Below are 144,179 nucleotides of genomic sequence, written 5' to 3'. Positions count from 1 at the left end.
CCACCGAAAAATGATAATTAATAGAGATTAAATTAAGTTCCGTCTCACTAAAGTCCCATTTCGGATCACTGGGCATTGAGACTAAACGAAGATAGTATGAACTAGTATGTTCTTATTTTATTTCGAAAATAAATTTTCAAAATCGATTTTCTTGAAACCGCTATTTTTTGTTGTATTTTTTATATGCAACTCTCTAGGTCAAGATAGAGAAATAATGGAAAAATTTACAGAATTCAACAAGTATGTGGATTTCTGAAAATTCTTGAATTATTTTGCTAAATAATTTCCGAACAAATCTTATGAAAACACCAATTTTTTAATAAAAACCTGTTTAAATCCACCTAGTGGTGTAAAGATGTCTTTCTCATTTTCATTTTCTCCTAAATATTACAGCAGGAGTTCCCCGGAATACTACAATTTAAAAAAGTTTAGAAAATAGTTTTGAAGATTTCTGTTGCACAATACTGTTACATTGATATACTACATTTGAATTTAAGTTTGTGAAAATTTATTCAATCATGTGTGAGAAAGTGAAGTGAGCTGCATTTAATTCCATATAATTACTATTGTTGGTACTTCTGCAACCAACAGCTGAATATCGGTATAGTGACATTCGGTTCATTCAACCATACACTAATATGACCTACCAATTTATTTACTTTTGGAAAAAATGTACTAGTAGTCGAACTTGAATAAAATTCAGCATATATTTTATGGGATTATCAATGGTTGGTTTATTTGGTTACAGAATCTCATGGTCGGCAAACTAGAGAAATTACCTAGCAAATATAAAGAGACAGCTTATGAAAAAAAGGCTTGAAACTGCCATTTCTACACCCTACCTCCGGAAGCAGGGTTTAAGCCGAATGAAAATTGGAAGTTTGTGGAAATCGGTTCAACCATCTCCGAGAAAAATGAGTGACATTATTTTCACATTTTGGTGTACAACACGGAAGTCCGATCAAAACGAAATTCCGGAACTTTGTATGAGATCATAACACCTTTTATTTGAATCTAAGTTTGTGAAGATCGGTTTAGCCAGAAGGTTTAGAATTTTTAAATTTGTCTCGTAATAACACCAAATCTCGATGTTTCAAAAAAAAAAATGTTCGAGGAGAACGGATATAGCGTGATGGGTAAATTGATTCCTTTCACGCAGCCTACCAGGGTTCAATTCACAATCCTATGTTCAGGGTCTGAAAGTTTTTCTGGTCCGAAGAGGCGAATGACCTTGAGGTTGAAAGCTCTATAATAGAAAAAAATGTGGGTGGCTAACGTCAGAGACATAACTGAATGACGTGAATACGAATTAATCTAACGATGTTTCACTTGCAGAAATCTAACGGTACAAGGTGGAACACATGAGAGCAAAAATACAGGGTTTTATGGGAGAAAAAGACCGATTACGATGATATTAAAAATGCAATACTAAATTCATTCATAAAATCATAAATTATCATGATAAATTCATAGCAACTCGTTCATCGGTATCAAGAAACCCACAACAAATCGTTTATCGGCATTCAGGAATTAATATGACATCAATTTCAATAACTTACTTGTCAAATTCATCTCAAAAATACAAATGATCTAGCGATTCGAAAGAATAGCCACAAACCGCCATTTTGTAGTTTAAAAATACTACAACTATAAATTAATCATATCCACTCGCCAAGTGTGAACAAAATATATCTAGAATTTCCTCTAAAATCCATGAGAAATAAAAAAATATTCATTTATAACCAGGGGTTTCCACATATAATTGAAACGAAATGCAATAAATCAATAATATATTCCATTTTCGTCAACCATAAACCTAATTTGCATCAATTACTTCGTTTTGGGAACCTGCGAACACCGATTGCTGCTAAGTAATACAAGCAGAAAAAGTATTTTTTGGTTGATATATTGACAACAACAAATCTGGTCAATGTTTTTTTTAGAACAACCAACATTTGTTCTAAGCTATCAAGCTCTAGTTTTCAGAAAGCACATTCAGACTTGAATCAAGGATTTCTCAGCTTGAAATGTCTATTTTTTTGGTTTAAAAAAAAGATTTGAATATAATTCATTTCTTTTATAAAATAATACATAGTTGGAATTATGCCAAAAATTTTGGTCTGTAACAAATAATGAACGATTTCACTATTGGCGAGAAAATCAATTGTAAAAGCATTTTGGTTATAAATTGAATGACTGAATTGACCGACGTTGGTACCTGTTTTACTAGCGAATAAAACGTGTCTTAAGCCTACTGTTCCCAGTCTTGTATGTATGATCTGCTTTGTGCGATGATTCGTTCACTTTATGCGGAGAAACTTTTCCGCGCCTCATTTTTGCACTGAATTTCACCTTTATGCTGGCTCATACCAAACATTTTAAAAACCTTCAACTTTGAGTTATTAGTTGTTATCTCATACTACTGAACTTTTTATCATGAATTGCTTAAGGGGCGGGTAGGGTCTAACACTTTTGAAAAATCATTTATTATTTTCTTTATATTTTCTTATAGTAAAATATTTCAAGAATATTCTGTGAAATTTTCAAGCCTATTGGAACAAAACTCTGGATGTTATGGACGTTTATCTAGTGCTATCTCATTCTGCGAAGAAGCAAGAGCTCGTCGCACAGGCCCAAGATTTCTACTTCGATTGACTTCAAAACATGACAAAACATTCTTGAAATGTTTCATTATAATAAATTATAAAAGAAAAAATATGATTTTTTGAAAATTTTAGACCCTATTCTTGAAAGCAGGTTTTGAAAGTCCGTGTCCATCGTCATTCAAAAACTACTGAACCAATTTTTTTCAATTTTCACAAACATTTTCTACATATTTTTGCACACATTTTCTACAAAATCAGACCCCAACGTTTTTCTTTTCGTTGTTTGTTACTTTTGGGGAGGTTTAACAGTTACAAAATGGCGAATTTTTTGTGAAAAATCGTTGTTTTCACTTTAAACCACCACCAAAAATTTTAAAAAAATCTCTTCACCGACTTATTTCTCAATATTTTTCCATAAAAAAACTACAAAATTGGTTCGAATGATGCTTTTTATCATGCAAAACATTTGAACTTATTTTGTTGAACGATAGTTCTGGAAAAAAAAATCGCAAAAATGATGATTTTTTCATCATTCGTGAAGAATGTTTGTGCCAAATTAGAGTCAAATAAAAATATACAAAAAAAATCACACGGACCTTAGAATGCAACTGGGATTATTGAAATAGAAAGCTATAAGTTATATAAATAAACATTTACACATAGACATTTGGGAACTCACTTTAAAGAACTCAGACATTTCGTGAAATGCACAGTTTTAATAATATATAGGTAATTGCATAGCGGATACAGTACAGATAATTCACTTAAAATCTTGGTAACTAGGTTAAATTGAATTTGTACAGAAAAAGGTGCCATCATAAGGTAGAAATAATTATTTGTATAATTACCTATATATAAACTTCAAACGATTGTAGTTGAAGTCAGCTGCACTCGAATCAATTATAAAAATGATAAGACCATCACTTCGAATTCTGTGATAATGCTTTATCTCCAGTGTACTTTGATATCACGACATAATTGAACAATTATTGTCAAAAACGAACCGTGTTAAAAACTACGTGTCCAGTTCCCATACTAAAGGATACTGTGTTCAATCTTTCAAATACTCAGTAGCAATTGTATAGAAAGTGGTAACTAAGCTCGCTTCCAAACATTACTTTTCCATACTTCGTTCAAACCACCTACTGCTAAGATATTGGAGCAAAATCAAATAAAGAAAAATCTCTGTTAATAGTAGACGGATTTAAACAATTTATAATTTGTTAGATAAATTCAACAATAGAAGATATCCAGGATATTTGCAATTCGGACCTCGGAGCCTCATGAAAATGTTCCAAATTTGAGCGAATTCTACATCTGCTTTATGTTTCTAAATATAGGTGAAACATACCTGGGTGCATCGACCTGGTTACCATAACCTACCGTAAACCTAGTTCATCAACGCAATCGAGCAACCCAGAAACGTGAAGCAGCAGGCGTGCCATGCTTTTTTTCTACTTCAGTGTCACCGTCAATGCCGTCACGTCGGGAGGAATGAATGCTCGGGTGGCGTCCTATATTTCCTTTCTTTCATTCTCCCCGAGGCAACTTCCGTGTGATTTACCTGCAGTGCATCGACATTCAACCAGGAGCTTAGTGTAGTTTCACTGCAGGTATGTTTATTTATTTATTTCGTCAAGCAAATGTAGACTACATATAAATTGTTTACAATGTTCACTTACATACTACACATTATTTCTACGACAAAGCTTAGATTTGATTTGATTTTTTGACATAGTAAGGTCAAGATGTTCGCAGTATTGATTGTAATGGCGCATTATTCGATTGACTGGACTGTATTTTGCATAATTTGTTCTAGCTTGTTTTTCTAAAAATAATTTCCTGGAACGTAGTTGGCGGCTAGGTATATAAAAATTTAATTGCGATAATAATGGAGCTGATTGAATGCGTTGAGAAATAATGTCGCTGATAAAATAAAGCATTGCAAAGTCGCGGCGTTCTTTAAGTGTTTGTATATTGATAAGCATGCAGCGTGCTTCATATGATGGTAGAGGAAATGCTGTCCAGTTTAATTTACGAAGTGCATATAAAAGAAATTGTTTTTGAATAGATTCGATGCGTTCTTCGTGAATAATATTGTATGGATTCCATACTAGGCTGCAATATTCCAAAATAGGTCTGACATATGTAGTGTATAATAATTTAATTGTGTATGGATCCTGAAAGTTATGACTGAAGCGTTTAATAAAGCCCAGCATGCTATTAGCTTTATTGATTATGGTATTGTAGTGTTCCACAAAAGTGAGCTTGGAGTCTAAGATTACGCCTAAATCTCTTACAATTTTACATTTTTCTACAAGTTGATTTCCTAGATGTATGTTTATAGGTATAGTTTCATTTTTCCTACTGAAAGTTATTGAGTTACATTTTTTTACATTGAGTTGGAGTAGACTTTTGCAGCACCAAATGTGGAATAGATTGATTTCGTTCTGGAATATTACAGCGTCGTTGATATTTTTAATTTCCATGAAGAGTTTCATGTCGTCTGCATATATAAGCACTTTCAGATTTTTTAGTATGAAGGAAATGTCGTTTATATGTAAAATGAAAAGGAGAGGCCCTAAGTGAGAACCCTGAGGTACGCCAGAAGTTACATTAATTGGTTCAGACAGTATGTTTTGGAAGCGGACTACCTGTACACGATTCGTTAAGTATGATTTGAGCCATTCAAGAAGAGTATGTTTTATGCCATATTTTTGTAGTTTGTGTAGAAGTAAAGGTATGTCAATACGGTCGAAGGCTTTGCTAAAGTCAGTGTAAAGAGTTTCTACGTAGTTGCCAGCGTCCATTGCATTCAGTGTGAATGTCATAAATTCTAAGAGATTTGTTGTAGTTGAGCGGCCTTTAAAAAAGCCATGTTGTTTGTTTGTTATTACATTTTTAAGTTGATGAAAAAGTTTTTCGTTTACAATTTTTTCAAATAATTTTGGAATGCATGAGATAATTGCTATTCCACGGTAGTTCCGAATGTTAGATTTTGCACCAGATTTAAATATTGGTACAAGAAAGGAAGATTTCCATGCTTTAGGGAAAGTACATTTATTAAGTGATAAGTTAAAAAGTAGTTGTAGTGGTAGTGTAAGTTCTTCAGCAAGATTTTTTAAAAATATTGGTGGTATGCTGTCAGGTCCAGGCCCTTTTGAGGCGTCTAAGTTTTTCAGTGCTGTCGAAATATCATGTTCTGATAGATAGTTTACAGAGATAGAGTTGGAAAATGCATGTATGAAAGAGAAGTATTCACGGTCACGGTCAGTTTCTGAATAAGATGTATATACTTCTTGGAAAAAATTTGCAAAGTGATTGCAGATTTCTGTACTATTTTTCCCTACATGTTCGTCGAGGTGCATTTGAGATGGAAAATTGTTGCTTTTTAGTTTAGTTTTCGTGTAGTTAAAAAAGTTCTTAGGGCAAGTCTTTATTTCGTTTTCAATTTTGCGGTTGTATTCTTCGTGTGCTGTGTTAATGGCTATTTTGAGTTGATTGCATAGATTTAAGTAATTTTGAAGATGGGCGTCACTTTTTTCTTGTTTGTAAGTTTTGTGCGCTTTTTGTTTCCTATTTTTCAAATGTTTTAGTTGTGAATTGAACCATACAGGTAATTTGCTGTTATGATTTTTTCTTCTTCTTTTCATGGGCAAAGTTTCGGATAATATTTTGTTTATAATGTGATAGAATTTGTTTATTTCGACGTCGACATTTCCTTCTGTACTCAGTATGTTCCGCCAATTTATTATACTTAGTCTACACTTGACTTCTTCAAAGTCAATTTTATTGTATTCCGGCACTTCCTCATATTCCAAGTCGTAGGGAAGGGATGCATTGTGTGTAAATAATGAATATTCAATTGCGGTGTGAAATGCTTCATTTTTCCATAATGGCAGGTTTGATGCATTCACACAAAAGTCTTCTGTGCAATTTGTGAAAAGAAGGTCTAAATATGCGTTTTGTTGATTTTTTACGGAGTTTACTTGATGTAGGCCAAAATTAGAAATTTTGTCGAAAAAGTAATGCAATGTTGGGTTTTCTCCTACACACTTAAAACCATTTCTTGAGCTCGGCATAATAAAATGCCGAAACTGATCAGCAACACCTAAATTTGCTGATTGCTCAGTAATCAATACGCATGTTTCTGAACTTCGTTAAATGCATTCACTGATATTTCGGTAAAATGCTTCACTTTGCGGAAATTTGGCATAATTGCTTGCTGAATTTATCAGTAAACAACAGATATGCCGACATCAGCAGAGACGTTTGCCGAGATTTCGTAATATGCGCTAGCTGTTGCCGAGATTCAGCACGACAGCTGTCATTTATTGCCACGCTACATTTTCGCTACGCATTGCGCGATTATTTTCTGATGAATTTCTCGAGTGAAAAAATGGATAATCTTCGAAGAAACGTGGAACCACTTGCAAGTAAAAATATTGAATAAATATAGTGACATGTTTCGCTTTATAAAAAGCGACTTTATCAGATCACATTATAAGGGAAAAACACCCAACACGGGGCTCAAAGAGTCCTCGAGACAAAACTTTGGGGGATATGCGAAAAAATAACCCAATGCATGGACAAATTCAATAGATCAAAGTAAGTTTATTTTTTGAACAATACAGTATATGCATCATTAAATATTGAAAATTTTTGTATATTTATTTTTATTTTCATATTTCCAGCTCGACTCAAGGTGGCCGCATCCGGAAACGCCGCTTTTTATTATGCTACATGTTTAAAGGTAGAGGCTTTAAGCACTACTGGCAACAAATTTGTAAGCCTCCTTTAAGTGTTAATAAAATGAATTTTTGATCCTGAATGGTGTGTTTATAATGTTTAGAAATTACAAACAAAATTAATTGACTAGATTTTTAACTACTGATGATTCGGTAATTTGTTTTTTTTTTTTCATTTTTTCGCTTTATTGGATTGCCGAATATTCAGCGAACGTTTCACTGAGCAAACAGTAGATCTTATGCTGGCGATTTCGGCAATATTTGACGTTTGTCAAATTTGAGGGAGCCGAGACGCTCAGTTATTTTATTTTTGCCGAGATGATTGCTGATTACTCGGCTGTGCGAATCTCGGCATTTTTTTGCCGAGATTCAGCTAAAAAATTTAGGTGTGTACGACTGGAAGTAAGATTGATTCATTTTCAATGTCAGAAATGAAGTCCGCATTACGTTGATTGAAGTCGCCAAAAATATGAAGCTTTACTTCAGGTTCCATATTCGAAATAATTGTGTCTAAAGATTGAAAGAATAATTCAAAAGAGAATTTGTTCGCATTTTCGGGTGGGAAGTAGACAGAGCAGTAAATATGTTCTTCTCCCAATATTGAGACTTTGGCCCATACATGCTCAAATTCTTTATATTTAGGAGTAATAATTTCTTCAGAAGTAAAGCAAGAGTTTATGGCTATGAGGACTCCACCTCCAGATTTTTTCTGACAGAGAGATAAATTTCGGTCGTGCCGGAATACGTTAAAATTATTTCCAAATACTTCTTCGCTTCTAACACTTTCATCCCAGCTGCTTTCAGTTCCAAGGATTACGTCGAAAGAGGAGGTTATTAAATTTTGATGAATTTCTTTCATTTTGGCCGGGCTTTTCATGCGGTTGAAATTTTGGCAATAGACCAAAATTTCAGTCACATTTTGTCTATGAAGCGAAGAAGTTTTTGAGAATTCTGGAATACTTACATTACTAATTTCGGTGTCTATTCCTTCGTCAAAGGGCGTCGTTATTTCCGAAAATTCGGCCTTGTAAAATTGTGTTCGGCTTCCCGGATTAGTTGGAGTCGGCGGATGTGTTCACTTGTCAAAAATTTCCCATAAGAGTCCAGGTCGGCCTGCGCTTCCTTAGGTTTCATTCCATATTCCTGATGCACTTCGATGTAGATTCGTAGAAGGTGGTCAGGTGTTGTTGGAAGGCCTTCTGATGCTAATAGCATTTTTATACTAGTTGGTGTCATACCCTCGATGCATACTGTAGATTGTTGATTTTTCATGTATGACAAATACAGACGGACGACGTGCATTATTTTCGGGTCACGAAGTCTTGCTTTCAAGAAGCGTTCGTCGCCATTTGCAGATTGTGAAGTAAGACGTACAATGGGAGGACGCATTGGATCAATTTCGAATTGGCTGTCTGTATTCATGTCCTGTGATATTGCAGACGTATTTATGTTCTGTGATATTGCAGATGTGGGTGGGGCAGCTTTGATGTCATTACTTCCTAAGACCGGAGTAGTGTTGTTTTGAATACTTCTTGTTCCTTTGTAAGGGTTGATTGTTTCACCTTTTTGAAAATTTATGAATTTTGAGGCAATATCTGCACCTGGATTCCCGGAGAATTGAACCCGTGCAGCTGCTAGTAAGTCTTTGTCCAAGGGTAAGGTATATTGTAATGACACATTATTGTTATTGTTGTGGCAGGTATTGTTACTGTTAGTGTTCAAGTTGCTGTTGTAGTGCACATTATTGTCGTTGTTGTTGTTGTTGCTGCTGTTGTTGTTGTTGTTGTTGCTGCTGCTGCTGCTGGATCGGTTGCCGACGGTGGGTGGCGAATGGGTTGAAGATTTACCGACTTACTATTAAATAGAAGCAGGTCTTCGATGACGGCACCGAGCGGAGCCGAGAACGAGAGAATGCATGCATCCACTTCATTTTGACTCACGAAACAGAAGTGCGCACTCGAATAGCTTGCGCTTAAAGACATACATACATCAAAGTGCAGTTTTGTCACTTGAAAAGTGAATGGGGCTGTGTGAAGGGTGGTCTGGTTCTGCAATTGCAATACCATCAAGTATGGGCGAAAGAGTGAGCGAGCGGAATATCGTACACAACTAAAACCTCAGGGTGAATGCACTCGGTATTACCCCAGGTCGGAAAATTGTTCAAAATAAGCCACGGTGGTGGCAAACAAAATGCATTCCCTACTGCCTGTATGTGCATTTTCGCACACATTTGTGCAGATATGTGCAATCGCAACTCGTGAGCATTTCGTCGAAGAACTATTGCGAGAGGGAGATTTTATGTAGGAACGAAAATGCCGGCTAGTGAAACTGAGAGAGAACTGTTCCGAAACAATCAATATGAACGAGACAAGGAAACAAATCAAACCACTGCGAAGAGAGGTTTCCGTAGCAGTTCTCTTCGCACTGACGCCAGCAAGGCACCATTCGCGAAAAAAAAACTTACATGAAGAATGAACGAATCACAGGTTTTAGCGAGAGATAGTGCAAGAAAAATATGATACAGGAAGTTTTCGCGCAAACATGTGTTTGAATTGCGTTATCGCTTGGCCGTTTGGAGAGAGGATATATTCATATCGAAATGCGAGAGTAAGATAAGCTACATGAACAGAGAAACATTTAGTACAAGCCAACTGCGACACCTGCGTTTCAGAGACATGAACTATCTAGGTACATACACTGTAAATAGAGGATGTTAAGAAATATATGGTTTTTAAATTACTCAGACATTTCTTGAAAAGACACTGAGATGTCTTATTTCCGTTTTTGCCTTTTTCATTTCACAAACATTTTACATTATTCTGCATCACTAAAAAAATAGATGACAGTTTGGTTTTAAGCAATACTGAACATTGTATTATTTTGGCACCGTGTGAGTCTCGGTTACATGAGTAATCGGTTAAGTTTTACATGCTTGAAAAGTATAATAATATTAAGGTGACAGTGGAAGCGAGTTTTCGTTAACCCTACTTCACTTTTTTCGTCCGTTCACTTTGCAAATTATGTAAACAAAGCCAAAACAAAACACGTTCTTTTCTACGGATAAGATATTACGTGAAATCACTAATACAATTCAGTATTATAGTCATTCACCGTATGGAACAAATTCAAAATTTCATCACGTTCCTATCGCTTTTAGACTTGAGCAATCTATGAAACACTTCATTAATCGTTCTTCATCGATGAACTTATCTAATGCTGTGAAAATTTCCACATGAAAATATAGGAAAACTCATATTGGTGCTCTTAGAGTTGCAATAAAATATTGGTCTAGTGGAGGACGGGTATAGCGTGATGGATAAGTCGATGCCTTTCACGCAGCCCATCTGGGTTCGATTCCCAACCCCGCATATAGGGTCAGACAGTTTATCTGGTTTGAAGAGACCAGGTTAAAACCTCTATAGTTGACAGTTGTGCCATAGATAATAGAAAAAAATAAATGTACCCGAAATGAATTCATCAATATTCGATATTAATCAATCTAAACTAAACTACATTTGTACAAAACCTCTTGAAACTTTTTTTCATAATGAAAACATGCAAAATTTCCATTTCGAATATTATTGCCACTCCAAGTTATCCGCATCTTTATTCCCGGTGGCGTTGTCAATAAAAGTAAAAGAAAAAACAAACTTCTCAAGTATTGCATTCCCTTTCCAAAACGACTTGTCCACCTAAGAAGAGAGAGGCATTGAAGAAACCTGTTTTAATCCACCTAGTGGTGTAATGATGCCTTTCTTATTATAATCATACTATCATATATAATACTGTGGTATTCTTCAAAATAATTTTCTTCGGTTCTTAAAAGAATAACCAATATTGTTTGACCGTCTACTGATAAAAACTATCAATTGGAGAAGATTTTTGGTCGATTTAGAATTTGTTTTTTCGCCCTTTCCAGTGATGATATAAAATTTTTAACACACTTTACCCTATATTTCCGGATCCGGAAGTCCGATGAAATTAAGGAATTACGCATGGGACTACAGGACCTTTTAATTTGAACCGAAGTTTGTGAAAATCGGTCGCGCCATCTATGAGAAAAGTTAGAACACATATTTTCATTTTTTGCACATTTTGCACATATAATAAAATTCAGGAATTTTGTATGGGACCACAAGACCTTTCATTTGAGTCTAAGTTTGTGAATATCGGTTCAGTCATCTCCGAGAAAAGTTAGTGTAAAAAAACGTTACATACATTACATACGCACATACACACACATACATACATACAGACATTTTGCGTACTCAACGAACTGAGTCGAATAGTACGACAGTCGGCCCTCCGAGCCTCGGTTAAAAAGTCGGTTTTTACAGTGAGAAAGGCAAAAAATAGATGGAATGTGAATTACCGAAGGTGAATTACCGAAGGTGTCTGCTGAAATCAACTTTGCAACGGAATTTAGAAACTACTGCATCCAATCATTCGTTGGCAATAGGTAAATTTTTGAAATTTTCACGCCAATATATGAATTTGTAACGGGTATTTTTAGGAGGTTTGTTTTTTCTCTATTGTCTGAAAGTTGTTTCGACAGTGTAAAGTTATGTCGACTCAGTATTGTTTGGCATATAATCATGAATAGGGGTTAACTCTAGAATAATGCTTCCAAATCGTGGAAACTTATTGCCATAATCAGTGTTCAATTAAAACTGTTAATAGCGCAAAATTCGCTTTAGTAATGAGGCGCGTTTTTGGTTGATGGATACACCAACAAGCAAAATTTCTATATTTGGAGCAAATATAATCCACACACCGTACAAAAATTACCGATGCATTCCGATAAATGTACTGTTTGGTGTGATATATGGGCTCGTGGAATAATCGGTCCTTATTCCTTTAAAAATGAGGAAAGACTATGCGTTACCGTGAACGGAAATCGATACACAATCTTCAAGATATGGACGAAATGTGGTTTTAATAGGATGGTTCCACTTGTCATGCTGCGGCCGAAACAATCGACTTATTGAAAAATATTTCAACCACAACATTATTTCGAGAAATGGACCGGTGAATTGGCCTCCGCGTTCGTGTGATTTGACGCCTCTCGATTATTTTTGTGGAGATACGTGAAGTCATTGGTTTACGTGGATAAACCAGTAATGATTGATGCTTTGGAAACCAATTTTCAATGTCATTGCTGAAATACGCCTTCAAATGCATAAAAAAGTGATCGAAAATTGGACCTCCAGAATAACCTGTGTAAAAAATAGTCGTGGCGGCCATTTTCCCGAAATCATATTTAAATGTTAAACGTCAAAAAATCATCTACCAAATAAAAAAAATTTGACCACTTCGTAATTTGGTATGTGTTTTAATTAAATTTCAAATCAGCCAGCTTTTAAAAAACATCCTTGAGTTTCAAATCTTTTCATAGCAAAGCTTCGATTTGTCGTCATGTCCTCTCATGCAATGCGACAATACAATTATTTGTACACATATACCGGAAGTGCCAGTTGACTGTTCTCTGACCAAGGATAACTTTCCAACCGAACACGATGATTTTGTAGACGAAAAAGTGTAGTTTGTTGGTTTTCATTTTTCAAATAATGAATGATGATCGCACAACGGGAGCTCCAGAGTCCATGAAGATGAGATATGTAAACGCATTTGATAGATGATTTAAATAATTTAAATGTTTACATTTTGTTCTTACAACTGTATTTCTGTCTGCTTACAAATACTATTACTGTTTCACCAATACTTTTTGCTTTTTTTTCTTGACTTCTAGCCTTCGTCACCTTAAGCCAAACACGAATCTTAGTGATTTTTTCATGAATTAGCAGAAGAGGAACTAAAACTGAAATTGTCACTAGCTGAATAGTTTTGTTGGGTTGTTTGGCGTAGTATGAAACTACTACGGATTAGAATGGTCAGAAACGCAAATTCACCACAATCGGAATGTTGAATAAGTATCATAGTTCTAGTATTAACTGTTATGTTCGTCAACTTTATCCAGAAATTATAAACAATTGCAATGCATCGTGAAACTAATTTTTTTGTTCTATTATTACACGAAACACATACATAAACAGTTGATTCTGTCACAAACTAAAGCGAAAACTTGTTATAAACGTTGCATTTCACAAAATTTCTAATAAACAATTTTTTAACAAACTCTACCAATACGAGAGGTTTTCCAATTTTCGGCAAGTCGTTACAAATAGCTCAGAGACACAGGATTTTCTACTCAGTATCAGGTTGTATCGTTGGTGACTTGTTTGACTATTCAGTATTAATGAATACATGCATTTTTAATCTTGTCATTCAAATCATGAGACCATAATGAGGAAATCCACAAATCGTTGAATGTGGCATTTTTCCTTGAAAAACATGCGTGTATTATCTCAGGCTTTGCACTTTCGAGTAGAAATGCAAAACCTGAGATAATACACGCATCAGTGTTTTTCAATGAAAAACTTCAATTTATATTCTTGAAAAAAGCAAAACTTCGTTTAATCGATTGCAGTATCCAAACAGAATCCACAAACGATCGAACTGCCATCTCTTGGTGTTATGTTTGTCACAGTTCTAAAAAAGAGCGTTATATCTGTCCGCACTTTCTCAAATTATTTGAGAGGAGCGAAGGGCACCGAAACATATCTCACCTTTCATTCTTTCTGCACATCCCACCAACACTTTGGTTTGATTCGAGTCGACATTCACGAAAAATACAATGTCGACAACTCTCACTTTACCATTTAGTACTACTCAAACAACACACACACATGTACGCATACTTTCCCGCACCGTCTAACTCTCGCACCAACACTGTTTTTGTTTTGTTTTTACCGTCTGTTTCGCAAGCTGCGTCACGGCGAACTTTTCCCGCGAAACGAACCGCTTAATTTTCCCTGCACCGAATGCACTTTGGCAAGCCAGCCTACTGCTGCTGTTGGCCGATGCGGTAATAACAGAGCGGCTGTGAGTGTTTTGGTGTGTTGAGCGTGAAGCAGCGCAGATGCAAAATCGGATCCGATCGGAGCAATCCACGGTGAAAGAGAGATAGGGCGAGACAAAGAATGAACTTTGTTTTATGCTGCTGCTGCTGCTGCTGCCGCCAGGAGAAAGTAGTAACTAATGTTAATGCACGGTGTTGGTGGTGATGGTCAAAAGCAACGAAATACTTACAGCATAAAACCGATTCTAACTTCGACGCTTCTGACTGGCCGTAGACGGAGTGTGCCATGTTGTAGTTTAATTTATTTAAATAGACACTAATCGAATTGAACATGTCACTGTTAATTAAGCGCAACGATGGGAAGCACTTCCGCATTATTGGCATGTTGTTGCCACTGCAGCATCGAAGTGGAAGTAAAAGCAAAACGATAGGGCCTTTTTCATGAAATTAAGTAATGAATAAAATTGAACTTGATCGTCTCTAAAATTATTAACGTATATATTATTTCAACTGGTCACTTTTAGGAAACTTGACCTTTAGGTTTTTACCCTTAAAAGTGCAAGGTCAATGTTTTATTTCTCATTTCTTGATTCGATATAACTGCATGAAACGCGTAATTTAGGAGTAAATGTTTTCAATTGTATATCGAATATCTTTATCTGTAAGATTATGTAGGAAAATAATCAATGCGTATGTAGAGCTGCGAACGTAGATGATATTTCAGAGTTAGGCAAGATACAAATAAAAACTCTTTGGCTGTTACCGGGTACCTGAGAAGTGGTTTCTCCATTATTTCGGGAGAGCTCAATTGGTAGAGCAATTCCACGGTTCGGATAAGATTTGCCGGTTCCGAAGTCTGTTGGAACAGAGGGTCAAATACTACAAAATGAATGTAATACCATCGCTTTGCTTGCGAAACAAAAAGAATGAAACGATCGATTAAAGTAGGACCAATCGTAATTTTTTACAAATTTTTGAGTCCCACACGATCACAAGTTACAAAACTCAATTCGTCGTTTTCATTTCGAAAGAAATGAAGTTGCCTAAAGTGCCTGGTTAATTGTGACCAAATACATTAATTTTTGGTATACAAGATCAGGTCTTCGTTCCCGGTTCCGAAAGTACCGAGAAATTGTGTACTGTAAGTTGTGATGTAGAATTTTATCTAGATCCGGCTTTCGATTCCGGAAATACAGGGTGAAGTAAGTATAAAACCTGTCATTAACAGTGATAATGCAAAAAAAAAACGGAAAAGTTATTCTAATTCTGATTCAAAATTGTATTAATATATAGGTTATGTGAGTTACTGGCCAATGAACCGATTTCAGTTATACCGGCTCTCAGCTCCCGGTTTCGGAAGTAAACTAAAACCTCAATTAACGAATTTAATTTACGAAATTTTATTTACGGGTTTTATTTGTAATAACGTGATGATCGCGTAAAAAAGGTTGTTGCATATAAAGGGAAATTTTTATTTATACGTATACAAAACAATTTAAGAAGCTTCAGTGAATTGAATTGTATGAACTGTACATTACGAAATGGTTTGGTTTCATAGAATCTAGTTAAGATCGGGGGCATCCAAGAATTCTCTGGAAAAAGTAATACGAGCGCGTGACTGGTGACTTTTGTATAATTTTTGAGTGCGGTATGATCTCGTAGTACTATATTTAGCAAATTGACATACAAATTCTTGTACATCTAACACCGCCTTTGAATATAGGCCTCGAGGTCTACCAACGAAACCGATGACATTGGTGAGTTTCTTCTTTGTGGACCATACTCTTGGTATCACATACAACTAATTGGATCATTGTGATGAGTTATGAGGTAGTGCTTGTTCATTCAAAAACATCTTGAAGTTTAGGCCTACCAGCGCAATCAAGCACAGAAAAAATGATGAATTTTACATGTAACATAAACCTACGAACGATATAATTCATAATTACTTGATTTTTCAAATGACGCAATATTCCACGAGTACAAAATTTTACACGCTCCGAGTGTAATTTGCGCTCGGCTACCAATTACCGCAGTATGGATTTATATGTATTAATTATTCAGCAAGCAGATATGTGCTTCGGTGGTTCAGTCGATTCATCGATGTACTTTGTGATCTCATGTTTCTCGGTTCAAGTCCCGCTGTTGCTATCGATCTTTTTTTTTTCATTCGAGTTCAAGCCATGTAGTTTTCAAATCACTCAATTTTACATGTTCTTGAATATAAATTTGTGTGAAATACGACGCTCCATTTATGTGCATCTTATAAGATGTAAAATCACAAGATTTTTTCGAATTGTGAGTGAACTATCAAGATATTCGTAAACGGTTCATGTTCGTAACACCACATGCAAATGATTTGCTTTTTGTTAATATTCTAGGTTATCCAAAAACTACCTTGAATTCAGGCCTTAAGATTTACCAGCATAACAAACTGCTATAACGAACCTGTTGATCACGGTCTATACTCGTGATTCCACTTACAATCAAGAGGTTTATTGTAGATGCTCTGGGTCACCCCCTAGAGCTCAGGCTTTAAGATCTACCAGCACAAGGAACTGCGTTAATGAACTTTTTGTCCTCGACCCATACTCGTGATACCACATGCAATTAATAGGCCTGTTGTGAATGAACTATGCCATCCAAAGCTACCTGCAGTTCCGGCCAGTAAGATTAAGCAAAATAAAAAAGAGCATTCAAAACTTAATCTCCACACTCCCTACTCGTGATTCACTGAAATCCTTGGATGACTGAAAATATCCCTGACGCATGGCTATGAGCAGCACTTCAAAATTACACATAAGCTGCGGATTGTTCGTGTAGATCTTAAGATCTATTTTCACTGAAATTCTTGGATGACTGTGAACGTTTCTGGATCAGATTAAAATAGACAAGTAGGCAATATGTAGCTCCATGACTATGAACTGTATTGAAAAATTATTCATAAGCTGCTGATTGTTCGAGAAAATCTTAAGACCTGTTTTCACTGAAGTTCTTGAACTACTGAGAACATACCTGGAACAGCTATAAAGAGACAAGTAAGCAATGTGTAATTCTAAAAATATGAACCGCAAACAAAAAATAGATACTAGCCGTTGTAGTTCTGTAGCTGCGGCACAGTGTAGTCTCTGAGGACAATATTCCAAGTAGTTTTAGAATCTTGGAATATCTCTTACGAATTTCCGTAGTCTCAGAATATTCTCAAATGGTCCAAGATGCCTTTGCGAATGAAAGTAGTTAGATTTTTTGTGTTATTTACACTAAAATCGAATGAAATTGAAAAAAACCTTTTTTGACGCGAAAAAAACGCGATGTTTTATTAAATTTACGTGAAATTTAATTTACGCACCCCCGACTTTGTGCGTAAATTGAGGGTTCAGTGCACATGTTTATACGCAGCAAATGCTCAAAGGTCATTTTGGGGCTTCCCTTCAGTAGATATATTTTTGAACAGAAGAGGCGAATGCACAAAAGTGTAAAACTTACACTTTCAATATTTTTGAACATTTTTTGTTACTACAGTAAGTTACAGTGCAGATCGTGTAACATTAGTGGGAAATCATCTAACATTTTTGCATACCTGAACATTTGTTTGAACTTTCTGGTTTCCCGCTGGTATAAACGTCAGTTAGATGAATTGGTTTAATCTAAGTTTGTTTTACCTTTCAAAATCTGTAAGTAAAAAGAAAATACAAAATGTTTTTAATTCCACAAACAGTGTACAGTATCATTATAACTATATTTTTCCTAACCAAAATAGTAAAATACCAAATGGATCCTCCTCTCAGTCTAAACTATATTTACAAACGTCCCAGTTAAGCACGGTCTATATAAGTCTGATAACTCCAACAATGATATGCAGATGGCGCTTCGATCGGTTGACATAGTTTGTTTTCGGGCGATAAATTCGTAGTATCCGTCGCTTGAGCATTTTTTAGTTTCGCGAATCAGCATCATTCAATAAATAGCACATTTAAAACTTTTCGCTAACCAACACACAGCTGCATTATTACTCAAACTAACTGTTTCGATCAATAACTGTTTGATACACATTAAAATTAGACTTTTTTGAGTGCGAATACGCGCGTCACTTAAGTTTTCGCAATTAAATTTATCACAATTAAGTATCCTTAGAACTTTGAAATTTTGCTTTTCCGAGCCGTAATTGGTTTTTAAAATGCATAAACGATTACTATTCCGTTGCCAAACTAGCCGAAATTTAAAAAAGTTTACGCGCTGCTCTTTCGTATTGTGGTGGTGTGAGAAATGCTCGGTGGGTTCGGTGACATTATATCGTGAGCAAAAATTGCCTATCAAATAATGACACGAAGTTACGCAACAATGGGTTTTGTGTTGAAATAACAATGAATTGAATACAATAAAATGGGAATCGTTCATTTTCTATGTAACTGTAGTTTATAATGCTAGTAATGTCCAACTTTGTTGAACTTAATGCTGACGCAATAATGCTTTGTTTTGTAATATCACATAAAAGATATTTTTTCAGATTGTAGCAATTCATTATAGCAAAAATAAAAATTCAACCTAGACAGACTACTGAATGACATGAATATAAGCCAAGTATTATCGATCATTTACAACATTTAAAAATGTAACATCCATATAACGTTTATGGAAAAAGGGGCTGGGGTCCACTAGGAGATTGATAGTACCTATTAGCTCTCTCCGGACAGTACCAGCCTAGATGCCGCGTGGAATCCGGCGGAAAAAAAATGAACCAAGAATAGATCCACTGGGTTCCTGCTTCCATGTCGTAAAAGGCGACAATTGCAGGAGTTTCTTTTTCCTATCAGTTATTAGATATTTTCAATATCTAACTGATTGAAATAATGCACTTCTGATTACTCTATTTTACTAAATTATCTCTTCATTCAACCTATCATTTTCCGTCTAGCTTCGGAGAAAAGTTTTATTTGAATGTATTCTTCTTCCATGTTATTGATTGTCTTTCAGGAATGTAAATTGAATGATAAAAATCAACTAATGCGCAAATCCGTTGATATTACAAAGTTATTAACAGAGAAAACATATATCGGTATATTGAATACATAGTGAAAATACACTTGATATTAATATTTCAAAGTATAAATTAATATTTTTCTCGGTAGCCGGCTGCCCAGATCAACCAATATAACCAATTAATAATTTTAATAATTAAAATAATAAAGTGGCAATAATAAAGGATCAGAACACGCGTGAGGTCTGTTGACCTTTGTTTGGTGATTCAATATGATTTTATAACAACTGCTTAGAATATGTCAATGCAATGAATCAACTGTTTTGTCTAAATTCTATTCACTCGTTTATTTTGTAATTTCATTTATAAAAAATAGGGAAGTTTTTATTCTTCACGCGATAGTATTGCAAATTTTTCTTCAGTTTCCTCGAATAAGAGCTGTGAATCAAGACTTCCCGGGACTTTAATATAGGATATTGTTGAAACGTTCACTCGGGAAGTCAGTGAGTTTAGTGGTGCATCCGAGCATCTTGAAACCGGAACATACTGAGTCGTGCGTGAATACTACCAATACTGAAATTTTTACTAACAAGTTCTCCCGTGACACTTGTGGAGTGCGCAGTAGTATATACGGCCTCTAGTAACAACAAGTGTTGGACTAACATCCCTTCCCATTCCTTAGACGATCTACGTTCGGGCCTGGCCGGTGCCGGTACTGATCAATGAATTCTGGGATTACCAGAAGATGTACATTGAAGGATGATTTACCAGTCCCAGGTCGGATCATCTAGAAACTCCCTGTACAATTTCAGCTAATCCCAATCAGTAACGGAGTAGCAACCAGGATTCATTTATTTATGGAATAATTTTGATGAAATACTATAGTGGTAGTGTTATGTGAATATTTTAGTTATGTGAATATCAGTATAAGTATGAATGTTTCGAAAATCTCATTGTTCAACACTATGAAAATGTATGTCCATGTCGATCGATAATGAAAATCGACCGCGCTCTATCATGCGTGCGAAGTGAATACTTTTACGCAAATTCCATCTAATCGGTTGGAAGGGCCTGGTGAACTACTGGCAAATGGTCAATGATTCTGTGGAACGAGAATCAATGCTTGCTACTAAACTTACATTGTTAACATGTTAGTCAATACATATAAATATATTCTCGTGTTAGCCAATTATAAATTTTCATGGTTCTAGTGTAATAGTAATCAATAACAATAAAGTTTTTTTTTATTCAATGTGTAAAATATTTTAAAATCTATTACGTATCCATAAGAGTCTCTTTTACAGGCCAACTAATCGTGTGGTAAGCCCACTGCGCTCAAACACTGAAAATATTCCTGGTTTCTATATGCCGGTTTTGCTTGTTATGCTTTGTGCGACGATTCGTTCTACTCCGGCGGTTGAAATTTTGCGTGCATTTTCTGGGACTACATCTCACAGCCTACCTCGTACAGTAATGCCAACTCTCCTGCTATCGCGGATCACAGTTTGGGAATATAATGATAAACAATATTCTTTGTTTTTGCATTTTCGGTGCTAATATATACAACCGATGGTTTGCCGACACGCGTACAGGCAACATACAATTGTCCGTGTGGAAAAACTCCAAATTTATACCACAAACTCCTAACGATTGCCCTTGAGTTTTATTGACGTTATCATTGGATCCAAGGATGACTTTTATCGTATCAAAGAGCGCTCACTAGCAACTCTTCACACGATTCAATAAGTGCCATCAAAGAAAGACGGATATCATCGCAGCAACAAAAAACCGGAATGGTTTATTCAACATAGAATAGACACAAGTGCGAGAGCGAATTTCTCTCGATGACCTGTCTGAGAATCAAAGGTTAGCTCGCTGCTGTGGGGATTCTCTCTGAAGCAATAAACGGTCGCTTATTCTCGTCTCGCGATCCGATTCTGTATGGACAGTGGATAATTGCGATAAAATCATTTTACTATTGCCGCTTATTCTATTTCTGTGCATATAACCTTTGTATAAGTTGTGTCTATGAAAATGTCTGTGAATGCTCCACACAAAGGTTTTGAAATAATGGAACCTAGTATGAGAATCATCAAGTCGAATCATAGATTTGATTTTCTGCAATAATTGTCAACTTGCGATTCTTTTTTGGTAAATTCCGCACAGCGCCGATCATTGTCAGACTGTATTTTTTTGTTAAGGGCCGTGGTATTCTCAGAGTATGAGTTGAAGCGAAGAAAAGTAGAAAAATTCTCTCACGGTTCATGCATTGAGAGACACGAGTTCTGGTAGCATCTTCTACCGGATTGAAAATGTTGTATACAATATAGATAAATATCGAACAGCTTCTGTCAAATTTTCGGCAATCACCAACACTGATTGGATTATTGGCCTGTCAAAATTGTTGTCTCGATAACATGTGCCATTAACTTTTGAACCTAATGTTTGTTCTTTACTTCTGTTTTCTGCACTTGCTTCTATACTTATCGCTGTACTTTCTGCACCTGTATTTCCTGTATATTCTGTGTTTGTTCCAGTACTTTCTAGTCAAATTCCACTACAGGAATGTAATACCAAGGCTTTGCTTTTTTTAGTATTTTTTTCAAAATAGAAATAGAATTTTTTTCCGTAATACCGCAGAAAAACTTGTTCAATACTGCAGTTAAGGCGACGCGAGACGCGACTGAGATAAATCGTATCGTATCGTTACCCTATATAGGGGAGACTGGGACTAGTTGGCCGAGTTTTCGTTTCGGAATTTCTGTACTCATTCTGGTTAGACTTTTTGATAAACGGGTTACGCTGTCTTGAAGATATATCTTTTGAGCACATTTTTGAATTTACATGGAATTTCCGAAATCGAGTTTTTTTTTTTTAGGCCAAAAGTCTTAAAATTGCATGAAACGTCGAGATTTAGTGTCATTTAGAAAAAAAAAATGGAAAAAATCGACTTTCTGGGACATTGAGAATTCTGTTATCGAAATTTTTTTTTGGCCAAAAATTTGGAATCGCATTAAACGTTGAGATTTTTTGTTGTAAAAATCGACTTTCTCGGAATTAGAAAATTTTTGAGATTTCCGAAATAAAAATTTTTTTTTGATACCATAATTTGGTAATATTAGAAATACATGAGATTAGTTCAAACATATCCACTATTTGTGATATTTCTCGTTGCGTTACTTATTGGTTTTATTCAAAATCACTATCTGAGCTCGGTTTTCTTTCGATGTTTGCTTTGATCTTGTCATTTTCTAAATTTTGAACAGAATTTAAAGCAGCAATTTCCATGAAAATCATGTGCAATGCTACAATTGTCAAATGGTCTAAATGGATGTTATGTTTTGTCTTTACGACTTACATTAATATGGGGCGCCTTTTCAAAATTTACCCTGTACTAGAATGGGCAGAACTTTATCGCGAACATGTATGTATATGTATGTATGATGTACTTAACCCAACACCATAATTTTTGCTACAAGCTATCGGAAATATGATCAGGAATTTGTGATAAAATTTTCAACAGCATGAGATAACCATAATAACTGAAAAACAAAGTTTTCTAAAACTTTTGAAAATAATAAAAGAAATTCACCACGTTGCTTGCCTTTCTCGCGCCTGGACGACGGTTTTGTGGTAGTCTGGCACTTATCAGTTCCGATTATCTACTGGACGATTATAAAAGGTAAACTTTGATTAAAAATGGTTCATTTCTTCAAGTGCTTCAGACGGAACTGGATGTCGAGGTGAGGTTCTCCCACCAAAATCAGTTAGAACAAACCTAAGACAAGACCTAACAACTGGGGGGCTACTTTTGTTCCAAAATGGACCAGTTTCTGATTGGCTGATTCTGATGTTGCTACCCGCACATTGTGAAAAGAAAAAACTTTGGCAAGGTATGCGAGCAATGATGCCAAGTATAAAGATAATCAGAAAACAAGTTTATTAAAATTTATAATTTTAGCTCACCAATGAAAATGAAAATTGTCAGAGAATGTTTCACTTTTTTAATCTCATTTGTAATAAATGTTTATAGTGGCAGCACTGTGTAATTAAAATCAGCATCAAGCCGTTTTCCTTCTTAGTGAATTAAAGTGTTACCAAAAAAGATTGGTTAAATTAGTGTCAACTCGAAAGAATGTTAAGTTTTACGAGAAAATTGAACTGTTGTGTTCCACACTGTGGTCGAACTAAGCATTTCTATTCAAACCTGACTTTTTCCTGTTTCCAAAAGATCCGGTAATACGTCAACAATGGATTCGATTTTGCGTTCAACATGAAATATTTCGTGTTTTGTCATCAAAGCTACACTGTAGCCGATACGTTGGTATTTATTCCACAGGGCGATGAAGGAATGATTCGGAAGGAAGAATAAGAAGCCAGTTGTCAGGTCTTGTCTTAGGAACAAACCAAGTATAAAGTGTGAAAGGCTCAGGTAGTGCTCTCATTTGGACTTCGTTCGCCAAGAGTCGGCAATGAAAGCAGACCTTTTGCGTGAGAGAAAGCCTCAAACGCTCAGGTCGTACTTTCATTTGGACTTCGATTCGATCTTCGGGAGCAGCAGTAGCCAGTAATGAGAGCAGACCTTTTGCGTGGTAGAAAACCTCAAACGCTCAGGTTGGAGAGCCAGTTTCCCTTCAAAGAAGATTGATTGCGCCATCCTGCTGCTGGTCATTTGCATTGGAGCAAAATACAACGAAGAATGGACAACTTTAGAGAACATAATGCAAAATCAGCAAAAATGTCATGGTGTAAACACAAAAAATTTTTTTTTCGAAAATCGACTTCGGGACTTAGAGATATTGAGACCGTGTAACTTTGGAAATCCGCGTAGAAAAAAACCGCAATATGGAAGAACTTATTTTTATGTGGAACACATCTTTATTTTCTATATAGGGTTGCAAATCAGAAACTCAAAGAAAACTACAGTAGAAATATGGTCAGGTTGTTGCTAGACAGCAAGTCAAAAAGTGCCATAAAACGATTTGAAGTTTTAATTGGTATGCTCTGATCGTGTGTCATGCAAGCTCGGATGAAATTCCATGTTATGTCATTTCACTTGAAAAATTGACAACTACCCCACGGTAAATTTTGAGTGCTTAAGATTAATTTCTAATTTATATAAGGTGACCTCGATTGATAATGAGAAAAAGTTTACCGCTTCAACCGAAATCGCAGAATGGTAAAGAAACTTAACGCTATAAAAATAACTGCTTGCAAACAAAACTTGAACACAAGCTTGGCGAAAAGAAGCTCGTATCGCAAGTATGGTCGAAAATATAATTGCATACATTTGGGATATTGGTGTAATTTCGTCGGCTATAAAACAAACAATGTTCGGTGTTGGTTCCTAATCAAGATAAAAGATCAAGGTAGACTCTAGTGCAATTGCGGATTCAAAATTGTGACGATTGATTGAGCTGTTTGATTGTAGATCATTAGAAATTTTGGTTGCCTTGTTCCACATCAATGGCTCGAACAACTCCATGGGGCTGATCCTTGTAGTTTCATGCCAAATGTTTTAGAAATGTATGAAACGTCCAGATCTGGTGTATCCTAAATTTTTTTTTTGGTGAAAATCGACTTTAGGGCATAGAAAAATTTTGAGACTTTCAAAATCGAACATTTTATTTTTGATGACGAATGTCTTTGCAATGCATGAAACGTAGAGATCTGGTGTATTCTGTACATATTTTTTGTGTTAAAAAGTTGACTTAACCGGGATAACACCAGATCTCAAAGGTTCATGCATTTCGAAGACAAAACAAGAAAACCGCGTAACTTTGGAAATCCGCGTAAAAAAGATCGCGTAACTTCGGAAATCCACGTAAAAAAGCGGCGTAAAAAGAAACCGCATAAATAAACCACGTAAAAAGAGACCTCAGAGTATACCCAAAGAACTATGCAAAATTTTTATATACGGCCCTTTTTTCAATTAGTTTGTAGTAGAACTTTCTGCTGATTTGCTATTTATTCATTTCGAATTTGGCTGTGGTTGTCAACGTGTTGATTATGGCGCGATCGAGGCATCTTCTAGTGAAATACAAAGCTTGCTACCGCAAGTGGAAGAAACTGAAGACTTCAACGGAAAACATATCAGTATCGCACCCACGGACAACAGGTCACCATGTTCGGAACTCAACGGTATCAATCGAAATTCGAACTCAACACGTCACTCTCCATCACGAACGCGTTCATAAAAGTATGTTATTAGAACTATAGTAGTTATGTAAAATTTAAAATTATAAGAGACCTAGGCGTAATTTTAGACTCAAAACTTACTTTCGTGTAGCATTATAATACAATTGTCAACAAAGCAAATAGTATGTTAGGCTTCATTAAACGTTTCAGTCATAATTTTCAGGACCCATACACAATAAACTTACGTCAGGTGAATTTTGGAATACTGCAGCATAGGATGGAACCCATGTACTTCTGCACACGAAGAACGCATCGAATCTGCCCAAAAACAATTTCTACTGTATGTGCTTCGTAGACTAAACTGAACTACATTTCCTCTTCCATCATATAAGGCGTATGGCGTTGTATGCTCATAAACTTACAAACACTCGAAGAACGCCGCGAAGCTACACTGCTTTATTTTATCAACGACATCATTTCTCAACGAGTACAATCTGAATCATTGCTTCCACAAATAAAATTTTATGCTCCTAGTCGCCATCTCAGAAGTCGTCAAATATCCTCGGAAAAAATATAAAACAAATTATGCCAAAAATAATCCTGTTAATCAAATGATGCGCTTTTATAACGAAAACTGCCAAAAAATCGATCTAACTAAGGAGTGTATCGAAAATAAGCTATCCACATACATTTGTGTTGTATGCATGTATTTGAGATGGTTTTTTATGCTCAGATGATAGCATGCTGTGCGTTTGGCTGTCAGCTTTCGTTTGTTAACTTGTTTGTGCGGTTGAAATTCTGCGTTTTCAAAATGTCGTGTATTGAAAAGGAAGTGGAAATTGAGGTTCTGGACACATGGCTAGTGAGAAGGGTATTACTATGCGAAAATTGGCGAAGCGGTTTGGAATTCATCATGCCAGTGTTGAAACTATCATTAATTAGTTTGGGGAACATTATTCTTTGGATGAGCTACCAGGAAGAGGTAGAAAACTCGGTTCTTCCAAGCCTAAACTGTACCAGAAAGTGGTATCTCTAATCATGATGAACGAATCAATGTCAATACGTGATTTGGACAAAAAAGCAGGAGCGAGTGTCGGAATGATCCAGCGTATCAAGAGACGAAATCACCTGAAGATCTACAAGAAGCAGAAATTCCCGAAACAAAGTGTAGAACAGAAGAAGCGAGCAGAAACAAGGGCCCGGAAATTGTATTCGCGTCTTTTGCAGTGCCCGGATGCATGCTATTTGATGGACGATGAGACTTATGTTAAGGAGGACTCAAAAACCCTTCCAGGTCCACAATACTTTACTGTCGTCGTTGGGGAGGATGTGAGCGATGCGGACAGGTCGATTCAGATGGAGAAATTCGGTCGAAAGGTACTGGTATGGCAAGCAATATGCTCCTGTGGTTTGAAGTCAACCATTTTGTACAGTATCGGAACTATAAATGCAGAAATCTATCGATCTGAGTGTCTCCAGAAGAGATTGCTGCCGTTTTATAAGAAGCATAGTACACCTCCACTGTTTTGGCCGGATTTAGCGTCGGATCACTATGTCAAAACCATTCTTAATTGGATTGCGGAAAAGGGTATAAGTTTCGTTGAGAAAAATATCAATCCACCAAATTACCCTAAGCTTCGACCCATCGAACGTTACTGGGTAATCGTGAAGAGGGTCTTCAAGAAGACTGGTACGGCAGCTGGGAACATGGCAGGAGTTCAAAAAAAATTGGGCTCAAGCGTAAAAAAATGCGATGCAACACTTATCCGGAACTTGATGAAGAGCGTTCGATCAAAAGTTAGAAAATTCGTGAAGGAATAACTTAAATTTCATCCGGTTTTCATTATGTTCAAGTTTAACTTCGTACAATAAAGGATCAATTTTTAGTTTGAATAAAATATCGTTTTTTATCATAATTTCAAAGAAAAATTTGTGGATAGCTTATTTTCGATACACTCCTTATGTCCAGGAAACAAATAACAGAATAATTGAAACCAAATCGTAGAAATAATGTATAGCATATAACTTTTTTTTTGCCTGTAGTTGACATTTGTTTGACGAATAAATAAATAAATAAATAAATATGACTTGCATAATGCAGTTGGTCATATAAATAATATTTTGTAATATTCAATTGTGTGGCAAATTGTTAAATGTAACTAATCTGTACTTTAGTTTAGGTGTACCGTTTCAAATTCCAGTTGTGAAAAAGGGGATAGCTTGCACAATTCACACGGTCGATCAACTAATTGATATTCGGAAGTATAAAGAAAGAAAGTCAGTTTTATTCGTATTCACGCCATCCAGTTATGTCTCTGACATTACACACCTGTACTTATTTGCAATTTGAAGCAGGTGGACTTCGATGTCATTGGAGCACATTTTCAAGTGTCGAAGCATCGAATTTGAGTTAAAAAAAAGTTTTTGCATTTTTATAATATTACTTGTCACAATGTTCATATTATTATATTTCGATCGAATAAATAAATGATCATTCAGAAATCATTAATAAAAGTGTTGCCATACAAATACATACATTAAAATGTAGAATGATGAATAAAGTAACGAATTAAAAATTAAACGTTGTTCTCAAGTGAGTTTGAGTAGTTCTGAATTTCGAAAAATTCAAATAACAATAACAATCAGAAGTCGACCTCCGAAATACTCCTTCCACCGTCACAACGGCAGAAAAGGACCAAAATTTGCTCTTGCACTTCGAATGCTGCAGTATGCGCTTTCCACGGTAGGTACTATTATATTCTGCTGCAATTTCCACTCGTACGTAAAAGTGTGAAACAGGGACAGCATCAGAAATGGCAGGCAGCCAGAATTCCCATCGTTATCATCGTTTCTCATCGCAACTCAGCATTGGCGAATCCTGCTAGTCTCTTACTGTAGCTATTCAGCTGTGCCATTCGATAGTGTGCTGGTTTGCGAAAAATCTTCCCACGGAGGTGAACGACCGATGGCGACCCTGAAGCGAGGTCACCAACCTCCAAATATTGATTTTCCTCTCGCAACATTGTGCTGCTGCTACAGTCTGGGAGAGAACAGGCTCTCCTCCGTTTGCCTAGTTTCCATTCCGTGTTACATAGGAGCTGCTGTTGTACGCCAGGTGAAAAGGGACGCACGGAAAGGACCTGTTTCATAATACTTCCGCCCGTAGCAGTGCCGCGCAGAAAGAAAAAAAATAGAACGAATGTTTTCCGGGTTCACAATGGTTGAGTATTTTTGGAGCGAAGTACGGGTGCATGCCGTGATCGAATTTTCCAGCCCATAAATTTGATGAATAAATGATGGGATTCGCTTTTCCAGCAGTGTGCGACAGAACACACTAATTGCATTCCAATCGTAAAAGGGTTAACCGGATATTGTCTCCACCTCCTCCTCCTCCTCCTGTATATGGCTGCCGTCGACGAGCGCTTATGTTTTCAGTTTACTGACCTCAGACAATTTCCCGCATTTTATCGATTTTCAGCACCCGTTCATGCAGTCTGGGATAGAGCACATAATCCTTTTCCTGGTTTCGTCTGGTTCCTGCCGTTCCTGCCGTAAAGTGCATACATACGACTAAGAGTGCGGGTAAATACAAGCGACGACGACGACGACGATGACGATGACGGACGAGCATATGGCCACATCTAGCCGCAACACGGAGGGGTCAGTGATACTTCACTGACTACTGTTTCAACAAGAATAAGGATAAAAGATCCAAGCTAGCTGTAGTGGATTGCCTTCAAGGCATTTCAGTGCCCTTCTCAGGTGACAGCGGGTGAATAGAGCGTGGGGCTATTGCAATAATAACAGTGTCAAATTGCAACGATTTTCCATACACTCGGCAGATTCGAATTTTAAGCATTCATCCCAGAGAATTTGATTGATTCCGTTTTGGGAAGTTTTTAATAATTGTATAAAGTTTTGTTGAGATCAATTGTCTCGTTCAAGTCTTGCAGAGTGCTGGAGTTTATACATTGATTAGTCTGAAAATAGGCCAAGCCATAAATCGGTGTCTAATGCTAATGCTAATTAATATGAAACATAAGAATTAGAGTTATGTAGATATAAATCAGTCCAACGCCTGGAGTAGGTAATGCCAGAGACATAACCGCGATATTGACGTAGGACTGCTGTCGATCAAAATACAAAATTTTCGATGATACTCGATTTTTTCCGAGCACGTTATGAAATTTTTGTGGTTCTAAGGAGATCTAAAAAAGGACTATTGATTTCATCATTTGATAATATCGTATTGAAGTCAATATTATTTCTGTAATGTTATGTTCACTGAATTTCACTCGGATCAGGTTCATTTTGCCGAAAGCCATTTCGCAGAAAGGGTTATTTTGCCGAGTGACATTTCGCCGAATCCTGAAATCGTCTTAATTATCGTAATTGGAATTGATTTAAAATAAAGATAAATGAAAGATGATAGCGTTAGCGCCCGTTTTGGTGACCTACAATTTGAATTCTTGAATAAAGACTAGTTCATGAACCTCAGAACAGAGTTCCCAAGAAAACTTGTTGACTATTAGCTATTAAGCATCACAGCAAATGCATAGTAGTATCTACCAGGCAAATGTATGTGATATTTTCCGTTTACTAAGTGAACATGAAAAAAGTCTAATGCGGCTTCGCCACATCGTTTTGGTTCGTGTGCTGTCCGACCTTGCTACCGCTCGTTCGGACCTAACTAAACCAAAAAAATTACCCTTTTGGCGGAATGTCCTTTTCGGCAAAATGACCCCTTCGGCGAAATTACCCTTTCGGCGAAACGACTTTCGGCGAAATGGCTTTCGGCGAAATTACCCGCCTCCTTTCACTCAAATACAAGGGATCAGAAGTTGAAAGTCGGAGTAAAAATTTGTACCACGATAGAACTGCACACAGTGCGAATTGAAACATTATTACCGCGATTTTCGTTAAAGGCTATTTTTAAAAATAGGGTTCTAATCAAAACGGTCGGACCTAACCCCCACCCCTAAGCATTGACCATAATATTGTTGTACCCCGGCGAACGACCACAAATAAATAGATATAAAACTTGCACCGCTAACGTCCCACAGTAGAGTTGCTCACAGTGCGGATTGATTCAATACTGAAGCCATTTTTGTGAGGGGTTGGCTTTTTTTTGTAGTAATGCGCGATAACTATATATTATACTAACCAAATTTGCGCCAAAATGTGGGCTTAAGGTTTTAAATTATTTAAAAAAAATATTAAAGAGACGTTTTGCCTTTCTCATATAGAAAAACGATTCAATCACTATGAAAACCATCATTTGATCTGAGGCCCAAAGGGCCGAGTGTCATATGCCATTCGACCCAGTTCGTCGAGTATACAAAATGTCTTGTCATCTCATACAGAACTCCAGAATTTTGTTTGGATCTGATTTCCGGTTATAGGGTAAAATGTGCGAAAAAATGAAAATATGTGTACTAGCTTTTCTCGGAGATGGCTAAACCGATGATCACAAAATTACATTTAAATAAAAGATCTCATGATCTCATAAAAAATTCCTGAATTTCGTCTTGATCCGACTTCCGGTTTCAAAATTACAGAATGATTAGTGTAAAAATTCCAATTTTAAATTACTTATTCACTTATTCACCGTCTTATAACTAAAGCGCACCGAAACGTACATGCGGGAGAAGAAAACACAACACAGCCTTTACGAACGAAGCACACCACTGTGTTTGGTGTTTGATAAAAATGTCTCACCTTCATATAGTGGACGACAAAAAAGTTTTTCGGTTGGTTATCTGATTTTTGGAAAAGTCAACTTTTTGCATAGAGTATATTTTCTTAAGAGTGAGCGATTTCCAAGTGTATACAAAAATACATACGCCCTTTTTTAAACATCAGTCTTAAGTCGAATCGGTCTTTCCATCTGAGCAATTCCAGAAATGAAACTTTGCAGTATGGCAAACCATAAGTTTTGAACCGATGGAGAGGTCCATCCGACTCACGACTGATTTTTAAAAAGGCGTATGTATTTTTGCATTGCACAAAAATTGCCTTTTTCAAATCGTTGTAACTCGGAAACCTTTAATTGTACAAAAATGGCGTTCAGGAAGAAGTTGTAGGGAATCGATAGGGCACTTTAAAAAATACATACTGAAAAAAAATTTGATATTTGTTCTCAATAATTTCAAAAAAAAAATTAAATTAAAAAAAATCGGGTTCCCGGTGGATGAAGAAGATCAAGAATTACTCAAAACGAAAGCAGCCGAGTTGGATGAAGTGATTACTAAAATGATAGAGCAGTTTGCTAAGCCTGATTGCACTAGGAATGAAAAAGTGCGTTGTCAGTCTTGCCAAACTCGTGGTCAAAGGAGAAAATAGCCACCCAATTCAAGACAAACAAATACATTGTGTCGGAGGCAAGAGAATCGGTGGACGAAAAAAATGCCAAGAAACAAACGGGACGCAGCAGGAACGAAACGATAGAAGACGAGGTGCTTTAATATTTCAACAGCGATGACGTCAGCAGAGTAATGCCGGGATCAAGAGATTGCGTCACAGTCAAAATGAATGGTAAGTGTGAACGCAAACAAAAACGATTGCTTTATTCATCATTGAAAGAAATTTATTTGGGTTATAAGGAGGAATTTCCAGATCGAAATATTAGATTTAGTACATTTGCAGCATTGAGACCAAAACACTGCAAGTTGCTTGGAAGTTCTGGTTCACATAACATATGTGATTGCACAATCCATGAGAATGTTTCATTAATGATTCATGCTGTTGAAAAATACTTCAAGTATGATGATAAGAATTATTATTTAAAAAAGCTATTATGTGACTCATCAAAAAGATCCTGCTACCTCCGTGAATGCAAAAGTTGTCCAGCGACACAAGATCTGGAGCGAAGCGTTTTAGACAATTTCGAGGAACGTGATTTGACAATGGGTTTCTACTGACAGATGTGATCTAGAGAAATTTGTCAAACCAGTAGGAGAATTTGCAGTATATTTTTGCGAAAAATTAGAAAAACTTGTGACTCATGATCAGCAATCTGATTTTCTTAAAAAGGCAAAATCTAATTTAAAGACAATTGAAATTGTAATTATTTGTGATTTTTCAGAAAATTTTTCATTTGTGCTTCAAGATGCTGTTCAAAGCCACTATTGGAGCAATAATTCATCCGTTTGAAATTTATAAAAGAGAATCAAAAGAAGTCTCTATAAATTTAAATCCCTGTATAACATTGATGCTGAGTGGCATTTTTTTGCAACTTCTCATGGTAAAGGACCATGTGATGCATTCGGGGGTAATTTAAAGCGAATGGCACGACGTGAAAGCTTGGCTAAACGACATGAACACCCAACCACAATTGCAAAACAATTATATGAATGGGCAGAGCAGAGACGTCGAGATGCATTCACGACCATATCTTTTTGTCACGTATCACAATCAGAGATGGCATTTCACCAGAGTGATACACGCTGGAGTCAGATTCTTGTCCACACCGAGGATGCAAAAAAACGAAGCACCGCACAAAGAGGAAAGCGCACTTCTTCTCAGTGTCGAATAGACAGCATTTGAGTGTGTGCTTGTGGTTAAAGCAGCTGGCGCGAGTGAAACACATTCTCTTCGCATCAATCGCTCACACGCGCTCTCGTCTAAATACACGCAAGTGACTACTGGCGCGTGATGGTGAGCGAACACTTCTGTGAACTTCAATTAATAGAGAGTAGATCTGGCCTTGCTATGAAAAATTTGCAAGGAAAACCGAAAATTTTACCATTAATTTTTTTTGTTTTGCTGATTTTGCGTGTCCACGCTTCTTCTACGCAAACCATACAGCAGAGTGCTCACCGGCGTGTACACCTCTGTGAAAGTATCTGCATCCACCTCAGAGAATTTATTAGCTAATGCTCTAGCACTTTGGTGCGATTCAGTGGAAGAGGTAAAAGGAAATAAACAAACGCACTCATGATGCGTGCACACTTTATACAACAATGGTGTATAAATGTGAAAGAGAAGAGCTCTCGTTGAAGTTGTCAGTGCGAGAGGAGAAATTTTGCTTGCTCTTCGTCACACAGATGAGATAGACATCTCTGATCACAATAAGAATATGAACGCGGTGTGACCGAGTGGAGTAGTATTTATAAGGATACCAAAATGATTCCAGGTACACAGAAATACCATTCTTCTGTTCCGATTTCAGAAACCACAATCGTCACAAGACTGTATTCGAATGACGATGCACGTAGTACTCATACAATTTTCAAAAACTTAAAACCTTAAATATGATTAAGAATTATTCATGTACATGTAATAATTGTAGATATAGCAAGCAAATAAACAGTTCATGGAAATATAAAAAATGGTGATATAATTAAATATCCAAGTATCTCAAGAACAGCTACTTTTAGAAAAAAAGGGTATTATGGACAAATCTATTGCATTTAGCCTGTAGAATAATATTCCACTGTTTAAATGATTATCTTTTAACGAGAACTTGAAATTTCTAATATATCTGTAAATTTTTTTAGCTGTAACTTCTTCATTTTTCAAAAGGCACGGATGGGATAGCCTTCAATCAGTAGGTTTTAATAAGAGCTTTTAAATAAAAATTATCGAAAAAAATCGAAACCCTTATTTTTTTAATTTAATTTTTTTGGTTCATTTTAAAATAATTGAGAAAAAAATCAAATGTTTTTCAGTGTATATATTTTTTTAGTGTGCCCTATTGATTCCCTACAACTTCTTCCTGGACGCCATTTTTTGTACGATGAACGGTTTCCGAATTACAACGAGAAGAACTTGATCATTTGCATGCACCTGTAAACTGTTTCAGCGGATGGGATAGCCATCATTCTGTAGGTTTTAAAAAGAGCTTTAAAATAAAAATTATCACAAAAAAAATATCGAAACCCTGATTTTTTTTAATTTAATTTTTTGGTTCATTTTGAAATTATTTAGAAAAAATAATCAAATATGGGATAAACATAGATGAAGGTCCATAACTTCCAGAGTCTCGTACCAATAGGCTTGAAAATTTTTACAGAATATACTTGAAATGTTTTACTATAAGAAAATATAAAGAAAAGTTGGAGGGTTATATAAGTTATATAAAGAAAAAAAATAAACGATTTTCCAAAAGTGTTAGAACCTACCCGCCCCTTAAGCTCTTTGCATTGCAATTATTATACTACTTGACATGATTTTGTCTTCAATGCAAAACAAATTCAAATTATGTAATATTTTAAAATGGGGCATAGATTTGAACAAATTTCACTACTCTATAAATGAAAACAACTATCAATAAGTCAAATTTTAATCACTGTTTTGCAAAACTCAATGAACAGATTTTGATGATTCAATCAAATAGGTTTTTTTTTGCGGTAATGTAGGAGTATAAAGTAAACCCTAAAGGGTGTAGCCGGGTTTCCATATAAAAACTGCCCCCAAACAGAACAAAAATTGATATACGCTGTTTGAAAGGGTTTATATTGGAGATGATTTTCTCAAAATTTTAACCCTTTAACTGCCATATTGGTGAAGTTAGGGTGGTTCTTCTGATTTTCATTTTATTACAATTTTTCAAAGACCTCTTCAGCAGAAAATTGGAAAAAATCACGAATATTTTAGGAATTATGGGAAACCTTTCTGATGTTTTTTAGAACTTTTCAAAATGTATTTCATGTGAAAAAAATGTTCAAAATTTTCGAATTTTTTTAATCGCGCTTGCAATTTTGGTACCACTCTAGATTTTACATAAAAAATAAATCATTTATGAGTACATTACGCTGTATTTTTTTCAGATTTTTAAAAAATGTGGACGGGTATAGTATCAGACCTTAAAATAATAAATTATTCGGAAAAGCATGCGTCTCCATCAAATTGTAATCATCCGATGGAGACGCATGGTATTTAGTTCTAAAATCATATATCACATGCCTTTAGAATAATAAAACAGTACGATTTTCCGAAACTGTTTAATAAAGGGGTTCGCTTCAGCAAAAAAAGGCGGGTGGGTAATGTCAGAGACATAACTGGATGTCGTGAATACGAAAACAAATGACATGTTCCTTAACACTTCCGAATATCAAATAGTTGATCAATTGTATGAATTATGCAAGCATTCCCCTTTTCCACATTTTTCGCAAAAACAAAGAAGGCTTCACTTGATCTCGATTACTGTGAATTTCACACAGCGAAAAGTGCAAGAATCTAACCAAACTGTTCTACATTTGCACTAAACTGAGGATATTTTCTTTCGATTTGCGAACAACACATCCTAATAGTTCTTCAGAAAACTTTTAGAGCCATTAGAACGGCTGATTTTTTATAATGCTTTCCAACGATGCTTATTCATCCATCGAAATGACTGGCAGCTGTGACGTAATCACTCTTATCGGAAGCGAAACTAGCTTTGCAAACGGCACAAAATACATCTGCTCGCATTGGCGATAGAATCCAAACTGATTAGATTTTTGTTAGGAGCTTTCTTTTACGTGATTTCGTTTGTAGCATTTTCACTAATGGGCGGTCCTAACGGCTATAAAAATAGCCGCATACAGAATTTTTATGTCGATTATTTCATTTCGGATTTGCAAAATTTTTTGAAAAAAACTATCAATATGCTGTAGGGATTAATTTCCAGCATTCAGAAGGGTCAAATTGCGGAATTCTCTACGATATTAAACTCGGAACATTTTTCTCAAAAAAAGGCTTCACTTGATCTCGATTACTGTGAATTTCACACAGCGAAAAGTGCACAAATCTAACCAAATTGTTCTTGATTTGCACTAAACTGAGGATAATTACCTGCGATTTGCGAAAAACAAATCCTAATAGTTCTTTAGAAAAATTTTAGAGCCATTAGAACGGCTGATTTTTTATAATGCTCTCCAACGTTGCTTTTTCATCCATCGAAATGACTGGCAGCTGTGACGTAATCGCTCTTGTCGAAAGCGAAACTGGCTGTGCAGACGACACAAAACACATCTGCTCGCAGTGGCGATAGAATCCAAACTGATTCAATTTTTGTTAAGAGATTTCCTTTTATTTGATTTCGTTTGTAGCTTTTCCACTAATGGGCGGTCCTAACGGCTATAAAAATAGCCGCATACAGAATTTTTATGTCGATTATTTCATTTCGGATTTGCAAAATTTTTTGAAAAAAACTATCAATATGCTGTAGGGATTAATTTCCAGCATTCAGAAGGGTCAAATTGCGGAATTCTCTACGATATTAAACTCGGAACATTTTTCTCAAAAAAAGGCTTCACTTGATCTCGATTACTGTGAATTTCACACAGCGAAAAGTGCACAAATCTAACCAAATTGTTCTTGATTTGCACTAAACTGAGGATAATTACCTGCGATTTGCGAAAAACAAATCCTAATAGTTCTTTAGAAAAATTTTAGAGCCATTAGAACGGCTGATTTTTTATAATGCTCTCCAACGTTGCTTTTTCATCCATCGAAATGACTGGCAGCTGTGACGTAATCGCTCTTGTCGAAAGCGAAACTGGCTGTGCAGACGACACAAAACACATCTGCTCGCAGTGGCGATAGAATCCAAACTGATTCAATTTTTGTTAAGAGATTTCCTTTTATTTGATTTCGTTTGTAGCTTTTCCACTAATGGGCGGTCCTAACGGCTATAAAAATAGCCGCATACAGAATTTTTATGTCGATTATTTCATTTCGGATTTGCAAAATTTTTTGAAAAAAACTATCAATATGCTGTAGGGATTAATTTCCAGCATTCAGAAGGGTCAAATTGCGGAATTCTCTACGATATTAAACTCGGAACATTTTTCTCAAAAAAAGGCTTCACTTGATCTCGATTACTGTGAATTTCACACAGCGAAAAGTGCACAAATCTAACCAAATTGTTCTTGATTTGCACTAAACTGAGGATAATTACCTGCGATTTGCGAAAAACAAATCCTAATAGTTCTTTAGAAAAATTTTAGAGCCATTAGAACGGCTGATTTTTTATAATGCTCTCCAACGTTGCTTTTTCATCCATCGAAATGACTGGCAGCTGTGACGTAATCGCTCTTGTCGAAAGCGAAACTGGCTGTGCAGACGACACAAAACACATCTGCTCGCAGTGGCGATAGAATCCAAACTGATTCAATTTTTGTTAAGAGATTTCCTTTTATTTGATTTCGTTTGTAGCTTTTCCACTAATGGGCGGTCCTAACGGCTATAAAAATAGCCGCATACAGAATTTTTATGTCGATTATTTCATTTCGGATTTGCAAAATTTTTTGAAAAAAACTATCAATATGCTGTAGGGATTAATTTCCAGCATTCAGAAGGGTCAAATTGCGGAATTCTCTACGATATTAAACTCGGAACATTTTTCTCAAAAAAAGGCTTCACTTGATCTCGATTACTGTGAATTTCACACAGCGAAAAGTGCACAAATCTAACCAAATTGTTCTTGATTTGCACTAAACTGAGGATAATTACCTGCGATTTGCGAAAAACAAATCCTAATAGTTCTTTAGAAAAATTTTAGAGCCATTAGAACGGCTGATTTTTTATAATGCTCTCCAACGTTGCTTTTTCATCCATCGAAATGACTGGCAGCTGTGACGTAATCGCTCTTGTCGAAAGCGAAACTGGCTGTGCAGACGACACAAAACACATCTGCTCGCAGTGGCGATAGAATCCAAACTGATTCAATTTTTGTTAAGAGATTTCCTTTTATTTGATTTCGTTTGTAGCTTTTCCACTAATGGGCGGTCCTAACGGCTATAAAAATAGCCGCATACAGAATTTTTATGTCGATTATTTCATTTCGGATTTGCAAAATTTTTTGAAAAAAACTATCAATATGCTGTAGGGATTAATTTCCAGCATTCAGAAGGGTCAAATTGCGGAATTCTCTACGATATTAAACTCGGAACATTTTTCTCAAAAAAAGGCTTCACTTGATCTCGATTACTGTGAATTTCACACAGCGAAAAGTGCACAAATCTAACCAAATTGTTCTTGATTTGCACTAAACTGAGGATAATTACCTGCGATTTGCGAAAAACAAATCCTAATAGTTCTTTAGAAAAATTTTAGAGCCATTAGAACGGCTGATTTTTTATAATGCTCTCCAACGTTGCTTTTTCATCCATCGAAATGACTGGCAGCTGTGACGTAATCGCTCTTGTCGAAAGCGAAACTGGCTGTGCAGACGACACAAAACACATCTGCTCGCAGTGGCGATAGAATCCAAACTGATTCAATTTTTGTTAAGAGATTTCCTTTTATTTGATTTCGTTTGTAGCTTTTCCACTAATGGGCGGTCCTAACGGCTATAAAAATAGCCGCATACAGAATTTTTATGTCGATTATTTCATTTCGGATTTGCAAAATTTTTTGAAAAAAACTATCAATATGCTGTAGGGATTAATTTCCAGCATTCAGAAGGGTCAAATTGCGGAATTCTCTACGATATTAAACTCGGAACATTTTTCTCAAAAAAAGGCTTCACTTGATCTCGATTACTGTGAATTTCACACAGCGAAAAGTGCACAAATCTAACCAAATTGTTCTTGATTTGCACTAAACTGAGGATAATTACCTGCGATTTGCGAAAAACAAATCCTAATAGTTCTTTAGAAAAATTTTAGAGCCATTAGAACGGCTGATTTTTTATAATGCTCTCCAACGTTGCTTTTTCATCCATCGAAATGACTGGCAGCTGTGACGTAATCGCTCTTGTCGAAAGCGAAACTAGCTGTGCAGACGACACAAAACACATCTGCTCGCAGTGGCGATAGAATCCAAACTGATTCAATTTTTGTTAAGAGATTTCCTTTTATGTGATTTCGTTTGTAGCTTTTTCACTAATGGGCGGTCCTAACGGCTATAAAAATAGCCGCATATAGAATTTCAATGTCGATTATTTCATTTCGGATTTGCATAATTTATTGAAAGAGACTATCAATATGCTGTAGGGATTCGTTTCTAGCATTCAGAAGGACCAAATTGAGGAACTCACTACGATATTCACCACTTTTGGAAACATTTTTCTTGAACGATTTGTTGTACAGCAGCAGCTATTTTCTTCTCTTCCTCAGAACGCGTTCTGATTGGCTGGTGTTGACATGGGTCAAATGAGATAGGTTTTTCAATAGTGTACTATTGAAATACTTCAATGCTCTTGCTATACACGTTTAAGTTGAAAAATTTCGATTCTATTGGTAGTTAGATTATATAAATCCTTCCACAGATCACTGAGCTATGAGCTTTCAAAATACGAGAAAGGCAAACGCGCCATATGAATTATCCTCTTTGATACTCGTTTATACCAAACATTTCAGAAAAGTTTAATTTTGAACTATTTGAGATTATGTCACACAACTGAAAATTTTATCATAAAATTGTGATCATATTTCCGATGGCATGTAGCAAAAATTATGTTGATTCGTTAGATACAACAAGAGATATTCACGATCAAAAACTTATCACTCTCTCAGAGGGTAAATTTTGAAAAGGCACCCCATAGTAAAGTAAGTCGTATTCACGACAAAACTGGATATATTAAGTTTTAATGAACATGTTGTTTGTATAGAAAATCGACGATGCGAATTAATACGTTCTTTTTGGATCTTAGGACTGCTAATAGCATACTTCGAAACCTCCAGAATATCCCGCAAGATGTTGATATTAGAAACGAATTACATCCGTCCCCTGCCACACATGTTCACTAATGCATTACCTACATCGTTGCTTGGTAAATCAACCTAGGCGTGCGGGCGTGTGTAAATAACATAAGGGATAAAATTTTTTTAGCATTATTAAATACATCAATACTCAAGCTCAAATTGTAGATGGAAACGCATGGTATTTAGTTCTAAGGGCATGTGATATATGATTTTAGAACTAAATACCATGCGTCTCCATCGGATGATGACAATTTGATGGAGACGCATGCTTTTCCGAATGATTTATTTTTTTTCTGAATAAAATCTGAAAAAAATACAGCGTAATGTACTCATAAATGATTTATTTTTTATGTAAAATCTAAAGTGGTACCAAAATGTGGTAAGAGCAACGAAAAAAAAATTCGAAAATTTTGAACATTTTTTTTCACATGAAATACATTTTGAAAAATTCTGAAAAAAATCAGAAAGGTTTCCCATAATTCCTAAAATATTCGTGATTTTTTCCAATTTTTTTGCTAAAGAGGTTTTTGAAAAATTTTGATAAAATGAAAATCAGAAGAACCACCCTAACTCCACCAATATGGCAGTTAAAGGGTTAAAATTTTGGGAAAATCATTTCCAATATAAACCCTTTCAAACAGCGTATATTAATTTTTGTTCTGTTTGGGGGCAGTTTTTATATGAAAACCCGGCTACACCCTTTGTACTTAGTGCATATAGTCAGTTTTATTTGTTTTTAAGTTTCTACTTCGACTGATTAGAGAGTCAGTTTATGATGAACTACTCACAGTCACGCGACATATCAATTCAACATAAACTGGTAAGTAGACCTAATTTTGATGCTACGTGCAAAACATGTTGCATGCTTGAACCGAAGTGCAATGTCTAAACTGTCGTCTCTTACGGAACAAAGGTTTTTTTTTACATTGTACACCAACAAATTCGGCATATTATGATAATAAAACACACACAACACCCCGGTATGCTAACCAATCGAACAGCCAATATCAGCGTGATTACTCTTAATTAGTTACATGATCTGTTAGTTAAACAGTGTCTCAAGGGAATCCCTTTATCCATTTTTGTTCACGCATGAAAAGATCTCAACCCGTTAGTAAGCAAATCGATCAGTTCGTTTCAGAGTCATATTCACACCGTGCAGCTTCACTGTGCGACTGACCCATCATGCGTGCATCTGCCACATGAACAGCCACGGCTCATCGCCGTTGACGGTTGGAAGCGGAAGTTTTTGCTGCAGTTCCGGACGATCCATTCCAAAGCCCCCTGATGGTTTCATCGATTGGTCCGTTAAGCGTACCGACGGATGTGCGTGACACTAGACGAAACTCTCTGCCAGGCATCCATAGCTGATCCTTAGAACAATGCAGTCTAGATGTGGCAGCTGTGCCACCGTTGCATAACTGCATAGAACAAGGACGCCTGGGGAACCGAGGGAATCAAATCCCGTGGTCAGGTTTGTGGACGAGCACCACCGCACCGCCATTCGTCGTCGGCACCAGCTGCAATGGCAATTCGAATGCGATTGGGGTAGGTCGTTGTCACTTATTAGTTCGTGTATGCGGAAGAACTGAGTGTGAGTGCAGCGCAATTGCAAAAACCTCCAATCTGTCTATCCGCTCTGGTCTGGTTTGTACTATTTATATATGTGCCGTTGTACGTACAAGTACGGACTAACAGACATGGCTTTTCTGCGCGAGCTTAGCGAGGAGAGGCTAAGATAAGAGGAGGTGCAGTACGACACAATGCAAACAACCCCTAGTTCCACTGCGATCAGTGCATTCCTGGCTGAACCGAGGAGGCCGGTCCTCTGAACGACGCGTCGAGTAGATGCAGATGAAGGTGGTGCAGCAGCCGGATGGGGCAAGGTAAACCATTCACCAGTACTGCGGCAGCTGGGTGGAAAAATAAATACAATAAAGCAAAGAGTTACGTGTGGGAAACGGTCTAGGATGGGGTGTTTACCAACTGCATAGGGTGTTTTTTTTACGTCACTGCTATAATGGCAGGACCAGTACAGAGGTAAGTAACGGAACCGGTGAGCGACAGATTGTCGCCAGGAGGTTGTCGTTTATTGATTTTGTTTTTTTTTTGTTTCGTGTGTGCTTCACCCTTTTCGCCAGCCGACGAGTGATTTCAAGTGGGAAGTAGGAAGTGATGGGATGGAACACAAGTCTCACAACAGTGTTGGGGGTGGTTGTTTGTTTGTTTCATGGAATGAGGTGGCAGAATTTCTTCGCGGCGATTATTTATAATTTCCTTCTCCGGAAGTATTTTAGTATTTATTTAAAAGTGAAACAAACAGTTCTGAAAAATGCAACGAGTACAATTAATACTCAAACGAAAGAATGCAAAGATTTCTGTTCTATTAATGAATAAGGCAATAGAATTAGTTTTTGTTCGGCGTCTTAATCAGAAGTACTAAACAAAGTCTTATCGACATTTTGGTCATATTTTTTGAAGTTAAAATCCGAAAAAAAACTTTCTTGTTATCGTACTGTTTTACCTTTTTTTATAAATACAAAAAATAGGTATAGAATTCGCTCAAACTGTAGAAAAATTTTCCGATGCCCGGAGGGCCGAGTGTCATATACAAATCGATTCAGCTCGACGAACTGAGCAAATGTCCGTGTGTGTGTTGTCAACAATGAGGTCGAGATCTCAGAGATGGCTGGGTCGATTTTGATCAAACTAGTCGCAAATGTAAGGTCTCCCCGTCACCCAGATCTTGAAAACAAAATTTTATTTTAGACTTAGATTCCGCACGGTAATAGCTATCCAACAAGCTATAGATTGTCAAAATCCGTCCATTTTTAACGGAGATATCGATATTATTGTGTAAGCGACTTTTCGCTTTATTCCAGTAGTAGAGCAGAGCAATGTGGAACACGATTCTTTATACAATTGTTTCTAAGTAACAAAAAGACTGATATATGATATATGTAAACTAAATGATGGCAGTATTTTCGAGTTGAAAGCAATTCCATAATTATATTGATTTAAACTACTTACAGCAATAAATGCTGGAAGAACATAACACCCATATACCATTTGAATCAGTTCGTCGAGATCAGCAAATGTGTGTGTGATAAATAATTTCACACAATTTTCTCGGAGATGGCTCAACCGTGTTCCACAAACTCAGATTCATATGAAAAGTCGTATGCTCCCATACAAGGTTTCTGAATTACGTTTGGATTCGACTGTTGGTTCCAGAACTACACGATGATATGTAAAACGAAATTAAAATAGTGTTACTCATTTTACTCGTAGATGACTAAACTGATCCAAGATTCAAATGAAATCCAGGAACCATAGAAGATTAAAATGAAAGGTCTTAAGATCCTATAAAACATTTTAGCGGTATTCAGTTTTCGATTCGGAAGGTATCCAACAATTTTATTCGCACTACGATTTCTGAAAGATGTCTACACTGATTTTCAATCATGAATCAGAACTAATTGGCTCAAGTGGCACGTACCCCTAGTTATTTGGAGATTTTTGCCTCAATCATTGTCTCAAAAAAGGCCAAATCGAATTTCAAAAACAAAAATTCAAATATAAAGATTTATGGTCCCATACAAAATTAATGAATTTTATCCGATTCTGGAGTTACAGGGTGATGAGTTTTTAAAATTCATGCCAATATAGAAGATAACAATCCAAAAAAGACTTCAAAGTTGGACTATTGCAATTCATTCGTCATATTAATTTATGGCCATACGAATCGTTTTTGATTATGCTGGTTCCTGAATACCGGTTCTGGTAGTACCGTAAATAACCGTAAATTCTGAAGTGGGACATATTTCGATGTCTCATGGAATGTTCAATCGATTATTACGCGTTTAGAGAGCTAAAACCCCGAAGAATATTCATGCAAAAAACACATGCGGATGATAAAAAAAAGGTATCATGCTAACATAGGTGGATTAAGCACGTTTTTTTTATGGATTTGAAGAGAAATATTTTTCGTATTTTTCTTTCAAAATTATTAATTTTGAAGCCGATAAATAGTGTAGTTCATTAAATACAAAACTGCATTAGTTAGTACAATAATGGGACCCAAAGCATCATTTACGAAGCATTTGATTTACGTAACTCTTTTTTATGAACCAAATCCCAAATAACGAGAACTTTTTTCGAACCAACTTCGTGAAAGAAAACGTGCTTAATCCACCTAGCAGTGAGATGATACCTTTTCTTTATCAATCCGCATGTGTTTTTTTGCATTAATATTCTTCGGTGTTTCAGTTTTCATGACATTATTCTAATGTCCGTCGTTTTGAGTGGCAATTCGAGATTTTAATCACTCATTACTCTGTTATGTCGAAACTGCAAATCGGATCGAATTTTAATCTAAAAGTGTAAGAATCGATTAAACATTCCATGATATGTTGAAGTAATTTCCACTTTAGAGTTTAGGATAATTTAAGGTACTTCCAGAGCCGGTATTCAGGAACCAGCATAACCCAAACCGATTCGTATGGCCATATGACAAATAAATTGCAATATTTTTGAGTCCAACTTTAAAAGCTATTCGGGATTGTCATCTTCTATATCGCTTTGAATTTTAAAAATTCATCATCCTACAATTCCAGAATCGGAAGTCAGAATTGGATAAAATTTGATTTATTTTAATTTGAACTTTTGTTTCTGAAATTCGATTTGACTTTTTTTGAGAAAACGATTGAGCTTTGAGAAACGATTCGATACTGGAACCGGAATTCGAAATTCGGTGTAGCCAAAGTCAGACAAATTCACCTGAGTAGCTGTATAGTTCACATTTGATTCAAAATGTTTGAAAATCAATGTAGACATCTTTGAGGAATCTTGGTGCGAATTAAATTTTTGGGTGCCTTCCGAAACAAAAACTAAATGCAACCAAAAATGAAATAAGTTTATTTGGTTATCGACTATTTAAATCTGCTAACCCGATAAAGCTGATTAATTTATGTGAAATAGACATCTTTATACTAATCACCCTGTATCTCCGAAACCAGAAGTTGGATCTGACTGAAAAACAAGATGTTTTATAGAATCTTAAAACTTTTCTTTTTATCTTAGATGATTCTTAGATTTCATTTGAATCTTAGATCGGTTCAACCATTTACGAGCAAAATGAGTTACACAGTTTTAATTTCGTTTCACATGTCATCCTGTAGTTCCGGAACCAGAGGTCGGAACCAAACGTAATTCAGGAACCTTGTTTGGGAGTATACGACTTTTCATATAAACCTGAGTTTGTAGAAAACGGTTGAGTCATCTCCGAAAAAAAATTGAGTGAAAAAATCGACGAACTGATTCGAATGGTATAAGGCTGTTTTGTTCTTCCAGCATTTATTGCTGTAAGTAGTTTAAAACAATATAATTATGGAATTGCTTTCAACTCGAAAATTATGCCATGATCTGGTTTACATATGGCATATTCGAACGATTGTGTTGCCAAAAACGAACCGTGCTAAAATCGGTCCGAGGCAAAATATCATACTGTCACAGTCTTTTGGGTCCTTAGAAACAAATGTATGTAACAGTATAAAAAAATTGTGTTTTATGTTGCTCCCAAATATTTCTTTGGCAGACAGCGCTCAAAACTTCTACTGCTGGAATAGGGGAAAAAGTCGTTCACACAAAAATTTCAATATCTCCGTTAAAAATGGACGGATTTTAACAATCTATGGCTTGTTGGATAGGTATTACCGTGCGGAATCTAAGTCTGAAAATATATTCTGTTTTCAAGGTCAATTGTGATAGATACTGTCAAAAAACTGAAAATTTTGACATGAAACTTCGTATAACGCAAAAAGTAAACTTTCGATCTCAAAACCATTCAATAGCGTTCAGGGTGACGGGATGATCTTTCATTTGCGACTAGTTTGATCAAAATCGGTCTAGCCATCTCTGAGATCTCGACCTCTTAGTTGACAACACACATACACACACACCCGGAGGGCCGAATGTTATATACCATTCGACTCAGCTCGACGAACTGAACAAATGTCTGTGTGTGTAATGTGCACTCGATTTTTCCGGAGATGACTAGACTGATGTTCACAAACTTCGATTTAAATGAAAATTGAATTTTACCCGGATCGGACTTCTGGCTCGGGAGTAACGTGATAAAATGTCGCAAAATATGAAGAAATAGTGCAGAGACCGCACGAAAGATTCTTTTCAACAAAGATTCAAATTAAAGGTCTTACGGTCCCATAGGTTGCTATTGAATTTCATCGGGATTCCACTTCCGGTTCGGGAGTTACGGCATAAAATACGCAAAATGAACTAAAACCGTTACATCGATTTTTTCAGAGACCGCTTATCCAGTTTTCACAAGCGTAGATTCAAATGAAAGGTCTTTCAACCCCATATAATATTACCAAATTTGTTCCGGATACGTCTTTCGATTCCGGAATTACAAACTAATAGGTATAAAAATTTCATTTTAAAGGGCGTGTTTATATATATGACACAGAAAAATTCAAAGATTTGGTAAACAGGATCTTTATTTTAGATTCCGGAAGTATCGAAAAAAACAGATCGTGTAATCTAATCCGGAGATCACTCCAATTTCTTAGAAGTGGATGAACTTTAATTCAAATGAAAGGTCTTATAGTCCCATACAAAATTCCTGAACAATATTTGGATCCGACATCCGGTTTCGGAAATATGGGGTAAAATATGAAAAAAAAATTGTTAAAATAAGTGCACAAACTTTTCTCCGATTTTCACAAGCTTAGATTCAAATCAAAGGTCTCGTGATCCCATACAAATTTTGTTTGTATAGCACTTTCGGTTCCGGAGTTATGGAGTAAAATGTGCAAAAAAGTGAAAATTTGTGTACCAATTTTTCTCAACGATGGACAAATCTAAAAATAGAAACTTATATTTAAATTAAAGGTCTTATTCTTATATACAAAACTAACTTCTGAATTTCATTTGGATCCCACATCTGGCTTCGGAATTATAGAGTAAAGTATGTTCAAAGTTAAAAGTTAATACCATCACTTAAATGGGCAAAACAAACACTTGAAAAATTTTCTAAACTTGTCTCAAAAATACACCATTCGATAGTCATTATCAGTAGATGGCAAAAAAGCTGATTCCGGCTATCATGGTTCTCGGTTTTCGATCACGGAGGCACCGGAAATAGTGGTTATATTGTCCCAAGTGGATCTCACTCACTTTTCTCTTCGATGGTTTGACCGATTTTCACTAACTTAGTTTCAAATGAAATTAATCCGGATCTGACTTCTGGTTCCGGAATTATAGGGTGCAGTGTGCTTAAAATTTTATACCATCACTTAAAGGGGCAAAACGAAAAATGTTAAAAACAATTCTAAATCAAAACTGCTCCAATCTGTAGACATTACCAGTATACGACCAAACAAAACGGTTCCGGTTATTTCATCAAGAATAGAAGATAATTATTTTGAATTTTTAATAAATTTCTTTATTATCGCCTTCAAAGTACTCTCCTCCTGCGGCAATACATGCATGCCAACGCTTGATCCAATGTTCCATACAAGTTTTATAGGCCGCCGAAGGTATGGACTTTAGTTCACGTAGCGAATTCTCTTTTATGGTCTCTATGGTCTTAAAACGCGTTCCCCGCAATGGCAATTTGAGTTTGGGGAAGAAGAAAAAGTCACACGGGGCCATATCTGGGGAGTACGGTGCTTGGTTGATGATATTGGTTGAGTTTTTGGCCAAAAAATCGTCTCTTTGGCCACATCAACACGACGCTGTTTTTGAATAAAATTCAGCTTTTTTGGCACCAGCCGAGAAGCGACGCGTTTCAAACCCAAAACATCAGTTAAAATGTGTTCGGCTGATTCATAAGAGATGCCCAACAATACAGCAATCTCTCTAATCGGTACAGAACGATTAAAAATCGCCACACGAAAATTTTTCAACTTCTTTGTATAGACGCCAATTAAAAACTAATCGTACGATATGCGTCAAAATTTGACAGAATGTGTATAAAAGTGTTGCCAACGTTGAGAGAATAAAAGTTTACCGATTGGACAAACGCGGGAATTTTAAAATGAAAATTCCGGTTCTCTTTTTATCATAAGGTATATGATAGTATGATTGATGTAAGAAAGGTATCATCACACCACTACACAGTGGTTTGAATCGACAAAAACGTGAACTTAATTCTCTAGCTGCTAAACCGTTGATCCTATATACATAGTTCCTTTGGAGAACTCATTCACAAAAATATACCTCGTGATTTGATCACAATAAAAAAATGTGCAAAGCCTACTACGATAAAAGTTCATTTCAACAACTTTTTTCCCTAAAGAGATAGAAAAACGATGTCTTCTACAAAGTTTTAGAACTTCAAACGACAAAAAACTTTGCCGAAGCAGCTATAGGTCTAACGCAAAAAGTTTCGGATATATGAAGCAATTTCGTTTGAAATCACTTAAAATCAATTTTTTGTACATAACTTTTTTCACAATTATTTTCAGTGTCTACTATGTTCGAGACAATTACTAAAAACGTAAAATTACACATTTTTGTTGAAGACTGTGCACGGTTTGGCCTTTTCGTTAAAAAGTTATTTAACATTTAAACTATTATATGCACTAACTTTAACTATTAATAGGAAGCAGGGTCGCAGACCAAAAGGCACATACATATACTACATATACTTAAGCTTAAATCAAGTAATATAAAGTTACGAAGTGTGTAGCGTGGCCCTTTTAAATTGTGTGAATGAGACAACAAAATATAGAGTGCATTTTTGACCATTTTCTTAGGAAAAACGTACATTAATAAAATTGTTTATCTTCATATCACGCGTTTTTTTTGTGATATCTATCGATAAGTTACCTTTAGGCAACAAATTTTGCAAGAAATTGTAGTCGAGGTATAAAAAATAGAGCATTAGTTTTAACACCAGACGAAAGAGAAAACTTTTCACTGTAGCTTACTATTATGACTTACTCTCAGCGAGTACCGAGTCTTTCGGAATTCCTCTTCAAAGTGAATGTTGATAGGTGATCGTTATCACAAAAAAATCGCGAGACATTACCGACTTCAGTAGAAAATGTAATAGAATTGCAGTTAGGAAACAGATTAGTTACAAATTCCCTGAAACCAAACAAACTTGTTTTTGTTGGTTATTATTCTATATTCTCAGTCTGTGCACGTTTTTATATTCAAGTTCAGGCATTTCTCTTTTAAAAAATGTCTAGACTCATAATTTACATATTTTGATTTGATACTTTACCGAGTACGCCTGTATGTAACGTTGAACCAGTCACGCATTTTATTGTAATATTATCATCGACCAAATGCTCCAGCATTTGTATTATTAACTAACTCTTTTGTGATCTTAAAAATAATATTCAGCGCTGCTCTCACCAACACCAACAGTGCATATTTGGAGCAGGTAATTTAATATAAATTTATTTCACTGTGCTTCATATTTCAATATACACTGAGGCTGTTTTTTATGCGGTTTTTTTACGCGACTTTTTTTATGCGAATTTTCAGAGTTATGCGGTTTTTTTATGCGAATTTTCAGAGTTATGCGGTTTTTTTATTTCTTTTTTTTTGTGCGATACGTAAATTCGCATAAAAAAGACTTTAGTGTACATTAAAAGTAAAACTAAGCGTCAATATAAATAAACGGTCACATTCTTTAAAATAATGTATTTCCGTTTAGTTTTACATCGAAGATAGTTTTGAATCGAATTTTTTATTCAACTGATGTCCATTTCATAGTATTATTTATTTAGAAATAGTGTGAATTTCACTATTTTTCTCAGTGTATGTTTTAATTCATAAGAGCGTATTTAATTTTAGGCGTACTGGTAATGGTATGAGATATCATCCTTAAAATGAATTGGATTGGAATTAAAAGAACGGATAAGGAATATTCTATTAAAAGAATAAGTTAAACTTATCGAAATTTAATGAGCACGTTAACATGCTTCTTTAGTTTGTTCAATTGCATACAAGAATGCATCATGAAATTATATTCAATCATTACACCATTGCACCAAAGCTACACTAACATTTCCTACAAAGCTCCTTTTGATAAACCAAAAATAGTCGATTTAGTAAATGTTTCTGCTAAGAAAATGGTCAAAATCCACTCTATATTTCGTTGTCTTATTTACACAATTTCAAAAGGCCCACGCTACACTTCGAAACTTTATATCACTTGATTTTAGCTTTCCAAATAGTATATGTGCCTTTTCGTCTGCGACCCTGCTTCCTATTAATAGTTAAAGTTAGTGCATATAAAAGTTTAAATGTTAAATAACTTTTTAACGAAAAGGCCAAACCGTGCACAGTCTTCAACAAAAATGTGTAATTTTACGTTTTAGTAATTGTTTCGAACATAGTAGACACTGAAAATAATTTGTATTTTTGTGAATGAGTTCTCCAAAGGAACTATGTATATCGGATCAACGGTTTAGCAGCTAGAGAATTAAGTTCACGTTTTTGTCGATTCAAACCACTGTTCACTAGGTGGATTAAAACAGGTTTTTTTTTATTCATTTCGTCAAGCCAATGTAGACTACACATGAATGGTTTACAATGTTCAATAACATACTACGCATTATTTCTACGACAAAGCTGAGATTTTATTTGATTTTTTGTCATAGTAAGATAAAGAAGCTCGCAGTATTGATTGTAATGGCGCATTATTCGATTGACTGGACCGTATTTTGCATAAGTTGTTCTAGTATGTCTTTCTAATAATAATTTCCTGGAACGTAATTGACTGATAGGTATATAAAAATTTAACTGCGATAATAATGGAACGGATTGAATGCGTTGAGAAATAATATCGCTGGTAAAATAGAGCATTGCAAAGTCGCAGCGTTTTTTAAGTATTTGTATATTGATGAGCATGTAGCGTGCTTCATATGATGGTAGAGGAAATGCTGTCCAGTTCGATTTACAAAGTGTATATAAAAGAAATTATTTTTGTATCGATTCAATGCGTTCTTCGTGAGTAATATTATATGGATTCCATACTAGGCTACAATATTCCAAAATGGGTGACATATGTACTATATAGCAATTTTATAGTATATGAGTCTTAAAAATTATGATTGAAGCGTTTGATAAAGCCCAGCATACTGTTCGTTTTATTGATTATTGTATTCTACTGTTCCACAAATGTTAGCTTGGAGTCCAAGATTACACTCTACTGTTTGATTCCCTAAAAATATGTCTACAGTATGGTTTTCGTTTTTCCAACTGAAAGTTATTGAGTTACATTTTCTTACATTGAGTTGGAATAGACTTCTGCAGAACTAAATGTTCTGGAATATTACAGCGTCGTTGTTATTTTTAATTTTCATTAAGATTTTCATGTCGTCTGCATATATAAGCACTTTTAGAATTTTGAGTTTAAAGAAAATGTCGTGTATATGTAAAATGAAAAGAAGAGGCCCTAGGTGAGAGCCCTGAGGTACGCTATATGTTACATTAATTGGTTCAGAGTTTAAGTAGTTTTTAAGCGACCTACTTGTACACGATTCGTTGAGTAAGATTTGAGTCATTCCAGAAGGCTATGTTATATACCATACATATTTTTGTAGTTTGTGTAGAAGTAATGGTGTGTTATTACGGTCGAAAGCTTTACTAAAGTCGGTGTAAAGAGTTGCTACGTGATTACCGGCGTCCATTGCGTTCACAGTGAATGTCACAAGTTCTAGGAGATTTGTTGTAGTTGAGCTGCCTTTGAAAAGGCCATGCTGGTTTGTTAGTTATTACATTCTTCAGTTGGTGAAAATGTTTTTGTTTTACAATTTTTTTCAAATAATTCTGGAATGCAAGAGAAAATGGCTATTCCTGCTTAGGACAAGTCTTTATTTAGTTTTCAATTTTGCGTTTATATTCTTCATGTGCTGTAATTATGGCTATTTTGAGTTGATTGCAGAGGTATATGTAATTTTGGAGATGAGTTGTGAATTGAACCATACAGGTAATTTGCTATTATGATTTTTTCTTCTTCTTTTCATCGGTAAAGTTTCTGCTAGTATATTGTTTATAATTTGATAAAACTTGTCTACTTCATCATCGACGTTTCCTTCTACACTCAATACGTTTCGACAAAAAAAATTACTTAGTGTACGCTTGACTTCTTCAAAATCAATTTTATTGTATTCCTGCACTTCATCATGCTCCAAGTCGTAGGAAAGGGATGCATTGTGTGTAAATAATTAATATTTATTTGCTTCATTTTCCCATAATGGCAGGTTTGATGCACACACACAAAAGTCTTCTGTGCAAGGGGCTGGGGTTCACTAGAAGATGGATAGTACCTATTAGCTCTCTCCGGACAGTACCAGCCTAGATGCCGTGTAGAATCCGGCGGAAAAAATGAGCCAAGAATAGATCCACTGGGTTCCTGCTTCCATGTCGTAAAAGGCGACAATTGCAGGAGTTTCTTTTTCCTTTCAGTTATCAGATTTTTCCTAAATTATCTCTTCATTCAACCTATCAATTTCCATCTAGCTTCGGAGAAAAGTTTTATTTGGAATGTTTTCTTCTTCCATGTTATTGATTGTCTTTCAGGATTATAAATAATATACTACAATGATAATACAAAGTTAACATATATCGGTATATTGAATACATAGTAAAAAATACATGATATTAATATTTCAAACAATAAATTGTTATTTTTCTCGGTAGCCGGCTGCCCAGAACAACCAATATAACCAATTAATAATTTTAATAAATAATTCAAATAAGAAAGCGGGAATAATAAAGAATCAAGACGCGCCTGAAATCTGTTGACCTTTCTTTGGTGATTTAAAATGATTTTATAACAACTGTTTAGAATATGTCAATGCAATGAATCAACTATTCTATCTAAATCCTATTCACTCGTTTATTTTGCATCACGTAATTTTATTTTTAAAAAAATAGGGAAGTTTTTATTCTTTACGCGATAGTATTGCAAATTTTTCTTCAGTTTCCTTGAATAAAAGCTATGAATCAAGACTTTCCGGGACTTTAATATAGGGTATTGTTCACTCGTTCACTCGAGAAGTCAGTGAGTTTAGTGGTTCATCCGAACATCTTGAAACCGGAACATACTGAGTCGCGTGCAAATACTACCAATACTGAAATTTTTACTAATAAATATCCTTCTCCCGTGACGCTTGTGGGGAGCGCAGTATTATATACGGCCTCTAGTAACAGCAAGTGTTGGACTAACATCCCTTTCCATTCCTTAGACGATCTACGTTCGGGCCTGGCCGGCGCCGGTACTGATCAATGAATTCTGGGATTAACAGAAGATGTACATTGAAGGATGATTTACCAGTCCCAGGTCGGATCATCTAGAAACTCCCTGTACAATTTCAGCTAATCCCGATCAATAACGGAGTAGCAACCAGGGGTGGTCGCTCAAGCTCACACAAAAGTCTTCTGTGCAATTTGTGAAAAGAAGACCTAAATATGCATTTTGTCGATTTTTTACGGCGTTTACTTGATGCAGGCCAAAATTAGAAATTTTGTCGAAAAATAATGAAATGTTTCGTTTTTTTCTTACGACTGGAAGTAAGCTGGATTCATTTTCAATATCAGAAATGAAGTCCGCAATACGATGGTTGAAGTCACCGAAAATATGAAGCTTTACTTCAGGTTCCATATTCGAAATGATTGTGTCTAAAGATTGAAAGAATAATTCTTCATCTATCACGGAACTTCACCCGATATTTAGGCTTTGGCCCATGTTCAAATTCTTTATATTTAGGAGTAATAATTTCTGCAGAAGTAAAGCAAAAGTTAATGGCTGTGAGGAATCCACCTTCAGATTTTTTTTGACAAAGAGATAAAATTCGGTCGTGCCGAAATACATTGAAGTTATTTCCAAAAACACTTTCGCTTCTGACACTTTCATCCCAGCACAAATCTCCAAATATCAAGGGGAACGTGCCATTTGAGCCAATTTGTTCTGATTCATCCCAGCTAGTTTTAGTTCCTAGAATTACTTCGAAAGAGAAGGCTATTAAATTATGATGAATTTCTTTTATTTTGTGTGGGCTTTTCATGCGATTGAAATTTTGGCAATATACCAGAACTTTAGTCACATTTTGTTTAAGAGGCGAATAAGTTTTTAAGAATTTGGAATACTTACGTTACTGATTTCCGTCATTTGTTCCGAAAATTCGGCTGGTAAAATTTGTTAGTACTTTTCCGTACTTGTTAATTTGCTGTAGAAAAATTCGAATTGTGTATTTTTTTTAACTGATTGGCGGAAAACAATTCTTCTACTCGATTGAGAATTGTAGATGGAGACTTCAGGTTCATAAATATTGCTTGAAAACCATTACACTATTGGTATTTTCGAAACGAATTTAAAAATACGCAGCGGAAGATGGTGTTTTAGTTTTACTTGTTAAATCCGTTTCAAAAACACTGACACAAGATTAGACACTAGACACAAGTAGGACCGAGAAGTATGGTTGGAGGAAGTTGGTAGGATCGTCAAAATTGCCGCTTGATATTTGTTGAATTCTGACTTATCAAAATTCACTTCGTAAAAAAACGGACAAAACTTAATCTATTGTTGTATTTAATGTAGCAACATAACTTTTTCTCTATGCCATCGCATATATGTTTAGAAATTTACGATAAAATGTTCGGTAGTATGAAATAACCAAAAATAATTCAAAGTTGAAGGTTTCTAAAACGTTTGGAATGAACGAGCATGAAGGTGAAATTCAGTGCAAAAATAAGGCGCGCAAAATTTCCACCGCTTAAAGTGAACGAATCATCGCACAAAGCGTATCGTGCAAAACCGACACATAGAAATACGGAATATTCTTAGTGACTGAGCGCAGTGGGCTTACGAGACGTTTCAATCGCTAGTAAAACAGCCACCAATGTCGGTCAATTCAGTCATTCAATTTATAGCCGAAATGCTTTTAAAATTGATTTTCTCGCCTATAGCGAAATCGTTCATTATTCGTTATATACCAAAATCTTTGGCAGAACCCCAATTAAGCATCATTTAATGAAAGAACTGAATAATATTCAAATCATTTCCATATTTTCATTTTTATATCAATTATATTTATATAGAGCCATTTTTTTCAAATCGTTATATTGTATTTATGAGACGGATTTGACAAGTAAGTTATTGAAATAGATGTCATATTTATTCCTAACTTAAACTTAGAAGTCCTCGATGCCGATAAACGATTTTTTTTAATTTAAATGAATTGATGAATGAATTTCAGCATTGGGTTATTAATTTCATCGTAATCGGTCTTTTTCGCGGTGTTCTGATTCTGCAAGTGAAACATAGAAAGTACGATCATCGATATTCGGAAGTGTGAAGAAAAGCACGTCAGTTCTATTCGAATTTGCGTCGTTCAGTTATGTCTATGATATTAGCCACCCACATTTTTTTACATTAAATTCCGGCTTATATACCATAAATTTATGCTTTCATGTTTTTCCCTATGCTTAATAATCGCTCTACTCTCTACGTTCGCTTTAAAATATTTGTTTTAAAAAGTATTGCCACTTGCTGCATTCGGACCATCAAAATTCGGTTCATTAGTTTTGTAAAAAACACAAACGCCATGCTGGAAAGTGTCACAGTTTTGGTGATTTATTTCACTTTAGTTAGTGCTAAATTCTAGGTAATTCGAAGCTCTTCATCAAAAATATATCTACAGGTGCTGAGTAACAAAACAAGAAGTAATTTTTAGTATGGAATTCCGTTTGAATTTTTTAACTATTTTTGTTGGAAAACTTGACTAATTTTGCACAAATCTTTCTTTTTCGTAGAATTCATCTTATTTCGCAATCCTTTTGAATGATTTGCAATTTTTCAGTTTCAACAAAGTTTGGCCCTTTCCAAAAGACAGTCCAGATCCATTTTGGGAAAATTTTAGCATGAAGTGTAACAAAGTCTACATGTCCACAAAGTTGGATTGGAATCTGAGAAGGAGCTGCCAAAATCGAATATGACATAATAACTTGAGATAAAATTTTATCCATACGGTTTTTTAACCTCTTTGATTTTTTTAAATTAATTTGGTCAATGTAGAATACGGATTTTTTTGTTTTTGTTTTCAAAAATTTGATCATCTTTTGATGATTTGCATTTATATAAAATCTGTTAAAAAGTTTTACACTTTTCATCAATATTGGAAAGGAAACAAAATGAAAGGTAATATGACAATACCAGAAGGTAGTCAAATAATAATCATAAGCTTTCATTTGTATGTCATGTAAAACAGTATAAAAGCGCATACGATTGAGACGACAAAAACTAACACATTGAAGTGAACAATAGGATGAAATAAGCAAATCTGAATACCAAAAGTCGGTTTGTTTGACTAGACCTTCAACAAATGAGAATGAAATCAGATTACAAGAACAAATGCTCTCTGATGCAAAGGATGTAGTTGAGATACAATTAAACAAAATTCGTAGCTTAGTATATGTCTAGTAGGGTGAAACAAGGTTGTATGGGGAAAAAAACTGAAATGGTTTATTGTATCGCTCCACCCAACTTTTCGTGTTCTTTTTGGGTCCCATATGAACTATACAAAATTTTAGCTCGATCGGTTTCGCTCCCGAGGTTTAAAATTTGTATGATATTTAGTGTAGGAGAATCAATATTTTATTTTAAAAAAATCGACTGGAGATCAACCTGTTAACTCTATCAATCAGTGCAAGCCTTCGAGAAACGCAAAATAAACCGACATTTGTAGAAACAGCTATTAAATTGACACAAGGTCCGAACAATGGCTCATCTTTTAATATATCTAGCACCACTGCTACTAGTGATCGTAATATGAGTTTCTGGTTGATCTGAGTTATTTGATGTCTTCACGATAGTTACCCAGCTTAGTATAAGGATTCTATGTAAGTCGCAAACCATATTTCAAAACTTACTGTGAAGACACAAAAAAGTCATGTCCATAGCTTCTAAAAAATGTTGCATAGTTCTTATGGGACCCAAAAGGAACACGAAAAGTTAAGTGGACCAGAAATAAAAATTTTGTCCCATCCTAATGTCCAGTTTATACTGGAATATGATGCAATAAGATTCGCTCCGATTTGAAACGACCGGCACTGTGTAGAATATGATTACGGTAGTAACAAAGTCTATCTTACGTGACTTTTGGTCAAGGTACGAGGTGTCATTGTTAATCGCTGGTAACTTACGAGAATCAGCTGATTACATGTCGATTTTGGGTTGTTCTGAAAATCTGTTGTCTAAGGTGCGGGAACTGCAAAAAAATCATCTTTAACCAAAATTTACAATACTTCTGATCTCAAACGTAAAAAACAATATGACGAGCGAAAATAAACGTAAACAATCTTCATCTATAGAATCGTCATCTGCAACCAATTTAAAATGAGGCAAATCCGTTACAATCAACACTGATTTCCACTTTCTAAACAGTACTAAATAAAGAGACAATAATGTTGCATAAAAACCCCGATCTGAGAAAAAAAATTCAAATTATTAGTTTTATTTATTCATATAATATTCGGTCAGAACACGTAAAATCGTTCACAAAATTAAAATTTCTATTCTTTGTTCAAGTGGTATAATTCGGTTCATTTAAATGACTTTCAAAAAGAAACAATGTAAAAAAATTTTTCATCACTTTTTTAACAAAATCGGCATTTCTTTGACAAATAAACATATTCGATTGATTCTTTCACATAGAGCAGATAATACAATAAAATAAAACTTTCTGTTCAAAAATCATTAAAAACATTTCTTTATGATTATATTATGCAATTTTTGAAAACAGTTGCATTTTTCAATTTTTTTGACCTTTGAAAAATTGGGGAAAAATATCATAATACAATAAAACATCGTAGAATCTTTGAATCTTATTTTAAAACGCGCATTCGTCAACTTTTATTGAAAAATTCCATGTAATTTACTTTACATCACCTTTCAAACCCAACATTGGATTTTTGTATGATCATGGTCTTTACTGGTTTAGCTATCGATAGTAAGACACAGAAAAAAAACATTTCATTTTGGATTAAAACTTTTAGAAAAACCTTTTCTTCTCAAAAGTTTCCATCTTGGAATGTACGGACGGTTGGTAGAGAACATAATTGCCATTCTTGCAACAAAATTTCCAAACGGGCTTAAATTTTTAAAACAGTTTTTTTTTGTAAAACCCTTTTAGATTCAAAAATTACATTTTAATTTATTTTCGAATGAATATTTGATCGATTTGAGTATTTTTCAATCTTTTTATTTGTAAATTGAGCTAATTTTGTGAAAGTCACCCTTACAATACTTAGAAGCTGAATTTTTCAATTATATCCATTCGAATAAATTCGGCGGAATAAGCTTAGACACTTTTCAAAAAACATTTCGGATCAATTTTGGACAAAAACAAAGTATTCTAAGTGATTCTTGTAACCATCCACATTTTCAGAAAGTTTATTTTTTTGCAGTGCAGAATTCGTCGTGTAGAACATTTTGTTCTGTTCTGTTTCAAATACCATATTTCAAATTGAAAAAATAAATAAAAAGCAAAATAAAATTGGACAAAGATTACAATTTTCAAAACTCCGCAGATACAATGTTTCAACATTGAAATATAACGAACTTGTATTAATGAATCTCAGATCTAAGATCAAAATCAACGAATTTCATGATTTCATGAAATTCGTATCTGTAAAGTTTCACGTAATTTTATATTCAAAATCATTGGAAATTTAATATATTCACTTTTTCCGTGAAACAAAACGTAAGGTCGATTAAATCTTGTGACTTTGATTACTTTTGGATACAATTTAATAAGATGCGTGTGGTCATTATATCTGTGTCCAATTGATTTTAAATATTATATAGTAATCACAATTCGAACGAAATTTTTTTAAACTAAAGTAGAGTTATCAGAAGAATAGGTAATGCTTTGTACACAACAATAAAGGTATCTTGAAGCATTCTGGAAAAATATAATTCATATATAAGGTGAAGACTTCAGTTGCCTTCCAGAACCAAACATCAAAAAACACTATAACGAAGAAATTGCAGGGTACGGAACTAGAATCACAGGGATTTGTCGCAATACAGTTGCCCACCCACACGGCCGAACCGCTTCTTCTTCGACGGCGATGATTCGGATCGCCTGACTGCGTTTGCTATCGACATTTTGCCGGCTTTTCCACGGTGCAAAACATTAAACGATGAGATAATTGAATTCATTCTACTCCTCGCTCTCTGTTTGTTGTTTTTGTTGCTGGCGGCGGTATTACTGCCGATGCCGCTGGTCTGTTATTGTTATGTTATGATTGTATCATCAACAGAGCGAACCGCGCACACAGGCACAGCTGCTAGGTCGTTCGGCGTTCATTCACCCCGGGCCAGCCAACAGTCGAAGCGTCAGAGGCTTAGTATATGTGTGCCAAGCAGAAAGTTTTGACAGCCGAAATATTCGACGACTCGAAACATACACACATGCGGAATTTTCAAATTTGTATTTGTTTTAGTACAGGCAAATTTGTGAGTTGAAACCAAATCTTTGCATTTTATGATTGTTGGCGAAAAAAAGGTCATGAAATGATAAACACAATTCGACTAGAATGTATTAAAAGCGTTGACGGACAAACGAAAAGTTTGACTGACGCGACTGCCATTCGTGGTTTGCATATGTGTCTCACCGGCAAGTACACCACTACAAGAAGGTGTTTGTTTTTGTGCTTCTCTCTTCTCCCGATCGTATTCAAGTACCACCAACACAGCGAAGCGCCAGAGTTCATTCACACATAAGCATGGTTTTGTTTACATACGACTTTTTCCTTCCTGGCTACTTATTTCTGCGTGCAGCTTCGCCATCATCAAAGACAGTTTTTTGCGTCTTTCGTCATTCCCTTTCAAGAACTGTTGTTGTTCCCTTCCGTTCCGAAGTATGTACTTTCTTCATTCTTCCGTGAGTTTTTTGTTCCTTTTTTGCTTTGATAAATTAATTATGCGCCTTTACATGCAGCTTATGGTTCTCGCCCCTGGGGGCTGCATACCGAAACATCAGCAGCAGCTACGACGCAGCGTGGAGGGAAGCGAACGAATGTGTTTCGAGGTGATACAAGAGCGGGATAAAGTTCTGCTTCGGGTGAATCGTAATACTCGAGCTAAAACAAAAACGCTAAGTCATTAGGCGCTATCATTAGGAATCGCTTTTGAACCATCCTGCAGCCAAATATGAACAGTATCAGTACAGTACAATTCGAATCATTAATTGACGTATGAGTTTGCGCACCGTACACAGTTTCGTCGCAGGAGCTGTTCAAGTTATAGAGCAATTGGTCCTAGGCACATGAAATTATTCTGTCCTACACTGAGCTAAATTCTCATTTTCACATTATATGATATTCTAATGATTTTTCACTATTAGCATTTACATTGATAGCTACAAAGTGTATTCAACATCATGTCAAATATATAAGATAATCTTATAATACATAAAACTCTTCGTAACGTTATTTTTACAAGATTTTCATATAACGAATGAAATTTCCACTCTGAGTCAAATTTATTGGCGCGCCCTATAACCATTACTAGATATCCACACAACATACATTAAAACAATTTATGAAGCGCATATTATATTCACTTCGAATTAATATAGATAGGTTTATCTATACCATATGACTAGTTTCATGAAATTTATATATAACTGGAGGTCATCCCAGTTCTATATAGCAGTTATATATAGATCAAATGATTGCTATTTGATTGAATAAGTAAAAGCAAAGTCTTGGCATTACATTCCTTTTGTGGAATTGGGCCTTTCTGTTTCAGCAGACTTATTGAATAAGTGATACATATTTTATTCAAATTAATTAAAATACTGGGATAATAGTGCTTAAGGGAATCAAAAACAATAAAAATAATTGTCTTATCAAAAACTTGTTATATTTTTCGTATGTAAAGTGTTTCATAATGAAAATTTATTTTAATATTTCAACTACACTTACTTCTTTGGAACTGGCTGATTTCATCGGATATTTACTATTACCAGACGAATCGGAAACTACTTTTTTTTATTGAGGATTTGAGCTATACTAGTCGTTAGTTTTGTAAGCACTTCCTGATATTTGCGAAGGAGAAGTAGGATCACGAAACAATAAATAAAAAATTTAAATCCTCTTATTAGACAGACATAGTGATGAGACGTGATTTCATAATCCGTTAGGGCATATCCTTAAACGAAATTGAATGAGCTATCTTGTCAGCGATTTGTAATAACGGAACTTCCTAAAAAACCTGTCTAGAGCAGTTGATGAATATCGAGGACACAACTCCTTCTTCAGCTTCAAGCAGTACGATTCACAACTATTCTTTCGTAAAAACTCCATTATATGTCTAAGTTAAAAAATTATTTCTTGTTATTTTCTTCAGCTTAAGAAAACAGTTTCTCGTTTTCTTCCTTGTTGCAGATTTGATGTACGCTTCCAATGAAAATTATAAGTTTTCACATGACTTTTATTTAACATAATCAGCATGCGATTAATAGAAAAATGTAATGAATATTAAAATTACATTGGCTTAAGTTTTATCGACTTTTCGCATAACTTGTATATGGTATTTTTATCAATATCATAAAGATTATGAAGATATAAAATTTATTGAACATCATTCAGATTTTATGTAGAGTTCCATTAAAGATCGTAAGTTGTTATATGTCTTTTGTGAAATACCATCTGCGTACGATTCATAAGACATATCCAATGAATATAAATTATGTAACGAGTTAGGTTTCATCGGATTTCCTTATACATTATATGGGATATTCTTATAACTTTCATTATGGTAACGTCTATTTAGATTTAACGTACACTTTAAATAAAGATTATAAGTTTCCATATAACTTCTATAAATTATGTTCTGCATATGATTCATGTGACAAATCAAATGATTATAAATAAGATTTTCATTTCAGTGTATTCCACGAGACAAAGTATAGAACAGAGATAGCAGATTCCACTACTATTTAATGTATTAATGGATGAGATGAAAAGAACACGATGAAGAGCATTTCAAAGTTGTTAAGTAATTGTAGAAAAATTATTAGACGTAGTTAATCATTAAATGGCGATTTTCTTAAAAAGTTTGTTTTTACAAATAGTACACATAAGTTTTCGCCATTGGTGGTAAACGTATATGTGTTTATCGAGAAAAGGTCCCAAGTGCCAATGACAGTTTCTCTTGGTTTACTTTCTCTTTCAATTATTACGGTAAATTCCAGTAATTTCCAGCAAATTCTACAGTTTCTATCGAAAGTTGATGATTTTTGCTATTGTCCTATGTGAAGTGTTAGATGGAAGGATTGCTGATTGAGCCGTAATACTCGAAAGAAAAAGTAAACAAAGAGAAACTCTATTTTGCACTCAGGACCTTTTCTCGTGTTTGTCTTCATATCTTTTCTTTCAGAAATTTTTTTTAGCCTATCTGAACTTTAGTTTCATCATCATGTCATCACAACCTAATCATTAAAAATTAATAACTTCATATCAATATACCTGTTTATTTGAGTGAAAACTAAAAATTGTGAGCAGCAATGCCAGGTTGTCACATAGCCAATTCCGTAGATTCACGCAAATAAATCAAAAGTATCTAAAACAGAGTCCATATACAGGGGGCCATTTAAGGTGGAAGCATCGGCCAACCCAATAACTTTTGAGAGAATTGTCAGATCGACTAATGACATACCGTGTTGGAAGCGTCATTCCAAGATAAGTTTACCATGGAACAGTACACACCAAAAGAATGCGCTGAAATTGTTCAGCTTTACATTCCAAACAAGACCAACTTATGGCGAAAAATCATCATGTTAGACGAGGCACATATCACTATAGATGGATAAGCATTGTCGGTTCTATGCCACTGAAAACCCTCAATTAATTGAGGAACAGGCTCTAGACGACCAACAGTTTACGGTTTGTGTGGTGTTTCTGCGGATATGGTGATTGGTCCCTATTTTTGTCCAAAACGATGATGGAGCAAAAAAACTTAATTGCGAACGTTATCGAGCCATGATAAATCGTGAAAATGGTTTGATTGGCTACTGGTTTCAACAGGACGGTGCAACATGCCATACAGCAACAATCGATTTGTTACAACCATTAATCCCCAGGCGAGTCATATCGAGAAACGGTGATTTTGACTGGCCCCCGAGATCACTCGATTTGACGCTACCAGACTTTTGTTGCGGGGCTATTTGAAATTCAGGGTATACGCTGATAAACCAAAATCGTTAGCTCAACTCGAAGACACCATACGACGTGACATCGCCGCCATATCTACCGAAACATTGGACAAAACGATGGAAAACGCCGAAAACAGGGTACATTTTGTACTCAAGGCCAAGGGTGGGCATTCATGCGATATCATTTTCAAAAAAAATAGTTGTAATATATCCCCTTGAAGCAAAATACATTATAATCTAAATGAAAATTAATAAAAAAAATTTTTGTTTTATTGTCAACCAGATTTTAAATGGAGTATACTTAAATCGAACACTATTCCGCTAACAACTCAATTGAACTACAATTGGTTTCTCTTAGTTAATTATTTTTTAGTTCTGCTCGTTGGAAAAGATTTAACACCACGGTGTAAACATCATAAATGTATTGTAAGTAGCAAAAACTTCGCGTTTTAGCTTAGCGATTTATTTTGAACTGTTAGGTGGCATACCAATTCAACATAAACTGTTACGCACTGACGAGTGGTGATTGCTTAAAATTTGGTGCAGCTAATCGATTGTAGTTGTTTTTCTAAACTGTCAGTATTGTTTTTCAACTGGACCGAAGACGCACAGAAATTTCTGATTTGAAATTAAAAGGACTGCAAAAGTTTTCAAGAAACAAGACCACAAAAAGATTTTAGACCATACAACAAAACCATAGGTGTGAGTTTCCTACCCATGAATCAAGCTTACTTGAAACAAAAACTGTAGCCCTAAGCACAAAAATTGGTCATTCACGAATTGAGAAATTTTAGGACTATTCTTAGGCTGTGTACCATTTCGTGGTTAATTTAAACTTATGGTTGAAATCTGACACTCGAGTGGTTATTTTGATGTTGTCCAAAATAACCCTGCTCGATAGCGTGGTTATTTTTGACAGATCGATGGTTATTTTCCGACACTGAAAAAAATCTTACAAAGAAAATTCTAATATCAATTCTTTAATCAAAAATATTTCCAGTGCAAAATAAACAAAAATAACTTTCCATCCGTCACCCTTTGAAATTGGCCGCAGTTTTAGTTAAATTTAACTACTCGACACAAAATAATCACTTAAGTGTCAGATTTTACCCAAAATTTAAAATTAACCGCGAAATGGTTATTTTTAACTTATTATCTTAGATCATTTCAGCCGATATCAAAAATATTTCACAGTTTTAGAAATCTCGTACCACTTTAAAGAAGTGCAATGCATTACAGAAAAAAGCATGTCAAAAATGTTAGGCTAGGTTAACGAAAATTTCAGAAATTGGAACGATTTTGAATAAAACTGCAAAATCCGAATATAACTCAGAATCTCAGAGCTCTGGCAGAGTTTCGAAATCTGATTAATGTTACGTCCATTTAGAAATCCGGAATAATAAAATCATATGAAGAATTGACGTACAAATGAGGTTGATACATCAAAACAAAGGTAATTCACTGTGCTTTCAGGAAAAAAATATACCAGACATTTCTCTTCGTTCGTAAGAAAATTCGCATTTGCTTCTCTTCGCTGCAAACCTCCGGAGTCAGCTTCCTTGGCACATTTGTTCCACATATTGGTCCCGAGCATTTTATCCACTTTTCTGAAGCTTCCGCTTCATTATTGTCCAAAATCCCTCGATTGGCCGGAATTTACGGGCAGTTGGGTAGACTTATGTTTTTATCGTTGACATCTACGTCATTATCGCGGTACCACTGGATGACTTCCCGGCTATAGTTGCAACTCGCCAAATCTGGTTAAAACTTCACGGAACCTTTATGGGCTTTAATGAAAGGTATATACGCGGTTTTTTTTAGCTATTCTTCCTTGTACAGCTTTGAGGTCATTGTCTTATTCATCACGAACACTTTGGTCTTCACTCCGCAGTTGCATAGCACTTGCGAAATCATCAGTTTTTGGTGAGCTTATCCTTTTCTCACCTTTCAGCTTCCATCTGGAATAACTTTTGACTCACTGCACGAAATTTATACCGCAGAAGGTGAGCGCCTAGGTTAACAAACCGGTGTAAAAGAATTCTTGCAGCAGTCACTTTCCGTGCCGCCGCAACACAATCAGTGATTCCGGTTTCTAACTGGACAGAATTTTACAGATTTATATTAAGGTAGCGCTTCGCCGTGGTCACGGGAGTTCGCTGCCTATCCCGGGGTTTCATGCACTTTACCCAAAATTGTGAGAAAACGGGGAAGAAAACGGAAATTCCAAGAACATACGATTCAAGATAAATAATTTTTCTATCGATTCGTATATAAATTGTGCCTGATAAACGTTTTTATCGAAAGATTTCGTGCGAGTTATAAAAATAAATGAGTTTTTCCTTATTTTTTCGCACGCACACAATGTCCACGCATGCATTGGGGTGTGCAAAATGTCACATGCGGTAGACGCCAACAACATTTCTTTTGTTTTCGTTGTTTGTTCTCTCTGCGTAAACGTTGGATATAGATGAGTAGAAAATGTAAGTAAGTGTTACTACTTTGTAAAATAATGTCTATTCATCTTTCAGGTGAACCAGAAATCAGTAATGATTTTCATCGCTACTAGCTTTGACGCTTTGTTGAAAACGTAGCACATCCCTACATATGCGAGTTGTTTATAGCGAGAAAAGGAAAAAAGAAAACAAAATGTTTAACAAAACTCGCACAAAATCTCGCGAAAGAAAAGCTTTCTAACTAATATTTTTCGCCAAATGCATAGTAAAATCATTTACCTACAATCGTATGTTTTTGATTTTTCGTGAATCGGCTTAGTATTGAAGAAATTTGCAATTTAGGGTGAAATTTCGGCGACAAAGCAAGAGGAAGCAGTGAGTTGTCTCGCTTCGACCTGACCACGGCGAAGCGCTACCTTAAATTGGAAAAAAGAAAGTGTATAGAAATTGCTGAAAAAAATCGAAAATGTTTGTCGATTGAAAAATAATTTGAATGAATTTCAGAAGATCTTAAAAAAACCGGCCAACGGAGATGGGTTTCGAAAGATTTTTGATATTTCTCGGCGAATGACCAAACGGTTAAAGCCGAGGCTCTAAATAAACGAATAATAAAAATAATAATAATAATAATTTTTGATATATCAAACTAAACGAGTGGAAGTGAAATCAGCGAGAATTTAAAAAATTGAATTATTAATCCATCAATATTCGTGCTAAAACTTCCAGTACCTTCACGTGACTCAGAATCATTGACAGTTTTGAATCCAACTGTGTAATGAAATCCATCGATTTCCGAAGAAAATATAGCATTCCCGTAGGTTTTATCTAAAGATCCGTTGGTCCGTTACTTCGAAGATATATCCGGAATGAGACAAATATTTTCGTACGTCTAACATTTTTGTTTGTGAATGGTTCGAAAAATTCACAATCCGCTGGTTTGACGCGGAATACACAGAAGTATTATTTTAGTCTTCGCATTACCAAATTTAGAAGAATTGTTTCTATTTGCATTATCGCTCTAAATGATTATTATTATTATTATATCGTTTATTTATACCCGGCTTGGTAGACGCTCTAAATGACGGGGTGCAATTTCGTACACACTTCATCTTGTATTTCCGGAAATGGAACTCAGATGCGGTCAAAATTCTACCCTTACTTATGGGAACCTAATACATTTCATTTGAATCTAAGTTTGTGAAATTCAGCCCAGCTGTTTCTGAAAAAATCGGAGTGTTTTCCGGTTTGGAATACACGATCACTTTTTTCGGTACTTCAGGAACCGGGAACGAAGATAGGTACAAATATCTAAAACCAATCTAAAATCAACCGGTCATCAACTAATCAAACGAATACAAAAAAATACAATAACGAATGTCCGAAAAAGTACTAAACATTTTACAACTCGTTTAGAGAGAACTTCATTTATCATGCAAACAAACTACTAGATCTGCAAATTTCGAACGATGTAGTTTACGTAGTTTGCGATTCCTTAAGACAGCAAGGAGGGTATGGTTCGGTCATCATATGGTAACAATACTGATAAAGAGAAAAAGTTTGACCAATAGAGCGCTTCTCTTTCATAGATCCATACTAGCATGGGCATTGCCAGTCAAAGAAACATATTCATTCTATTGATCCCCATCTGCAGCATTTTTTTTGTCAGAAATTACCCATAACACTACTGGTGAGCATCCTTCTCCATTGAGTTAGAATACAGACCAGATCTGTGACAGCATAATTATCTAAAGATTATGCTAATGTTCAGTGTAAAGTTCTCAAAACATTATTATCGAAAAAATATTTCGTATAAACACAAATGGGTTTATATGGAACAAAAAAACTACTGCCTAAATATTCAAAATGAACGTTAGTAGCGATTCTGACAATAGTTGTGTGGTCCTACGTCAACAGTCCGAAGTTTTTGAAATATTTTTCAACTAAATTTATGAAGGAACGAACGCTGCTTTTGATCAAAATTAACCTTGCCTCGCTAAGTTGAACAGATTTGACTTCGACTCCAATTTTCCTCGTTGGTTTCGAATGTACCTCAATAATCCTAGTCCAGATAGGTGTCTGTCTGCTAGTCAAGAATGATTCTTTTGAAATTCTTCAGGGAAGACTTCGGATTTTCGTTCTGTACTTCAATGCTCATGCTTATCTTTTGCTAATTGATGATCTTAAGTTATATAAGTCAAAAAGAGCACATTTCAGTGTTGATTTCCCTAATTTCCTAAGTTTTTTCCTGCTAACAGGAGTATTTTCAATTGGGATTCTCTCCATTTTCATACAGGGTGGGCCAAACGTTGGATCCGGTTGACTGGAAGCATTCTTTCCCGAAGTGAACGATAAAATTTAACCACCGGTTCTGCGAGTTCCGCTCCACATTCAAGATCGACCAACTCGATCGAAACCGCAAACCGTGCAATGCAACGAAATGCATTTCCATTAAAAAAAACAACGGAGCAGGTCTGAATGTCGCTGCTCTGTCCACGGCACAGACGTCGGTATGGAAACAAAGTGAAATCATAATTCAATACGGATGTGTGTTGTACCGGGATTTTATGCTCTCTTGACCATTTCCAATGTCGCCGAGATAGATTTGGGAAGTAGACGTCGTTAAAAAAAACGACCAATATCAAGAGCAAAGCAGCATAATGCATGCAGTATACGATGATGATGATGATGATGATGGTCATAAATTACAATGGTATTTTGATGGGTGTCACCACGGCAGCAGCAGCGCGCAGAAGTGGAAGGCAAAGTGTGCGGTACGAGATATTTTCAATGTCGAATCTCGTTGCAGTAAAGGACAAGGGCGTCGATTATGCTGCCTATGTGCTAAGTTATGTATGTTACCGATGATTCACATCAAGCACACACACACACACACACACATATCGGTGCAAGGCTCACTAACACCAACAGGAAGCCTTGTCCCGCAAGCAAGCCAGGCAGATGATGCCGGGAAAAAGAGAGCATCGGATGGCTGTGTGTGACGTTGTTGTTTGCTGGGATTACACATTTTTCGGGGGTCAACGACCTCATTGCGAACTATTCTCTCGCTTTCGCTCACTTACACTACCGTGCGGGAGCACCGAAGGGATTGTCCCTTCGCTGGATGGATTTCGGGTTTCGGCACGTGTGCAACAGGGAACGGCACGGAAGGGACGCAAAATATATGGCAGAGAGGGAGATGCGGAAAATGCGAGGATCCATCTATCGAAGGAAGTGCACCGGCTGGCGGGAGGAGTTGGGTTTTTTTTTCTCCGGCAGAAAAGAAACCGACTATGCGCGCCAATTTTCCCTTGTTCCGATGCGGACAACCGTTTATGCTCTCGGTGATGGTTTTACGATCGATGCGTGATCTGAAGAAAATGAACTGGGATTTCGAATGTTCACTAGGGTTTCGTTTTATAAACCGATAAAATATTAACTGTACAGTAAATTTCAGAATTGTAATGACGTTTTCTTTTTTGGACAGCTTCAAGACAAAAAAATCTTGAGTTTTTCTTGTCGTGGTTGCAGGACATCGTAACGAATTTATAGGACCAATTAATATTTTTGAACTTCCAGTAGCATTGATATTTTTCATGCAATCCTGTTTTATGGCTTATTTTCAAAAGGAACTCTATAGTAAAAAATGGTGGGTGGGTAATGTCAGAGACATAACTGGATGTCGTGAATACGAAAACAACTGACATGTTCCTTAACACTTCCGAATATCAATTAGTTGATCAATTGTATGAATTATGCAAGCATTCCCCTTTTTCGCATTTTTCACAAAAACAAAGAAGGCTTCACTTGATCTCGATTACTGTGAATTGCACACAGCGAAAGGTGCACAAATCTAATGAAACAGTTCTAGATTTGCCCTAAACTGAGGATTTTTACTTTCGATTTGCGAAGAAGAAATCCTAATAGTTCTTTAGAAAACTTTTAGAGCCATTAGAACGGCTGATTTTGTGTAATGCTCTCCACCGTTGTTTTTTCACCAATGCAAACGACTAGCAGCTGTGACGTAATCGCTCTTGTCGGAAGTGAAACTAGCTTTGCAAACGACACACAATACATCTGCTCGCAGTGGCGATAGAATCTAAACTGATCCAATTTTTGTTAAGAGGTTTCTTTTTACGCGATTTCGTTTGTAGCTTTTTCACTAATAGGCGGTTCTAACGGCTATAAAAACAGCAGCATATAGAATTTTCCTGCCTTTTCAGAAGGACCAAATTGTGGAACTCACTACGATATTAAGCACTGTTCGGAACATTTTCCTCGAACGATTTGTTATACAGCAGCAAATATTTTGTTCTATTCCTCAGAACGCGTTCTGATTGGCTGGTGTTGAAATGGGTCAAATGAGACAGGTTTTTCAATATAACTTCAATGCTTTTGCTATACACGTTTAAGTTGAAAAATTTCGATTCTATTGGTAGTTAGATTATATAAATCCTTTCACAGATCACTGAGCTTTGAAAATACGACAAAAGCAAACGCGCCTTATGAATTATCCTCTTTGATTCTCATTTTTACCAAACATTTCAGAAAAGTTTATTTGAGCTTATGTCACACAACTGAAAATTTTATCATAAAATTGTGATCATATTTCCGATGGCATGTAGAAAAAATTATGTTGATTCGTTAGATACAACAAGAGATATTCACTATCAAAAACTTATCACTCTCTCAGAGGGTAAATTTTGAAAAGGCGCCCCTAGTAAAGTAAGTCGTATTCACGACAAAATAATTTATTTACCGATGAAGGTTCCCATTCCATAAGCTTTCGCAAAACTAATTTTATTTGAGTTTGTTCCTGTTGGTCTAAGACAATAATGAATGATCTTTTTTGGTTGATACAGTTCAAGGTTGCCTCTAGGGACCATTCATAAACCGCGTGGATCACAATTTGAAACTATTTAAAACCCCCCTTTCCCGCCTAATCCTCCCTCGTAATCTTTTGTAGATTTTTCCAAAAACTCCCTTCCTCCTCCGAAAGTCTACGTTGACTTATCGTTTTCACAATTTTGGTAAATCTCGCTCCATTCACTGCTAGCTCTTAATGCTTTTTATAGTTTCTCTGCGAAAATTTCATGAAGTTAAGTTTTTATCATCAAATTTCAAGGGAGAAAAAAAAAACAATTAAAGTTAGTGAGTTAGTTAGTATATCTGAATGTGCTAACCTTGGCCTTAACCCCAACCATAAGCTTCTGGACGATCTCAGAATCGACATCAGAAATTCAAATCATGTCTTTTTTTTCAAATCCAATCCATACAGAAATACAGAAAGGAAATTCAGGTAAAGGTTCAGAATTTAGAGTTAGAATCGAGGTCCATATGCATGATTCAGATGGATGCCTCGGATCTCTGTTGAATTTTCAGAATTCGAGTCCAAAGACTTTTGAAATCCAGAAATAAGGTCCAGAATCCTGCTTCCCGGATCAGAATTTGGGTTCCAAAATTTCTCCAGGAATTCAGATTCAGAATCTAGGTCTGGGATAAGCATTCATTTTCAAAACGGAAGTCTAGGTCCATGTTCCTGCCAGGAGTTCAAGTCCAGAACCCAGTTCCAAAATTCAGGCCCAGAATTCGGATCCCGATTTCCGCTCAGGAATCCAGGTCTATGCTCTAAAACTAGGCCCAGAATTCAGGCAATTCGCGATAAGACAAGCACTCCAGAAGTGTCGTGAATAAAGCGTACCCACGCATCATCTATTCATTGACTTCAAAGCGACATACGACACAATCGATCGAGAACAGCTATGGCAGATCATGCACGAATACGGTTTACCGGATAAACTGACGCGATTGGTCAAAGCAAAGATGGATAGAGTGATGTGCTACTTCCGAGTATCTGGGACGCTCTCCAGTCCCGTCGAATTTCGGAGAAGGCTACGGCGAGGTGATGGACTCTCTTGTATCTTGTTCAATATTGCCTTGGAAGGTGTGATTCGAATAGCAAGGATCGACACGAGAGGCACGATCTTCCGAAAGTCCGTACAACTTTTTGGCTTCGCTGACGATATTGATATTGTGACACGGAACCTTGAGAAGATGACGGAAACCTACATCGGACTGAAAGCTGCAGCTAGGCGTATGGCCATAAATGCGTCAAAAACAAAATACATGAGAGGAAGAGGCTCTAGAGAAGAAACACTACGCCTCCCACCACGAATATTGATAGACGGTGACGATATCGAGGTGGTTGACGAGTTCGTGTATTTGGGCTCACTGGTAATCGCCGACAATGACACCAGCAGAGAAATACAGAGACGTATTTTGGCAGGAAATCGTCACCGCACGAAATTGACCATCTACAAAACGCTCATTAGACCGGTTGTTCTCTATGGCCACGAGACCTGGACTTTGTTGGCAGAAGACCAACGCGCCCTCAGTGTTTTCGAAAGAAAGGTACCGAGGACCATCTATGGCGGAGCGCAGATGGAAGACGGAACGTGGAGACGGCGTATGAATCACGAATTGCAACAGCTGCTAGGAGAATCACCCATCGTACGGACAGCTAAAATCGGACGTCTACGATGGGCTGGGCATGTCATAAGGATGTTGGACGACAGCCCACTGAAAATGGTTCTTGAATCTAATCCGACTGGTACAGGAAGAAGAGGAGCGCAGCGAGTAAGGTGGATCGATCAAGTGGAGGGTGATCTCAGAAGCGTCTGTGCCTTGAGTGGCTGGCGACGAGCAGCCATGGACCGAGTAATGTGGAGACGTATGCTTGATACAGCAAAGGACACTCCAGGCCTATAGCTGTTAGGTAAGGTAAGTAAAAATTCAGGCGAAGAGTCAAGGTTCAGGATCTAGTTTCAGGCTCCGAAACTCTGTCAGGAGTTCCGGTCCTGAATCTAAATCAGGAATCAGAATTCTGGACCAAACCAAGTACAAGTTGAGGTTCAGGTTGAGAATTATTTTCCAGAATCCAGCTTCAGGTAAAAACTCTATCAAGAATTCTGGTCCAGAATCGAAGTCCCGAATTTAGGCTCAGAATTCTGCACTCAGATCTCAAATTTATATTCAGAGGTTAGGTCAAGCTACTCCATTCAGATCCACGTTCTGAACCCAAGTAGAGCATACTGGTTCAGGGTCAGAATACATATCCAAGGTAACAATCTTTATCCAGAATACAGGTACAGAGCACAGATCCAAAATTAAATTCCCTAGTCAAATTACAAAAATTGTACCTAGAATCCAAGCCAAAAGTTTTGTTCCTGAATCCTGATTCAGGTTCAGAATCCAAAATCAAGATCAAGTTCCAGGTTCACGATTCTGGTGCATGTGAAATTATTTTGTTTAGAATTCTGAATCAAGGCCCAGAATCCTGCTCCCGATTTAGTCTCAAAATCTACATCAGTAGTTCAAATCAAGAAACTACACAGTTCGAAAATATCTTGTGATTTTACATCATATAAGATGCACATAACTGAAGCATCGTATTTCACACAAATTGATATTCAAGAACATGTAAAATTGTGTGATTTAAAAACTACATGGCTTGAACTCGAATGAAATAAAAAACAAAAGATCGATAGCAACAGCGGGACTTGAACCGAGAAACATATGATCACAAAGCACATCTATAAATCGACTGAACCACAGAAGCACATATATGCTTGTTTAATAATTGATACATATAAATCCATACTGCGGTAATTGGTAGCCGAGTGCAAATTACAGTTGGAGCGTGTAAAATTTTGTGCGCGTGGAATATTGCGTCATTTGAAAAATCAAGTAGTTATGAATCATATCGTTTGACGGTTTATGCCACATGTAAAATTCATATCTGTGTAGGTTCAGGTCTAGAATCCGAATCCATGCTTGGAATCCAAGTGCAGATTTTTGTTTCTGATTCAGAACTTTTCTGTCAGAATACTGGTTAAAAATGCATATCCAGTGTTTCAGATGCAGTATTCAGTGTTTCAGATGCAGAAAGCTTGTCGGGCCCTGGGGTTCAGAATCCTGATCTAGGTTTAGAATCTCTGTCAATGAGTCAGGTTCAAGTTTAGAATTGAAGAATCCTAGAGAACTCAGGTCCAGTATCCAGTCCAAATTCACAGTCCAAGGGCATAATACTGGTGAAGAATCCAGACTTAGAACTCACGTCCACAGTCTAGGTTCAAAGTTTAGTTTCAGAATCTCTGTCAAACGTTCCAAGATCCAAGTCCAAGCCCATGTTTCGAATTCAGGTTCAGGTTCAGAATCTAGGTTAAGGTCTCTGTCATGAGTTCAGGATCACAATCTTGGTCCAGTTCTAGAATCCAGATTCATGTTACGAATCCAAGTACTGAATTCTGCTTCAAGTTCTTCCATATCTGGATAAAGTTCAGAATACAAGTTTAGATTCAGTGCTCTGATCCAGATCTTTGTTCAATAACCAGATCCAGTGCTTAGGATCAGAATACAGATCTAGATATCGCTTAATTATTAAATGAGTGAGAGAAGTTGCGAGTTTTCCAACAATAATAGAACCAAATACACTGAAGACTTTTTTAATGCGAATTTACGTACCGCATAAAAAAAAAACGCATAAAAAAACCGCATAACTCTGAAAATTCGCATAAAAAAAACCGCATAACTCTGAAAATTCGCATAAAAAAACCGCATAACTCTGAAACTTCGCATAAAAAAACCGCATAACTCTGAAAATTCGCATAAAAAAAGTCGCGTAAAAAAACCGCATAAAAAAAGACCGCATAAAAAAAGACCTCAGTGTACTAACAAAAGTAATAAGCACAATCATTCGCATTTTTATCCCCAAAATTTATTTTTTGTGATTATTTTCTCCGTGGAATCTTGTGGGTCGCAAATAAACTGTTTGATTTCAAATGTTTTCGTTTATGTCTCTTACACAAACAAAACCAAAACCATAAATGATTCGAAAAATTATGTTTGGGCGAGCACCTGAAAAAAAAATCACAGTTTTGTCACACATACGCCACAAGAAAACACACCTAAGGCAGAACTTTTCTCTATTGCCCAACCAAAAAAAAACCGACTGAAATTATGACCCATAAAATCAAAAAAAAAGACAACTAAATCGAAAAACTGACGTCACAAGCTCTTAGAGACAGTTACAAATCGAATCTTTTTGGGATATCGTTCTGCCAACTGAACTACTGTGGATGTGATAATACACAACTCAGAAGACTTCCCGGTAGAAAAGAACTTGGTATTTGATCTGAAATTACGAAATTAGAGGTGATCCCAAAATATTGGCACCCTTATATACATTAGAGCGGTAAAAAAACAACGTGTTTTGTCGGTTACGTCACTTATACCATTATAACTCCGGAACCAAAAGTCATACCTTTTGATCTTCGAACTTGATCAATAGCCCGACAGTACCTTTTAAACGAGCATAAGTTTGTTAAAATCGGTTCAGCCATCTCTGAGAAAATTGAGCGCGTATAAATATTTTCGAAAAGTGCACACACACAGACATTTTCCGATCTCGTCGAACTGAGTCGAATGGTATATAACACTACGGGTCTCCGAGGCTCCGTTCAAAAGTCGGTTTTTCCAGCAATTCTAATACCTTTCTATAGAGAAAGGCAAAAATTATTCAAACAAGAATGAGTGTAATTAGTTCGAATGTTTTATTAAAAAATTAAAGCTGCCTACGATTCAAGTCAATTCATGCAGAATACAGAAAAAAATTTCACTTATGCTTCTGTTTTACCAAATGCGAATATATGGGCCTTTCGTATGACTTTTTCCATCGTTTCCTTTTGTACAGTCTTCTCCTCAGAGAACGCAAGTTTGTCTTGAAATACATCTCACTGACAACAGTTTATTCCCTGGTATAGAACAAACGCATCCTTGTAAGTCAACTGTTTTGTTAGATGTTTAGCGATGCACGGTTACAGACGACGTTTTTTTGAATGGATAATTTGGTGTTCCGTTTATGCATGGGTTTTCAACTTTTTCTGCGACATTCCGACCTCTTTACGAGTGAGTAGCATGGATTTTTGCGATGCACAAGCCAAATTTTGACGAATCGCTACTTTTGCTACGGCGGCATTTTACAACCGAAAAGCGAAAATAAAAGTTTGTTAAGGTCGGTTGTAACATAGCGTACTCGAAAAAAATGTGTACTCTTATTTCAATTAAGTCAGCTTGTAATTGCAACACGATTAATTTAGTTAGGACAACAGCTTTTGAGATTCGCAAGAAAAACTTCTGGAGTTTAAAGCTGAAGTTTGCACATTCTGCGTATTGTGTAACGAAATTTCAAGTTTCTTACAAAGGATATTCGAGATTTGATGATATTTTAAATTTTGATATCTTTGTTCGGATCCGTTTACAAATTTGAACAAGCCATATTAACAATTACAAGGTGTTGGTTTATCAATCCAGATGTCGTATGTTCGAGTTCTGACTTGAAAACATTGTTTGTGACCATAAAATTGCAGTACTGGCCAAACAAAAAACCTGTACACTTTTTAGAGATAGCCGGGTAAGCATTTTTTCAAATTCGAACTCAACCCATACCCGATGGAAAATAAAAAACTTTAGAAACGTACAAATATTCGAGATGCGGCCATTTCTAACGCCATTTCATTTTCGTTCGAGTCGACTGCGAAGTCTGTTGAGTTCAACCCATACACAACCTGACAGAAATAAGCCTGTTTCATATGTGTTCCACTGAATTCAGGACGGCGCTAGTGTACCTAAACAATACGGGTGCAATGAATCACGAAACAAAAAGATTAAAAGAGAAACCAGTACTTCATTACGTTATTTACGGTCACTGTGTATGCGTCCAGCAATATATTTAAAAGGAGCGTAATTTTCCTATTGTGACTCACGCAAGAACTCCTGAATGAAATCAAAATATTGCGAATTTTTCTAACAGCGCTGCATAGCAACAAACTTATCAATAACACACGTCATTGATCTCCAAACATGCGTATTTTGTAATCTTTCTATCTTTTAATTGACTCTGCTCTTCTTTTTGCCCTAAAAAAATAACTGTTGATAGTAATTGATAGAGTTAGAAATTAAGTGTTTTTTGAAATGTGGTGTGTGACTAAAGAGTACCTAACGTATTTAGTCGTATCAATGAAAACGCAAGGAATTCATAGCATTTGTAGGAGTATTTGGTGTCATTGGATGATCTTCTAACGACTCGGATGAAGATAAGAGAACCATAGATTTAATCTTGATTTGCAAATTACTAGTATTGTTCTTCAAGATTCAGTAGAATACTTCACGTTCATTGTTCATTGAAATGTGATGAACTACTTTTAAACCTTCTATTGATGAAAAGAGAACAATTATACTTAAACTAAACCATAGTAACTAACCACCATAATTATTTTATAAATGTCAAGAAAAATTGGCAAGGCTAGCAAAATTTATTTTACTTATTTAAATACAAAATTTTAAACCGCAGATTGTCGAAAAACAGATACGTTATTTCCAAATGTTATTCTATTTACGACGCCATTGTGGAACCAGAGAACCAAAATTTTTACTTATATTCTCGATGTATGGGAGCTGTCAATTTGTCACGGGTTGGTTGAGTTAGAAGGTCAAGAAAAGTGCATGACGAAGTAATAGCACAGAAGTTTAGGAAAAATCATACTCTGAGTAAAACCAAAGTTAAACTTAAGATTAAGAGAATTTATGTCAGCCTCAACGCGATATGGCAATGTTAACAAGAAGCCAAACTGCAAATCGTTTTTCAATTTCAGAACCTCTGTTCGGGGCAAAATCACCTGAGCTAGGTGAAGAAGCATTAGAATCGCAATTGAAAGATAACGTTTAGGATGAAGATATTTACTGGGTAATGGCTCGAAAGATGCGTGTCTGGTTGAGAAACAGCACAAATTTCGATCAGCGTACTATCAAGTATCCTCTAGAAGTGAATGATTGGTTGTATTTTGGAGAACGGAAATTTGATTTTCTTTGAGCTTTCCACGCAAAACTTGATTTCAGCGAAAGCGGCTCAAACGATGTCTTATAAAGTCGGCCGAGTAGATGTTTGAGCGTGATAACAGTAATGCAGTCCTTCTAGAGGACAATTTGATAACAACTAGGAAGGCTGGAATTAGAACAGAAACGGAATCTCAGGAAGTACCAGAAAGACGCGAAGGTGAAGCAAATATTGCAGAAGAGACCAGATCATTGAGCATGTAGTGTGACTAGAAAAATAAAAATGTCTCCAACTTTCATGCATGTTTCCAAGAACCAGCAAGGTATGAAGTCGTTCAAGGTGAAAACTGTACCGTACCGTAATGAAAAACAGAATATGATGGCTGAAACTCGGACTCGCAAGTTGTTCGTGAATATTTGACGAAGTTTTCCTGCGTGATAATGGACGATGAAACTTATGTGCTGGAAGACTTGAAACAGTTTCCCGGAATGTCTTTTTATACTGCTGTGCAATGGAATGGCGTAGAGGAGCACTTCAAGACTTCAAAGGGACACTTCAAAGGGAAAAGTTTCCCTGAAAATATTTGGTTTGGTAAGCAATATGCAGCTGTGGTCGAGCAAGCGGCAACTACATCACTACCGAAACGATAGGCAAGGAAATATACCGTAAAGAATGCCTGACGACTGTTGCCTTTCATACGCAGCCATGATGCTCCTTCGCGGTTTTGACTTGATTTGGCGTCTTGTTACTACGCCAAAGATGTTTTGGAATACACAGCGAACTAGATCTGGACGGACTTAGTCTGCGGCCATCCACGAGGATGTTCCTCCGCGGCCATCAAAACTCTAGAACCTTTGATAAATATTAATTGTAAAATAACACATTGTAATTTACAAATACCTTCTCTCCCCCTCTCCTCATGATTTCACCCCCCCCCCCCCTCCCCTCACTTTTGGATACAAACCCGGCGAACGACCAAAATTAGGTTGAAGCCGGGTATAAATAAACGATATATAAAAGAATGTTTTGGAATGATATAAAGTGAATGGAGTCCATGTTGTTCCAAAATAGGTGAATCCACCTGACCGCCCGGAGTTGCGACCAATCGAGCGGAGAGAACTCTCTCAATATAAACAACAAGCTACAACTATAGAAAAATTGCGTAAATATTGGACCAAAGCAGCTAAATCGGTTGCAGAGAAGTCTGCACAGTCATCAATGGCTGGAATAAACTCAAGTGTTTGGAGTTTCCAAACCAAATTTTGTTGCGAACAAGCCTTTACTCTCGAAATAAGCACCTCACATTTTCTGCTTATGCAGCGATCAAAATAGGGTATAGTAAGGCTAGACGCCGCTCGGGGAGAGTTGTCCCATTTTAGAGTTGATAGGTATAGAAGTGTTCTAGAGTGTTGGTCCCAATCATGACGAAACACGCATTTGTGCATAAGAGGTTGATTTTTGTGCATTCAAGTATTTAAAAGAAATTCTGTTTGGAATAGTCCGCTTCTTTTATTATAATCAAAGCTCTAATTAATCCACCTAAAAGTGAGTAGAGAAAATTTTTTCGCAAGCGATACGAGATAGCGATTTTATGTTTTTAGAAAAGTTGTAGATCATGTTCAAACAAGAAAACATGCTGAAAACATTAACATTTCCAAATGCATTGGTGATTGGGAACCCTCAAAATCAAGTTTTTATATTATAGCTATTTTCAATGAATTTTCAAATCTTCTACAATTATATTTTAACTATCAATTCTAACAGACATGACAGTTTCGTATAGATGAGTTTCCGGTTATTACAAAAATTCCGTTCTTCGATGTGTGTGTGCTCATATTTAAACAGAGCCCTTTAATACAACCAGAATTTTTATCGAAACGATTTGCTCTCTGAGCGGTTCGTAATGCCGTAGAGAAGGATGCTTCTCACATCAGCAAGCAGAGTTCTACAAGTTTAGTTTATGCGCCGTTCGCCTCCCACTAAAAGCAATGATTTTCAATGAGTGTGTTCGATTTTAAGAAAAGCCATATTTCCATACAGTAAATTTTTGGAGTCGATTCTATGAATCTGTAAGTAAGCGATTTAACGCCTGTTTGTACGGTTTTATATTCAATATTTTAAATTCACACCCCAACATAGTAAAGTCAAAACAGATTTTAGCAGTCAAATAGTTATGCTACGTCAACAACCCCGTAGGGCTTTTCCTTGTAGTTTTATCATTATTTAGAACTAAGCGACGTCTATACGTACAAATCGGTAGAAACGCCACACAAAAACTATTGTAGAAGTCACGGGTTGGCGGTTGAATGCATAGGGCACTGGTCTTACAAACCAGTTGTCGTATGTTGGAGCCCCGACCTGGAAGGATTCGTAGTGTCAGTAGGATCGTAGCACCAGCCATGCAATGGTTCTGTGCAGTCTGTTGAAACATTGTTTTTTCTCCGGAAAAATACATTGAAATAATAATCTATGGATTTATGGTTTCACAGTAATTAAATATCCATTCCATATAAGGGTAACATAAAAATACAAAATACAAAATAATGAACAAATATTTATGTAATAAAACATCCGCCAATGAAACAATCCTACGCACGATTCAGAGGTTCTACGCCACAAAAACTAATGTCGAGTGGAGGACTGAAGTACACAATTTTAAAGAAAACAACGAATCGTACTCTGAGTTACGAAGTATGATGATATTTAAAAATTGAATGTTTTTACTTCCTACTTCGCAAGCAAAGTCTTGGCATTACATTCCTTTTGTGGAATTTGGCCTTTCTGTTTCAACAGACTTCGCAGCCGATTCTTAGTGTACAGAATCATTGCATGGCTAGTACTATGGATCCTACTTCGCAACAATATTAAATCAATACTCTTCGTGCAGTTTAGACAGTTCAATGATCTCCACACTAAACATTAAAAGTATCCACAGAGAAATCTCCGAATTGTAAATCCTGTTACTTATGCAAACCACAGCGAAATTCCTTTACCATCAAAAGCGGCTCGACATTATTCCGTCCCAGCGATAAATCTTGATTTATTTCGTTTTATTTTTTTTAGATATTTTTATTCATTCAACGGCACATATATCATGCAAATTTTTCGACTGTATTTTCACCCTCTAGCTTCAAAACATACAAAAAAAGAAGAATAGGAAAGAAATTCGTTTGCTTCGTCTAACTCGATCGTCTTCCATTTTGATCCCCAAGCCACCCATCCACCCGGTTGCCGGCATTGCATCAATCAACAAATCAATCGAATTCTTGTTACCAACTGTGCCAAATAAAACTATTCACTCGTCGCACGTTTCGTCGCCTGGCAGGGTAGGGTCCCTTTCTCCCGGTCTCATTAGTCCACACAAAAAAGAGAGATGACGTGTATCCGTCTGTAGTCTTATCCTTACGCGTCAGTCTGTCGTTCGCAGGTCGGAACTTTCGGTGTAGCGATTTCGATTTAAATTTTATGCATTTATTCCCATGACTCCTCGAACATCGACAGCACAGGATGCTACTGGCTAGCCCGATATGGGGAAACGGCACCAAAAGTCGGACCCATTTGCATTCGGTGAATCCGCGATGGATTCGCTCGGTTCTAGTCTTTCGGTCACTTTATAGATCGGTAAAATAAATAAATGAAAATAAAATGATGCGATCCGTTTGAATCGATTTGCATCGGAGATGAACAGGAAAGCAGGAATTTATGAATGGATAACGAGAATCGACCAACGCAAGACTTTACCGTCTCGCATTCGGAATTAGATTCATTGCCTTGGAGTGGAGTTAATTTCTAGACCATTCGTCGTCCATTGACCCGCGACCCACAGCTGTTCGAGTCGGTAGGAGCTCTGGTTTCATTACCTGCAATTATAGAAAGAGAAAGAAGACATGTATTAATAATATTAATAATAGTAAGGTACAACTGAAGAAGGTGGTAGCGTAAGAATTTCGTAATTAATTTCACAATGAAACTGTGACACATTCTAATCTAAAAAAGTACGCAATTAAGTTTTTTTTTTTTTTCATAAATACGTTTATTTCATAGGCAATATACATAAGTTTTTCTTCGCCGTGGCATCCACAATACATAGTAGTTTAAACCTAATACATTTCGAATATCATATTAGTATGTTGGTACTCATTAGTTAATCTAAACACTGTTTTTATCAAGCGAGTTGCTATTTTAAATTACATTAAATAAAATACATTTATTTTGTACATGATCTTATAACTATTTCAGGATTGTTTGTATCAGTTCACCACTTATATTCAATATCCTATAGTTGGCTATTGGTTGAACTCATGGAAGAGAAAACAGTTTAACATAAAATAAAATTTAAATTGGAACTCCAATGGATTTAATGAAATGATAAAGAAGTTTCATGTATGGAAGGTCACGACAAGCAAGAATGTCGCGAACTGGGACATTGGATAGTCTACCTTGGGTACGCAAGGAATTTATTAGTTGAGATCTGACATCACGAAACTCCACGCATGTCCAAACAACATGGTCAATATCGCGGTAACCTTCGCCGCAAGCACAATGATTAGTCTCGGAAAGTCCAATTCGAAGGAGATGTGCATCTAACGTGTAGTGATTGGACATGAGTCTGGACATCACACGAATGAAATCTCTACTCACATCCAGTCCCCTGAACCATGCCTTTGTCGATATTTTAGGAATAATTGAGTGCATCCACCGACCCAGATCATCTTTATCCCAAGAAGCTTGCCAGCTGGCAAGTGTTCTTTGGCGAGACGCGCTATAGAATTCGTTGAAAGCAATCGGTCTCTCATAAATTTCACCCTCAATAGCACCACGTTTGGCTAAAATATCGGCTCTTTCATTGCCTGGAATGGAGCAATGAGCCGGAACCCAAACTATTGTGATTAGATAATTATTATTCAATATGTCGTTCAGACACTGTTTTATTTTACCCAAGAAAAACGGTTCATTTTTGCCAGCAGCGTTTGAGCGAATGGCTTCAATTGCACTCAGACTATCTGTGAAGAGGAAATAATGGTTTGGAGATAATGTGACGATTACATTCAAGCTATAATGAACTGCTGCTAACTCTGCTATATAAACAGATGCAGGTTCTTGAAGCTTGAATGAGGCCGAAACATTATTGTTGAACATACCAAACCCTGTCGCTTCTTCCATTCGCGATCCGTCCGTGTAAAACATTTTCTCAGAGTTAATATGCCTGAACTTACTTGAAAATATTTTTGGGATTTCCATAGAGCGTAGGTGGTCCGGGATTCCACGCACTTCGCGCTGCATGGATGTGTCGAAAAATAAAGTTGAGTCAGGTACATTTAGGAGGCTGACACGGATAGGAATATATCTTGAAGGGTTGATTTCCTGTGACATATGGTTAAAATATACTGTCATGAATTTTGTTTGAGATCGAAGCTCGACTAGTCGTTCGAAATTATTAATTACCATGGGATTCAGCACATCACATCTTATTAGCAGGCGTGATGAAAGCTCCCAAAATCGATCTTTTAATGGAAGAACTCCCGCCAGAACTTCAAGACTCATTGTATGTGTCGAATGCATGCAGCCTAAAGCAATTCGCAAACAACGGTACTGAATTCGCTCAAGTTTGATAATATGAGAATTTGCAGCGGAACGAAAACAAACGCATCCATATTCCATCACTGAAAGTATCGTTGTCTGATACAATTTTATTAGATCTTGCGGATGAGCACCCCACCAAGACCCTGTTATTGTTCGAAGAAAATTTACTCTTTGTTGGCATTTCGTTATCAGATACCTAATGTGTCCTCCCCACGTGCATTTGGAATCAAACCACACCCCGAGGTATTTGAAAGTCAAAACCTGTTCGATTATTCTTCCCATCATATGAAGCTGAAGTTGCGCGGGATCATGCTTTTTTGAAAAGACGACCAGCTCTGTTTTCTCCGCAGAGAATTCGATACCAAGATGAACAGCCCAAACGGACAATTTATCTAAGGTATCTTGCAATGGTTTTTGCAGATCAATAGCTTTGGATCCAGTAACTGAAACCACGCCATCATCTGCCAATTGTCTTAGTGTACATGGGGTTACTAGACAGCTGTCAATGTCATTCACGTAAAAATTATAGAGGAGCGGACTGAGGCATGAGCCTTGCGGGAGACCCATGTAGCTAATTCTGATTGTTGCCAAATCGCCATGTGAAAAATGCATGCGTTTCTCTGACAAAAGGTTGTGCAAATAATTATTTATAACCGCTGGGAGTCCATGTTGGTGGAGCTTGTCTGAAAGAACATCAATGGAAACTGAACCAAATGCTCCTTTAATGTCTAAAAATACAGATGCCATTTGTTGCTTTTGAGCGAAGGCAATTTGGATGTCAGACGAAAGTAATGCAAGGCAATCATTCGTCCCTTTATTTCTACGGAAGCCAAACTGAGTATCTGACAACAAACCGTTCGTCTCGACCCAAGTGTCGAGACGTCGTAGAATAATTTTTTCGAACAATTTTCTGATGCAGGACAACATCGCAATGGGTCTATATGAGTTGTGATTGGAAGCTGGTTTCCCCGGCTTTTGAATGGCGATAACTTTCACTTGTCTCCAGTCAGGTGGAACAATATTTTGCTCAAGAAACTTGTTGAACAATTCCAACAAACGTCTTTTTGCGAGGTCGGGCAGATTCTTCACCAAGTTGAATTTAATTCTGTCCAATCCAGGAGCGTTATTGTTACAAGACATGAGTGCTATGGAAAATTCCATCATTGAAAAGGGGCTATCAATGGAATCATCATTTGAAGAAGACTCCCTAACAATGCTATGCGTAGGAACGGAATCTGGACAAACTTTCCTCGCAAAATCAAATATCCATCGATTCGAGTACTCCTCACTCTCATTTCCTACGTTACGATTCCTCATTCGTCTGGCCGTATTCCAAAGAGTGCTCATTGAGGTTTCTCTTGACAAACCTTCCACAAAATGTCTCCAATAGCTGCATTTCTTAACCCGAAGTATGTTCTTGTACTTGGTTTCTAAAACCAAGAATTTTTCAAAATTCTGAGGAGTTCCTCCTCCTCGTTTTAAAAACGTCTTGAAAGCATTTTGTTTCGCGTGTTTAGCATCTGAGCACTCTTTGTCCCACCAAGGATTTGGAGGTCTTCTGTTAGACGATGGACCAAGAAATCGTTTGGTTTGGGCTTGTTCTGCGGCCTCCAGAATCGAACAAACGAGGAAGTCATATTCTTCAAGTGGGGGAAGCTCTTCCATTGAAGTTAAGACACTTGAAATATTACTTTGGTATTTAATCCAGTCAATATTTTTTGTCAAATCATATGGAATATTAACTGAATTAGCAATGCCTTTGTTACTGCTAATTGAGATGATGATTGGTAAATGATCGCTACCATGTAAATCAGGAAATACTTTCCAGGTGCAATCTAGTCGAATTGAAGTCGAACAAAGAGATAAATCTAATGCACTTGGACGTGCAGGAGGTCTTGGGATCCGTGTCATGCTACCCATATTTAGTACCGTCATGAACGCAATTAAGTTGATGGTACTTTTCAACAATGAATCACAGTATAACTGACAGATGGAGAGGCTAATGATAATATCATAACAATAAACAAACATCAACAAGCAGGGAACGAATTAATGAAGCCGCAGCAACGGAATAAATCGAAACCACAACGAACCTCTCCCTACAATGAAATAAAATGACAGTTCGGTTGTTGCATTGGTATTTCAAAGCTAAAGCTTATGAGAGATCAAACGAGCAAAGAAAAATGTGGAGGCGCAGGAATGGATCATTTCAGCAGTCATCAATGTCGGTGCGAATAATCCCATTTGATGCGGTTGCCTTGGGCGGTGATGTTTTCTGCGATGATTCATTCCTATCTACCATGTCATGTCTGGTCCAGTGTAAGAAAATAATAGTCAGTATCGCGGTTTCGTTTTTTCTTCGCCGCGAGATTTCTGTATGTGGAACACATATATGGTGCAAAACATTCCTGGCATCGGTTCGAAAATTGATTTTGATCTTGGTGATATTGCTTTAATTATTCTCACAAATATAACTGAAATTGAAGGTTAAATATTGCCATTTGGCTAAACCATTTCAAATGACATGTTATTCATCACGAAGTTACGCTTCGAAAAGATAAAACTAAGAAGTAGTTTTAGTACTGACAGACTAGAGACACGATTAGGTAGGCGGATGGATAATGTCAGAGACATAACTGGATGACGTGAATACGAACAAACCAAGTTCATGTCTTTCACACTTCCGAATATCGATAACCGTTCTAATTAGTTTGATTTCATTGAACATTTGTGGAAATGTTCGAGGTTTCACATCTTCGCTAAACGAAATTTGTAACGGTACACATGCTGATGTACAAATTATTAACATCAAACGTATTCTAACATATTTTTGGCATCGATATAATAATTTTCAAAAGAATCGAATTGTTGAATTTTGTAGATGTTCTATAATATCAAATCCTTTATTCTTGACAGCGAAGCTTTATAATATCTAAGAATATCGAAGAAAATAATTGTCACAAGTTCGGTGAGAATGATAAAGCAGATCAAATGGTTTTTTTTGTTAATATTCACGTTACTACAAGTTTACATCCAATAAGGCAAAGCTAACGAGAGCGTAGACACAAAGGACAGAAATTCTTCATTGTTTATCCTATTGTAGATTTTAAAGAAATCAAAGATGGTGCTGGAGTCGACTGGGAGATCAACAGTTAATATTACCTTCCTCAGCACCGGACCAATCCACAAAGATTTAGCGCCGGTTTGTGCTAAAGTGCACAAACATTTTTTTTTACTTTGACGAATTTCGCACGAACCTTAACAAAAGTTGGCAGCACTTTCTCAGATTTTAATGAGATCTCACTCACAAAAAGCCACTTTTTGAAAAATTGATCTAAACTCTCTTGAAAAAAGCAGAACCAGTTTTCTCCAACAGTTATTTTCGAAAAATTACCAATCCTACAAAAAAGTATTGTCCCACTGAAAAAAATTCTTATCGAGTCTTACTCTGAAAAAAAAGTTGACTTTAATTTAAAATCAATCGACAACTACAAAACAAAATCGAAATAATTTCCCAATCGTTTTCATTTGTTTGCCTAGTAACGGCTCGGCCATCCATGGAAGTTGTCCATCAATGTCAACTTCCCTTTCTGAGCAGCCTAGATAGCCGTGTAGGGTCGGTAGCGGTTTCCCAACTGGCTAAGAATAACGCTACGGTCCACCTGTACCGGTGGTATAAGTCCACCAAATAGGTAAGCCGTGTGGCATCCGGCGGAATTATTTTCTACCAAGAATAGATCCATTGGTTTCCTTTTCCATGTCGTAAAAGGCCACAAATATAGGAAGTTAAGGTGTATTTCCGTGCCGAGGACTGAATGGCTGCAGGATGTTAAACAATGCTGTCGTGAACGGAATATCTTGGGGTTTTCCCTTACTGGATACACACAATGCTTAGCAATCGACTTCTTGTTCATCGCTTCGGCAAGCAGAGATTACAAAGCTAAGTGTCTGTGTATGTCCTCAAGGTGGTGTACTATCCCCACTTTTATGGAACCTAGTCGCTGATGGTTTGTTAAGGAAACTTAATAACCTTGGATTTCCGACTTATGGTTTTGCCGACGATTATCATATATTGATGACCGGTATAATTATTACCACTCTCTTTGATTTAATGCAGCAAGCCCTGCGATCGGTTTAACTATGGTGTTGTCAGGTTGGATTATCTGTAAATCCGAGCAAACATCAATGGTGCTTTTCACTCATCGTGGGATAATCACAGGAGCTCGTCCGTTACATTTCTTCGGTTCAGAGGTCACTGTGGTTGATCAAGTTAAATACGTCGGGGTTTTTCTTGTTTCAAAACTGAATTGGTCTGCTCACATTGACTTCAGGATTAAAAGAGCTTTTATGGCTTTCTTCCAATGCAGACGAGCTTTTGGAAGGTCATGAAACCCAGATACATTCATTGGATCTACACAACTATCGTTAGACCAATTTTAACATACAGATGTCTTGTATTATGGCAGAAAGGAGAAGTTGCGATAGTTCAGTCAAAGCTGAGTCATCTCCAAAGGATGGTCCTATTAACGATGACGGAAGCATTCATGACAACTCCTACTGCTGCTCTGGAGGCGCTACTGTGCATTAAACCACTACATATGTTCCTAAAACAAGAAGCATTATCTAGTGCATACCGTCTTAAGGTTACAAGGCTTTGGAACAGTAACCCTATAGATTATGCTACTAGCCACACTCGCTTGTGGTCTCAAATGGTTACGTGGGATGAATATTTACTCGCTCCTAGTTACCTAACTCTCACATGCAATTTTCCTTTCAAAACATTCAACGACAACTTGATGAACACATAGTTATACGGACGGTTCTTTGTTGAATGGTCGTGCTGGTGCTGGTGTTTACTGTCGTGAAATGAGGCTGGAGCAGTCTCATTCACTTGGTAAATACTGTACTGTGTTCGAAGCAGAAATCTACGCGATTCTGTGTGGAATACAATCGGCACTTCAGCAGAGAATCTGTGGTAAAGGTCAGGCAGCTTTAAAAGCACTCAGTTCGAATGACTCACGGTCGAATCTAGTGATCGCATGTCGAACTCAAATTGAAGACCTCAGCATTTCAAATGCTGTTTACTTCTTTTGGGTACTCGGCCATTCTGGTATTACTGGAAATGAATGGGCTGATGAGTTGGCTAGAGCTGGGCAGCGAATGATTTCGTTCGTCCGGAACCAGCTTTACCACTTTCAACTAGTTGGATAAAGCACAAGATTTGTTCTTGGGCTGCATCCAAACATGCCAGAAAAAGGATATTCTCTCGTTTCTCACCCAATGTGATAAGGAGCTATAGTCAGAAGGGTTCATCGTTCTTCCTGGAGTGAATGAATCCTTTCTGTATTCACCTTAAATAGGGTTTAGCAGATTGTTCGGCATCTCTCATGGGGTATCGAATTTACTTCTGCTCGTACATACTACGATTCGTTCTGCATTCTTCCGGGATTGCAGAGTGGTATAGCTTTTGTAAAGTCTCTAAATCCTCTCGAGGGTTGGAGGTTTTATTAACTGTGCATCGTTCATCAGAAAGAACGCACATAGTAACAAACCTAAATAGGTTTTACAGCAGACTGTTCGGGGCCTCGTAGAGGTTCAAAATTTACTTCTGCTTCCACTAAATGTGATCCCCAGCAGATTGTTCAGCATCCCTTTGGGGTGCAGAATTTACTTCTGCTTTTTTGTGTTTTTGTGTCGTCAATTTTTCCTATCCTCTCAGTCCAAACCTTACCATTTTCCTTCAATCCTTTCCTCTTATATATCGGGAAAATGATGCTAAAAACAAATTGATGGCAAGGCACAAATCTCCAAATATCAAGGGGAACGTGCCATTTGAGCCAATTTGTTCTGATCCCTGATGCACTGTAAAAAAATTGACTTTAAAAATTTAAAATCGATCGACGACTACAAAACCAATCAAATTCATTTCTCAATCGTTTTCATTCGTAGTAACCCTTTAAATGACACGAAATAGTATGTAAGATAATTAAAACATTTAAAACTGTTGGATGCAATGCCGTATCCAAAAGTCAAAGTCCTGGCTTTACATTCCTTTTGGGAATTTGGGCTTTCTGTTTCAACAAACTTCGCAGCCGATTCTTAGCGTATAGATACTGGCTAATACTACGATCCTACTGACACTATGAATCCTTCCAGGTCAGGAAATAACGAGATAAAAACCTTTTTTTTCTTTCCACACAATTTTTTCAATTATCTAATGATGAAATTCATATTCATAATTCATATGACCCGAGAGGAGAATGAAAAGGTTAAAACCTCTACAGTAATAAAAATACTTTGAATCTTTTTGGTTAAGAAGTATAAGGTATAGAGGTCGACTAACACATCACGCTACACCCGTCCACCGTACAGTTTTTTTTTCGCCTCGAACAGTCATCGGGCGCGGTTCGCTTTTTCGAGCGCTCCGCAAGTAATTTATATTTATTTATTTTTTGACGCGTAGCCTACGTCGTGCGCGGGCTTTTTTCATAGCCTTTCGGACAAATTTTATCTAGAATAATGAAGTGCGGTGTATAATCGTGTATTAATATTGACGATCGCTTCCTTTGGAAATGCGAATTCTGTGAAAAATCGTACCATTCAGCCTGCATCGGCGTGCAGCGGCATCAAGAAAATTTTATTCTGGCATTTATGGTACCAGTGTGTGCCGACTGTCAACATTTAATAAGGACAGGAGCTGAAACTCTAAAACTACTTCATCTACAGGAGCAACTTCTAAAGCACACAAAAAATCAAACGGAAACGTATCACCGGACCACTGCAGACATGAAAACCCATTACCTGGAAATATTCGACAGTGTCGAGCGCTTGCTCATCGACGTGAAGCAGTCATTGTCCAGTATCAGCAGAAACGACCACAACATTTGCGGTAAAGTAGGTCAGCGCATGCAGTCATTCGAGGCCTCGTTACACAGTGCCATAAAAAACGTTTGCGATTTTAGTAAAGTCAATGACCAGCACATCAAGGAAATGAGCGAACGGCTTCTTCGCCTCGAAGAAAAATTCTTACTATCTACCAAATCTGAAGTCCCTGCAATAATACCTAACACTATTCTGGAAGAATTGAGAGATGAAGTCAAAGCAATATCGACTTCAATCTCCAGTATCGGAACCAAAGACCAAAATACCAAACCTAAGTCTCTAGCTGAAGAACTCAAAGAGAAGGAAATTCAAACATGCGACAGTGGCTGGCGCTTCATTGGAAGTAAAAAAATCTGGAAACGAGACTGGAGTGAGTATGACAAGAAACAGCGCACTCGACGGCTGCAAGAAAAACAAGCTGAGAAAGCAAACATCAGACGAAAACATCGGAAGCGGAAACAACAAAATAATACAAATTACAGTATACGCAGTAAAAACAACAACTACACCAACAACAGCAAACACGACAACAACAACAACAACAACAACAGCAACAACAACAGCAGCAGCAACAACAACAACAACAACGACAATAATGTGCACTACAACAGCAACTTGAATACTAATAGTAACAACACCTGCCCCAACAATAACAATAATATGTCATTACAATATACCTTACCCTTGGACAAGGACTTACTAGCAGCTGCACGGGTTCAATTCTCCGGGCATCCAGGTGCAGATATTGCCTCAAAATTCATAAATTTTCAAAAAGGTGAAACCATCAACCCTTACAAAGGAACAAGAAGTATTCAAAACAACACTACTCCGGTCTTAGGAAGTAATGACATCGAAGCTGCACCATCCACTAACTATGTGAACACATCTTCAATATCACAGAACATAAATACATCTACAGTATCACAGGACATGAGTACAGACAGCCAATTCGAAATTGATCCAATGCGTCCTCCAATTGTACGTCTTACTTCACAATCTGCAAATGGCGACGAACGCTTCTTGAAAGCAAGACTTCGTGACCCGAAAATAATGCACGTCGTCCGTCTGTATTTGTCATACATGAAAAATCAACAATCTACAGTATGCATCGAGGGTATGACACCAACTAGTATAAAAATGCTATTAGCATCAGAAGGCCTTCCAACAACACCTGACCACCTTCTACGAATCTTCATCGAAGTGCATCAGGAATATGGAATGAAACCTAAGGAAGCGCAGGCCGACCTGGACTCTTATGGGAAATTTTTGACAAGTGAACACATCCGCCGACTCCAACTAATCCGGGAAGCCGAACACAATTTTTCAAGGCCGAATTTTCGGAAATAACGACGCCCTTTGACGAAGGAATAGAAACAGGAATTAGTAATGTAAGTATTCCAGAATTCTCAAATACTTCTTCGCTTCATAGACAAAATGTGACTGAAATTTTGGTCTATTGCCAAAATTTCAACCGCATGAAAAGCCCGGCCAAAATGAAAGAAATTCATCAAAATTTAATAACCTCCTCTTTCGACGTAATCCTTGGAACTGAAAGCAGCTGGGATGAAAGTGTTAGAAGCGAAGAAGTATTTGGAAATAATTTTAACGTATTCCGGCACGACCGAAATTTATCTCTCTGTCAGAAAAAATCTGGAGGCGGAGTCCTCATAGCCATAAACTCTTGCTTTACTTCTGAAGAAATTATTACTCCTAAATATAAAGAATTTGAGCATGTATGGGCCAAAGTCTCAATATTGGGAGAAGAACATATTTACTGCTCTGTCTACTTCCCACCCGAAAATGCGAACAAATTCTCTTTTGAATTATTCTTTCAATCTTTAGACACAATTATTTCGAATATGGAACCCGAAGTAAAGCTACATATTTTTGGCGACTTCAATCAACGTAATGCGGACTTCATTTCTGACATTGAAAATGAATCAATCTTACTCCCAGTCGTTGGAGAAAACGAAACATTGCACTACTTTTTCGACAAAATTTCTAATTTTGGCCTACATCAAGTAAACTCCGTAAAAAATCAACAAAATGCATATTTAGACCTTCTTTTCACAAATTGCACAGAAGACTTTTGTGTGAACGCATCAAACCTGCCATTATGGAAAAATGAAGCATTTCACACCGCATTTGAATATTCATTATTTACACACAATGCATCCCTTCCCTACGACTTGGAATATGAGGAAGTGCCGGAATACAATAAAATTGACTTTGAAGAAGTCAAGTGTAGACTAAGTATAATAAACTGGCGGAACATACTGAGCACAGAAGGAAATGTCGACGTCGAAGTAAACAAATTCTATCACATTATAAACAAAATATTATCCGAAACTTTGCCCATGAAAAGAAGAAGAAAAAATCATAACAGAAAATTACCTGTATGGTTCAATTCACAACTAAAACATTTGAAAAATAGGAAACAAAAAGCGCACAAAACTTACAAACAAGAAAAAAGTGACGCCCATCTTCAAAATTACTTAAATCTATGCAATCAACTCAAAATAGCCATTAACACAGCACACGAAGAATACAACCGCAAAATTGAAAACGAAATAAAGACTTGCCCTAAGAACTTTTTTAACTACACAAAAACTAAACTAAAAAGCAACAATTTTCCATCTCAAATGCACCTCGACGAACATGTAGGGAAAAATAGTACAGAAATCTGCAATCAATTTGCAAATTTTTTCCAGGAAGTATATACATCTTATTCAGAAACTGACCGTGACCGTGAATACTTCTCTTACATACCTGCATTTTCTAGCTCCATCTCTGTAAACTATCTATCAGAACATGACATTTCGACAACACTGAAAAACTTAGACGCCTCAAAAGGGCCTGGACCTGACAGTATACCACCAATATTTTTAAAAAATCTTGCTGAAGAACTTACACTACCACTACAACTAATTTTTAACTTATCACTTAATAAATGTACTTTTCCCAAAGCATGGAAATCTTCCTTTCTTGTACCAATATTTAAATCTGGTGCAAAATCTAACATTCGGAACTACCGTGGAATAGCCATTATCTCATGCATTCCAAAATTATTTGAAAAAATTGTAAACGAAAAACTTTTTCATCAACTTAAAAATGTAATAACAAACAAACAACATGGCTTTTTTAAAGGCCGCTCAACTACAACAAATCTTTTAGAATTTATGACCTTCACTCTGAATGCAATGGACGCCGGCAACTACGTAGAAACTCTTTACACTGACTTTAGCAAAGCCTTCGACCGTATTGACATACCTTTACTTCTACACAAACTACAAAAATATGGCATAAAACATACTCTTCTGGAATGGCTCAAATCATACTTAACGAATCGTGTACAGGTAGTCCGCTTCCAAAACATTCTGTCTGAACCAATTAATGTAACATCTGGCGTACCTCAGGGTTCTCACTTAGGGCCTCTCCTTTTCATTTTACATATAAACGACATTTCCTTCATACTCAAAAATCTGAAAGTGCTTATATATGCAGACGACATGAAACTCTTCATGGAAATTAAAAATATCAACGACGCTGTAATATTCCAGAACGAAATCAATCTATTCCACATTTGGTGCTGCAAAAGTCTACTCCAACTCAATGTAAAAAAATGTAACTCAATAACTTTCAGTAGGAAAAATGAAACTATACCCACAAACATACATCTAGGAAATCAGCTTGTAGAAAAATGTAAAATTGTAAGAGATTTAGGCGTAATCTTAGACTCCAAGCTCACTTTTGTGGAACACTACAATACCATAATCAATAAAGCAAATAGCATGCTGGGCTTTATTAAACGCTTCAGTCATAACTTTCAGGACCCATACACAATAAAATTATTATACACTACATATGTCAGACCTATTTTGGAATATTGCAGCCTAGTATGGAATCCATATAATATTATTCACGAAGAACGCATCGAATCTATTCAAAAACAATTTCTTTTATATGCACTTCGTAAATTAAACTGGACAGCATTTCCTCTACCATCATATGAAGCACGCTGCATGCTCATCAATATACAAACACTTAAAGAACGCCGCGACCTTGCAATGCTTTATTTTATCAGCGACATTATTTCTCAACGCATTCAATCACCTTCTTTATTATCGCAACTAAATTTTTATACACCTAGCCGTCAATTACGAACCAGGAAATTATTTTTAGAAAGAAACACTAGAACAAATTATGCAAAATACAGTCCAGTCAATCGAATAATGCGCCATTAAATCAATACTGCGAACATCTTGACCTTACTATGTCAAAAAATCAAATCAAATCTCAGCTTTGTCGTAGAAATAATGCGTAGTATGTTATTGAACATTGTAAACCATTCATGTGTAGTCTACATTGGCTTGACGAAATAAATAAATAAATAAATTTTCCCCAGAAAAAATAAAATAAATGACGCTAAAGTACAGCAAAAATATCAGAGGTCCTAGATAGTTTCCCTGTGGAAATTCCTGATGAAGCACCCAACTCATCTGATACATTTCGTCTAGTGTTGCTATAGGAAAAGCGTTGATTCTGGGCAACATACTGCTTACAATGGCCCAAAATCTAAAATTTCAACCACCATTTCAAAAAAGTTTACGTGTATGTGCACCTTGCATAAATTTGGGAGTAAAAAACATAATTTTTTGACATCTTCCAAATTACCATTTCAAAAAGCTGAGTGCAATTGCTCAGAAATGTCATTCCGCGTTAGTTATCGACAAGTTTTGCATTCCACTAGCCTACTACTTTTAGGTACTAGCCTTTATTTTGTCGATCATCAATAATAGAACGGTGTTTTCTTTAAAGCTGATCGCATTAAGCAAATACTTCAGTAATGGTATATTATGCACTGCATGGAATACACTAAGGTCTCTTTTGACACGGATTCCGGAATTAACACGGTTTTTATTTACACGGTTTTCGCAATTAACACGGTTTCTGATGAGAGTTAAAAAGGCACTGTCATTTGTTTTTTGAGAAAAATTTAAAAAAGGTTGTCTGTAAGAAAACGATTATGAGAGTTAATTTAAAGTATAACGCGGTATACCGGGGGCGTGAAAAGCGAATCCGCGATAAACGGGACCCAGAGCATATGGGATTTCGACTGATTGGGGCTGTGAACGACTATCTCGCTTCGATCGACAGATAGAGCTATAACACATAAGCTCTAGAGTACTAACCTTTGCTTGAAACGGGTCAAAATTTTAAGTCGATCCGACCAGAAACAGCTGAGTTATCGAGGTTGGAGTAAAGTCGTTTTGTAGTTTGTTTAAAAAATGGAAAAAACCGAGTTTCGTGTTTTGATAAAACATTGTTTTTTAATGGGTAAAAACACCGTGCAAGCGAAACAATGGACTGAAAAATGTTATCCGAACTCTTGTCTTGTAAATCAAAAGCCATCCGTTATGTCGTTTACTCGCAAACGCTCGTTAATTAGGTACGACTATAACATTTCGCAGAATGTACTCAAACGTGAGTCTATCGTTAAAGATCTAGGTATCATTCTTGATATCAAGCTAGATTTCAAAAGTCATATCGACTATGTGATTTCTAAGGCATCCAAGCTTTTAGGTTTCGTTTTCCGCATCACCAAGAGCTTTGTCAATGTACATTGTCTAAAAGCATTATATTGTTCTTTAGTCCGCTCGACACTTGAATATTCAGCTGTTGTCTGGTCACCTCATTATCAAATCGACATAGAGCGGATTGAAGCCATTCAGCATAAATTTGTTAGATTTGCCCTGCGTAACCTACCTTGGAGAGATCCTGCTAATCTTCCTAGTTACATCGATCGCTGTAAGCTTATTGACTTGGATCGGTTATTTGTTCGTCGAAATATCTCCAAAGCAACTTTCGTTGCTGATTTACTTCAATCACATATCGACTGTCCCGAGCTTTTGCAGTTGATTAATCTCGACATTCATCGACGTAATCTACGTTCCCACCCCTTTCTCAGATTACCTATTGCAAGAACAAATTATGGGTACAATGAGCCATTCTCCAGTATGTGCCGAACTTTCAACAACTGTTCCAATGTTTTCGATTTTCATTTATCTCGAAATATGATTAAACGATTGCTTCGTAATTACTTGTCAGATTAGCCTTACGATCAGTATTTGTTTTGTAACCGACAATATTGTTTTTTCGTTCAACCCCCACTTCGTCTCTCCACCATCTTCATTGGACACTAACTAGATTTGCTCGCAGAATTAACCCGGTCGTCCCTTCCTCTTTTTCTTTGTCTATCACCATGCTTTCTTCGATCACTAATTATATCTACATGCCGATTCTAACATCGTCGTTTTCTTTTCCTTCCACCACCTTTTTAGTCACTAATTAGATCTACATGCCGATTCTAACATCGTCGTTAGTCCACGCTCCTTTACCACCTCCTCCACCAACCCTGGTTCTCCATTCACCTACCCACTTTTTTCTTCTCTCTCACATTTTAAGAAAGAGCATTATTACTGCCATGCAATGCTTGGTGTCATCAACTAGTTATAGGATTATAGTATAAGTTTTCATTGTTAGTTTTAATTGTTAGTATTTATTGTTAGTGTTAAGTCCAAATGTATCTGTTGAATCATTGTAATCTGTTGATACTGATGAGGAGGTTTTATGCCTGCTGGAGAGAGAGATTGCTAAATTTCATCTCCATCGGGCTTTTCCCTGCTCCCAAATAAATAAATAAATAAATAAATAAATAAAAGCAACGATTTGTCGGTGGTTCGCCGAGTTTAAACGTGGTCGTACCGACACAAATGACGCGGAACGCTCGGGTAGACCTGTGGAAGCCGTTACACCGGAAAATGTGAGTGAAGTGACAAAAATTATAATGAAAGATCGTAAAATGAAGCTCCGTGAGATTGCTGAGATGACACAGATATCATATGGAAGTGTATTTACTATCCTTCATGAAAAATTGAGCATGAAACAGGTTTTTTCCAAGTGGGTGCCGCGATTGCTTTCGATGGAACAAAAACAGCAACGAGACGATGATTCAGAAAGCAGTTTAAATTAAATGAATTGGGCTTTGATCTGCTTCCCCACACCCCATACTCGTCAGATTTAGCCCCCTGTGACTACTGGATCTTTGCTGATCTTAAAAAAAATGCTCCAGGGAAAAAGATTTGGCTCAAATGAGGAGGTCATCGCTGAAACTGAAGCTTATTTTAAAGCGAAAGATAAATTTGTTTATAAACATGATATTGAAAAATTGGAAAAAGTTGGAACCATTGTATCACCCTAAAAGGTGATTATGTTGATGAATAAAAAAAATTTTGCAACAAAATGTTGTTTCCATTGTTAGTCTCGGGACTTATTGATCCATGTGTTAGTTGAGAACTGCTTCGCCAGGGGTGCACCAGTGAATATATACTGAAATCTGATCTGAAATACAATGAACCTTATCATTGAAAATGTCAAGGACAAGGATATTTGAAAAGAATATATCTCGCCTGCAGACGACGGCAGACGAGTAATTCAACCACGGTATGAAGGCTCTTTGGAAGTAGTTTAATATGTAAGTAGTCTCATCTGCACCTTCCTGCGCCTTTTGATAATAGACAAGTTGGAATTTTATTTAAAAAAACATGAAAAATTGCTCTATTTCATTAAACTGAAATGATAGCAGCATAGTTAGTTCGAGAAAGTTATGTAGTTTTTAAAGATGAAAAACTTTGTATAACATGAAAAACTCATATAAATTGAAAATATATATATTTTCTTACAAAAATTGGTTTTTGGACACCCTTTTCAGAAAATACATTATATCTTGAATTACACTCAAGTTACGGGAATAGTATCTTCAGCAAACTTGTTTGAAATAACTTTCTGCACAACTTTGTTGAAGTAACTTAGCCCCTATGTTGGCTCTGAGCTAAAATAAAATGTTTATCTCACTTTTAGGGGGATTAATCACATAAATAAAATTTGCAAAAAGATGGCGTCTAATATTCTGAGCAACTTTGTTGAAGATACTGTACCTCAAAAATCACGATCCTATGAGTTATCGATTAAGAGCGTGAAATTGCGCTTTTGAACCACTGTGGGGTGCTTTGAAAAGAGCATGAAAAAATTCATATGTTTACAAAAGTAAAAAATGGTTAAATATCGTGAATATTTTAACATCTATTATCATCAAACAACTTTTCGAGAGACTCAAAGTTTATTAACAAGTTAAATGTATCTTTCGGAATCACTCCATCAGATGGAATTAGTGTGCTTGCAATGGTAAACATTTCAATATCAAAATTATGCTCTAATTCTAAAACTAAAAAATTTAGAGCGATTTTGTTTTCTACTAAAATGTTCGGGATGTAATATGTAGCGCTAGTTGCTAGCTCACAATTTTGTCAAAGAAAATTGATTCTGTTATATCTTTAAAGTTTGATGATGTAGAATGTTGGTGTTTTCGGGAAAAAATGTTCCAGTGCTCAAAACAGATCAAATAGTGTAAACAGTAGTTAAAATTTATCTCATTGGTAACCCTAGTGTGCAATTCAGGGTTGAAAGCTCAAGATCATGTTGACTTATTGAAATGATTTCTTCGAGAGGGTGTTTTAGGGTTTCGATAACCATTAAATAAATGAGTTTTTATTATATCTACAAGGTGGTCTACTATATCTAAAAATCAGAATTGTTTTCGAGAGTGATGTTATCAATCAGTTTTTTCAAAAAGTTGGTGAAAGATAGACAAATTGAAAACTGTTTTATTAGAAGGCGCTAGTAAGCTACTGGAGTATTAGGATGAATATCGACATCTGAAATCTGAGGTTTTGACTATTTAAATAGTTAGATATTAAGTACATGAATCATGACATGTACTGCTTATTTAGTTTAATTTAAATTCAATTTTTATTTTTAATTGAAATGCGAAAAGCCCACTGAAGCGAAAATTTCATAGTCTAAATTCAGTATTTTTTAACAAGTCAGGATAATCAGCTCGAGATCGGCAAAATCGGTAACAAAATCGGCTAGGCTAACGGCCTAAGATACATTTAGGCGAACAGATAAAAAGTGCAACTCGATAAATTCATAACGCTCCTGATAGTCGGAAAGTTTGTAGGGATCTCTCCAAAGGAGACTACAAAGAGGAAAACGGAGAAGTTTATTCTAAACTGCTTCGACACGTTGGATGTCGAGTTAACAATAAGGAGCCCAAATGATAGCACCTCCTAAATGATCACACATTTAAGATATGTCGTAATCTACGTTGTATTGAGCACTAGCGTATATGCTATGCGGAGATGACAAATTTTATACTAAAACACCCTCAATTATGTAGTGAAAGATCTTCCGAACAACTTTAGTGTAAAGGACGAGTCTGATAGATACTGTAAAAATTACATAAGCTCCACCTGGTAGAGTGATTACTTTTAAATACATTTATGTTTTGCGCATAATTTGTGTTTTGCACAGAAACTACTAGTTCAGGCCCACCACCTTTCCAAATAATCAAAACCGTTACGCGTAATCCAACTTTATGGTATTAAATGCAATATATTTTTTTTCATGCTTTTCTCAATGCGGTGCTGGTGAGACAGTTCTCAACTAATTTTCATTGAAATATTACTTTTAGTCTTCACAAACACAACAAACTCTCCGAAGACAGTACGGCTTTATACTATTCTCAATTTATAAGAGTTTTCAATGTTGATGAATTAACGGTCGTAATAAAATAAAATTAAAAAAAACATGCATGTCACGTTTTATATGCTTATCAGTATATTTAGCAATACAAATAATCATAACTTTAATGTAAAGTTCGAGTTTCACTCTCTCAAGTTCCTCAGATTTCAGATGTCGATAGCTTATGCTTATAGCTTGTTAATATTAGCTAGTAGCTTACTAACGCTTTCTATGAAAACAGTATTCGATTTGTCTATCCTCCATCAATTTATTGAAAACCGGGTTCAGTAGATACAATAAGAACTCTCTAGTCAATCATTTAACAATACCTATTAAATGAACAACTTCTCGAAGAAACCATCTGAATGAGTCAACATGAATTTCCAACCTTGAATTACGCACTAGCGCCACCAATTGGAGAATTTTCAGATACTGTTCACACCATTCGATCTGTTTTGAACTCCGGAACATTCTTTTCGAAAACACCACCATTATATATCATCAGGGTTCAAAAATATAACATAACAATTTTTCTATCGACAAATTGTGAACCCACTAGCGCCATTTGATGGACAAGTTTTCAACTAACATGGTTTTCATAACTTATATCCTGACATTCACAACAACAAACCATACCGCTCTATATCTTTTCGTTTTTTTATAAGGGCATAATTCTGTTAATTAAAATGTGTATTCAAGCACACTAACTACATCTGATGGAGTGATTCCGAGTTAAAACATTTGCTGTTTGACAAACTTTCAGTTTCCGCATTCTTCAAAATACTATAATTTGCGAGTTACTTGAACATCAATTCGTTTTGTCTGTGTTAAGCGAATGATTTATATCATGCATTTTTCAAAGCGCCCCTGGCGGAGCAGTTTTCAACTAATTGTCTGTCAAACTACAGTAAATTGTTGGTCTAAGTATCTACAACAAATTTGCCGAAGATTGTGTGGCTCTATCTGTCGACCGAAGTGAGATAACCGTTCATAGCCCCAATCAGTGAAAATCCCATATGCTCTTGGTTTCGTTTATCGCGGTTTTCCGGCGTTTTACGAGACCCCACTGTATTACGATTTACGCCGATAAAATGAGTTTCTTCAGCATGACACATAGTAATATCTTTTCTAATTTGATCCATATTCATCCCCTTGATTCTGTCGCTGCGTGCATAGATCTTCATCCACTACACATGTCTTTCCACTCAGTTTAGTTGAGAATGACTGTTAAGATCGTTAGTGTTTACTACACAACGTACCTTCGGAATCGAAAAGAACTTACACTGAGGTCTTTTTTATGCGGTTTTTTAAGCGACTTTTTTTATGCGAATTTTCAGTTATGCGGTTTTTTTCATGCGAAGTTTCAGAGTTATGCGGTTTTTTTTATGCGAATTTTCAGAGTTATGCGGTTTTTTTTTATGCGAAGTTTCAGAGTTATGCGGTTTTTTTTTGCGAATTTTCAGAGCTATGCGGTTTTTTTTATGCGGTTTTTTTATGCGGTACGTAAATTCGCATAAAAAAAAGACTTCAGTGTATTCTCAAGATTTTTTGTAGTGAAAATGTTTATGGGTTCTAATTGTACGTATTATCGTTCTTTTGAAAACTGAATGCGTTATACAGAAGGCATGAGCCATTTAGAATAATTTGCTTATCGTACAACGCGTGTCCTAAGTGTTCTAATTTTAATTGTTTTATCTAGTATGACTCGTGACCTCTGGCTGTATTTCAGATTTCCGTTTTTATTGTGAAACAACAGTTACATTTTCACAGTTATGTGCATCTTGCACAAATTTGAAGGTTAAAAAAATAAGTTTTTTTTCCCCTTTAAATTATCAAAAGTTACATTTTATCCAAAACAAAACAAACAAATAATCAAATCTACTATTTTTGGAATTACTACGTCAAATTTTCCATGCCGTTTTTTAACGCGCTACGTAACCCCCGTGTAAAAAGAGACCTTAGTGTACTTGATGCAGCAACAATTCCTCAATAGCAAACTTCTGGCAGAGCAGTCCATAGATTTCCAACGGATACAAACCTGGAAGTTCTTCGTAGCGCATATACAAATGTAGTCCAAAATCATTCCTTTACTCATTGAATTAACTTTAAAATTTCTTAAGACACGATCTTTGTTTAAGTTGTATGTCCCGTTAAATAGTTGTCATTGCAACGCTTCACATTTGTACGTTTGGTTTACATTACATAAGCATTTGAAACTGTTAAGCACCAAATGTACAAAAGGGACATTAGCCAACGGACACCTAGAATAGACCTCATCCGTCAAATAACAGATTGCTACGGAAAACATCAAACGGGCACTACGGTGCCTGTGTTTGGCAGTATATATCTACCAGTGCCTTTTTACTTCGCACGACTTCAGTTTGCCAGATCAGAGTGCAGCTCTTCTAGACAAAACAAAAATGACACATTGCATATCTTCGGTCGGCTGGCAAATTCCCCACTTGCTGTCCGCCTCGTATCGTAGATGATTGACCGCGCCGGTTGCTATTTTAAATGGGTTTGTAACCGAAAATTTGACTTTCGCGCGTAAATTCCGCATGATTGTGCCAGTAAATGTCATCGTTTGGCCCACGCACTTGCACCATCAACACGACAAAAGTTCAAACCGTCCGTGGCCCGCTTCGTCTGTTGGGACACGGGCTAGTGCACCACTGCTCATTTCCCGAAAGGTCGATTTGGATGGATGCTGTTGTTGGTGCAGGAATAACACTTCTAACATTCCGTCGTACTTTTTTCTTTTGCTTCATTCTATCATTACTTCTTGCGGTGCATCACCGTGTTCCGTGTTTCTGCGAATCGCCACCCCGGGACAAGAAAAGATGCAATTTTCTTTTGTCGCTAGCGTCGTAAAGTTTCCGCAAGTACACCGATGCACCTACGCAGGTTGCTCAGACGAGTGAGTTGCAGATGCCGGGTAGATTTTTATTTTTAAAGTTCCACGAGGAATATTGACCTTGATGTGTTACGAGCTCGTTTGATGCCCTTCCAGTTATAAAGATTTTATGAACTTCATTTAAATTTGATTAATTAAATCAATGTCAATCCGTGTATACAAGAAAACGTATCCCAAAACAAATTCTGGTATAAATCTGGTCTCGTTAGTTGTTGAAATAACCAAAATGACTAACAAATATCAACAAAAGATACATTTTCGTGCTTGTGCAGTTTAAGATCTGATGATCGGGAATTTACCACAGTCCTCGTTCGCTAACTAAACTAAACAGACTGGAACATGATTGACGAGAAAATTAGTAGAAATGCAAGTTTGCAAAACAAAATTTTCTTCATAGGCGGCAATTTCTCTTGCTGAGCTGAGCTGAAGTAGAACGCCCGTAGTTGCATTTCGTGATTGACCGAATGAGTGGAAATGTACAATGAGCCAAGAAAATGAAGCTTGGGAGAAGTAAATCATTTCCACTGTACATACTAACTCACTCCTAACTTTTTATTAAATGATCAATAACGACGCTTGCTACGACCAAAGGCTGTGATACTGAGGGAAAGGAAGGAATGTTAGTCCGATACTCGTTGTTTCTAGAGACCGCGGGTACCACTGTATCTCCACGAGCTTCACGAGATAGGAGATTTGTTAGTAGGGAGGAAAAGAGATCCGGATATGATTTGGTAAACAATATGATCTCAACAAAATCTAATTTTCAATACTCATGAAAAATATAATAAGTAAGAAAAATATAAAATATCTCCAAGGAACGATCTCACTAGTATCCTGCTTTTCTCATGCTTGCTCTGCTGTCAGCAACAGAAATACGACCACTGAAAGAATAAAATAAAAACACTCGCGAATGGGTCCGCTGCAGACCAACCCTAGACCTTCAGTCTGAATGATACGATCGACTTGTAAACTTTCACACATTCCATAGAAATCCTACAACACCGACAGTGACATGCAGACGGCGCTTCAATCGGTTAACAGGTTAACATCGTTGAATTTTGGACCGGTAAATTCTCAGTTTCCGCCGCATCTTTAGTTTCGCGGATCAATATTATTCAATAAATAGCACTAAACACACACTTGCCACACCTGCACTATCACTCAAAATAACTATTTCAACCAAATTTTTAACTATACGTATCAAACAACACATTGAAATTACACTTGTTTGAGAGCCACACCAGGACACCGCATCGCACTCCCAGTGATGCCAACTCTCCATAGGCGGCAGAACAATTTCTCCTAACAAAAAAACAGCCTCGAATTCTAGTCCAACCTATGTGCTCTGACTATTTTCAATTGTTTTACGTTTCGTCTTCGACTAGTCACTGCATTAGCAGTTTATGTTGAACTGCTAATGCCACCTCGCTGTTTAACAAAAGAATTTAGTTTACGTCTGCTTAACGATTACTTATAAAAGTTAAAAATAAACTCAAGATGGCTCATAATTTTTAGCAGGGCCTTTCCTCATTCAAATGTAACATTTTATTTATTGTGTCATTTTCTTTGCTAGACGAATTAAAAAAAATATATTGTTTTCATTTTGAAAAAAAACTTTTATTATAAGAATTCATAACTTTTGAATTACTGGGTAGATTACATAGAGTTTTGAATATCTTGTGAGAAGTTAATATATTGTAGGAATGATATAAAAATAACTCCTCCAACTCGAGTCCAAACATGTTGACAAGAATGTCATGTCGGACTTTTACATGAAATTTGATAGAAATTATTAAAAAGCAATAAATGACATTGTTCGTTTTGTTCGATCATTTTTTCCCGAAACTCGGGACGCTGTAGAATTCCACGTTCCACAAACCTATTTTAATCCACCCAGTGGTGCGATAATGCCTTTCTCATATTTTCATATAATATTTAGGGATTGTTTAAAAATCATTTTCAACAAAAATCTCGAATAAACAGAATTAAAAACCGATATAGCCGAAATCGGTTTGTTTGACCAGCAAATTAGATTTAAAATTAAATAAACCTTCAGTTCTTAGCTAAATTAAGATGAGTTTTTCAGTATTTTGCATCGTCGCTTCAAATGACGGTATGAGATTTTAACTACACTTCTTCCTGTATTTCCGGAATCGGAAGTCGGATTCGGATGAAATTCAACATCAGTCTATGAAACCTACGTTTGTGAAAGTCGAATATGCCATCTCTGAGAAAATGAAATGAGTTCCGCTTTAGAGTAATTGAGTGAATTTGTTAACTATCAACTAACAAAACACGCACAACATAAAAATTATATGGATAATTCAATGAGCTTTACTCGTTTTTAGGTTTCCATGTCGATAGAAATACTCTTGAAATAGAGTGTTTTTCATACCACCCTGTAATTCCAAAACTGAAAGTCGTATCAAGATAAAATTCAATAGCATTTTATGGGATTGTAAGACCTTACAAATAAATCTAAGTTTAATAAACCGCGAATTAAGTGGGTTTCAAAATCCTCATGAAACCCAAATGCTTAAAAATGCACTGAAAAGATCGAAACAAATGATATTTAATAGTGGATGTGGTTAAACTTCTCAATTCTGCTTCAATATCTTTTGACGAATTTCCGAAGAAGAATGTGGCCGAGTGTTGCCATGATGGAAAACGACACCTTTGCGATTCATCAGTCTTTTGTGTTTTTGCTGAAACAGTACACTTTCGAACTTAAAATTAGATCCATGATAATTCTTGTTTGGATGAAAATATCGACATGATTCATTATGTGTCAAAAACGTTATATTTAACAGAAGCCGCGAACCTAAAATTTCTTTTGAACTCCCACTTCAAAAATCGTGAAGTCATTGAAATTGGATTAATCGATCGTGTGCAGTGTTCTTAAACATTTTTATGAGCGCGCATTGTATCGATCGGAGGGACTGTTGGATTATGATACTGGATATATTATACAAAATTCAATGCCAGCTCAAACACCGTCAGAACTATTCATCTGGGGAAAGGATTTTGTTCTTTCGGACCAGTAAGTAACCAAATATGAAAAAGAATCTAGTGACATGCTTGGAAGTTGTACAATTAGGTTATTATGAAATATGAAGACTTCGCTTCATGGACGACGAAGCGTACGTGAAAATATATTATGAGCGACCGGACAAAAATTCTGAAATTCCATTTGTCGAATTGATGTTTCAAGCATGTTTAAATTGAATTTTTAGAAGAAATTCACGAGAAATCTTATGATCTGGCAAGGTATTCGTAACTGCGGACGAAACACCAGGTTATCGTGACAAAAAAGGCAATGAATTCCCCAATCAACAAGCAGAAGTGCCTGAAGATACGTTTTCTTCCGTTTATGAAGGCTCATAATGGACAGGAATATTTTTGGTCTGATTTGGCAAGCTGTCACTATAGCGTTGAAAAGGCTGAACCGTCGTCGTCGTCGTCTTCCTGAAATGATGTACGCTATTGTATTTGTTTTTTCGGATCACAAACTTTCATGTCTAGATTCGCAGTTTTTTGACAGTAAATTTTTTGACACATCTGACCTTAGAATAACATCATGCCTAAGATTGTAAGGATTCGTTTCCTCGTTTCTTTTTTTGTGTAGTTGATTTTTCCATCCTATCTCACTAGTTTTGAACGAAGTACGTTGAAATGACGCTTGGAATCAAAATAAGACACAAATTTTAATACAATCGTTTCAGAGTGATTGAAAGATTGAGTACAGCACTCTTCGGCATAGTATTTTGGCTCGTTTCATTTTTAGTACAGTTCCTTTTTGGACACACAAAATTGTTCGACTGTGACGAGGGCCGCAGAGAGGGAGGGGGAATCTCTCCAGATCGGGACTTTTACAGGGGAGCCGGAAATTTGAAGATTCTAAATGGCTTTTTACTCTTCATAATGAAAAATATTCAAAATGAAAACTCATTTGACATGTGAAATATTTTGATGAGTTAAGAAATTTGAAAATATCCTAATTTGATGATATGCCCATGCCCACAAATTAAAATAAAACTTCAAACTTGAGGAAAATGGAATTTTCTAACGTTTGCTACAGGTCGGCGCGACCAAATCTTGATAGATTAAATTTGGTGTATAACAAAGTTCAACCCAAAGTGCATGTTTTATTCATTCAATTGTGCATTATTAGTTAGCTCATTTACTAATGCATTATTACATTGAGAGAGTTCTCTCTTCACGAGATCCCAATGCCGCTAGATAAGTCGCATCGCTGGGCAGTCAAGTGGATTTTTTTCGAAATAACATGGACTCCATTCACTTTATACTATTCCAAAACATTTTTGGCGCAGTGGTAAGATGCCAAATCAGGCCAGAATAGCGAGGAAGTGTCATGGCTGCATAGGAATGGTAACAATAGTTTCTTTAGACAAGTTCAATTAATTACCTACAACTTCTTCTTACACATATTTTTTGTAGAAACTATCGATTTCTAGTTATAATTGTTGGAAAATTATGTGGCTAAAACACATACGCCCATTTCGAAAATTAGTCTTGAGTGAAAAAAAAAAATCTCTAGACCCGTGAAAAATACTTCATTTACTATACCGATCACACATTTAAAGTCTCATGCATATCCAAGAGGGTCGTGCCAGAATTTTGCCTTTTCTGGACGATTTGGCGTGGAATTACTCTATAATTAAATCAATTTTAACTATTTTCAACTACAACCACCGAAAAAAAAAACTAAATTTTCATATCACTCAAATATATTCAATAGAATATGTGTATTTATTTAAATGGATCTGTTTATATTAATAAATATTTTGTCTTATTTATTTATATAAAGCAAACGATTATCATTCTTTTTAGTCAAAATTTTTGAGTTAAAAATGAGTATTGATGCGGGAAACATGTGAATCGATAAAAAATATATCAGCCTACTGCTTGGTGAATAGAGTATGTTTTTTTCTCTAAAGTGCAATACAAATAATGCTTCGCTATTTTTCCAATAAATCACCTGAAATTTTGAGTACTAAACCGTCGTTTATAGCGACAATGTCAATAATGTAAAAATTCTTCCAAATTTAGTTCAAAGCTGTCTCAAATCAATTTAGAGGCTCTGTTAGTTACTGGTCAAACGAACCGACTTCAGTTATACTTAACGCTCTTATATTTTGTTCAGTGAAAAACAGTATATTTGGTGTAAAAATCGAGAAAATACGGTACATCGATTTTGAAAAAAAACAGTGAATTTGACAGTACGATTTTTTTCTGAAAATAGTGAATAAAAACGTGCTTAATCCACCTAGCAGTGAGATGATACCTTTTTTTTGCGAATTGCATGTGTTTTTTGCATGAATATTCTTCGGTATTTCAGTTTTCATGACATTATTTTAATGTCCGTCGTTTTAAGCTGCAATTTGACATTTTAATCACTCCTTACTCTATCTAAAAGTGGGACAATCGATTAAACATTCCATGATATGTCGAAAAAAGTTCCACTTTAGAGTTTACGGTAATTTAAGGTACTTTCAGAGCCGGTATTCAGGAACCAGCATAACCCAAACCGATTCGTATGGCTATATGACGAATAAATTGCAATAGTTTTGAGTGCAACTTTCAAGCTTTTCGGGATTATCATCTTCTATATCGTTTCTGTAATTCCAGAATCGGAAGACAGCATTGGATAAAATAATTAATTTTGTTTTGGACTATAAGTTTATTTTAATTTGAAATTTTGATTCTGAAATCCGATTTGGCTTTATTTGAGAAACGATACGATACTGGAGCCGGAATTCGAAAATCGGTGTAGCCGAAGTCAGACAAATTCACCTGATTAGTTTACATTTGTTTCAAAATATTTAAAAATCAGTGTAGACATCTTTGAGAAATCGTAATACGAGTTAAATTGTTGGGTGCCTTCCGAATCGAAAACTGATTACCACTAAAACTGAAATACGTTTATTTGGTTGTCGACTATTCTAGTCAGCAAGTCTTAGATGATTTTTAGATTTCATTTGAATCTTAGATCGGTTCAGCCATCTACGAGGAAAATGAGTTACACAATTTTAATTTCGTTTCACATATCATCCTGTAGCTCCGGAACCAGAAGTCGGATCCAAACATAATTCAGGAACCTTGTTTAGGAGCATACGAATTTTCATATGAATCTGAGTTTGTAGAAAATGGTTGAGTCATCTTCAAAGAAAAACAAGGTAAAAAATTGAGTGAAATTATTTGTCGCATACGCATTTGCTGATCTCGACGAACTGATTCGAATGGTATATGGGTGTTATGTTCTTCCAGCATTTATTGCTGTAAACAGTTTAAATCAATATAATTATAAAAATGTTCTGAATTCGGAAGTACTGCCATCTTTCCTATATATCATATTCGAACGATTATGTTGCCAAAAAAGAACCGTGCTTAAATCGGTCCGAGGCAAAATGTCATGAATTAGGATGCTGTAGACAGTCTTTTTGGTACTTAGAAACAATTGTATGTAACAGTATAAAAAAAACGTGTTCTATGTTGCTCCCAAGCATTTCTTTGCCAGACAGCGCTCAAAACTTCTACTGCTGGAATAGGGGAAAAAGTTGCTTACACAAAAATTTCAAAATCTCCGTTAAAAATGGACGGATTTTAACAATCTACGGCTTGTTGGATAGGTATTACCGTGCGAAATCTAAGTCTGAAAATATATTCTGTTTTCAAGGTCAATTGTGACAGATGTTGTCAAAAAACTGAAAATTTTGACATAAAACTTCGTATAACTCAAAAAGTAAACATCCGATCTCAAAACCATTCAATAGCGTTTAGGGTGACGGGGAGACCTTTCATTTGCGACTTTGATCAAAATCGGTCCAGCCATCTCTGAGATCTCGACCTTTTAGTTGACAACACACATACACACACACACACACACGGCTCTCCGGGCCTCGGAAAATTTTTCGAAAGTTTGAGCGAATTCTATACCTATTTTTTATATATATAAAAAAAGGTAAAAAAGAAACCAAATAAATTTGATCAGCATCTCACGGGGAAAAAATATTGGAAAATTGACATGCGAATACAATTATGTAATGGAAACCGCGAAAAAGCCACCACAGAGACGAGACTCGAACCCGTAGCTAGCTCCAATCCGGATTCTTCTGATAGAAGCTAGCTACGGGTTCGAGTCCCGTCTCTTCGGTAGTTTTTTCGCGGTTTTCATCAAGCAGTTGTATTTGCATATCATTATCATTAAATCTGTTTTTCTCGTTAGACACTGATCAAATGTAAAACTAGTTCAATACTGTTGTACGTCTTGACAAGACTAAACAAATCGTTAAATGCGAATAATTATTAAATGATCAATTTCCATAATCTCAATTTTTATTTATTTATTTTAGAAGCTTATATTTTTTATGATGATTTTGATTTAGTGTATATTTTCGTTTTAATTGAGATATTTTTCTGTATATTTTAATTATCAAAATTTCGCTAAATTGTTGTGACGCGCTCTATACAAGAATGATTCATGAAAAAATTGTTGTTTGCATGTACGTACATTCACATTGGCTACGTGTTGTCGCTGTTCTTTCTGACGTTTTGTACTGCCACAAATCGAAATTCGATGCGTTAATGACTCAAAATTTGTATTATTTTATAATGTGAAATTATAGGAACCTTATGCACCCTGCCATGTTTATCTGGTGATATTCTCTTAATTTGCACCCCAATAGCTAAAATATTGTCTTTTACTGACATATTTCGTCCTGCACATCTTACGGTCGTGAAGGAGTTAAATGCTTGTGTAGGAGTGACAATGCTCCAACTGATAAATCATGTAGGGAATGGTTTCGAAGTTTCAAGAATAAAGATTTCAGCTTTTAAGATAGGTCTCGCTCTGAACAACCAACAAAATTTGAAGATAAACAGTTGGAAGCATTAATTAAGATCCGAGTCAAACGCAAGAGGAGCTTGCAGAATCATTGGACGTGACTCAACAAGCAGTTTCTGCAGGATTAAATTTCATGGAAATAGTTCAAAAGCAAGACAGCTGGGTGCCTTATGAACTGAAACCGAGAGACAGTGAGGGGCGTTTTTTCACTTGCAGGCAGTTGATTCGAAGGCAACAAAGAAAGAGCTTTTTACATCGAATTATTACTGAGAAGAGGATCAAAAATGGACATTCTATGATAACCCCAAGAACAAAAATACTACGCTATGTCCGGTCAATTGTTGCCATCGACTTCAACATCAACACCAAAGACGAATATTCATGGTTCGGACGTCATGTTGTTCATTGGTTGGAACCAAAACGTTGTGAACTATGCAGTAATTATGTCGATCTGTTAAATAAGAACGGCTGTTATATATTGCCCGACGTTTCGACCACTGATTATGGTCTTTTTCAATGGAAACTGTAAGTTTATTGGTTACGTAATATATTACAAAAACATTCAAACTGTGTGTTAACTCACTATCTTATCGTTCCTCGTTTAAAAATCGTATCACGATCAAGTTATTTATCTGCATGACAACGCTCGGGCCCAAGGCGGAAAAGTCGTGAAAAAATATTTGGAAACATTTTTCTTCACCCGCCGTATTCTCATGATCGTGTTCCTCCTGATTAGCGGTTGTTCCGACGAATGCAGTACGATCTGGTTAGTCATCGACATCATTGACTTCAAACTAGGATCACCTCAAAAGACGAGATATTTTTCGAGTTGGAATTCGAAAATTGAGAGGTATTGATTTTAGTAGTAACTAGCGATGGACGATACTTTGATTAATCTTTAAATGCATGTTAAAGCCCCAAAAAAAAACGAACCGAATTAATTTGTACTCCCAATAGTAACTATGCAATCCATGTAGGGAATCCCGTGCGTAGGTTTGTGGTGCAACAATTCATACAAGTTGGATAGGATTTTTAGGACAATCTAAAAAACATAGTTTTCACCCCCAGTATAAACAGTAAAGGAAACAGCCTCAATAGTAGACCGAGATAACTATTGCTGGTTCTGCTCAGACGAAGGTCGTTGGCCCGGTATCAATAGTTTAAGCAAAGCTCTAGCATTCACCAACACAACACTACTAGCACTCAGACTCAGCTGATGTGATTACTAGACACTTCACTGCACAAACCGGCCGTCAACTTGCTGTGTGCTACAGTCGGTTATGTGGCTGGCATACGCGATGCTGTTCTTGCGCACACTCGCAATTTTGACTGTCAAAGTCAATAATCGAATTGGTTGCTGTTGCTGCAGTTTTCTTCCGCCGCTCTTGCTCATAAAATCTGATATTGAACGCTATTTATGTCGTACAACTTACATGTGAATGTAATTTCAATTTCGAACTTTATGTTAGGATTGGTCTTATTGGTGTTTTGTTACTGTCCACGAAATGTTCTTTCTCTATTTTTATAAAAAAAATAACAGAGAGCATCGTCGACGTTTTATGGAGACGCATAGTACATACCTGATTTTCTATGTGAAAACAATTTCTTTAATATTGCTAAAGTGAAAATAGTAATTCAAAGAATCCAGCGCATTTACCATGTTCAGCCTTTCACAGCGATTGGAAACTTTCCACTTTCATTACGGAACTCGATCACTGAACGCATCAAGACCCGTTCATACGCACATCACAGGCGAGAAGTGGACCCCGCGGCCAAGAAGACATTCACCTCGTGACATTACTTGTAAACGGGACCAACCGATAAGAGTGTGCGAAGTGCGATGTCAAGTCATGCAACTCTATAGGTTCTATCATCACTATTAATAGTTAATGTTACCCTTTCAAAAGTCCTCCATCACAGGCTTCTTTTACCCTCGACCGGCAGAACGGTTGAAGTGTGTCACGACTTCTCGGACTTTCAAGTGCCGCGGAACAAACGTAAGATTGAATAGTTTCGGATTGCTACATTTCAGTGCAGGGTAGTTTCAGATGAGCAAAACTCTGTCGCTTCCCTTCACGCAAACGTGTTTACCTGGCTCGAAGAATGCAGGAAACCGCACTGTGGCACTTGCAGTATGGCCGAAGAGCTCGATTCAGTCGTAGGAATGTGTCGTGTTTGACGGGGAACACCACACACTCTATGCGGACTGCAGTTACCGGGATCCTGCATCGAGTTTGAAGCAAAAAATCACAAGCTGCTGTCGAGTGGACAAGGTGGCGCAATTTTTCTTGTCGAGAAAAGAGAAATTTTCTCACTAATGCTGTACGTACACAGGACTACGACTATCACCGATCCGATTAATCTGATCGCGTGGCGGTTTCTTTTTCGTATTATGTTTCTGGAAAGTCGTAACCGTGTTTCGTAGTATAATCATCATATTAGATCGCGATATCCAAGCACTGAATAGATAACTGTATTTCATATTCCCAAGCAATACAAAAATAGTTTTACTTTCATGTGCATGCTTGTGTGACAATTATTTTAGTAGAAGAGTGAGAGGGCGCAAATTGGGTAACTGCAGGGTTGTTACGGTCGCGCGGATTTCGCGTTTTTCGCGAATTTCGCGATTTTCGCGGATTTGGCGCGGTTTCTGCTAAGGTTTTGATGCTATGGCGCGGATTTCGCGCGAATTTAAAAAACTTAAAAATCCACATTTGTGAAATATTTGTTCGAATAATAAAAGTTCTTTGCAAATTTTTTAAGCTTGTGAGTTTCATGAAACCCTAAAAAGTTGAAGATGGGCGATCGTTTCAGCAATTGGTCGAGCTGGACAAATTGGTGAATTTTCACCTTGATAAAGCCAAAATCTACTAGAAGGCGGTTCTAGTAAATGTTTTCTTTAGTGGACAAAATTTGGATTTTATGCTCTTCGATTTCGAGTGGTACAAATTTCTATTTCAACAGGAATTACAAAAACGTTTCGATATATGTGATTGCGTTTCCCTATTCCAATGCAGAAATAGAAAGAATATTTTCGCACTCAAAGATATAGATGTCTGATGGAAGATATCGTCTCAGTGAAAACACATTCAATAATGCAAATAACGTAATAAATGGAATGCTATTCTTCAATAATATGGTTACCAATTTTGTGTAGGATCGCATTCTTAAAGCAAAATTTGCATGACAGGCTTACGAAGCGAAGTTGGACAAGAAACGAAACGAAGAAGTTCTGAGATTCCATCCGTGGTGATAGGAAACTGTTCTAATAGTTTGTTAGTTCCTCTATCCAACATTTTCAATTGTTCTATGCGTTCTGGAATTTTTCCTGAAATATGGAAGAAATCCTATGTGAACAAGGGTATAGTATCCAACTACCGTGTAATAGCTGCTTTGTGCGCTGTATCGAAGCTGTTTGAAATTATAGTTCTGGATTTTATAACACATAGTTGCTCTGACTACATCTCTTAGACTCAGCATGGATTCATGCCAAAGCCTTCAACTTCCCCAAATTTAATAACCTACACTTCCATAATCATACGTTCTTTACAAGCACGTTTACAAGTAGATTCTAACAGATCGGCTGAAAAGTTCGTATCGTTTCTATGAGAGGGCGCCACTAGAATTAAATCCATACCATTTTCAGTTAGTACCAACCTTCAAAAGATACGTGTATAAATTTGACAGCTGTCTGATTATTAGTTTGTGAGATATTGCATTTTGAGTGAAGCTACTTTTGTTATTGTGAAAAAAATGGAAAAAAAGGAATTTCGTGTGTTGATGAAACACTACCTTTTGATGAAAAAAAGTGCCGCCGATACCAAAAAAAGGCTTGATGAGTGTTATCCAGACTCTGCACCGGACGAAGCAACAATTCGTAAGTGGTTTGCGAAATTTCGTACTGGTCATATGAGCACCGAAGACGATGAACGCAGTGGACGTCCAAAAGAGGCTGTTACCGATGAAAACGTGAAAAAAATCCACAAAATGATTTTCAATGACCGTAAAGTAAAGAGATAGCTGACACCCTAAAGATATCAAAGGAACGTGTTGGACATATTATTCACGAATATTTGGATATGAGAAAGCTTTGTGCAAAATGGGTGCCGCGTGAGCTCACAATCGATCAAAAACAACAACGAATTGATGATTCTGAGCAGTGTTTGGAGTAGTTATATCGAAATAAAACCGATTTTTTTCGTCAATATATAACAATGGACGAAACATGGCTCCATCACTTCACTCCGGAGTCCAATCGACAGTCAGCTGAGTGTACTGCACTTGATGAACCGAACCCAAAGCGTGGAAAGACTCAACAATCGGCCGGTAAGGTTATGGCGTCTGTATTTTGGGATTCGCATGGTATAATTTTCATCGACTACCTAGAAAAGGGAAAAACCATCAACAGTGACTATTATATAGCGTTATTAGAGCGTTTGAAGGACGAAATTTCGAAAAAAAACGGCCTCATTTGAAGAAGAAAAAAGTTTTGTTTCATCAAGACAATGTACCGTGTCACAAGTCGATGAAAACCATGCTGAAATTGAACGAATTGGGCTTCGAATTGCTCCCTCATCCACCGTATTATCCAGATTTGGCCCCCAGTGATTTTTTCCTGTTCTCAGACCTCAAGAGAATGCTCGCTGTTAAAAAATTTAGAAGCAATGAAGAGGTAATCGCTGAAACTGAGGCCTATTTTGAGGCAAAGGACAAATCGTACTACAAAAATGGTATCGAAAAGTTGGAAGATCGCTATAATCGCTGTATCGCCTCTGATGGCAATTATGTTGAATAATAAAAACGAATTTTGGCAAAAAAATGTGTGTTTCTATTTACTAATTTACTAATTTATTTACTAATATACATAATCAACAGTCAAAATATGGTCCTAATGATTATTTCTAAGTATATTTAAAAAACTAGTTTTAATTCGACTGCGCGGGACATGGAAATCGAAACCCGTCGAAACAGCATTGAAAGAACGATGCAATCCAATGATGGCGCCATTGATTCCATAATTAGTGCGGCGTAAAGGCATTCTGAGGAGGTTGTTGTTGCGAAGAGCTCGTGCGCGAACATTTATGTTTATTTGACAAAGAAGTGCTGAACAATCGACATTGTTCAACAAAACATCGGCGATTAGCAATGCACGGGACAGATCACGTCGCACCTTCAGTGTATCGAGTCCGATAAGCAGTCCGCGGCTTTCATAACTCGGCAACTGATGAGGATTATTCCATGGTAACTGGCGAAGAGCGAAACGAACAAATCTGCGCTGTATTGATTCGATTCTGATATTCCCATTATGGTAAAGCGGGTTCCATACCGCCGAACAGTATTCGAGCGTTGAACGTACAAGCGAGCAGTAGAGAGACTTCAAACAGTAGATATCTTTGAAGTGCTTAGCAGTTCTCATTACAAATCCCAGGCAACGTGAAGCTTTTGCAACAATGTACGAGATATGTTGCTTGTAGTTCAGTTGTTCGTCAAGAAAAACCCCAAGATCCTTGGCACATGTGACTCTATCTATCGTAGATCCTCGGAGACAATAGTCGAAACGTATAGGTGTTCTTTTCCGTGTGAACGTGATGATCGAGCATTTACTGATATTTAATGTCATTCGATTAATCTCGCACCACTCCGAAAAAATTTCTAGTTGACTCTGGAGAGAAATGGCATCCTCAGTTGTCTTAATAATTTTGAATAACTTAAGGTCGTCGGCAAATGATAATCGTGGGACACTCAGTAAAAAGTTCACGTCATTGAAGTACAGGAGGAAAATCAGTGGTCCGAGATGACTGCCTTGTGGAATGCCAGAAAAAGCAAAAAAATCATTAGATAGATTATCACCGATCTTAACCGCCAACCGTCGATTGCAGAGGTACGATTCAGTCCACTGAAGAATACAGGAACCGAAACCAAGTCGGTCCAGTTTGGCGATAGTAATAGCGTGATTTATTTTGTCAAAAGCAGCGGAGAGGTCCGTATATAAAACATCTGTTTGAAAACCGTTTGACATAGCATCTGTTATAAACGTCGTAAAGCTTAATAGATTAGTAGCAGTTGAGCGTTTCGGCATGAATCCGTGCTGAGTTTCTACGATATACTGCTTGCAGTGATTGAAAATGGGTTCCAGAACAACCAGTTCGAACAGCTTAGGAATTGCACTAAGTAAGGTAATGCCGCGATAGTTGTCGATATTCTTCCTGTCTCCTTTTTTGTGCACTGGGAACATATAAGAAGATTTCCAAACAACAGGAAATACTCCAGTCGTGAGTGACTGTTGAAACAGTTGACATAAGGGTGTTGCAATACCGCTGGAACATTTCTTCAAGACGACAGCGGGGATGCCATCGGGTCCAGGAGAATATGAAGACTTCATTTTAACGATAGCCTTTTGGACAGAGCTAATATCAACATTGATGAAATTCAACGATTGACTCAAAACAGGAACGTTCCGTGCTGCCTGGGAGATTTGATCCGTTGATAAAAAATCTCTAGAAAAAACCCCAGAGAATTTCTTCATAAACATGTCGCAGATTTCTTGCAAGCTAGAAGTCGGTTGATCGTTGTAGTACATAGACGAAGGAAGATCTGGCTCTTTCCTTTGCTCATTAACGTGCTTCCAGAACGACTTAGGGTTAGATTTTAATTTCCTCTGCACACTTCGCAAATAGTTGGCATAACATCGTTTGGCTGTTTTTTTATAAACTTTATTTATTTCCAAATAGTTTTGCCTAAGCAAAAAACCACCTTTCTTGGAATATTTCCTTAGAGCTGTTCTTTTCAAACTTTTTAATTTTCGTAACTCAGCGGATTGCCACGGTGCTTGTTTGGAAAGCTGGCTGATTTGCTTTGGCACATATTGGTCAATTGCATAAATCAGAACGTTGGAAAAGGTTTGCGCTGCAAAATTTATATCATCATTGTCAAGAATTTCAGTCCAGTCCACGTTTGAAAGAAATGCAACAATACTGTTGTAGTCGGCTCTTTTAAAATTGTATCTGACGGTTTGAGGAACTTTACAGTTATCCAACGTTTGATTTGATTCAAGTACAATGTGCAGGGGAGGATGATATCTAACGGATTTCACTATAGGAATTGCTGCTTCGGAAATTCTGGGTGCAAAATCGGATTTACTTGAAAAGCAAAGATCGAGAATTCGGTTGTGCTCATTTTCGACGTGATTCACTTGACGCAATAGGTTAAGACTGTAACGGTCAAGCAGATGGACGATACCGGTGTGAAAAGAAGAATTCATTGGGTCAGCGAACATAAAGCCGTTGGAAGCAGGGTACCATTTCAGGCCGGGGAAGTTGAAATCACCAACAATTAGAATATCATCTGCCGGTTTCATGTGAACTGAAACTACTTTTTCTAGCGTCTGAATGTGCGAGTCAATCAGTGACAAATCACGTGTACGATCCGGTGGAAAATAAACCACACAAAGAAAAAAGGAACATGTGTTCAGGCAAATTTGAACCCATACCTGCTCGACACTGCTACCAGAAACGTTTGTTATAAGTTGCGCTTTTAAACGTCGGTGAATAGCCGCAAGCACGCCTCCACCGCTTTTCTTCGAACTGTTGCGGGAATCACGATCGCAACGGAACACATCATAGTTCGCACCAAATGCTTGCAAAGACAAAGTACTTTCACTCAACCAAGTCTCTGTCAAGGCGATGATATCGAAACATTCATCCGAACTTGACAACAGGTAGTCATCCAGACATGTATTCATACCACCGACGTTTTGGTAATACAATTGAATATGCGATGACCTTGCCAGAGTGAAAGAATTCGAGCTAGAAACGGGGAAGCAGTCAGTGCATGAATTGTCCACGTTGTTTGTATACTTGCCGACAGCGGCGGGTTGGAAGACCTCTTCGCCACTCGCGCACACAGGACCGGGACGACTGGTGAGCGCTGGCTGCATTGGCACGACTGTGGCGGGGTGCTCAGAGGCTATTAAACGATACGAACTTTTCAGCCGAACTGTTATATACACCGATTTTACTGCTGCGTTCGACAAAATTAATCATCACGATCTTCAAATTAAGTAGACTGGGATTAAACGGACCATTTTTAAATTGCCTTCGATCATATCTAATTGGTTATGAAATGATAGTGAAAATAGGAGACTGTACCGCCTCACCATTTGCTGTTACATCTGGAGTTCCTCAAGGAAGTCACCTTGGACCGTTTATAATTTTATTGTATATCAACGATCTAATTTTTCGATCCAGTGTATGAAGCCATCGCTCGCCGATGACTTTCATATTTCATATTTCAAAATGGGTTTAAATGCCACTCAATTCTCCGTCATCTCTTTAAGTAGCAAAAAGTCTGTATTCAAGTTCGACTATAATATTCCACAAACTGTTCTCGAACGAATCGTCTGTTAAGGACCTGGGTGTTCTTCTGGAATGCCAAGTTAAATTTTAAAGAGCACATAGAGCTAAGATATTAGGATTTATTTTCCGCGTTATTAAAAAATTCTCTGATGTAGATTGCTTGTAAGCTCTGTATTGCGCATCAGTTCGCTCAACGCTCGAATAAGCTGCTGTTATCTGGTCACCTTATTACCAAAACGAAATCCAACGCATTGAAGCGATTCAACGCTAATTTCTCCGATTCGCTCTCCGACGTCTTCCATGGAGATATCCTTTAAACTTATCATGTTACCATGACCGCTGCAAACTGATTGGTCTCGAATTATTATCTGTCCGTCGCGATGTTTGTAAGGTTAGTTTTGTGGCAGACATACTTCAGTCACAGATCGATTGCTCCGAGCAATTGCAATTGTTACAATTTGACATTCGACGTCGTAATCTTCGATTCTATTTTTTTCTTCGAATTCCCTATGTTAGAACTTATTTTGGATATAACAAGCCCATTGCTAGCATATGCCGCATATTCAACAAATGTTTCAATACTTTCGGCTTTCATTTATCACGTAATGTTATCAAGAAATCTTTTCTTATGTTACTGTCTCATTAGATTTAGCTACTATAGAAGCACTATATTTAAGGAAATGTATCATTTGAATGATTTTAATCTATTTATACAAAGGATGAGGAGGTTTTATGCCTGCTGGAGAACAAGTTTGACAGAAACTAACTCCATTGGACATTCAGAGTAAACTCTGACAACAGGAGAAGGCGCTATTATGATTGAAACTGAAAATAAAAAGAGTAAATCAGATCATCTTTATGTGGTCTACCTTGTAATTCTTCTTACTAAAAAGGAAATGCTTATCGAGCAAGAAAATGTTGAAGCAAAAAAAAGTCTTCGCTGAAATCTGAACTTTTTTCAAAATCGCAATTGTAAGCATTTTTATTTTTACTGTAACATTTTCCGTACATCAGAGAATATTAATTAACTAAGAACATCCATCTTTTTGGAGAATAAAAATGAAATCGTTTTCATGGAGTTTCTCAAAGTGTCGTGTTATATGCAGACTTATTTATTGTGTTTATATAAAAAAATTTATGCAGATTTTCAAATTATATTTAAGTGAGTTTTCAAGTTCTGCGCAAAGTATCACCTGCATTAAAATAGTGGTGTAATGCTTCGCTCAAATATCGCGCGTTTCAGTTTCCAACTTCGCGCGGATTTCGCGCGATTTAGTTTTTGGCTTCGCGCGGATTTCGCGCGTTTTTATTTTGAAATTTTTTGTAACAACCCTGTAACTGTAATTGCGGTATCCATTGAAGTCAGTTTATTGTTGATTCTCTAGAATATTTGTTTAAATTTACCCAATCTGTTCGTTGGATGGTTCAGCCTGTCTGATGTTTCAATCTTATCCCAATAAAATTCAACATATGATAAAGTTATATGGGTAAAATTATCGGTTTTGCCATAAATACTTTCTTCCTTCAATACAATTCAATTCAATTCAATTCCAAATGTGGACTACAAATACATGATTTACAATGTTTTACATAATGTATAATGTATAGCAGTATTTATTCGTCAAAGCTGTGATTTAATTTGATTTTTAAACAAAGTAAGTTCAAGCTGTTAGCAGTATTGATTAAAATGGTGCATTATTCGGATGACTGGACTATTTTTGTCATGAAAATAATTTTCGGCTTTGTAAAGACTATCCCAGAAAGTATGGACGCACTTTGATTTTGCTGTAAACGATTCACAAGTGTTAGATATTCAAAATTTTTTCGATATACTGATAATATTAGACTACAACAACAGAATATTATTCTCAACATTTGCTACTTAGCCATTGTAGACTAGCTGGCGCACCTTCTTGCGAACGTTCCTCATTAAATTCCGTACAGACTTCTTGGCGACAAGTTTTGATACTTTTTTCCAATCTTTTTCGAACTGTTGAATGGTTTCGGCTGCCGAGACATGTTTCCTAAGATGTGCCTTCGTTAATGCCCAAAATTCCTCAATTGGTCGAAGTTGTGGGACGTAAGGGACATTTTTGGTAGTATACCATTCTACCGTTGATTTCGAGTAGTGGCAAGAAGCTAGATCTTGCCAGAAGACAACAGGATTCTTGTGGCTTCGAATCATGGGTAGAAGTCGTTTTTGTAAACATTGCTTGATGTATATTTCACTGTTTATTGAAGCAGTGGTGAATAAGTTTCGAAATCTTACCGCAGCTACAAATTGCTTGCCAGACCATAGCTTTCTTACCAATTTTTTCGACTTCAATCGATGTCTCGGACTGCTTTAACACTTGCCCTTCTCGCACCGTATAATATTGTGGTCCCGGCAAGGATTTGTAATCGAGTTTCACGTAGGTTTCGTCGTCCATGATTATGCAGTTCAAATTTCCAGCAAGAATCGTATTGTACAGCTTTCGAACCCTCGGCCTGATCGATGCTTCTTGTTTCGGACTACGTTCTGGTTGTTTCTGCTTCTTATAGGTTCAAACGTTCTTTAGAACAAAGAACATTTGACTTCGAAGTGCCCACATCCCGAACTGAAACCTCCTTCTTTTGCTCGAACGCCTTCAGTATACGTTTATCCAACTGAGGGTTAGCAGTACCCTTTTTTTCGACCCGTTTTCGGTTTATCCTCAAAGGTGTTATCCTCACCGAACTTCTTGATTGCATTTCGCACGGCTTTTTCACTTACTCCTTCCTTTTTTGCTATCTTTCTCAGTGACAGTCCGCGTTCTGTGCACCATTTGTACACAATTTTTCGACGTTGTTCTGCTGAAAGTCCATGCATTTCGAAACAAACTAATGAAAACGAATAAACAACTACACAAGTGGTTAGAGAAGAGTGTAAACAACAGGACGCAGCCATAAAAATTGACAGATTCTGAACCATTGCGAAATGGCAGCGGTTTTTGGTTGCGTCCATACTTTCTGGAACAGTCTTTAATTAACGGCCAGGTACGATAATAGTGAAGATAAAGCATTGCTAATTCGCGTTGTTCTTTAAGTGTTTGTATAGTGCAGGGGCGTCTCGTCCTCATGTGCACCTGGTGCACTGCACAACCGATCAAATTGAAGGAATTAATTGCATCACCCCATCCGCATGCAATTATTTTTATGCTCTCTATTTTTTCGATGAAAGCATGTCGGATGGCTCCGAATATAAACTAATGAGTGATTTTGTCCACAGCGCAATATGTACAAATTTTCCCTAAGCTGCAGCAAGCACATGCAGCTTGCGCCAATAAAAGCCAAACAATCTTTTCATATCGCATTGTCGTGGTGCTCTGAGCCCGAGTACATTGCCTTGTGCACCGAAATTGCGTACATTTACACACATCTAATACATAATACATCCAACCTAAAATTTCAAGTATCTCTTGTCACTCTGTTAGTATCTTTTCTGTGTACATGTGTTACTGCACAGATTCAAGAACTTGTATGCATACCTTCAGGGGAGACTTATGCTTATGGCAGTTGAAAACGAATTGCTGTCTCAGTTGCAACATTGAAGTGGTTTTATTGATGAAGTTATTGAAAGATTCGTACCGTAGAGGATTGCCAGCGGTTACAATATTTACTAGAATTGTTCGTAGATTGGTGTCACAGAAACAAGCTAATTATTAACGTGGCAAAATGTCAGGTGATTACGTTCCACCGTACTTTGAATCCTGTGAAATTTAATTACAGTATTGGTGGCTCTGTTCTGACTAGAGTTAACCAGGTGAGCGATTTAGGAGTATTGTTGGATGAAAAACTGACCTTTGATTCACATCGATCACTGATCATTTCAAAAGCTTCACGTCAATTGGGATTTATTTCAAAAATCGCTAAGGACTTTAAAGATCCTCATTGCTTGAAGGCATTATATTGCTCACTCGTTAGACCTATTCTTGAGAACGCTTCATCAGTTTGGTTACCGTATCAGCTCTCGTGGTGCATGCGAATTGAACGAGTTCAAAAGCGGTTTGTTCGTTTAGCATTACGGAATTTACCGTGGAGAGATCCCTCGAATCTCCCACCATATCCGGATAGATGTCGACTAATCGGAATCGAATCGCTGTTACGTCGCCGTAAAATACAACAGGCAGTAGTTATTGCAAAACTGATCAACGGAGAAATCGATGCACCGGAATTGCGATCCGAAATTAATTTTCGAGCACCGAACAGAACCCTGCGGAATGGCACTCTACTTCAGCAAAGATTTCATAGAACTAGTTTTGGATGTAATGAACCGATAACCGCTGCCATTCGATCATTCACTGCTGTAGAAGATCTTTTTGAGTTTGGCGAATCATCCAGCCGCTTCGCTAGTAAAGTCAAACGATCTTCTGTGTTTTGATATTTTTTCTAGTCTTTAATTTTTGTTTTTAATTAAATTATGTGTATTTTGTTTTTAATAATGTTATGTGACTATTAGTTTTAGATGTATTGTGATAATTATTATATGTTGTTTTTTTAAAAGATGGTGGTTTTTGCGCCCGTTTGAGAATGACATATTTTATGTTCAACTCAAATGGGTTTTTCTCCACCCATATCCATGTAGATTTCGTATCCGATGGATATTACAATAATAAATAAATAAATATCAACTCGATAATCAAAACTCTCTCAGACCGTAATGATAAATAGTGGGTGGCGGTTCTCATTTGAGTTTTCAATTATCACCAGCAAGTTTGAATCGATAATTTTCATCTGTTTGACATGTATTGGGATGTGTTAATTTATGTTTATTTTGTAATTGATATTTCAGTTACCATGACTGGTTTACCTTTTATCCATTATCTTGAATCAATGCGAATGTTTACATGAACCTCATTTGAAGGCCGCTCTCTCAAACAATGGTAAGAGATATTTTATTTAAAGAGATCCGATTATTCAATTCCAAACTGAGCTTCTATTGGAAAAGAATAAATTAAGAACTGAATGCTACCCATTCTGTACGTCAACGAAAGCTGTGTGTTAGAATGTGAAGTTTACTGCAGTAGAGTGATCGTCAATGTGTGCCACATTCGGTTTCAATTGAATTTGATGAAGTTTTATGTTTTTTATACGGTTTTTACGCGGTTTTTTACGCGGATTTTCGAAATTACGCGGACTTCAGAAGTTACGTGTTTTTTACACGAATTTTCAATGTTCCCTTTTTTTTTGTTTTGTCTTAGAAATGCATGAAACGTCGAGATCTGGTGTTATCCCGATCAACTCTAAAATTTTCGATTCGTTTTAATAATTTGTTTTTAAGATTACACCAGATCTCGACGTTTCATGCTTTTCTAAGACATTTGGCATAAAAAAATTGCGACTTCGAAAATTTTAAACGTCCCAGTCGATTTTTTGTGAGATTATCAAAATTTTTCGAAGTCCCATAGTCGATTTTTTTCATTTTTTTTAATATTAAACTAGAACTGGACGTTTCCTGCATTTCTAAAACATTTGGCATCAAAACAAAATTCTCGATTTCGGAGATCTCAAAAAAAAAAAATTTTAGTGTAACATTTTTTCCGCAAATTTCCGAAGTTATGCGTTTTTTTTTGCGCGATTTTTTTACGCGGTACGTATCTCCCACGTTAAAATAGACCTCAGTGCATAGTAATTTGATTGTGTCTGGGTCTTGGCAGATATGACTGGAGCCCAGCATATTATTTGCTTTATTTATTAAGGCTTGTTCGCGACAAGATTTGAACAGATTAAATTCAGAATAAAACAAATTTGCTGTTAGTTCCATATGCATTTGTTTAGTTACTTAATTAGGTTCATGAAGAAATTATGATGTTTTGAGTTTACTTTAGCCTTTAGGGTCTGTTCAGACTTCTCAGCAACCGATTTAGCAACTTTTGACCAAGATTTTTAAAATTTGTTGTAGTTTATTGCTTATATTCAGCAAATTTTCTCTTCACGAGAACCCAATGCTCGATTGGTCGCAACTCCGAGCAATTTGGTGGATTCGCCTCTCTCGATGCAACCAGGATTTCAAGAAGAAATGAACATAGATACAAACGAATCAAGATAATCTTGAGAAGGGAAATCTCTCCGGCAAGGAAACGAATAACAAAGATATACAGCAAAAAAATAACTCATTTAATTCATATACAACGTAATACGATAAGCAGGTTCAGTTATATTTCAGAGTCTTGGGTCGTGTCAAATTTAAATAGACAATACAATTCACGAGCATTCCCTTCTAAAGCTCTACAAGAGATTCTGTACTGACTGTCTAGGAACGGATTTAGAGTCATTTATTCAATCTCCTCTGAACTCTTTCAACTTGGAGAACTCATGCGCTCACGATTTCCGATTTGGACCAATCGAAGGCCAACTAAGTACGAGAGAACGAAGCCAAGTCGAAACGAAACTTTAAAGAATTCTTCTTTTTAAGTTCGTTGTTTAATCAATGCATTAGCAGTTTACATTGAGCTGCTATCGCCACCTAACGATTTCACATAATCCGCTAAGCAAACGTAAAGTGAACGGGAGCTACGAACCGTGTGAAAGAACTCCGTAAAAAACTGTAACTTCGGAAATTCGTGAAAAAAAGCCGAACCTGTAAAAAATATCTCAAGCCAGGTGTCTGATGTGATACATGAAACTTTGGGATCTGGTGCAAACTCGGAAAAATATTTATTTTTTGAAAATAATCGACTTTGGAAATTTGGAGCTTTCCGAAATCGACATTTTTTTTCGATGCCAAATGTCTTAGAATTGCACGGAACGTCCAAACCTGGTGTTATCGAAAAAAAAATTTTTTTTAAATCAACGAAATCGGAAAAAAAATTTATAATGTCAAATATCTTAGAAATGCACGAAACGTCCAAATCTGGTGTAACTTCAAAAAATATTTCTTTGAATAAAATCGAAAATATTTCAAGTGTCCAAAAGTTTTTTTTCATAAATACATTTATTTCATAAGGCACAAGGCTTTATTTCATAAGGCATAAGGCTTCCACAATACATACTAATTTAAACCAAATATATTTCAAATACAACGGTTACTATTTAATAAAACGTGCTTAATTCACCTAGTGTGATGATACCTTTTTTATCAATCAGCATGTGTGTTTCGTGTGAATATTCTTCGTTGTGTTCAGTTTTCATGGAATTATTCCAATAACCGTCGTTTGAAATTATTTGTAATTAAAATTTCGGAACTGCAACACGAATCGAAGATAGAAATTGTAAGAAACCATAAAATTATTCCTTTCAATCTAGACGTGCAACAATCGATTAAGCATTCCATGAGATGTAGAAGTGAGTTCCTGTTTAAAGTTTTTGTCTAGGTACTTCTAGAAGCGGCATCCAGAGACCAGTATAACCCAAAACAGTTCGCATGTCCATGAATTAGTTTGACGAATAAATTGAAATAGTTTTGAGTTCAACTTTGAAGATTTAAATAAATAAAACAAAATTCACCAATTTTGTATGGGACCGTAAGTTTATTTTAATTTGAATTTTAAATTTATTAAATTCTCATTTAGGGGTTAGGCAAATTCTGTGCTAGGGCATACAAACGTTCGTTTCGTTCGGCACGTCAGGAAAGACATTGCACTCCGTTGCAAAACAAAAAGTGTTCTGTAAGTAGCAGAAACTTTACGTCTGCTTAGCGGTTCAAATTGAACTGCCGAGTTTAGCACTAACCAGTTCAATTTGAACTGCTCTACACTGATGAGTAAAAGACGAAACGTAAAAATAATAATTATTAAATTCGTTTTGGCTTTCTTTTAGTTTCTCTATTCCCGATACTTTAGGACACGGAAATCGAAAATCAGTGTAGACGTTCTCAGTTACATTCGCCGGATTGTAAGCCATTTCATTAGATTCGCAATTTTTGAAAATCAATGCAGCCATCTTAGAGAAATCGGAGCGTTTTCCAAATAAAATTTTTGAGTACCTTCCGGGATCGAAAACCGAATAACGGTAAAACTGAAGTAAGTTTATTTGGTTATCGGCTCTCAAAATTTGTAAACTTCATAAACCCTCGAATTTATGTAAAATTTTTACACTAATAACCCTGTATCTCCTGAACCGGAAGTCGGATCTGATTAAAAACAAGCATTTTTTATGGAACCTTTTATTTGAATGTCGGAATCGGTTCAGCCTTCTACGAGCAAAATAAGTGAGTATATTTTAATTTCATTACATATATCATCCTGTAGTTGCGGAGCCAGAAGTCGGATCCAACTGAAATTCAGAAACGTAATATGGGAGCATAGGACTGTTCACATGAATCTTGGAATAGTTCACGATTCAATGGCATTTTTCAATGGAAATCAGCCTGTTCTCAAGAAAAAAGGCGGATGTTTGTCATCAATAAGTCGTACTTTAGTATAGATACACTGTTACAATTCTGGAAGCGAAGCAACAAAAGTTGTAAATTTCACATCTATATACGGAAGTGCGAAAAAAGCATGCCAGTTTTATTTGTATGCACGTCATTCAGCTATGCCTGTGACATTAGCCATCCACCTGTTTTTGTTCTTAAGTCAAAAAACAATTGCACAATTTTGTCTCGTCATTTTCCATATTTATTAAACAAAATCAGTAATTTTAAGATGAAATAATAATATTTTTCAAGTACGAAACAGTTGTAAGATATCATTCAAACCAACAAACGCGATTTTTTTTTCTAATTCGAATCTATCAGACTGTACCCCTTCAAAGCAAAGCCTTGGTATTACATTCCTGTAGTGTAATTTGACCTTCTGTTTCAACAGACTTCTCAGCCGATTCATTGTGTACAGAACCATTGCATGACTGGTGCTATGATTCTACTGACACTACGAATCCTTACAGGTCGGGGCTCGAACATACGACAACTGGTTTATAAGACCAGTGCACTATGCATTGAACCGCCAACTCGGGACAAACCTTCATTAAACTGATTATATTCGTTTCCGTTTTTATTTATTTCAACATATAAGTTCTTCTAATAGTTCCTAGTAGCATTTGGAGCCGTTAGAAGGTCTGATTTTGCATAATGTATCCCATCGTTGTTCATTCTATTTTTTTTCCAATGCAAACGACTAGCAGCTGGATCACGCAATCGCTCCTGTTCGAAGCCAAGTTAGCTCTGCGAACGTCCCGCAGCAGAACTGCTTTCTGTACGAATTGATTCAATACTAAAACTATTTTGGTAGACGGTTGTCTTTTAACGTCAGTTTGTTTGTAGCTTTTTCACAAATGGGCGATCTAAACGGGCACAAAAATAGCTACATTCAAAATTTTCATGTCGATTGTTTTATTTCGTATTTTCAGTACCTTCAGTGTCATAAACTATTGAAATGCTGTACGGGATTCATTTCTGGCACTCAGGGCCAAACTGTTGAATTCTCTACGATATTAAACACTTTTCGGAGCATTTTCCGCGAAGCAGTCAAATATTGACTTTATTCGCACTCGATTAGTGCGAATTTCGCTCTGCGAAAGGGCACAAAGCTAATCAAATGATTCTAGATTAGCAATAAACTGATGATTTTTCTCCGATTTAAAAAGAAGTAATCTTTATAGTTCTTTAGATAGCATTTGAACACGGAACGACCAAAATTAGCTTTACGCCTAATTCGTATTACTGTTTTTGAATTAATTGATTTTAACATCAAAACTGCCAAAATAACTAATAATTTGATTAATATTCAGAATTTAATTTTCTGAAAAAAGTTCTTGTTTTTAGCGATTATATTTAGATGGCGAAAATCCTGGACACAAACCAGTAACATTTCAATCCTACACGAAATTCTCGTTGTCAACTAATTTTTTTGTTGAAATCAAATAGTTTGACGCTGTTTGGCTGTCATCATCACTGCAGAAAGACAGCACAAAGAAAACAAGAATGCAATTGGTTTTATTAACAAGTTTATTAGTCAAAAACTCATGAGAAGTGTCAAAGCAGCACAATTCGTTGAAAAACAAAACAGGATAATCTTGTTGAAATTATCAAAACAATATTAAATCATTTAATATATAGATTTTGAAATTTCTAACTGACCGATATGTAAAACTGCTGTAAAGTTGCTTGGGTTAAGTTTATTTGTGGAGTGCTTTCAGCTATCAGTGAATTATTAAAAGATTAACTAACAATCATTTCTGTGACCAGTGCAGAAAGTACATGTTTATTTCATATTCTATGCTGGCTTTGCCATTGCGACTTCTATCTTTGAACTTTTTGTATGAGACGACATCTGAATGCTTTGGTTTCCGTTTAGTACATGTAAATAAACGAAAATATACTCGTTTAGTCGCTCAATAATCAGAAAAGAAAGTAAACAAATCGAAACTGACACTTCCCTGTACGGTCATTTGGAAAATTTACCGTGATGTTACAAGCAGCAACAATAGAGTAGGACACATGAATCAAAGAGCTACTATCCGAAATGGTAAGACATTTTCATTGGCCATTCATTACATTCAGTGCCTAACCAAAGCAGATCGTTTGTAATTACGCTTCGTGATTGTTTACAATGTTTACAATGAACAAACAAAATGTTGCTTTGGAGAAGCAAATCGTTTTTACAGTGCATAAGAATTACTAAACGAACACATTTTATTTTTAACACATAACTTTAACTTTTATGTGTGTTTGTATGCATGGTTATACTCACCCGTGTGCATATATATGTATGATTGCTTTTACTTCACCAATGTTAATATGTATTGTTTCTTTTATTAAGAGGCCTTTCACAAACTTAGGAAAGCAGCTATTAGTTTATAGTGCAAAATCAATTATTCACATTATAAACAGAAATAAATTTATTAAACTCAAGAAAGTTTATTGATCAAATCAACTGACAATTCCAATTAAAAAAAAAATAATTGGACTAGTTTTGGCTGTAGCTAAAATTAACAGTTCGTATTAGTTGGAATCAGTATATATTTTACTTAACTCAAGAAGGTTTAATGTTATTATTAACTGTCAATTTTCATTGAAATTAACAACAATATCACTTAATTCAACAACATTTTTTACTGAAATCAACAATAATTATTGGGTAAAATCAACCATAGTTTTGCTGATTTTGCTAAAAATATTAGTTGAGTGAAGGTGGAGCGTGTCTTTGCTAAGAAATGACAGCAAAATCAACTGAAAAATTAGCAAATTCAACCAACTTTTTAGCATTATTAAGGGGTTCAAAAATAACAAATCCGAATTACCAAATATAAGAATTTTTTAGTTGTCCTAAAAAATAACTAACTAAAATCAGCAAATCAACTAATTTTTTCGCCAAAAAGCTGATTTCGGTCTTTGCGTGAAGCCATTAGGGATGATTTTATATAATGTTCCTTATCGTAGTCCACTTTTCATTGTATTTTTCTCCAATGCAAACGACTAGCAGCATGATGACGTAATCGATCTTTTTCAGGGAAACTGACTCTGTAAACGTCCCACAATTGATTTAATACTGAATTGAATTATTCATAGTGCACGGAACCACCCGCGATCCCATTTCAACCAAAATATTAGTTAATTTTCTGAATTCGATTGGTTAAAATTTGGTACAACTAATCGATTGTTGTTTTAACTAAACTGTCATTTTTGTTTTTCGATTAGCAGAAGCGATGTTTGAAACAACTAATTTAACTGTTTGAAAAAAAAATGCTGTCAATTAGTGAGGACACATACCTTTCAATTTCAACAAATATTTTAGTTGAAATAACTGGTGTTGTTGTTGAAACAAAATTCTGTTAGTTGAAAAATAAATCAGTTTTAATTGTTTTATGGCGTTTTCGTTTTTAATTTGCACTGCACCGGTGCAGTGCTACACTGAGGCATGAATAAACGAACAAAAATGACGAAAACATAAACAGTAACCATTGACTACAATACATGATTCCATTGCACAGAGCTACACCAAACTTTTGATGAGTGCTACACCAGTGGTATCGATGCAGAAAAAGTGTAGCACTGGTGTAGTGCAATTGGTAAAAACGAACGGTTTCAGTGCAGTTTTCGCTACACCGGTGTAGTGCAAATTAAAAACGAAAACGCCATTAGACATTGCAAATAGTTGAATCAACTCTGATTCGATCGGAAATGATTGATGTAGAAAAACGTTTTTAATCAGTAAAAGTGCCCGGAGGGGCAGTAAATTAGCAAAATCATTAAATTTACCTAAAATGAGTATTGAAAGATGATGCCTTCAAACGGTTGAACGTCGTCGGTTGAACTAAAGTTATGCACTGATAATTTTAGTCAATTTATATAAGCTTGGGTGCATCAACCGCTGGGAATTGGAATTTTGCGACGGCAATTCAAACGCGCCATTCAATCGCAGCGCGTTCTGTGTGTTTGAAACCCTTCGCCCCTGTTACTTTTACAAATTAAATTCATGTCAAAAAGCGTTTTATTGCTAATGCATGAACATCATCATCGGTATCAAACAGCTGGAAGTAAATCAATGATCGAATTTGAAGCATAAAATTTTTGCGCATACCTGAAAGATTACGAGATAATCATTCATTTACATTTTCTAATTTGTCACCAAATCTTTTTCATCTTAAACAAGGTTAACTTTATCACAACACCGCTGTTAGATAAACACTTGTTATGGAATCATAAATTTCTCAAATCGAATGGTCACAATTTCACCGAACGCTTTAATCATCGATGTTGTTTTCATTGACATTTTGAAGCGACGCGAACAGATTTCAACTAAAAAAGTTTTTGATTTTGCATTGCGATTATTGTTTTGCTTTCAACTGTCTCCGGCATTTGACAGCATTCAAAACAACATATTTTTCAACTACTTGAATATATACAAATCAAAAACCATATTGGTTGAATCAAAAAGAAATTAGTTAAATCAACTATCGCAAAAATCAAAAACTGCGATATCGCAACTTTATGATCGAAGGGTTCTCCGTGTGGAACAGGAATTGAGCTCTGGACCTGAACCAAGCGGAATTATGCACTTGGTTTACTTCCTGCTCAATCAACTACTCAAGCTAGAATGAACGAAATATATCAAGTGTTAACCTTTAATACCTACCCAGCTACGAGAAATGATCATGAGTTTTCTTCTTTGATACTCGTTAATAACAAAATTTTTCAGGAACCTTTAATTTTGAATTATTTGTGATTATGTCATATAACTGAAAATATCATAATTATATTTCCGATGACATGTAACATAAATCATGCTGATACGTTAGATATAAAATACAAATGGTTTCTTCTAATGGAAGCGTTAGGAAAGTGTGCCTTTACATTCTGGAACAGTCGATATAAGTAAGAAAAATAAAGAGAATGACTTTTGAAAATGGTTCTAGTTGAACTGCAATGCCTCGATAAGTCGGAGACGAAACGTAAAATTTCGTTGCAAGTTCAAGTCAAATTAAATACATTCTGAACTGTCTGAGTCCTCTAAAGATGTGTAACGATTCTTTGGAAAACAATTTACAAAAATGCAGTATTCAAGCTCGAAATACTTTTTACCATCACCGGGAAAATATAGATAATATCAAAACAAATATGACAATTAAACAACTTCACTTTCAGCGATTCCCATAACTAATGATGCGTGTTAGTCATTTACCATTAGCGCACATTTTGTATCAGAAAACGAAATTTTCGGTTGATTCAAACCAGACCCTAACCGAAGAGCGATGAAAACAAACAGGAAAAACGCCGGGACGCTGATTAAAGTCGGTACGTTCCATGTAAGAGTGTGAGTGGAAAATCGAGAATCCGAATTTTGGGACTTTTGATACACAACACAACAACGCAACATTTATACGCGTGTGCGTGGATGGGAGCACTGGGCCTCCAACGCACACGTGTTCCCCCATCGAAGCCGGGCTCTGTCCGTTCTCACATCACACGCACCGAATGCGATGGAGAGCACCACAGTTTTTGCTCTCTTTATTTCCCTGGTTTGCTGCTGCTAGGCCACGCGTTGTTGTTATTTTTGCTGTCCATGTCAAATGGAGAACACTCATCGGGACACGGAAGGTCAATGACCGTACAAACAACAGTGCCTAGGGTGACCAGCTGACTGATTGATGATGGAAATCTTGAGCAGGGTTAAAAGATTTTAACGAAATTGCAATTTCCTTCGAGATTTTCCGGAACGCTACGATGCGGGTATCAAATTTTTGTCGATTCATTTTAATTTAGCAGATACCAATGAAACAAAGAATGGTTCCTATCGATCATCTGATTTTGTGTATCACAATTACACAAATCCCAGATAAGATAGATCGTTGCTCGTACCCAATCTAACCTCAACCAATGACAATCATTCCGCACACACTTTCACAGGCTTCCGCACTTTTGTTCGTCGTCACAATCACGAACAAGTTTGATTTTAATTTAGCGATGATTCAGTCAATTGAGTTCGTTCTATACACAATATTAGACAAAACGGCAAATTGATCGTATTCGAGCTCGAATAGGATTTCTTTTCTTTTTTTCAAAGTCACGCATATTTTCACATTGATGTGATTGTATGCCACGACAAAATGAAATACGCAGTGCGGTACGAGTATAATTGAAAAAAAAAACTAAGTGGGTAGCAGGAAAAACGCAATATCCTATCGGTGAATGATGTGTTGTCAGATCTAATATTGGCCTTGCATCGAGCACAGATGGAATACCATGCATCTGCACCACACCATTTGCATAGTGTTATGGCGAGAAAGTATCTCGGCTTACGGATATGAAGGCCTACATGGGTTTATCAACGTTATAAAACGAAACGGAAAGTACGTCTGCTGCCGGTTGTTTAGTTACGCAAAAGTAGGGATTCTTATCTAATTGGGTCACAACCAACGATGTAGATTTAGCGAAGAAAAATCGCAAGACGAAGAATTGTTTGCTCGATTTCATGTGTACTTCAAACATGTACGGTTAGTGTTCGTTGCGTAGTTAAATGTAGTTGGGAAGTGATAACAAATACAACAATAATAACGACCGTTCAAATTTTAGGAAAAAGTTTTTTTAGATCTACCAATTAGAACATTTCAGAAAAATTAAGTTTCTCCAAAAATGTTGATTATATTAAATTGGCATTATACTGGAAGCTTAACGTAAATCGAGAAACTACAGTTAAACAAGTTTGAAACAAATAAATTCGGTCAGTTTGCTTTTACATCTTATCCAATACAGTCGATAAAACCTGAACGCTTACGTTATTGTATATTGGATAACAGGACGATTACGAAATGAACACAAACCTGCGACACCACGGAAGAATACAATTGTTTTTTTTTTTTTTTTCATAAATACGTTTATTTCATAAGGCTCATATAACTTTACATGAAACGCGTAAATACGAAGGTTACGAAGTTTATGGCGTTTTCGGTAAGTTGTTTTAAAACAACCTAACACATTTATGGTTTAAGGAGCAAATACTTTTTGATCTTAAACGATTGCTTTTGATTCAATTGAATGAAACAAACAATGCTTTAAAAAATCTAGTTCTATCATCTATGGGGAGTTGAAAAATTCGCTATAGACAATAACAATATGCACGAATGACGAACTGGGACGATGGCTACACTCCATTCGCGTTATGTCACGGTTCATGTCAAATCACTATACATTCAACGCACATCTCCGGCGTATCGGGATCGTGGAGAACGGGCTCTGCACCTGTGCCGACGGTTATCAGGACATCGAGCATGTCGTGTGGTCGTGCGTAGAGTATCGTGACGCCAGGTCGAAGCTACAGGAATCCCTCAGGGCCCGAGGTAGACCGCCTGAGGTGCCGGTTCGGGATGTGTTGGCGAGTCGGGATAGTTCATATATGCTTCTCATATACCAGTACCTTAAACACATTGATATACAAGTGTAATGTGTTATTTCTCGCTCAGAAAATATAATCTCCACCTACAGGTTCGACACTAACATCCGCCCGATTCTCTCGATCCCCGTCACTGTCCACCATCTTCTTTGGAATTAACAAGATCTTTTTTTTGTCACTAACTTTTTCGTTCCCCTTTCCCTGTTTTTTCACCATCTCGATGGCAACTAATTAGATCTCTGTCGTTTTCAAACATTTTGTTCCCACACCCCTTTTTTACCCCGTTTCCCACAATATTTACTTCTTTTTTTCATTCTCTTCCGTAACATCACCATCACCGGAAGACCGCTCCAGTCAATGACCAGCATGCGGGCCACCCGACGGGCCTTCGTAGCCTGGGGGTGTTTCCCGCGGACCCTCACGGACCGAAGAATGCGGCCAACATAGAAAATTACCATCGCCATCTGGAATCATCTCATCCTAAATTCAATTCACCGGCCACTACCGATCGCCAGATACTATATTACATAATGATACTAGTCTAGTTTTAAGTTAGACGATAATTAAGATTAGTAAATACCCTTGGCATCTTAGAGCTTAAGCAGTGTGCCTTAATATTATATTATATTATTGAATAAAAAAAATAACAATATGCACGTGAAAACTTCGAGTACAGCATACCAGTTTATTTGTAAGATAACGCACCCACTTTTGCGTTATCTTACAAATAAACTGGTATGCTGTACTTGAAATTTTCACGTGCATATTGTTATTGTTATGTCTTCAGTAGTTAACGATCAATATATACGAAAAACAATATTACCATACGAAAAGATTATTTACATCGATTTATTTACAAGTGTGGAAGAATCTAAATCGTCTAAAGTAGATTATACATTCTTATGAGACTTTCTATCAGAAAGCAAGGATTCCATGCAAATCGCTTGTCAAATACGATAATTGGATTACTACATGTGAATATTGTCAAGACGATGTTCACCGCAATAAGCCTTGTGAAAAAAACTGGACAACAAGACATCCACACCAAAAGAAAACGGTAATTACTCTACTTCGACCCCATTCAATCCCAATACGAAAGCCTGTTGTGGTGGAAAATAGGTTTAGCCATCTCCGATAAAATTGAGCGGAGAAAAAATGCGTTTAACAATCATTTGATCTTTGAACTCAATCTATAACCTAGAAATAGCTTTCCAAACAAGCCTAAAATTGTTAAAATTAGTGTGGCCATCTCGGAATAAAATTAACGGAAAAAAATCACATTTTGTCGTTTACGTCACTTATACTATTATATCTTTAGAGTCGGAAGTGACAGCTATTTGATCTTCGAATTCGATTCACAGCCCAAGATTAGCTTTCAAACAAGCCTAAGCTCGATTCAGCCAACTCCGAGAAAATTGAATGGAGAAAAATCATTGAAAGGTTCACACAGGCATTTTTCGATCTCGTCGATCTGGGTCGAATGGTTTATAGCAGAGGCCTCCGTGGCTTCGATCAAAAGTTGATTTTCCCAGCAATTGTATATTCTTACTATAGAGATAGATAAAAATACATTTAAAAATGGGAGTCTGACATTTTTACTGTTAAACATTTAATCAAACATTTAACGAACATTTTAGGTTTGTACAAAAATACACATGGGGACGGGTATAGCGTAATGGATAAGTCGATGCTTTTCACGCAGCCCGCCCCGGTTCGATTCTCAACCCCGCACATAATGTCAAAAAGTTTTTCTGGCCCGAAGAGGCGAATGACTTCAAGGTTAAAAAGTCCATAATCGAATTAAAATTAAATCGAATCGAATTAAATATTTAATTTCTATTTCTTCACGTTTCGTCTTCGGATTTTCAGTGCTAGAAGTAGCTCAAAATTATTCAACATTACCGAATACTTTTTCTATGTCTAGAACTTCAGTGTGAATGAACGAAAAGATTAAGTAGCTTTTAACGTGTTACTTTCTTCAACATGTTGATAAGTAGTTGAATACTCAAGACGAAATATAAACTGTTCCTATATAAAAATGAATTCTGATTGATATGAGTCATCATTCATATTAATTTTATTTTTCCATAACTAACCATAACTAAGAAAGTAAACGGGATCGACTTTTTCCGATTTGGATGAAATTTTGTACACGTCTTCAGGATGACATATCATTGAATTTTCACGAGACCAATTCGAGACAAGATTGAGTTTTGTAAAAGGCGAATGAATTCTTGCATGTAAATTCTTCGAATCATTGCAACTCGGAAACTGTTATTGGTATAATAATAGCGTCGAAAAAGAAGCGATAGGAAATCTAATGGGCACTCTCAAAAATCTATACACTGCTTTTTCAAGAATTCGAAACTTGACCGAAAAAATTTTATTATGAACAAAAACGAATACGAATACGAACTTTTTGATTTTTTCTTCCATTGAAATTATTGTAATTCGTACTGTGTTTACTTCTGCAGACACGTCATCAGTATGGCTAACCATTATTTTTTACGGACAAATCGAACTTTTCGACTTAAGATTTAAAAAAATCGCATTCAAATCATTGTAACTTGAAAATCTTAATTAGTTCGAAAATGGTACCCAAGAAGACGTGTAGAAAATTGATCGGACATTATGTCATTCACCTTTCAGATCAGAAAAACTTCCTGATCCTATATCCGGGGTGGGAATTGAGACCATGTAGATCACTTTTGTCTTCTCAAAGAACATAGATTGACATGAAAGGTGTTTTTTCAGATCCAACTTTCGGTTTCAATGTTACATAGTGTTTATTGAAAAACAAAATCAATTTCAAGAGTTATATCTTTTCTCATTTTGATAAGCAATCACCGTGAAACCCGATCTATGAGAAAAATTAGAAGACATATTATCATTTTTTTTGCAGTTATGGGGTAATATAACTCGGGAACCGGAAGTCGGATCCAAATAATATTCAGAAATTTTGTATGGGACTACAAGACCATTCATTTGAATCTAAGTTTGTGAAAATCGGTTCAGCCATCTCCGAGAAAAGATAGAGCAAAAACACTTTACATACACACATATGCACATACACACACAAACATTTTGCGTACTCGACGAACTGAGTCGAATGGTATACAAAACTCGATTTAAAAGTCGGTTTTCACAGTGATTACATAACCTTTCTATATGAGAAAGGCCAAAATTACTATTATAATCTATATATAAATGTTGATAAGTTAATTCTATTTGACCTTTAAAATGAAGTTCCGAATGAATTTTTTTTTATAAAATATTATAAAACGAAATTTTTGTTCACTTTTTCAACAATATCATGCCATTCTTAAGCAAATAAACATATTTGAATGAAACTTTTACAATTGATAATACAAGAAACTTAAATTTATTGTATAAAAATTAGGAAATAATTTAAGAAACGACGTTTCTTTGTAATATAATATTTTTCTCGATTTTTCAAATGTTCAAAACATTGAAAAAAAATCAATTGTTTTCAAAAATTGTTCAAAATAATTTGTTTTCGTTATTTTTTAGAACAAGTATTAGTTTAATCTGCGAAAGATTCATTCAAATAAGTTGTTCAAAATAGTTGAAAAATGGTATTATTTTGTTATAAAAATGACAAAAAATTAATTTTACAGCGGCTATTAGAAAATTTTGTTTTTAAATTATTCTTCTGGAAAGTATTTTAATGATCAAATAGAAATAAATTATCAAAACATGAACCAAAAATAAAAATATTCTCTTATTTGAACGATTTTACGAATTCTGACCCACTTCTGCTAATGAGAAAGGCAGTATTACACCACTAATTGAATTAAAATTAGGATTTCTTGATATGTTATGGCGTAGAAAGCCCCCATGAAACAAGTTCAACCAAAATTAAACTGTATGTAAAGAAAATTAAATTGCAAAAAAATTGAGATCCTATTATTCATAATCCAACCATTACTTTAAGAATATCGTACCAACAGATTTTGGGCTATTTGGGAGTTGGTCATGTTTTATGAACGTAGGACAGGTTCATTTCGTAAAATTTTATAATTGGTAAGTCGTGTCATCTGTTAAGACAATCTTGCTATCTTGAAACGGTAGCATGAATTCCCATATATTCTAATTGTCTAAACGTCTCAAAGAAATCAAATCTCAAATGTCTTTACCGAGCGAATGATAGAAAAAATGGATACACGACAGAGTGTGATTTGGTAAAGGTTAGCCTGAAAATAGAACCAAACCTAGTACAGCGCTCTGCGTAGTCTTTGGTCTGTTCGAGTTCAGCATCTCTCGCAAATATTTTGAGGTGGAACACATCTTTATTTCCTATATAGGGGTGCAAATTAGAAATTCAAGGATAAATACAAGTAGAAATGTGGTCAGCTTTCGAACACTTATAGCAAAGTCAGTTTAGTTTCAATCAGTAATATTATTTTATCAATTGATTGGAAATCATTCTACGGTATGATTTGAATGTACATAGTCATGTGTTTTCAATTGTATATCATTGAAATGTTGATTAATAGCTACCAGTGTCCTATTTTGTCTGCTAAAAATCTCCGGCATACCGGATTTCCCTACCATAGACGATGGTTTTAAAGGAGTAAGCGGTATATAAATCGGAAAGCATCACTCTGATTGGTCAATCGATGCAAAAGCGAAGCTGTTTGAAGAACGCGAATCTACAAATATAAGCGAAATTATACCTAACGTTTCTGTCCTACGCGTAGCATGCTAGAGGTAGGTTGTTGCTAGACAGCAAGGCAAATAACGCCATAAAACGATTTGAAGCTTTAATTGGTATGCTCTTATCTTGTGTCAAGCGAGTTCGGATGGAATTCCATGTTATGTTGTTTTCGCCTGAGAAATTTGCAACTACCCCAGGGTAAATTTTGAGGGCCTAAGATTATTTTTCGAATTTATATAAGACGAATCGATTAATAATGAGAAAAAGTTTATCGCTTCATCCGATATCGCAGAATGGTAGAGAAATTTAACGCTATAAAAATAACAGCTTGCACACAAAACTTGAACACAAGCTTGTCGAAAAGAAGCTTCAATATCGAAATCCGTATCGCAAGTCTATACGAAGATGTAATTGCATACATTTGGGATATTGGTGTAAATTTGTCGGCTATAAAACAAATACAAATCAAGACAAACAATGTTCGGAGTTGATTCCTAATCAGATTCAATCTAAGCATACTCTAGAGCAATTACGGATTTAAAAGTGTGACGATTGAATGATCTACAATCATTAGAAATTTCGGTTACCTTGTTCCACATCAATGGCTGCGAACAACCCCATGGGGCTGATCCTTGTAGTTTTTTCAATAGTTTTATTCATTTAGGATTTTGTCGTGAATACGACTTACTTTAAGTATGATTTTTGACATTCCGCAAATCGACTGTACTTTGTAAACATTCAACATGGAAGCCGAAAGAAGGGAAAAAATTGTGCACAGTTATTTGGAAAATCCATTGTGGTCTGCATCTAGGCTAGCTAAACAGCTGAAATTGCCCAGAAATACCGTATGGCGCGTTATCAAACGGTATAAGGAAACATTGACGACGATTCGGAAGCCTCAAGCCAATCGTCGGAGTGGAACTGTCGACCGGAAACTGCGTGGTAAGAATCCTAATCTGCCGGACCGTGATTTGGCCAGAAAATTCGGTGCTGCCCATATTACCGTGAGGAGAACTCGACTCCGGGAAGGAATCAAGTCGTATCGAGCTAGCAAACAGCCATAAAACTGAATAGTGTGGTCAAAATTCGTGCTCGGAAACTATATGACCAGGTGCTGACCAAGTTCGACGGGTGTCTTCTGATGGACGATGAAACCTATGTCAAGGCTGACTTCGGGCAAATAACAGGCCAAAAATTTTACTTGACAACGGCTCGGGGGGATGTTCCAGCCAAATTTAAATTTGTTTTTGCCGACAAATTTGCAAGAAAATTAATGATTTGGCAGGGCATTTTCAGCTGCGGCAAAAAAAAACGAAAGTTTTCGTTACAAATCGGAACTATATCAAAAAGAGTGTCTCCAAAAACGAACTTTGCCGTTCATTCGATCCCACGACCATCCCGTAATGTTTTGGCCAGATTTGGCAAGCTGTCATTACAGAAAAGTCGTTCAAGAATGGTATGCAGAGAAAGGGGTCCAGTTTGTTCCGAAAAACCTTTACCCACCCAACTGCCCCCAGTTCCGCCCTATTGAGAAATACTGGGCAATCATGAAGAGGAGACTCAAGGCAAAGGGAAAGGTTGTCAAAGAGATCAATCAGATGACGACCTGATGGAATGAGATAGCTAAAACGATGGACGAAGAAGGTGTGCGCCGCCTAATGAGCCGTGTTACAGGAAAAATTCGAGAATTCCTTCGAAACCGCGACGAATAATTTTATCCGTATTTTTTCTTAAAAGTATGAATAAAACGCTACATTTGTATAAAAAAGATCTTGAATTCAATAATAAATAACTGAAATACAGGCAATTGTCTTTGTTCCAATTCTATCTGAAGCAAGCTTTATAACTAAATTTTGACCTGTTGATACTGTGCTTTATAAGGACACAATTTGAGTTTCAGCTAGCCATTATTATTCTTATTCACGTCAATCCTGTTATGCCTCTAACATTACCCACTCGCCTTTTTTCAATCAGTCCTCCTTTTGATGATGAATCGAAAGCGAAACGTAAAGAATCATAAAGCCCCAAACAAAAAAGGTTAACCCCTGAACTGCCCATACTCGCATATCAGTCCCATATCGATTTTCGCCATTTTTGAGTTAGCTTGAGGAATAAAATCTTTTCTCAATATACTCTCAGAAATTGCAATAAAAGTTGAGGGTTTGTTCAGTAAAATGTGAAAAAAATATCAACTCATGTCTGTCCCATATGCAAAATACCCGCATATCAGTCCCATTCAATGCAAATTTCAATAAGTTTATTTGCTGAAATGTTGAAATAGTAAAGGTGTATTACCGATATTTCATTTAATAATACCATGATTTAGCATTAGGTAGCACAATATATCAAAAAATTCGGAAATAATATTTTAATCGTCTTTTTCTCGACTTGCCGATTTTCCATATGGGACTGATATGCAAGTATGGGCAGTGAACGACCAACACAAGAATCGCCCATTAAATCGAGAACAGTTAACGTTAACGTTCAGCATCGATGCAACTTCAAAAAATGCATCGCCCCTCCCCCCCCCCCCCCCCTCCTACACCCCCCACCGCCCCTCAGGGTACGTGACTGACTCGAAATCTTCACTGAAAACCAGCGCTTGTGATAAGTCGATAACGAAAACAAGAAATAAACAAAAGAAATGTTATTTTCGACTTCAATCAAGTCTGCACTAATCGAAACTCAAATTACAGGGTCCGGCACTCGAAGTGTAACCAATTAAAAAGGCCATAAATTCAGTTTGGAAAATTACTTTTACTTAATTCAATGTACAAAATGTGTAAAAATAATACAAAATTCAGAATCAATTCACTTTTGCTCGATATGACCACCTTTTTCCTTGACTTGATGACTTGAGAGAGCGAAGGAGTTGCTTCGTTTGGCCGAATGTGACTTGCAGGTATTTTGGCCCACTCGCGGACAATAACTTTTTTCAGCGCCTCGAGACTGGTGTATCTTTTAGTTCGGACTTTGCTCTCCAAAATGGCCCAAAGAGAATAATCCATTGGATTCGCATCTGGTGAATTCGAGAGCCATTGTGTGGACGTGATGAAGTTCGGAACGTTGTTTTTCAGCCATTCTTGGTTCACTCGAGCTTTGTGAGACGGTGCCGAGTCCTGCTGAAACGTCCATGGTCTGCCACCGAAATGTTTGTCTGCCCACGGCTTCAAAGCAACCTCCAGAATACTTTCCCGATAATATGTCGCATTTACCTTGACGCCAGGCTCGATGAAAACGATTGGAGAGCGCCCATCTGCGGTTACAGCGGCCCAAACCATTATCTGTTGCGGGTGCTGCCTCCTGGTGGCCAATCGATGACTCAAATTCTCGTATGAACGGTCGGTCAAGTAAACCCTATCGTTTTGAGAGTTTACGAATTGCTCAATTGGAAAAATTTTCTCGTCAGAAAATACAATGTTCGGAAATTGACCGCTTTCGGCCAAACGAAGCAACTCCTTCGCTCTCTCAAGTCCTCAAGTCAAGGCAAAAGGTGGTCATATCGAGCAAAAGTAAATTGATTCTGAATTTTGTATTATTTTTACACATTTTGTACTTTGAATTAAGTAAAAGTAATTTTCCAAACTGAATTTATGGCCTTTTTAATTGGTTACACTTCGAGTGCCGGACCCTGTAATTTCAAACCGTTTTACATCAATTATCCGGAACCTATTTTCAGACAGTTCAGTAACCGTCGCGTTGCATCACGATTCGAGTAACATGTCCCGTTTGATAAACTGAGCTAACCCTGGTTCAAAGACAGCTAAACTGTTCATTGTCATCAGCACAATCAAGCGAAAGTGCATTTATGCACCTATGTACTCGAAAAAAAAAGAAAAAAAAAGAAGAAGTAAGTGAAGGATCGGTGCTATGCAAGCATAATGAGTGCGGAATGCAACGGGTAATTAACAATGGAACCAAGTTGCCGCACTACTCGGAACGTAAAGTGCATACCCCAGGAAAGAGCTCTCCTGCCCACTGTTAGATTATCTATTTGGTAGGTAGGGTCCTGCATATCGTCTGTGATCGTCGCCACCGTCGTAGTCATTGGAGAGACGTTGCACGCGATTGGATCACTAAAAATAGCGCGCCTTCTGTGCCACAGTCGACTGTTTTTGGATAGGCGAAAAATGTGAAGAGTTCACAGGCGCAACTAAAAAAACAACAACACACAAAACAGCATACACATAGTAGACATAAAAATGTTGCTTAGATAGCGTCGTTGGCCGGAGAAACATTGCTGCCTTTGGCAATGAAAGATTTTCGCGTTGTTGTTTTTTTTTCGCATAGAGTTCACGAGCGCCGACTTTCGACGTTCGCAGTCGGGAGACAGACCCGAGTCGAGCGATAGGTCATGGTTTGTTATTGTTGCGAAAGCGCTGATGGGTTTTACATGGTTGTGCGGCTGTTGGAGTTAATCTCAAGTGCTGACTGGCACTGGGGAGTGGTCCGAGATTATTTATAATCCAAACTTGTGAGTATGAGGACGGGAGTTGTGCATTGGGCCCAGGCTTGGAAAATCGCTGTACTGCTGAGTGATGCAAAACAAAACAAAAACTGTGGCAGAGATTCACAAAGTTGCATGATTTCTAAGTTTCACAATGCTTGGCAGTCATTTACTTTCCTTTCGTTTAATATTGAATGTGCGTTGCGTTTGCGTTGCATTGTGGCGATGGCTTTGGCGGTTGGCAAACTGATGACATCGTGTTTTCTATTGACTAACGAAAAAAACTGTGGTATTGAAAATATCTACCATTTCAACTCAGATTGGAAATTTCAGCGTCATAATGTTGAAAAGCCACCATTGCACCATTACTAATGCAGATTATATAGAGTATACTGATGCGGATTATAGAATCCGTCCAGTTTTGTGAATTTTTCTTCCACAATAAAACCGTTCCT

At 36.4% G+C, this 144,179-nt stretch overlaps 1 protein-coding gene across 1 annotated transcript; it reads right to left on the bottom strand.

The window, feature by feature from the left end:
- Positions 1-41,205: 41,205 nt before the first annotated feature.
- Positions 41,206-118,393, bottom strand: LOC131433949 (uncharacterized). The gene is made up of 4 exons (XM_058600569.1): positions 116,565-118,393; positions 41,705-41,935; positions 41,370-41,542; positions 41,206-41,306 (listed from the first exon to the last, which is right to left on the bottom strand). Exons 1-4 carry the CDS (start codon positions 118,391-118,393, stop codon positions 41,206-41,208), a joined length of 2,334 nt encoding a protein of 777 aa, XP_058456552.1.
- Positions 118,394-144,179: the final 25,786 nt, after the last annotated feature.

The sequence above is a fragment of the Malaya genurostris genome, chromosome 3, assembly GCF_030247185.1.
Source record: "Malaya genurostris strain Urasoe2022 chromosome 3, Malgen_1.1, whole genome shotgun sequence".
Classification (NCBI taxonomy): Eukaryota; Metazoa; Arthropoda; class Insecta; order Diptera; family Culicidae; genus Malaya; species Malaya genurostris.
The sequence above is the reverse complement of the archived record's forward strand: the minus strand, read 5'-3'. Positions and strand labels throughout refer to the sequence as shown.

Excerpts from the sequence above, each read along its gene's own strand:
- LOC131433949 (XM_058600569.1), bottom strand. The coding sequence starts at position 118,393 with ATGCAGCCAGCGCTCACCAGTCGTCCCGGTCCTGTGTGCGCGAGTGGC. Across the intron at positions 41,936-116,564 it reads ATTTTCAATCACTGCAAGCA|CTGCCGCAGTACTGGTGAAT; the intron begins GTATATCGTAGA and ends TTTTCCACCCAG. Across the intron at positions 41,307-41,369 it reads CTATGGATGCCTGGCAGAGA|GGGGCTTTGGAATGGATCGT; the intron begins GTTTCGTCTAGT and ends TGAAACCATCAG.